Consider the following 112236-nt stretch of genomic DNA (forward strand, 5'->3'; position numbering starts at 1 on the left):
TTTTGCACATTTAGACATGACAGGAAGCTCAACATTTTCCCAGGAAAATGCTACAATAGACACATCTTTTCTGCTCTCAATCACTGCCATTCCAGAGCACTTTTAAGACAGTTCACATTTAATATAAAGGCAGTAATAGACTTTGATATGTTAGAACTTAATTCTAGAACTCTGATTTTTGGAGTTCACTAAATGCATGGCTGGGGATACCAATAGGTGGAAGAAAATAGAAACTTTTCTAGGATTAAAGCTCAAGTTCTGAAATACTGAAAAGACTAAAGGAAACAATCTGCACAAAAACTCAATATTTTTTTCTGTGATACGGGCACTTTCTGTGAAAGTGAACATGCATCACTGAAAGACATTGGGTCCATTTCTCTCAAGGGAATGCATTTTACACTGAAAATGTAGAATAAACCCACAGAGCATCAAAGGGATCATGGGAGACAGACAACAGAGTTTTGAAAAAAAAAAAAAAGATGACAACATAACATCTACAATGTACACACACACCCTGGAAGGTTTATATATGCTCTATATATATTTCAAAGTACACACAAGCTGCCCATGTGGCAGGTTGAGAAAATAGGAATACATCTTGGGAAGGTCATGAAGGAAAAAACCACAGAGGAAAACAAGAGTTATTTACATTCAATAATTCAGTAGCCTTTAACACCTCTATATACAAACAGGCTCTATTTATGTACAGACTGCGCTGGGAGCCGACTGAAGTTATTCCAAACACAAAAGAAAAATACAAAACCCCTTGATAATTCACTTGAACAAGCGTTTACAGGTTGCAGAGATTTCTCCATTTACAAAGAAAATACTACACATGGAACAGAGAACTTGCATCTTTGGGGAAATTTAAGTCCTTACAAGAGGAGTGTGATCCCTATGAGCCACACAGGAAAAAAGTGGAATACTTGCAGTGCAAGGAGTTTTTCAGGGGGTTATAATTGCATTTATCATGCCAGACATATCTTAATTATCAAACTAGTTAACAAGTCACAATTTAGTTGCTGTCAAGGGACAGTTAGAAAAAAGAACCAAGAATTTGGGTTTTCAGTTCCCAAATCAACTCAAATATGTACCTTCCCCTTTTGCAGCACAATTCCAAAATCCACACAGTACAGAAGTTGCTGCCATTTTGCACCTGGCATTGCCCCTGTGACCAGAGCCCTCTGTCCTTTATAGGTTTTATATCCATTTCAGATGTACAAAGCATTTTTGTATTTTGTACAAAGCAGATCAATATCCCACAAGCAGGAAAATACAGAGACCACCCTTGGCTGACCTGGTAATTTATGATTTAATAATTGGTCTTTTTTTCCTCCCCAGGAGGATGTCTGTCTCACAGGCAGTGCTACAAAGGGACACCAGTCACTGTTCTTACCCCATCCAGGGCAATTTATATTCCCTTTCTCCCCAAGCTGTATCAGCAGCTCATGCAGGGAACAAATGCCAAAATCCACACCCCAAGCACCAAGTAGGAATTTTCAAGAGAGAAAATACTGCTGTGGCTTGAAGGCAGTTTTCTTTTTTTTTTTCCAATGTTAATTTTCAAGTTGTTACAACAGTCCAGAGCCGTGGTTGCAGCTGTGTTAATAAGTGGATGGCAAAGCCAAGGCAGTGATGCTGCAAGGAGCAGGCAAAGAAGAGCAAGTAGAGGAATGGATTTCTAGAACAGGAACAGTTCTTATGGATCTTGGAAGTACTGTCAGTTTTTTTTCCCCTCCAGGGGACACAAGTCCATGGGAAGTTTAAAAGGTTGAAGCAAAATAGTGCTGTTTGTTCATCAATACAGGGAATATGAGATTTGCTCATCCCAACAATCAAAGTGAGCACACCGGGCTGAGAAGAGCACTTAGGAACTGAGTATATTTAAATAACTATTTAAGAAAAAATATTAAAAAAAAATCACTAATTGTGAATCTACCACTCCCAGAACTATTTTACTGAGGATCAAGACGTAAAATGTTATGTCATCATCTCAGATGGCAGAAGTTTCTACAGCAAGTAACAATTAAGCAGCAGCCACACAGAGCCTGTCGTTACTGGCCGTTTGGTGTGCTGTCTGCTGCAGTAGTAATCTGTCAACACACTCCCCAAAATCCCAGCCCTGCTCCTGCAATGGGTGCCAAATGCATCCCCAGGTGGGTACAGAACACAGGAACAGCCTCCCCCACAGCCTGTGCTCCAGTTTGCCAGGGCAGCATCAGCTCCCAGGGCTGTGACAGAGCTCAGCTCCCCTCCCTTGCTCCCAGCAGACCGAAGATCCCCCAACACCGAGCACCTGCAGCCCAGGTATTTACAGAGGAGCAGCAGGATTTATTCCAGATCTGCATTTCCAGTCACTCCAAGCATGAGCAGGGGATTCATCCTTCCTGACCACTTCAGGCTGGGGCTGAGGGAACTGGGCAAACTTCCTTCACTCAGTGACCACACTGAGCTGCCGGCACAGGGAGCATTAACTGAGCCTCAGGAGCAATAATTCCATAAGGGAAGCCCCTGCTTCAGCCCCACTCTTTCTGACCCTTGAGTGGCTCACCAAGTGCTTCAGAGGTGCCACACCTGCAGCCATCCTGCTCTGGAACTGAGCCTTCCTTAAAATACACACGGAGGTTTAGACAGAGTTGAGTTCTTGCCTCATTAGCGAGTTCAGCCGAGAGATTTGGGCTGCAAGACAGAAGCCTGGTTAGAGCAGCCTGGAACATGCCAAGTCCTGTCCAATTCCAATTGTACAGACTTGTTAGTTTTTTTGGAATATGGTGATTGCCTAAACAAGACTCCACTTCTTGTTAGTACAATAACTTTTATTTGACATCTACAAGATGATTATCTTGTAGTTTTTTGGACAGGTTTATACAATCTCAATTTTTCAATAGTGCAACCTGTGCAAGCAAGAAATGACAAACATTGTCCTTCACTTTCTTATAAACATCTACTATTATAGGCAAAACAAAACTTACCCATATTATAGATAAGTGACTATTCACATTTGTACATTACAATTTCTTTTAAACAGCTCCAGATAAACTCTACAATGTCTTACAACATATTAAACATAACAGAAACAGCACATACAGCGGAACCCTCAAGTGTTTCCCATTCTCTAATTTACAGCTCAAGTAAGGTTTCATCTTAAAAGTGACAAATTAAATTATGTTAATGAAGTAAAAAATATAAGATTGTATGCGAGATGGAAGTGAATTTGCACTTAAGTTTCCATAACCACCTCAGATTAAGGAAATGCTTCAATTTAAGGAAAACAGGCATCCAGCCATCTTTGCAGTACACATTAGGAATACCATTAATACATTAAAAATGAACTAATTTTAATTTAAGATGTTTATCACAAAAAAGAACATGTTGTAGACTCAAATATATAAGTCCCAGGAGAGAACCAGAAAAAATGCAACACCTGGGTATAAACACTATAAAAATGCAATAACCAATGCTGTACAACTAAGATTGCGTTTCTCTCTGAATTCCTGTCTCGTGTGTTTATGCTGTCCATGCCCGTTTCCAAAGACATGCACTGTCAAACAGAAACTGGGAAGGAACCTGAATGCATGATGTGCAACCTCTAGGTTTCATGCTTTTATAAACTCAAATTGAAGAGAAAAACCCAATATATATTTTCTATATATATACTCAATACATGCATTCGAGATCTCCCACAGCAATGGCATCGATGCACTGCGTTAAACCCTGAGCACTGTATGACAAGATAAAAATAAAGCCTGCTTGGGGATTTTCAAGCATTTTCAAACAAATTGTGGTTTGTAGCTTAAAAGGCCAAAAGTAAAAGCAAACAGGAAGCACTACAGAGAGCATAAGGAAAGACAGATGCACCACCATAAACAGCTGCTGGCTTTCAGTTCTACCAACCTTTTTAGATCTCTTTATTCCCAAAGTATTTGAGACACAACTGAACTGAAAAAGTTATATTTCTTTGGAATCTGTCCCTGATTTTTATGCGAGTGATATGCTTTTACAGCCTTTTCCTCAAACACCAAAGTCAACACCTGTAGCTTGTCCTCTTATGCGTTGTTGAGGTTGGTGATGCTCTGGGGGTGGTGCTGCTGCCAGATCTGCTGCTGCTGCACTGCGAGCTGCTGCGACTGGTCGGACGTCGACAGGAGGTTCACGAGGGGCGACACACAATTTGCAGGAATGATCAAACCTGAGAACAGCAACACATCAATTGTTTCATAAAAACGCCATCGGTTGTGTTCATTAAGACCTCAGGCTGATGATTCCACCCTTTAATTTATGCAACATTCAATAATGACTGTTCTGATGTCAGGTCTAATCAGCACAGATGCAAGTCCTGCTCCTCAGTCCTTCACATCCTTTAGGTTGTGAAGCAAGGGAAAGAAGTTTTCATTTTGCCTGACAACAAAATTTATTCTCATGTTACCTGCTGTCATGAGAAGTCAGCTATTTTTGCTTTTCTAATCTCACAGAAGTTACAGCACCATGAAAGTTTAAGCACAGAAAAACCTACTTCCAACATCCTAGCAAACTGGTACTAGAGAAGCTGCCATATTGGCACATCCACATGAAGTCCACATTTCAGAAAACATTTGGAGAGTTTGGTTTCTGAGGTCCCTGTTTTGAAGGCTTCACTATGAGGTTTAGTGAAGAGACAATCATCCTGAAGTAATTTTACACACTTTCAGTAGCTCTAAAACCACGAAAATTATTTCAAAGGTCAAAGTGCCATTCATTGCCAAAAGTGGGGGAAAAAGTGGAGCCATGATGATGTCACAGAACCTTGGCTCAAGCAGGCAGTGCATGACATTTTTGCTGCAGTAAATCCAAAGAACTGAGATTAGGTACTCCAAGACCTCGTTGAAAAATAAACCTGCCTTCATTAATCTCCTCAATATCTTGTACTGTAGATTTGTACAGCTGCACTGATGCCCCTTCCACAGCAGACAAGCCTGCTCTCTTTTAAACACCTTTATCCCAACTCAGCCACGTGGCTGCCAACACAGATTCATTCAGCAGTTGGAGCCCCCCTGCTCCAAGGTGCAGCAGAGCAGCAGCCCATGCACCCACCTACGATCCTCTGCCCATCCTCTGTCCTCAGGCGAACGATTTGCATTTTGACGTTTGTGCCGCTGACGGAGGCCAGGACTCCTTCCACCTTTGTCCACACGCTCAGCACGGAGCCACACAGCACATAGTAGGTTCTGCAGCGCAGCCCCACCTCACAGACCAGCCCCAGGCCTGCCTTCTTGCAATTGCCTCTCCTGCAGGCAGAGAGAAAAGCTTTTGAAACCATTCTGCAAATTAAAGTATCTAATTTCATTAAAAACGAGACTCGTTATTTAATGTGCACTCAAGAGTCGAGCAAGGGCTGCACATGCACTAAGAGAAGAACACTGAGGACAGGAAATAGTAAAGCTTTGGAAAAGGCTGGCCTAGTTAAGCTCTGATCTACAAAACACACAGAGCTTTGAGTCAAAGATACCATCACTGAGGTCACCTGAGAACTGGAGTATGTTACAGGACACTGGTATCTGATCAGGCTACTTCAGAAGCTCCAATATTAATCTGAAACTTCTACCAGTTATGCAGTTCCTCAGGAATTCGGCCATCAGCTGAGTTCAGACACACAGGAGGCAGCAGAGGAACAGCTGTTTCTGACATCCATCTCATCTCTAAACATCTCCCCTCCAATAACATTTCAACTATCAGACTATAAAGACAGAACAGACGAACACACTTCAAGCACGAGCTACTCCTGAGTCACTCTGAGTGTAATTTATGCATTAACATTCGTCTCATGTATTTGGACTTGAGGGCAAAGCTCAGTGTTTTCACTCACAAGTTGGGTCACTTGACTGGTCATGGGGGAATTTCCCTTACACAAGAAACACAAGACTTTACAAGCAGGACAGAAGAACAGAAGCTGTGACAAAGCAGCCCAAAGTGAAACAGCAGAAGTTAAAGCACAGCCACTGACCAGTAGGCGTGGGTGCAGGTGTCTGCAGAGGAGTTGTACTGCTCCAGCCAGTGCGGCAGAGCATCCTCAGAAGGTACCTGGAAGAGTCATCCAAAATGGGAATGAAGTAAAACACATCAAAACTTACATGGAATAAAAATAATTTGGTCATTATAAAGAGAAAGGAGGGAGCACCAACATCAGGATGCTGTAGAGAGGTACAGCATCCTACATTATAATAATTTCGAATTATCCATTCCAAAGGACAAGCAAAATGCTTAAACACAGCAGAACCTCAGAGCTTTTTCAATAATCCACCTGATGAGAGTTTCCTTAAGTTCTTACAAATTCAACACTTGCTAGACCATAAGGAACCTCCTTTTTTATTACCACACCACAGATAATTTATATTCAGAAAGAAATTCAGAAAAGGATATAGGAATGCCAAAGTCATGCAGACCTGTTTAAATAGACCCAAATAAAAAGTCTGCTCCAGAGAAAGAAGCCTACTTTTTGACTTGTCAAAATTATACATAAATATAAAAAAAAATAAAGCCCTTATAATTATTTTCAAACTTTTCTAAATTAAAAAAAACAAGCATAACTTTAATGGTTACCTTCTTATATTTCTTTTTCAGGTCTGCACATGTTTCTAGTTTGAGTTGTTTCCCTGTATTTGGTCTGTATATCAAAAAAAGCTTCTTTTTAGGATTCACTTCTTTTACTAGAATTGCTGTTTTCTTGTTATTTCTTATCTGGAAAACAAGAGATAAACCAAAAACTTCCTGAATTAACACATGATTAAAGCATCTGCTTAAGTGTTTCCATATTGTGCTCTTTACAGAGTAATAGGATTGTGTAATAGTACAACCAAGGACAGTAATACACCTCTAGAACACAGTAATCCACATTAACCTCACAGTGAAAACACAATTTCCTGGTGGAGGTTTCAATAAGAGCTATTAATTTGGGCTCATATTCCTATCAGATATATCCTGAGGAGATAACAGGAAGAATATCATACTCCGTGTTAAAAAAACCCTGATTTTAATGTGGGACTCAATGTATTTTGCAAAACTGAACAAATTTTTCAGTTTAGCCCCCAAAACCTCTGAACATAATCCAAGAGACAGAAGAATCCTACCTGTAGTGATAAATAAAATCCATCATCTGGACCTGTCTGTTCTGCCCAGATCTTTGTTGCTTCATCCCAAGACATTCCTCTCTCCACACTGATCTACAAGACAGCAGTGCAGGGGTATTTGAGTGGGAACAGATTTTAAAACAGTTACACACGTAGGGACTGAACACATTGTAAAAACTTACTGACAAGTGCTATTTGTTCCTACAGAGATGACAGAGGATTAACTTACTGTGTACAGCTCAACATGCCCAGAGGTAGAATATCCAGGAGTTAAAAACTTCTTAACATCTGCCTTCCTCACTTTCTCATCCCCAGAGCCCAAATCTGAAAAGGAAAGCAGAGTTTTATTCTGTTGCTCTGTTCTCACTGAAGTTCAAGAGCACAATGAAATTATTTACTCACCTAAGATGCCCATGTCATATCTTCCATTCTTTTTAGCATTTTGAATAACTGCATTCAATGTGTCAGAGAAGTACTGGAACAAAGCATTCTGCTGATGGACTTCCATACCAAGAATTCGATTCAGGAATTTCCCTATATTGTTGTAATCTTAAAAAAGAGTAAGAAATAAAAGTATTAGGGCAAGTTTGATAACCACAAGCTCTCAATCAGTATCCAAAGACTCGTACAAATACTATGTAAATACATTCTTTCAGAAATGCAGAAAACATTACGTTCTTCAAAAAAAGTCACTTTTTAGATAGTTACAAGTTCAGTTCTGCTGCTGGGAATCCACTGTCATGACATAAGATGTTCCCAGGGACATTCTACAGATACACTGCACACCCAAGTACCTTTATCAAGCGTCAGGATTCCAGATCTGTCTTCTACATTTATCAAGCCTACACCAATCAATCCCTGACGAACATCTAGGAAAGAAAGAAGTTAAATCATAGCTGCTTTGCCATCTAAAAATAGCCCAGTGAAGTAACAGCTTGTTTAGCCATAGGATCCGATTCCAAAGCCTCTGACACCCCTCACTTCCCATTACTTGCAGTTTCTGCCCGATACATCAATAAGCAAGACACAGCTTTGCCTTCTGTCCCTGCAGGAAGCCCAGGCAGGGAAAGCACCAATGGCACCATGCACGAGAACAGTTCCAACAGGTAATGGGAAAATGGATAAAAATCTGTTTATAACACACTGGCCAAGCAGATACAGAACATTCCTCACACTAAGAGTTCACAGATCTGGTTTCATGTGTGAACTTCAACATTCAAGCAATGTGCACAGACTCTCACTGGGCGTTTACTCCCATCTGTCTCAGCTGATCATTTTAAATTGTAACAGTGTTTTACAGCCCTAACAGTATTTTGATTTTCTTTGTAGTGGAGAAGGATCAAAAGGTAGCTATCACAGCTAGTGAATTATCTTACCTTTGAAGAAGTCCCCAGGAAAATCAGGAGGAGGTGAGACCATTGGGGAGTCCAAGTTCACAATGGATTTCATAACAATCTCCAGGGCATTTCTGCCATACTGTGTAAGAAAAAAACTTGCTCTGTCAATGCCATCCAGTGTCTGTGCCTCAGCCCCAGGCACACATGGTTTAACATGGATTTATAATTCCCAATGAAAAGCTTTTCTGTGCAACAGTGAAGGGAATTGTTTATCACCTTTACGTAGTGTAGTTTATAACTGAAAACAGACCAGTCTTAATTTTTAATAAGAACTGCCAAATTAATCTTTCATCATGGCTTAAAGGACACACACCATTTACTTAAAAGTTTGATTGTTTGCAAGAGCAGAAAAGTGATTTACACACATGTGTTCCACATGGCTTCACAAATAGAATTATGGATTACAGAAAGAGGCCTTCCATCAGCAAGTGATACAGTGAAAGGTAAGGGATGCAGAGGAACCTTCCTCAACAGGTCATCTGTGGAATGAGTGCCACAGCATGAGTTCCCCAACAGAAATAGAATTGTCACCTTGTTGTCAAAATTGAATCTGCTGAGGTCTCGAGTTTCTGTGGCCCGTCTGTCCCCATGGGTGAGGGCTCCCTGTAAGACACGTCATTGTCATTAAACACAACTTTTAAGAAGAAGAAATCTAAGTTGCACTTTCTCAAAGGAAGGATCAGACCTCATGAAACATCTTACCAAGCTCTCCAGTCTTTTTGCAACTATAGATGCAAATCTTTGCTCTCCTGCCAGTTCAGAAATGAGGAACACATACTCTGGAGCAGTCACCTGGTTGGATCTATGAGTTCTTCCTGAATAATTAAGTAGAAGCATGTATATTAGATAAATTCTATTTCACTGAATATTTTTAATAAAATACAAACTGTGAAGAGCAAGGAAAAAGGGCAGAACTTAATCCTGCTTAAAATTAGTTTCTGCTGTAATACAGCAAACAGAAGGTAGCACAGAGATACTCTCAAAATGATGGCAACTTCTATAAAGACACTTCATATGTGAATGAAACTCTAAAGCTCAGTCTAGGCTTGTTTGTGAGGTTTCTTTCAAAGCTTTCAAGACCATTAGCTATGACCACAGACAAAGCTGATTCTGTTCATGGGTACCAGAGACCGGAGGGGTCCTTAGGAGGTGCCTACTCCATCTGATTTTCTATGTTAGCAGTAAGTCCAGTTATTATTCCTGAGTCTGCTGCTGGTTAAGGACACAGTGAGTGATTTACCAAACTGCTGGATTGCTCTGTCTGCGCTCCACGGCAGCTCCAGGGTCATGTGAACCCTCCGCCTCTGGTTCTTGGCCCTGCGGTCTGCTTGCAGTGAGATACCAGAGCTGGCAGCCTCTGAGATGATGGCAATGTTCTATGATTGAGAAAAGAACTCTTAGTTAGCAAGAAATCCAAGATCAAGCTTCAGCTTCCAAAAACAAAAAGTCTCGTTTTACAACTATTACCAAACATGGGTCTAGAATGGTTTCACTGTTACTCACAAGGCAGAGGGAGGGCAGCAAAGGTGTGGCTTTCTGTATCAGAGTTAGAAGTGCTAATGAACTTTTCTGGGTGAAAGGAGGGGGTTTTGCTTTACTTTTCAACAACAATTCCCTGAGCAAACAAAACCTTGCCAGCCCAGGGGGCAGGTCTCCCTGACACTGGCCTGTACTTCAGAAGGAAAGGGGAGGGACACAGGCTTGCTCCAATAGCAAACCAAAGAAAGGACAAAATATTGCTGCTAATGCTGTACAAGGAAGAGGATCCAGCCATCCCAGTGCCTGAATGCATTTGCCTTGAAAGAATGTAAATGTTTGGACTGTGCACAAATCACTTACAGGAACCTAAGTTTTTCCTCTCAAGTGCCAAAGGGACCACACAAGTTCCATGCAGTGACATTTACTCCATTTGCCCTCTTGTGGCAGCACAGCCCAAGTGAACCACTGGTAAGGGCTTTTCCCCCCCCACTTCTTTTATCAGATGCAATTCTATCATTATTCAGGTCAGGATTTTCTTTCAGAGTGCAACATAAAAGGCAGAAGCCACCACTCCTCCCAGTGTAACTTCTCAATCCTTGTTAAGGTTAACAGGTCCCACCTTTTCCCTTCACCCCTCACTGTAAGTTTTCATAGAATGGTTTTCCTCATTTCCTAATTTAATTATTTCCTCTTGAAAGGGGAGGTGCACAGTGACCCAGATCAATGAATCAAAGATACGAATCACAAATCTGCCTTTTAAACACATATTGTTTTACAAACAAACTTAAAGGTGCCAGCTTTCAGATTGGCACATGTATGCACACCAAACACAGTCCTCTGAGGTCACCCAAACTACAGCCTGACCTTTAAACACACTGATTTGAAAAACAAAACAGCACTGAACTGAAAGTGCTTCTTAACTAGTACTTACACTACCTGCCAGTCACCGATGAATAGCTTAGTTACTATGGCATCTGACACATTTGTCTACAGTCTCTCTCTTCAAAGATTACCTTATCTCCATCCATGAACCTCTGCTTTTCTGTGATGTTCAGGATTTCAACGGGTACATCAAGTTCAGACCTTGACTCGTAGGAGATGCTGCCATCATCATTGCTCACCACTCTGCCTTTGCGGCCTGTCATCTTTGGAAGGGAACACAAGCTCAGGGTGGCAATACCAAAGCTACCCCAGCACCAAAAGCTCCAAGCACTATTATATATCCATGTACCCACAATAAAATGCTCAGTAATTTACTCTCAGTGCTAAACTACTACTCTCCGCTATGTGGAATATGACAGAGCAAATCTATGTAGAAATGATGTTGTATTATGCTACTGTTCATAACAGATTTACCAGCAGCACTAAGAAAATAAGCTAAACAGAGAGATTAGGCTACAACTGATTTTAACAGGGTCTTTTAAATCACACTGATGCTGCTGCTTGATAGAGACAGTTATTGAGAGATTAATTAATCAGGCTTTTCATCAACACATAAAGGTTCTTAATCTCCACTGCCTTGGAGGATGAACTAAAGCTCCTGTCTGTCTAATACACACCAGCAGCAAATTGACTGCAGCCAGTCAGAGAAATAGGCCACAGTAAAACAAAAGAGAAATTGGTGTGATTTACCTAACCAGGAACTATCAACCCTCAGAAATAATGTGTTAGTCCACTCAGATCTCCCTTTGTATTCTAACACAATCTTCAAATTTCTCTTTCATTCAGAGGCACAGTAATCTCTGCTCTCATTCCCAAAATCACTGTCTAAAACTGATAAACAGCCTCTCCAAAAACATACTTTTTCTATATGTGAACACCAGCCTACCTCTGCAACATTTTCAGGACCACCCAGTTCATCTATAAGCTCATCCAGTGTATTAGGTGGAAGATCTTCAGCCAGCTTTTCCAGTTTATCCAGCAGTTCTTTTTTCATTTGTTGGGCCCTTTCAACAGCATCCTGACTTGTTACGAAGCTGCTGTTTGTGTTACTGTTTGCTGAAAGTTAAGAAAGACTCATTGAGATTTAGAATTTTATTGCCTAACTGCTGGGAAATGAATCAACATCAAAGAAAGTTGCTCTTACCAGACGTGTTGGTACTAGAAGTGGTGGTTCCAACAGTGGAAGTGAAGCAGCTGGGTCGTTTGGATCCCAGACCAGAGGCTAGTAAGGCACTTTGAATAGAATCTGGGTCTATGCTTTTCTTCTTTTTCTTTTCTTTATTTTTTTTATGCTCTTTTCTAATCAACCAGGGATCTGAAGTTAAAAAAAAGTTTCAAACATTCACTAAGCAGCCATCTATCCCTTCGAAACAAATACATTATCGTTGCATAAAGTGACTTAGAAAAATCTGAATTCCAGTGTACAAAAATCCAATTGAAGTTTCACATTCTACTAATTGTAGTCTCACTGGAACTAAACTACCTGCTTATAAACACTTCTCTATGGCTCACTGGAATGTTTGAGAAGGTTTCCTGCTTACTCTGCAAATACAGCTACTTTCTTGATTAACCACTTAGATTGTCTTACCATCTTCATCATCTTCACTGGATTCATCTCTGAATGGGTTGAAGTCATCGTCGTCTCCAGAACTCAAAAATTTGGAGCTCTCATTGTCACTTTCTTCATTGTCTGAAGCATCAGACTCGCTTTCACTCTCATCAGAGCTGCTCCCTGCAAGGCCACCTGTTTTGCGGGCTTTTTTGGCTTCTCTGCTTATTTCTTCACCTAATTCCATCATCCCACAAGAAAGAGAGATTAGTTTAAACCTTGTAGTCTACACACTTCGAGATCTGTTTTACCATACAAACCAGAAAAATATTCAAATTTTGAAAACACAGCTATTTAAAATAATCTAGGCTTTAAGCAAGATCCCTTCCCCAAGTTTTTTATGATCACCTACTTTTCAGTTTGGGAAGGGGGTTGTATTAAGCTTCTCTTCATTAAGCCTCAAGATAAAAAAAATTACTTGACTAGATAGATATTAGATAGCATGACTGTATCAGGAAGTGATCTGACACAGACAAGGCATTTTGGGATATGGTTCCATAGAAGATGAATCAAATTTTGAGCAAAATTAACTAAAATTTATAGCAATTAATGGCAACTTCTAACAACAGCCTTAAGAGATCTACTGCATTCTCCTTCATGGATGACTGTACAGATATTCCCAGTTTTCCCCACACAAAGTTCACTTTTAGGCAGCTCTGAAGTTGCCATTTTCCCTGTGCCATTAGTGTAGGAACTTCAGCATTACCTTTTCGTTTCTTTACTTTGTTCTCCTTGCAAGGGCTGTCTCGGGGTGAGTTGTTATTACTTTGAGCAGTCAGGTCAATTCCCAACAAGCTAAACAGCTTCTTCCTGTCAGGAGCTGGAAAGTGCTTCTCAATAAGAGACTGGAATACTCCTCTGTTTAAGAAAAAAGGGCTGCTCAGTGGAATTTGCATGAAGTACAAACCTGTAACATTCAACAGCTTGCTTGACTTCTCTGAAGAATGACTCCTCGTGAGCACAGCTGGGCACTCTCTGTATTATCACCATTACTGTATTTGTCACCTTCCTAAAAGTAGGACACATCTCTTCTACAGCACTGTTATAACTTGTTAAATTTAGTTTTGGGAACAAGTGGCAGTGCTACTGCCATTTTTTTATTGCTCAATTTAAGTAAAAAATTAAGTTAATTCATTTAGATCTTCAGCAAGGCAGCCTCAGGATTGGCTCTGCTCCCTCTGATCAAAGAGGGAAGTCGTGGTCTGTAACTTGCTCTGGTATAAATGCAGCACACACTTGGCAGGTCTCCCCGTCCTCCCAGTTTGAAGTACTGAGAGAACAGTATGAGCTATTCACACCTGAAAACATCAGTTTGGAATGCCACGAGAACCAGGAGATATCCACTGCCTCACCTGAGCAGTGCTGCCAGATTTTAGGTACAGGAAGCTTCAGTAAAGAATGTCACTACTAAAGGATTCCTAAACTTCTGTGCACTGATGCATATTTGACACACAGAAGGACAAATGACTACATACACACACTAAGCTGGATGAAGGTTAGTTTTGTAAAGAACAGTTTCAAAATTCAGTCTTACTTTGCTGTAGAAACAAAGTCATTCAGTTCCCCACCACCTTCCTCCAAAGCTTCCAATGTTCTTGCTTCTCCTGTCGACTGCAGGCCAATGACAACGCACTGAAGGACAAAAGAATACCAGTGTCAACTATGATTGAGCTGTAGGTTTATTTTGCCTGATTTCTGCTCATTAGATAGCATGAAATACAAAAGCATGCTCCTACTATGGCTGAAAATATTTTTATTTTATATCTATTAAAAAAAATTAATCGAATAGCTTTACATTTAAGACAAATATTTAAAAATCAGTCTTGATCAACTTACTTTGCCATTCTTGATTTCTTCCCGAGCCAACTGCACCACCCTCTTCACCTTTGAGGCTATACAAAGGTACTTGAAAAACCTCTGGTGAGCTGACCAGAACTGACCCCACATGGACTTCTTCATGCGCTGCTCTGCGTCGATGAGATCGGCTGCTTGCTGAAACCTCTCTCGAGCACTGACCCACTAAACAAGAAAAGGAGCATTCAAATTTCAACCAACTTCAACCTCTCAGAACTTAACAGAGAAAGCAAATTTCAAAAGGGGTTCTTACCAGTTTCACAGATTTGTTGTACATTTTAACATATTCCTGTGAGAGCAGAACTTCATCGATTTTGAAAGTTACACCTGAAAAACTCAACTGTCTGGCTATGTACATTCCTCTCAGCTTCATATCCATAGCAACTATTTCCATGGCACCAACACCTCTAAAATAAAGGAACAATTTAAGTCCATATTAGAATTTTCAAGAGCAAGGATCTGTTAAAAAAAGCCTCATAACACAACCCCAAGTACTTAAGAAAAAAAAACAGCTTATAATTGTGAAGGAATATCTTTTTGAAATAATTTGAAACTTAGTCTTTACATAAAATTGTATCCCTGCCTTGTAAATGTTAAGTGTATCCCAAGAGGTAAGACTCAGTTACTTTTTTCCCACATGACCTAGGATGGATTAAGAGACAGTAACTTATAAATTCAAATGGGATAATAAAGTTGGTCCAAATATCAGCAAATTCTTGCATTCTAATTTTATAAGCTGCTGATGATTTGAAAGAATACAAACCATTGTAAGTTATTCAGACTTACGCTGATATGAAAATTTTTAAATTATTAAGCAACATCAGTTCTCTTCAACAGCAACACACCTTGAGAGCACAGAAGTCACCCGCAAAACAGCTGACTGCTACTCACAGACTTGGGGCTCTAACTTTATTATTGCTTATTTGATATGCACCCAGCAATGAAGGGAGGCTACACTTGCAGGGTCCAGAAAAACCACACATCATGTAGATGGTAAACAAGATGCATCCTAAACCCTATTGTGGCAATATGAAATGTCCAAAATTCTTTTTGAGTAGGCAAAGCAAGATGCTCACCCACCAGAGAATGTGGCAGCAGCCTTTTCTACTGACCTCTCACATTTAGTATTATTAGTATGTTCTGAAACACCAAGTACCTTGTATAAGCACAAAGAATTTCCCTGAACTGGGTTCTTATGCCAATAAGCACAAGATTTCCTCCTGTTAAATTGCTTAAGATGAATGCATAAACATTAGAGGCCTTCTACAAATAGTGAGCCATTAACTACACTGAGCATACTCACTACAATACAGGGCGTTTTCATGAGGAGCAGCAAAGTATTTTGCTTTCCTAACACCCACATTTTTGAGAGGCCTCTTTTCCCAGAAAGCTTTTAAAGCTCTCAAAATTTTCTGTGAACAAAGGAAACATCTTATTTTTCATCACTTATGATAAATTACACTTCTGCTAGATTTAGAAGCCAGAGTTCTTAGTGTGACAGGACATGCTTGCAAAGGACTAGAGAGCAAAGATAAGGAACTGGGAAGTACAGTCAGCCACAACCCTGTGCATTCTGCTGTAGGTCTTTGAAATTTTACCTTCTTTCAACAGCCTGAATAAAATCACTGAATTCCCTAAATGGAGTTCCTTCACCCCATATTCCAAGACGGTTCATATATGCCATATTTCTTGGCTCAGATGCACCTAAAAAGAGAAACATGAATCTGTACCAGTACCAGCAAAACCATCCAGAAACATTTAATACAAACCCAGCAGTACATACCTGTGGCACTGGCATAAACAACCCTGGCTTTTGGAAGTTTATTTTGAAGTTCTAATACAGCCAGACCTGTTTTTGTTGGTTTTGATGAACCAACAGGACACAGATTCTTTGCTTTATGACACTCGTCAAATACGATCTGAACCATAATTAAGAAAAAGCTTTGTCCCACTAATGTTCAGAATGAGGAGCTAGAACAGAAGGCAAGAAAATCTACTACTTACAACAGGGGGCAGGTGGAAATTGTAAACTCAAGACACTAGTAATTATAACTAAAAACCTTGGAAAAATATTTAGATAGTAAATTGCCACACTTGAGTTCTTGAAAATGCTGGTGGATACTCCAAATATATATTTGAATAAGTCAGTAAAAAATATCAATGTAAACTTTATGTTCTTGAGGATAACAGTTTAGTTTTATAGGTTTGATATAGAAAAAATCAGATAATTCACTCTTGTACCAGTTGTGTTACAAGTCGATGGCAATGTTTGACACAAAGTCTCTGAAACTGCAAGTGTAATGTCAGAGCATGCACACAACTGATTGCAATTACAAATTAAGAATACCTAAAACTCTTTAAAGATATAAGTTTAAATAGCAATTTCATTATAATCAAATGAATTCCAGAAAAAGGATACAACTCCATCAAAGTCTTCACCACACCAGTGAAGAAGCTGCTTTAATCTGGTTTTGTATTTACCACCAGACTGACTTTCCCCAATAAGAGAAGAATAGGTAGCAAAGATGACACCTTTCTTCACACTTCCATTATGTTTTGATGAAATCTTCCCATACTTGAACTGCAATAAATAGAAATTACAGAAATTAATCAAAAGATACTCCTCCTCAGTCACACCTACCAGATGATTAAGGGATGCTGGTGGTCTTAAAGGTGTGAACACTTGGAGCCACTCATAACCTCACATCATGATCAGGGCACAGCTGATATGGCAATGTGGTTAAGGGGTTATCTAGGGCCTTACTAAAACATAGACTTAAGGAAGACTACATCTGAGGTTTCAAAAGCTTAGCGGCCACAATCTTTGCTACATGGTTTCCTTAGTTTACATACAATTGAGATTTTAGTTTCAATGTATCCCTTGGTATGAGCCAATACCTCAAGTGTATTTACCTGCTGCTACCACACATGATGATTTCTAAAGCCTTGTTTTGGAAATTAAGAATTCATAAAGCAAAAATACCAACTTAAACCAAACTTTTAAGTTCAGTGAATTCAACCAGCAATCACACTACATTTTAAGCAGCTAATCCAGAGCAGAGGCAGTGTCTCCAAAAATAACTGCATACACCACTGCTGCTTTAATAAATCACTGAGCAAGTCCGTTATTCAAGTATTACACATAAAATACATTACATATAAAATGTGCACTGAGAAAGGAAAAAATTCAAATGCCTTAAAGATGTAAAGAATATTTCAGCTTCTAGAAAATACTTTACTAGTAGTGTCAGTAGTGGCTTGAAGTGTAATTTTTTTAAAAAAAGCACACATGCCAAGACTTAATCCTACAAGGGGCCTATTTACATGATTAACTTAAAGCTCTGTGTGGTTCTTTGTAAGATTTAGGCCTGTCAAACAAGACCTAGACAGCAAATTTATTGAAATTAGTACATTCTTGCTCTTAAAACAGCCAACACGCACAACTTGTCACACAAGCGTACCTAAAGGTTTGCCTCAACTGTACATAGTAAAAAGTTTCCACACCTTGTTTAATGAATGCACCAATATGTTTTTTGCTCCAATATCTCTCAAATCTCTTTCAGCATCGTATTTCAGATCATTTGACACGCTAAACCTGAAGATACAAAACAAAGCACATTCTGTAAGTTACAGCAGGTCAAAAGGCAGTAGAACATTTGTCAGAAGACAGATGACCCTGAATTTGTCATAGAGTCACTGGAGTGTCTGCTCTAACAAATCCTGACACACTTACCAGACTGCTCTTTTTCTGCCTAACAAGTAATTTTCATAGATTATTCCAGCTATGGTCCTTCCTTTTCCTACACCAGCACCATCACCTATCAAGAATCCAGCTCTGTCTCCATTGGGCAGGAATGTTTCATGTTGCTGTAGGAGAAAGAACAAAAAACTTGTACCCATTCTCCAGAATACATCACAGGGGATTGTCAGAAAAGAGCAAACATAAGAAACATCCTATTGGAGGAGACCAGTGGTCCAAGCAAACTCCTGGAAGCAGGAAGAGGGGATTTTATTTAGGGAGAGCACAGCACCCTAACTGTATTGTGTGATCCATTCTCCCCTTTCTTCCCTCAGCACCCAGAACTGCTCTAAACATCGGTACAATATTTTGTGCCTTTTCCTAATCCACTGATAGGCACCTGTACAGCCTTTTGCAGCAGCAAGACCCAGACATCCACAGCCTGTGGAATGCAGTATTCTGAATCTACCCATTTTAAATCTATCTCCTGTCAGTGTCACCAAGTTCTGCTTTGCTTTTGTGTGATATCGCTCACTTCTTCATTATCTTAACCCTGATTTAATTCCCATTGCTTTCTCTCTCCTCCAGCCCCAGGTGTCCCAGCTGTGTCAGTCTCTTTACATGAGGTAACTTTTCCCTCCTGTGACCATTTTAGTTGTCCTGTAACTCCACTGCCTCCTTTCCCCAGCACAGAGGGCTGCACACACATCTGGGGTGGGAACACTGAAGTTTAACCCAGCAGCAAAAATAACACCCAGTGCTGTTCTCTATTCCCTTCCCAAGGATGTCAAAGAGGGCTGGCTTTCTCAGCCTGCTGCTACTGCAGCCATTAAATTACTTCAGAGAAATAAAAATGACTAACATGTTCTAAGACAGTTAAAAGATCACCATCATGGCAGTGGTTTAGAGGAAATTTTCCTAGTTGTATTACCTCACATTTATCTGAGCTGAAGCTCACCTGCCATCTTCTAATGCAACTCAAACCTTTAAGCTCTTATTATTTTATCTCCTTGTAAAACTGACATAGCTGCACTTGTCAGATTTTAGTTTTTCTTCTTAAATTCTCTGTTAGCTTTTAAGCTGTGCTGATGTCTGGCATACCTGGGCTGCATAAGTGATTGCTTCGAGCTGCAAAGCTGACAACCAGCCACTGTCAATTGTTTCCTCTGATATTGATGTCTGGTACCACACATCAGGAGGAGTCACACTGGATAAGGAGCTGGTTTCCACTACTGGGTCAGGATGACGCAGACCAATTTTTACTGATGGAGAAAAAAGAGGAAGGAAGGCAGAAGATGAAAACAAAATACAGAGTTCTGTTGCTGCAGCACAAGTTATTATCTTTACCCAAACAACTTACAATTGTGATTGCAAAGGCTGAACTCAACGAGTATGTTTCATTGCAACAATCTCTCAAGTGTTAAACTGTATTGCATATGAAGGAACACATTAATCTGAATTTATAACTGCAATCTTAACTTTCTCTTCTCACCACCTTCCTACAATTTTTATGAGATTAGATAAAATTCACTTTACAGAAAATTAAAATATTTGTGTACTTGACTTTTTTGAGAAAAACCAGTCTGAACGTCGTCTTTCCAAAAAGGCCAGAAGCAGCCTCAGGATGCCAGAATCACAAAAGCAACATTCTTCTCACTATTTATACTGTGCCATTTTAAAGCAGAATGAGAGGAAAAAAGATTTAGAACAGACATGATTTAATTGCTGACAGATCTCATCAGTAACAATAAAAATTAACCATTTAGCTACAAACTCCCTGAAAAATTTTGCCTTGCTTTTACAGCAGGTCACTGTATTTAGCAAACAAGATAACAGCTCATTGTCAATGGGTATAACAAAGAAAAGAGAAAAGAGAGGAGATGGCAATTAACAGCAGTAAAAAGAGTCACTCAAAAACAACCAAGAGTCAGCTCTAAGTAGTCAGCCAGGAACAATGCAGGAAGAATGTACTTAGGGTGATTTCACACCAAAAGACTCAAACTAGTTTCCCAAGTGTAGCAATGAGCACTGAATTCCTTTACAAAATTTCCTTTGCTGAGGCACAAGGCATCTTAACAGAGGTAAAAAAACAGGCCTGATTCTAGTTCATCACTCATTATCTGTGAAACAAATACTGCTCAATGATACTGAAGAATTTATCTTCTTTTAAAAATCCATTTATCTTCCAAATCTAAGCATTACAGAAGATAGATTTCCTAGGAAAACCCACAATGTATTCAGGTCCTGTTAACTTCAGACAGTATCTACTTCCTGTGTTAGTAATTACACAACAGTAAATAAATTGACTCTCAAAACATGCAGCCTTTTGATGTAACAGAAGATCAGGTCATACATTTTATTGGCATATATTCAGCGTAGGTCTCTGCATGGCCCATTTCTTCTTCATCTTCTTCCTCGGGTTCCTCCTCTTCTTTTACTGCTGGCACTTTCTAGAATTGAGAAATACTTGTGTTAGTCAAACAGCACATTGTTAATATTCCATCTCCTGGAAATTAACATGAGAAAGAAAATGAGGACAAACTTGCACTTCAATGTTTTAACACATGTAGGGAACAAACCAGTGAATCCCTGGGAAACTACACACAAATGTAGATTGCTTACACTCTGAACAACCCTCTAAAGACACTAAGTCAGGGAATTTTCTCTTCTTTGCAAGATCAAGCACTCCAAACTCACATAAGCAGAATTAAAAAGAAATTCTTCTTACTGCATATTAAAATCAGACTATAACTTAAAGAAAATTGCCTTGAAAACATGACAGCCCTCCTATTCAAACACTCCCCTGGAGTCTCCTGCAGTTCCATATTCATGACACCATTTCACAACTTTATAGTTAAATAGTCAGTTCTGTCCAGTATTCTCTAAAACCTGACAGTTACCCATTTACTGTGACCCTGCCCAATGTAATTATGTATTTGTAAAGCACTCAATGGAAGAAAAATCAAACATCCTCCACAACTACTAATGTTTAATACAAAAGAAATTATCTAAAAACACCCTCCTGTATGGCAGTCACTGAGGAGCACAGTTCTTCCCAAACATCAACCTGAGTCTAGCTATCAGTGAAGATGCCAAAAATCAAATGTTTACAACATCAGAATGTAATTTTATTACATTTAGAAAATTGAATGATATTCAATTTACATCTTCAATTTAACTGCCTAGAAGCACAGCCACGCTAGGGGGAAGTCTTTCAGTTTCCTCACTGCTACTGATTTTAAAAGAGAATGTTTTAACCCAGAGGAAATGCTATGCTTATCACCTTTAATCAGAGCCACACCTTTCTTGGCCCACACCAGCTTCTGCTAAGGACAGTAATTTCTTGAAATTGTCTTTTACTATCTAAGCTCAGCACACCTGTTAACTTCACTCATCTAACCAAGTTTCATCTTGTGGAGCAACTGACCTTTTGAATAAACAGATGCACTTGACAGTGCCACCACACACAAGACAAGTATGAGTAACTCCTGGAACTGGCCACAACTGTTTATGGCCAGCAACACTCTGGTCTGGCAAATGAATAATTTGTGCCACTTACCACAGTCGGTGAAAAACTTCTCATTTTAATGTCATTTATCCATATTCTTGCTACCTCTTTTGTGGAAGCCTCCTTCTTCACTGCACCATTGCTTAGGTCAGCTGCAAAAGAAAAGCTGTGCTTTACAGAATTCCCTCCAAACATCAACTCAGATTAACATGCTACCCTATTAACGAGCTGGAACAGAAGTTTGAAATATTCAGGAGCACAGTGATGCTTCAAGAACAAATTTGTAACAGGATCCTTTAAGAAAACCATTTATTAACCTTCCTGTCTTCAGCCACATTTGAAGGAACTAGGAATAGGGCTCAGTACACAACTAAAATAATTTGCATAAGGATAAATGCAAAATATTGAAAGCAGCTGTCAAGCTTCCATCATATCAATGCATGTAATAAACTTAGCATAATTGTCCCTAAAAACAATTAGAGCACTTGCACAAATAAATGTTTTCCTCAAAGGCATTGCATAATTTAACTTCTTAATATTTTCCCATCTAGAACTCCTGCTGTCTGAATTATATGAAAAGACCATTTTCCTTTCAGGAGCTTCTCTATTTTACAAGTATTTGTCATTTTTTAAAATAAACACAAGGAAAGATCCAGAGACACAGGAACACAAGTAAGATTAGGAATGCAGTTCTATAAGTTGCAAGTCCCCTTTTCACTTGACACAGAAGCTACAGATTGCATGTTTTCTGCAGCTGTGCCCCTCTAACAGTTACTGTGTTTGTGTCACCTACTCTGTGCTTCTCTGAGTTTGCACTTGATTTAATAGCACTGACTTATCCCCTTCTGCTTTCTTCCCTCCTCCTCACTTCCTTTACTCCTTGCCCCAACTTCAGTTCATGTCCCAACTTGGGTTTTGGCAACCACTCCCTAAGAGAAAGCAATGACACAGGAGGGACATTCTGCTTTTTGTTTCAGTTCTAACAGAAAGCTCCTGCACTGCACTCTCTCTGCATACAGAAAAATAGGTTATGCCAACCACACCTATAAAATCAGCAAAGCTTGTTTCAGAGACAATGAAAATAACAGAAATCCAGAAAATGCCTGTGTATCTTTCAGAATAAAAAAAAAAAGCAGCACTGAAGATATTCTCAAATTGAACTGGCCTAATCTTAACCTCAAGCTAAAATCAGAACAACTTCAAAGAGTTAATTTCACACACATGTGGCTTTTTCCTTCCACAAGTTGACCACATGTTAAAAATAACATACAAGAAAATATCAAGGAAGGAATCACAAAATGAAGATAACTAAGAAGTTGTGGCATTTAACTTACTGCAGCATTTCAGAAGTAACATGAAAATAAACAGCAAGTTTTTAGGGCTTAATTTCTTAAACAATAGTTCTGATGCCTCCAACGAAACAAAGGGACAGATTTTCCTTTTGCAGGAGACAATTCACACAAACACCTTATGGGCTACAATTCTAGTTTGGAAGATGCTAAATAGAAAATAGTACTAGTTTGTTGTAGTTCCAAGTATACACTAGAACAGGAACTGGTGGAGACTCCAGTAACATAGCTAATTGACTTCAGTAATGTTCACAAAATAATTTTACCAATTTTCCAGCTGCAATGTCATTTTCCTCAATCCATGCCGTAGATTAAGAGTTTAATTTTTAAACTGTTATTTCATACTACTTCACCCTGAATTCTAACACTACTACAGTTAGAATGAAATTTATCAGGTTTCCTGAACCACTTCATTTTACCAAGATATTATACTAATCAATGAAAATCCACGATGTGCAAAGATCTTTTATTTCATTATTTAAATAAATACTGAATTAGAAAGAAAACTCACTTGCTGCTGTTGCTACTGGTTGGGCAATATTAGGAGGTGGCTTCAGTTTCATGAGTTCATTAAGACTATTGTTCTTGAGCAGATCTTTCAGCTGAATCTGGTCCTTGGAAGGTGCAGTGGTCAAGGCATTGCGAGCTGCTGGTGCTGCCACCGAGGGCCGAGTGGTTGTGCTGGTCTGGATGATCTTTGCTACAGTGATCGTCTGCCTCGAGGTCGTGACAGGCGTCGTTTTTGTCACCACTATTGTCGTCCCCAGAGTTGGAAGCTGATTTATTTGATTCAGCACAAAGGTTGTGGTGGATGGTGGTTGCTGGCAACAAAGAAGCAGGGAAATTTTCAGAAAACAGTAAAAAAAAGAGCAAACTTTATTAGACTTCAGTTAGCACACAGGATACACCAGTTTTTAGAAGACACTTTAAGTAAGTAATATCTTTAAGTAACATGCTGAAGGTGCCAGAGTAATTATCTTGTGCTGCAACAGTCTGAGCAAAAAGCATCTCTCAATACATGGTACATATTTGAGAAGTTGTTTTTTTTTTTAAGGTAAGGAAAATAAAACAAAAATTCATCACCCAAGTACAAGATATGACCACTACAGTTTCCCCCATATCTGATAAAGCCAGTCCAACCCACTGCTGGCCAAAGCTCAGCCAAGTCAGTGTCACTGGCAGTGCCAGTGAGAAGGTATTTGCTTGACAACAGCCAAAAACTGTGACACCATCAGCAGCTGGGATGGAGGAGTGAGAATATGTGAGAAACCCCTGCAGACACCAAGGTCAGTAAAGGAAGGGGAGGAGGTACCAGGTGCTGGAGCAGGGACTCCCCTGCAGCCCTTGGAGGACCACGGATTCCAGGAGTGAAGTTGAGCCCAGGACAAAGGAAGGAGTGGGGAGAAAGTATTTTTAGATTTGTTCTTATTTCTAATTTTCCTCCTCCATTGTTAAATGGCAATGAATTAATTTCCTCGAGTTGAGTCTAGTTTGCCCATGACAAATTGCTGATCTCCCTGTCCTTATCTCAACCCATGAGCCTTTCACCATGGTTTTTTGAGATGGAGGAGTGATAAAGCAGTTTTGTGGGCACCTGGTGCCCAGCCCAAGTTAAGCCCCCTCCCCACCCAAATGCTGGAGCAGCAGTTCAGTTCTTACCCGAACATTTAATAAGGCTGGAGTGGAGACAGTCTCAGGTTCTTGTTTGACAGCAGCTGCAGCCTCAGTCTCCAGGCCCAGCTCTAATGCACTGAGTGGTACTGACTGCAGAGGGAAGAAAGCAAACAAGTCAGCAGGAATAAAACCTTAAGGCTTTTGTTCCCAGTTTGTGCCTGAAGTGGCTACACTCTGGCAGAGTGAAGGCCATCAGGGAGTTTAAACATGGTATTTCATTACAGTTTTTATGTATTTTATTGCAGAGCAGCTAGTTCCCAATGACATGAGAGTTTTCCACGGATACCTGACATTATGTCCCCATGTCATGTCTAGAATTAAGCATATTTCTGTCTGTACTGCTCTCAAGTCTTTAACATTGATTTCTTGTATGGAAGTTTAAAATTAATTCACAAGCCATTTTCCAACCTCAGTACTATGAAGCAAGAAACTTAAGAAAACTCCACATACTTCAACCACTTGCCATGCACACTATCCCCTTTAGCCCCTCCATCCCAGCAAATCCAAGCTCTAACAAATCCCTATGTTCTTGTTTTAACCTGCTGAACAGCTGGAGTTGGTGCTGGATTTGTAAGAACCACATCTGCAGAGTCAATATCAAAGAGATCATTTGGACTGATTCCACTCTCACTCAAAGCAGCAAGCAACAGATCTTGTCCTGGCTCCACCATCTCTGAAAAAAAAAACCCAAAAACACCTGAATACGAGTAGATTTAATTCTGATTTATTTTTTGCCCACACACATCTCCATTTCCTCGATTTAAGGGCATTCACACTGCAGTCTCTTGTACACACAGTTTAACTTTCTAGATGTGCTCTAGTTCTTTTGTTTATGTGTAGGCTTTTCAACATATCCACCACATTTAAAAGCAGAGAGAATTAAACAGTTTACTACACAAAATGCTATCATACCCATAAACTTAAGACACCTTTTCTAGTCTTTGAGGCACTACATTTTCAAGTGTTACAAGAAATACCAAGAGCAGAAATGGTCAGACCATGTTATGCTAATGATCCATCTTTGTTGGTGAAGCAACTGCATGAGGGAAGCACAATTAAAACTCATTTACTTTATCTTGTAACAAGCTAGTGATAAAGAGCTTATAAGGAAAGCTTCAATTTCTTGCTTGCTATTACATTAGGTTACATTCATTCACTGGAGAAATTTTGTTTTGCATAGTGGAGAGAACAAATGTGCTACTATTATAGTATGTAACTGCTTATTAAATAGGACACTAACATCAGGTCACAGACTCCTTTATGTGTAGGACAAGCAAAACTAATTTCAAAAAGCTATTCTAGACAGTATAAAAACTTATTAAAAAGCCAAATACTCCATATTTAAAGATGAAGAGAGAAGATAACACATTTCACTTGCTTAAGAAGGAAACCCATCTGCCTTAGTATTAAGAAAAAAATTAAATGATTTCACAGAACTTGATTTGGTGCTTATACAGTCTAAAATGCACCTCAAGCAGATCTTAATTTCACTCACCCTCCACACCCCTTAACACCCACTGGGAATTAAAACATCAAAACCCAATGAAGCAAAACACCTACTCTAAAGCAGGTAAGAGGACAAAATTTTTTGTTGGCATTTTAGATGTTCATTCAAAAAACTCTAAAACAGCATTCCCTTACTCATCCCTTCCACATGCACAGCTAAGCCACATCCAGCTGGCTGGTCACACATATTCCTCAGCACATTTAGCAGAACAGGTAATTCTTGTAATAAGCTAAGCCTCAGGCACTTAGTTCTTACTCTTCCCAGTTTTAGTCTGTGCAATAGCAGGGAGAAACCTTTTGGTTGTGGATTCATACTGAGATGGTGGCACCATAAGTGCCATGTACTGGGACAAGGGGAAAATACATTTTAATAGATGAAAAAATAAAGATGCTCCAAACAATATCAAAGCAACAATCAATTGGTGGGACTGCTGCTGACTACACACAGCCCCATCAAACACCACTTGCTTGTCAGAACAAGACTCCTCTTCCTTAAAGGCATTTGAGGTGACCATATAAATTGGCAGAATGGTCTTGTTTGCTGCTATGAGGTACAGAAAATATTAAGTCATCTAGCTGATTTAATTGATATGGCAGCATCATTAAAAGGATATCACCACCCACTAGCCTGTCTCCCAGAATCTTGAATGGATCAACAAAAGTAGTAGGACCTGACTTTTAGTTTCAACTTTCATTCCAGAAAGACTGTGCTTCCTCTCTCAAAAAAGGAGACTATATATACACATTAATTAGATAGGATAAATCCTTAATTTTCATCAGACTGAAATCTTAACAGTGACCATCACATCCAAGTTCAGAGGCTTGCAGCATTGTTTACTAACCAGAAACAGGTGAGGGATGGAAAGTTTAAATCTGCAGATGAAATTGTTGCTTATCAGTACGTTTGGTGTTCAGAACTTGAGAGCAGCTACTGGAGATGAATTTCTCTACAGAAGGGGAATTAACACAGGCTACCCCACCAAAACAGCTCCGAAACACTTTAAAATTACTAAATAACTAGTTGAAGTTAACTAGTGAAGTTAAAATAACTTCACAATATCCATTTGGGAAAGAGGCATGAGCACCCTTCCACACAGGGCAACACCTCTGCTCAAAGGACAAACTAAAATATTTAAATGTACAACAGAAAAACCATCAGTTAAGTAATTCTTTAGTCTGTATGAAGTTGTGATCACCCCACTGCTAAATGAAGATATGACTAAAACTTGGTTGAGAGCTACAGGACTGGACTAAATAGAGGCACAAAAAGGCAGGAGCTTGGGGATTTTCACTTGAGAACTAAGAGAAAATTAAAAGACTCAAGAACTCTTAGTCTGCTCTCACATTATAGGAATGAAAGGCCTTTCTATGAAGTTGAGACTCAAAGCAAAACCAAAGCTAGAAGAAAAACCCACACCCAACACCACAAAAACACATCTTCCCCAGCCACCCTACAATGGTGTCACAACCCATGCCATCTGTTTGAAGACCAGTTTGACATTTCCACAATGCCACTGACCTCTATATGTTTAGCCTTTAAAAACATTATGTTTTTTAAAAAAGTTTCAGAGTTCAGAAAAAAACCAATTCATAACAGTTGCTTATTTCAAAGTTTTCAGCAAATGACTGGCAATAGAAACTAGCAAAGCAATTCCTACAATTTCAGAGGAAATATCTCCAGTGTAGAAACACCTCTTTCTAGTGAGGCTGTTTTCATATAAGAAATCCCCCAGCTGCACTTCTCTCCTGATACCCCAAATTTTAAGTCTTAAAAATTCATCGTTGCTCACAACCCTGCAAAAAGCTCAGTAAAACAACAGCAATTGTCTGTCTGTCAGTTTGGACAATGAAAGTTTGACTAGTTTCACTTATTTTGTTTCTGTACAGTAGGAACAAAGCTGCATTGTTTGGAACAAAAGGAATTCTGAACTTCTAGAATTTTTACATTAGAAGTCACTGAATACTTTGCACCAATTTTAGGCTTTGTGCAACTTCCAAGCACCAATGCTGCCCACCCTCCTCATTTTCATTTTGCAAGGAAATTAAATGAGGAAGAAAAAAACACAGGAGAAGCTGCATTGTGGTAACTTATTTTATTTTCTGTAGCACATGCTGGTTAAGCTTAAAACATTATCAGGCTGAACCAGCTCCATAATCTTGCAAGGTAGGAGGCTCCTCAGCTAACACGAGCGAAAGTGACTTTATCAAGCTCTGCAGCTCAGCCTTGGCAATACTATATAAGGACCTGTTTGCCACATCTTCAAAATCTCCAAAAGAAAATACTTATTAAAAAGTTGTGAATATTACAAGCTGTTCTCTGAGCATTTCATCAAAGAACTGTTTTGAGCATGTAGAATCTTGCAGATAAGATTGTCTATGTTTAGTGAGGTAGTCTAATGTCACTGAGCAAGAATCAGCCAATTAAATAAAACTAAAAAATGTATTTATGAAATCTCAATGGTTGTAATCTTAATGACTTTCTTTGTATTAAGAAAAAGCAAACTGCTGCTATTTCAAGAAGAGCTACCAAAGGAGACCAAACATTTTTGTAAGGTGCTCTCCTGATGAAGAAAATAGATTAAAACTTTGATAAAGAGGCAGTTATGTGATCACTGCACATTATGTAAATAATTCCTCATTTAAAGATACAAAACTAGAATGCCATGTTTAATATCATGTCATGTATCCATGCCAACCTGGCTCTCTCTCTCCTTCCATTTTAGCTTTGGTACAAAGAAACAAAACAAAAAAGAAAGAAAAGAAAAAAAAAAAAGATTCTAAAACACATGTCAAGCAACCTGCTCCGTTTCCCCTGAGAAGCATAATGGTAGAATCCCAAACAATGAAAAGCCTTTTGATTTTCAGGTCTGGGAGTTACACATTGTAACACTGCATGCCTGAAATGCTTATTTAAAAACCATAATCAATTACAGTATCATAAGTTGGTCCAAACCAAACATCACAATCAAGCAGGCAGTGCTATTCCCAAGCCCTTCAGACACTTGGGCTCTGTGGTGCACCCAGCTGCAGCCTGGGTGTTAATGCCTGGCTGGGACACAAACAGCATTCAGCAACTTTTCTTTTACTGGAAAGATTTCCCACTGCATTTTAGGGAATACCTGTCATCTGAGCTGTACTGGAAACCATTTATAATATCACACAAATACTGGAGTTGTAGAGACAAGACAGCCCTGCAAATTCTCTGCCTGTCTAAACCATGAGTTATTAGTGACCTGAAAACTTCACATCTCCTTTTGCAGCCTCTCAGAGCAGAGGTGTAAGGGCTGCTGAGCCCCATCCCACCCAGCAGGATTCTCTGGGTAGCCACGTGGGTTCTGCTCATTTCACAGCTTTTGTCTCCAGAAGGGAACCTGGGTAACAGTAAAAAAAAAACCTCAACCGACCCAACCCCTTCTGGTCCCGTCCAAGTCACCATCCAATCAAAGAGCAAAACCCTAATTAATGAACTCACTCATCCTTCCATGCCTTAACCTCAAGACTAGCAGTTAATTTTGCATTCACACGTACAAAGGCATTCTCACAAAAACCGTAAGTCCAATCCTGGAAAAGTCATTCCCACTTTTCCAAGGCAGGTTACCACTCAAACATCAAAGCTTTCAAGGACACAAGGGACACTTCGGGGCTCTGTGGGCTTCAACTCTGCCTCAGAGATTTTTAATGACTGTTCTACAAAATTTACAACTGCCATGTTACACAGTCTGCAAATGTGAAATTCAGAAGTTCTGAAAATATTAAGACTTAACAATGCAATAATCTGGCATAAAATCAGCTTTCCTACTAAAAGGCTAGATCTGGTAATTTGGACAGCAGTGAAAGTTTTTAAGAAGTAAAAACTCCAAGAAATAAGAACAGCAAGTGAGCACTAGGACCCTTAGTTTTAGCCTGGGAGGCAGCTCCAGGTGTGTCTCAAAGCACCATCCATGACCTGCTTAATTTGCTTTTAGAGTAGTTCTCAGCCAGTTTTGAAACCAAAGTAGTAGTCTGGAAAAAAGACAAACTCCCCACATTTTATTTCTAAATATTAAGATTGCATACAAATGTAACATCTCATGGCTTCGAGGGAGATACAGAATACCAATTCAAATGTCACGCTGTTACACAATTTCAATTCTTGCTGTACAACATCAACTACAGATTTTCATTTTGGGGGAGGGCAGCTTACAAAACATTAATATATGTTTTTAAGTAATTTTAATCCAGACACAGCCTTGGTAGTCTAAAGCCAAATAGTCTACCACTGAGTTAATTCCTAACTTCACACTGTGCCGTTTGATCACACTAAATTTTTTTTTTTCACTCACTCTGGAGTTACCTAACAAATCAATTCAAGGGCTTTATTTTTGAAGCATTTACAAAATCTGCCTCATCTTTAATAGGTATCGAACACGTATAACCAACCTACGTGTTTAAATACCTGAAAGAAAGTACAAGAGTTCTAATTTATACTCTCAAATGCAGTGTGGAACCTGGCCAGCTAAAAATAATAAAGAAACAACAAAAAAAAAAACAGAAGAAAAACCCAAAAGGCCTCTTCCCCATCAGACTGCAGGGGCATTTCTATGTTAAACTATTACTCACCCTAGCAACCTCTGTTTGAGGTGCGCTCGTTACGAGTCCCTGGACTTTGAGGCCGTGTCTGTCGCCGCGGTTCAAGTCCCCGGGAGCAGCGGGGGCCCAGAGGGCTCGGCAGGGCGGGGAAGCCCCCGGGGAGGCGACGGGAGAGACGGGGGTCGGCGGCTCCTGCCCCGCCACCTTCCCACCAACACGTGTTCCCGACATAAACTTCCGGGTTGGGCCAGAATCGGCTGCGTAATCCCGTCCCATGAGCGACTTTTTGTTCCCAGACCTTCACCTCTTTAAAGATCCCTCCAACAGCACCGCGATCCGGGGGAAGGGCGGGAGGGCTCCGTCTCACGGCGGCTTTCGGAGCCGCTCCGGCACCATAAATCAAACACTCCCCCCATCCCCCCCGGCCTCGTTTCTCCATTTCAAACCTCAACAATCGGCGGCCGCGGAAAGAGCGCACAAAGGCGCGGGCCGGGCCGGCCCGGGGGGCTCTGCCCGCGCAGGGCTGCGGCGGGGGGGAGCGGCTCAACCCAGCGCCGCGCCCGCCCCCGGCAGAGAAGCGCTCCGCCAGAACCGGGGGGCCCCGCCGCCCGCCCCCGCACGCCCCCGGGCACCAAGTTCGCGGGACAACCGGGGCTCCGCCGGGGCGGCGGCGGCGCCCGGCCCGCCCGCCGCGCCGCCCCCGGCCCACCGGGACCCCTGCGGGGGCGGCCGCGCAGCCTTCCGGGGCTGAGGGACCGAGGGAGACGCGGAGCCGCTCCCAGCACAACGGGTCCTCCCCGGACACCCCCGCGCCGCCGCCGCGGGCCCCGGTGAGGAGCTGAGGGGAAGAAACCCCCGGGGCGGCCCCACAATGCGGAGAAGCGGCCAGAGGCGGCCAAAGAGGAGCGGCGCCAGGCAAAAGAACAGCGCGGGACTTACTCTCCGTCGCACTCGATGCTCCCGCGGGCTCCTGGAAGTCTCCGCCGCCGGCCCCGCCGCCCGCCGCTTTCTAACTCACGGCCGCCATCTTTGCCCTCCCTCCCCTCACAGGGGAGGGGGGGGGGCCGGAGGAGGGGGCCGCCCGCACCACGTGACCCGGGCCGCGCCTCCCTCCCCCCGCCGCGCCGCGCGCGCTCCCCGCCCACGTGACCCCGCCAGCCACCGCCCGCCGCTGGCGCGCGCTCGGCACCACGTGACCCGCCCCCCCCGCCCCGCGGGCTCCCCGGTCACGTGGCCGCCGCCGCCGTCTCGCGCCCACCCCCCCCCATTCCCGTCGCCGGGCCCTGGCGCGCGTTCCCCGTTCGCCCCCCCATCAGGTGGCATGCCGCGCCTCGGTTTCTCTCCGCTCTCAGCAACGGGGAGGTAGCAAGTTCCCCCTTCTCTCCCCCACCCCAGAAAAAAAAAAAAAACAAAAAAACCCGGCGTATCCACCGTCCTTCAAATAAGCGACGTCCCCGCGGGCGGGCCCCGCCCCAAAGCGGCGGCCGCACTCGAGCCTTGGCGATCCGGGCCCGGTTCCCGGTAGGGTGGGGGGAGGGGAAGGCGGAGGCGAACGGCAGCGAGCGGTCACGTGACCTAGGGCTCCCGCAAGATGGCGGCTGCCGGCGAGAACCCGGCAGCGCGGCGGAGCTCTCGCGAGACCTCGCGTTTCTCGCTGCATCACGGGGAGGGGCGGGGGGGGGGGGAGGCGCCGTGCGCGCGCCCCCGCCTGAGGCGGTGTTGGCGGGACCGGGCCGGGCTCGGTGTGAGCGTGAGGGGAAACGGGGAACGGCGAAACGGTGTTCTCTCAGCTCATCCCCGCCCCTGCTCCCGCCGGTGAATGCCTCTCACTTCAGCCGGCCCCCTGGTCCCGTCCCTCCGCGGTTGGCGGCTCCGAGCAGCCCGGTGCGGCCGGTGCCTCCCCGCCCTGAGGCGCCGCCACCTCCGCCCCCTCACGGCGCCGCGGCCCTGCGGAGCTCCTGCACCGGATCTCCCCCGGCAGAACGCGGGAGGATTTCCCTGCTGCCCTCCCTGGGAATGCCCAGGGGATGTGATGAGTTTTCCCTTGCGAATGTTTTACAAGCTGCTAATGTGAAACTTGCTGCTGCAAAGAGTGAGTTAAAATCTGGAGACCACTCGTGCTAGTTTCACATTTGGAGACATTTTTTTAGCGCTGGAGGCCCCCCAGACTGAGAAGACTTGTTAAAAGAGACAATCTTCCAATAAAATGCTTTCCCAGTTGTGTAAACCATGAACATTTGTGAGAACTTTCACACAGAATTGAGGCAGACAGATGAAGTGTAAGCAATTCAAATGTGCAGTGCTACTTATTCAATCTTGTGCAAGTTTACTTATCATTAGACAAATCTAACAGAGATTAATATACCCAATAAAGGATTAGACAGATTAAGGGTAAACTATTTAAAGACAAAGCAACGTTAATTAAAATGATTTAAGTAATTCAGATTAATCAGTGATGCTTCAAATGGAGAAAAAGATGACAGAAGTGAGGCCAGAGACCTGAAGAACAATTGAAATGGCAGCTTTTATCTTGATTATTGCCCTCTGCACACTTCAGATGATGAAGTACAGCTCACACGTGCTGAACCGAACTTTAAATCTCAGCAGCTCTGTACAAACGTGACAAGGAAGGGAGGGTTTTGATGTCTTGAGTTGAAAAGGGAGTTACCTGTCAGCGTTTGTGATCATCCTCGACTGCAATAGGTGAGTAATCCCGCTGGTGGAAATGCTGCTTTCCATTGGCGTGGAATTAGCTCAGGCACATTTGTCTGCAGGACTCTGTTTCCATAGAATTTTGGCATGTAATTCACGGATCCCGCTGCACTTTCTAGTCAGAGATTTTTTTTTTTTTTAATCATTGGTAGATACAATTCTGAATGTAATTATATTTTATAATCTATGAAATGCAGTTAGCACCTACTGGCATTTTACTCTGTGACTTTATAAAATGATGTTGCTTAATGTAACACTCAGCAGTTACCCTCAGGGATTATTTTTACTTGATTTCTAGTGGCTGAAGCACAAATTGTAGGGATTTCATCTTCTGAACGAGAAATTTGTGTAAATGCGGTCATTTATTTTGCAAATTGCAAATATGACAGGTGCTGTGTGAGAACTTGCTCTCAGGTGGCAATATTTAACAAGCATCTCCTTGGTATATTGGACAGAAAATGAGACTACTAATTCAAAGATAAAATAAGATTTTTTTTTTAACCTGGATGAAGTGTTCATCTAGACCGAAGAGATTTACCTTGACGATTTTCTACCCTTTCTGAGCAAATCAACGCCTCGCTCGCTCTTCCTTCCCTTCCCCCACAAAACAATTTCACATTTCCGCAGTAAAACGTGGTGCTCTCGGGAGCTGCTCATGCGGCACTACGGGAGAGAATATTTAGGTCACTGGGTTTTAGCGCTGCTCCCTCTGGATTACGGGAGTCGGCAGCGCTCTCTGCATGTGCCGCGTGTCCCGAGTCACAGTGACGGGCGGCTCCAGCCACGCTCTCCTGGGCTGGAGCCTTCAGCATTTCAACTTCTGCTCATCTCTGGCTTCTGGCCGCAGCCAGCTGAGGGGCAAAGCCAACATGTTTTGCTAATTCACAGCGTGATCCCACCGCGCCGGGAGCAGCGGCCAGTTAGAGATGACGTTGTTTTCTTTGTTGCTCTGGGGAAGAGAATTCCTTGGCTTCCTTTGCCCTCTACTGGTGGCCCGCACGGCTTCGATGCCAACTCGGTGCCTTTGCTTAACATACATATGTAAAATCATAATTTAAAACACACAACCCCCAACAGCTGAGCAAAACTACAGTTGAGGCCGTTTCCAGAGCTTTCCCAAGACATTAGGAAGAGTGCTCCCTATTACTGTAAGAAGGAAATCATCTTAGTAGTTTATGAAGATCTTTTTTTTGCCAGTTACATCCCTGCTGTGCAATAAGTACAGTGCAAACTGGGGTGGAAAAATCAGAGCAGTGTCTGCTCTGGTGCTTGTGCAGAGAGTTTGGAGTACCTGCCTTGGTGGAAGAACACCATGGACGTGGATGTTCATGGACGTGATGCCCAGAGAATGTCAGCTGGCTGCAGCTTTGAGTTTACAGGGGAATTCCCAGTGAGTTTTGGTTGCCTCTCTGTAAAATTCATTTGCCTGGTGATCGAAGACCCAGATGTACCAAATGACAGTGCCCATGAAGAGCTGGGTTTGTTCTGTCTTCTCCCAAAGTGCCTGAATGCAGAACTGTCACAGGAAAAGTAGGGAGTGGGCTGGAATGCTGTGCTGCCTTCTGAGACTCCTCTGCAGTCACACTGAATTCCTGCCCTCTGAGCCCCCAGCTGCTGTGGGACAGCTTGGAAAGGACGAGGCCCCAAGTTCTTACTTAAGATGAGAAGGGTTTTTTCCTGTTCTTAAGGGAAAGGATGGCTTTCAGCTGTACCACAGACTGGCTGTTTATGTCACTGTGGGAATGCCAGCGACAAGCAGCAGCCTGTGGCTACAGATAAGCCTGGGGTGGGAAGCCACCCCTGTGGCGATAGCGCTCGGGCCAGCACAAGCACCACAGCCCCAGCTCCTGAGCACACACACTCTGTAGGCCTCGATGCAGGAGGGGTGGCACAGATAGGAAACAGGAGTCCTGCACCATTGCTCAATAGAAGCGTTCTGCTTGTCGTGGAGCATCAAAGTCCTGTGTGGCAATTTCCTGACTTCCATGATGGCATCCACGTGGCATCCATCCAGATCCCCTGAGCCACGCGTGCTTTGCCTCATTGCTGTGTTACTCTTTGCCATTGTACTTTCTTGATTTCAAAGTGCATGTACTAGTCCTGTTGGAAGCTTCTGACAAGGAAGTCGATGCTGAAGGCAGTTCCAGCTCTCCTGGTGATAATGATGGCTGTCATTTGCCTTTGTAATATTTTAGCTGCCCTCGTTATGGATTGGAGATTTACATAAGGTCTTTGACACTTCAGTGCAATGCTGGAGAATTACCTGCTCTCCAGGCAAGCTTGGAAGATAGAACTAATAGACTTAAACTTTAGCCAAGGAGATCTAAACCAAACATTGTGTAAAGCAGCCTAATAATTTCGCAGAGCAGAGTTTTACAATCCCGCCAGGATTAGGGGTACCCCGAATCCCTGCTGCGAGGTGGCGTGGGCCGTGTGGCCTGCGGAGAGGTGCAGGAGGGAGGCAGCGTTGGCGGGACGCCGGTGCCGGTGCGGAGCGGACGGGGGGTACCACGGTGCCCCCGCGCTCCGCGGGCTCGCACGGCCCGGACGGCCCCGCTCGCGCCCCGCGCGCTCCCACCACGTGGCGCGGCCCGGCCGCGGAGGGGCATTCCCTGCCGGGCCGCCAATCAGAGCGCTGCCTGCTCTCGGCACGGACCAATCAGCGCCCAGCGAACACACATTTAAACCCTGCTCCCGGGAGCCGCAGCCACCGCGGTGTGACAGGGGGAGGGCGGGCCATGGCCGCTCGCGCCAATCAGAGGCCTGAGCGCGATGATTGGCAGGCGGTTAAACCAATGGGGTTGCCGAGGGTAACGCGGCGTCTCCCTGCGGAGCGGTTGGCGGCGGCGGGGACTCCGCGGGGACAGCCGGGGCCGCCCGGCGCGGGGGCTCCGAGGCGCGCGGCCGCCGCCGCCGCCGCCATGGCCGGAGGTGCGCGGGGCGGAGCAGGCGGGAGCGGAGCGGGGCCGGGACGCGGCGGGGCCGGCGGGGCTGGGCCCGCGCGGCGCGGGGCATCTCCGCGGCGCGGAAGCTCCTCCTGGGAGGTGCGGGGAGCCGGGGCCGGCGGGACTCCTCCCCCGCGCGGTGTGCGCAGCTCGCCGGGAAGGGGCTGGGCCGCCGCGGCTCGCCCTGCCGCATCCAGCCCTTTAAACATGGCGCAGGCCGGGGCGGCCGGGCGATGACCGCGGGCGGCAGTGCCGGACATGGCTCAGCCGCCGATCTTCCCCCGTTGCTCCTAGGGAAGAACATGCCCAAGACCAGGGCGGGCGGCGTGGAGAAGGCAAGCCCCGAGAGCGCCGAGAGGAAGGGCCCTAGCCGCCCCCGGGCCGGCGGGGTAAGCAGTGCCCGGGCCTGGGCGGGCGGAGCGGGGCGGGCGGCTCCCGGCGTCTGCCGTGCCCTCCGCTTCCCCCCGGGGCGGGCGAGCCGGCGTGCGGGCTGCCCCGGGGAGCCGCGGGGCCCGGGCCTTCGGGACCCCCTCAAATCCGCCAGAAATCGGTTAACTTTAAGTACGGTCGGACTCTTTCCGTGTTTTCCTGTGCCCTACCGCAGACAGGCACTAGGCTCGACATTCCCTCCGTGCCATCTTCCCCGTCTTGTAGTTCTGTCACAGGCAGCTGGCCGGACGCTGCTTGTCTCTTTGCCTTTTACTCCCAGTGGAAATAATTGTGGCTGTTGCATTAAATCCTGGAGCCCCTCTCTAGCCTTCCGTGTGTTTCGCTGTGCTGAGAAAATCTCTGCTCCCCGGGGTCTCAAGCCTGGCACAGACAAAGACGTGGCAGCGGCATCTCGGTTGCGCCAAGAGCGCAGCAGGAAGGGAGCTGGGAATGAAGGGAGGAAGCAATGCTGGAAAAATAGTTGTTCCTTTCCCGTTCATGGTGTATTCAAAGCCTGAAGGCTCAGCTGGCAGGTGGACTGCAGCTCACTGCTTTGGGCTTTCTCCCAAAATGCCCGTATTTAAACTTCTTACTAAATCTTGAGGACTTTGAAGCTCAGGGTTCATTGCTTGTATTTGTTAAAATTGAGTGTTTTCATAGTATTTCATGCTTGGAAGCTCCGGTTTTTTAATAAGGAAGTTTTGCCTTTCATAGGCCTTTCAGAAATATTAGAGGTCAGGGAGTGTCTGTCCTGTTTGCTTTTTCTCAGGATGTTCCATCGTAATCTCAGTCTTTAGTCGTTTATATTTGGACTAAGATTTGAGCTTTTAACTAGTCTAATTTTGTGTGAATTATGTACATAGGAAGTTTGTTATTCATTACCACGTTAATTATTAAAATTATCCTATCTGTTCTATTGTGTACTTTGTTTACTTTTTCATTGTCTGTGTCTGAAATACTGAGGTATTTGTTTAGTCAGCAATATTTGAGCTTTTTTTGACTACTGGGACCCTTTGTTCCTTGCTTTTCTAAGAAAATGGATGCATATTTTTGTTGTTTTAACTGGCATGCAATGTCTGAAAATTGCTTTTGGTTGAGCCAAATTATAGCCAAGAAAAACTCATTCTGCCCAAGTTGCATCTGTTTGTCCAGACTCTGAGATTTCACGGTTGGAATGTGCCTGCCATACTCTGCACAGGCAATCATAGCCAGGTGGCAGGAGGCTGTGAAAGCAAAGGTGACAGGACTCCACTAATCTTTGCTAAATTTGACACTGCTCACTGTTGGCATCTTGGAGCCTGAGCCAGCAAACAAACCCCAGGCTCTGTGGTGTCTGGCCATACCAGAGGGTTTTGCCATTTTGCCATTTTCCTGACTGGGCTTTGCACAGATCCTTTAAGGGCCCTTTTTTTTTTGCCATAAACAACCTTTACACTTTATGTCATATAATGGATAAAATATAGCACTGTTTATCTCCTATGCTTTGCTGAGAGGTGTCACTCAAGGTAGGCTGTAAAACTGATTTCTGTGCTGCTCAGTTGAGCATATAATTTGCTGCAACAACATTTGATACCTCCTGAGAGTAGCTGGGTAGCTCATACCGCTCTGGCTGTGAGAGCTCTCTACTGGGCCTGGGCAATTTTTGCTGCACTATTCATATTTTTTTTGGCATGTGCTCTTTGAGGCTGCCTTCCTCCCCAGGAGCTCCCACTTGGGTTTTTTTTCACACCAAAGTTCATACTGTGAAGCACAAGGGTGGAGGCTGGAGTTAGCTATGACTACTCCATCCTGCCACATTTTATTATTTAAGTTCTCAGCACTCTGTTTTCACTTAGAAATCAAAACCTCAGTGAGTGTGATGCTTCAAACAGTATAATTTGCATCAGCAAAATCACCTGTCAGCCCTGGTTGCTGCAGACGGTTGTGGATGCCAGCTTGAGGTTCCTGAACTCTCTGTGCTGAACTGATTTTTTTGTGTGGGTCTGTTTTAGGAGAATGTGTTTATTGGTCAATCCAAAATCTACAGCTACCTGAATCCCAACAAACCTGGTGCTCGCCCCCCGCTTCAAGAAGAAAACTCTGTCATGTATCACGAGGTGAAATGTCAGGGCAAAACACTAAAGGAAACCTACAGGAAAGGAGCTGGTAAGATTGAGCTTTGGATTGCTTATCTTGGTGAAGGTGCTCCCACTGCCCCAATTCTAATATTTTCATCAAGAAATACAAGCAGTGAGGATGAGCCCAAACTGGATGCCAAGTGCCAGGCTTCACAGTGACTAGAAATGGGAGTGTTCTGTAAGTTTACCAAGGGGAAGAAAACCCATCTGGCTTGTGTTTAAAGGTGCATTTAACAGCCTTGGTAATTTGTCAAAGTACTTTGATGCAAACAATTTTACAATCAGGCATTTTCAGTCCCATTTGACACAAGGAGTGTCAGGCTTTCTGGAAACTTGGGGCCTTTAGTTCCTAATTTGGCACCCCCAGCTTTGGCAAGGAGGTAAAGATGGCTTTAGTTTGTCCCACTGCTGAGGCCTTGCAGCTGTACTTCTTTTCTCCAGTGAGACTGAAGCATCTGTCTCAGCAGATGGGACTGTTAAACCTGATGGTTTACTCTACATAAAAACGTTGATGAGCTTTAAACCACTCTCGCCTACCTCTGAGTCAGTTATCTGAGGAGGAGGATGTGGTTGTATTGGGGTAGGATGCAAAAAAACAAGTAAATGTTGGTTGTGGGGAGTGTGGATTTCTTGTCAGTGCCAGCCCTTTAGCTCCCATGGATTTACCCTGGGTGGCACTGGCCTCTTGGTACCAACATCTGCAGCTGCTGAGCCCAGCAGTGCAGGGTCATTGTTCTCCTTTTTCTCTCATTTGACAGAACTCTAAACCACTGGAATTCATTTAAAGCACTCAGGTATAGTTGGTCCTAAGTTCAGAGCCTTACTCGATTTCCTTGTCACCAGGAAAAAAGAAAGGTGGCAAAATAATTGAAGGTGCTGTGAAACCAGATGACCAGAAGGATAAGGAAGGTGGGTGCAATCCTTCGGTGCCCTCTGATCAAAACCAAGAAACTGTGGAAACCCAAAAGACTCCCCTGCCTGCAGACTGTGCTGAGGAGGCCAATGCAAAGCCAGCTCAGAAGAAGATGGTTAAAGCAAAACGAGGACCAAGGAAAAAGTAAGTGACTTCTGGAATTGTGAAAGGATGGCTCTTTGTTTTCTCAAGAATATCATGCTTTAAAAACCCTAAAATAGCATCCAAGTACCTACTTTGCAGAGGACTTGTTTGTCTTGAAAGCAAGGTTAATGTGTTCTATTGTTCTATCACGAGTTAAATGTTTGCTGGTTACCTATGGAAGAAAATAATGAGCCATTAAGACCTACTTTCCTGTGGACAAATGGGAATGTGTCTTGTCAGAAACAGAACAGTTGGAGGCTTCCTGGCTGAGCTGATACCCTTTCTCTTGGTATCAGAGTAATATGACCTAACATTAATGAATTCCTTGCCAAGCAGTTTTCATGACCTAAATTTTCGAGTGCCTTCTGGCAAGGCACGCAGGGGGCCCCAGACTTGCAATGTGACCTTCAGTTGATTTCCAACGACATCTCACTTGTATTGTTCAAGAATTAGTACTGGAGTAATGGAAATAGTGTGGGGAAGAAAAGGGGATGTAGCTGTGGCTTGAAACTAAGAGTACTGATAAAAAACACTGATTCATATTGATCACCTTTCAACTTACCAAGCTCAAATAAAAATTTCTTGCACATACCTTTGCTCTAGTGCTTTAACTTAACAAATAGTCTGAAATATGTGTGTGTGTTCTCTTTTTCTTCCTCCTTAGAACACAAGGAAGAACACCAAACAGAAAAGTGACAGATTATTACCCAGTTAGAAGAAGTTCCAGGAAGAGCAAATCTGAATTGGAGGTAGTGCTTCTTGTTAAAATGACATTACTTATAACATGTCTGACTAGCTGAAAATCTAACATGTGTAACTATGGTTTCCACTCCAAATGCAAATAAAGTTGTGCACTTGAAGTATTGTTAAGAACATGCTTAAGCTTTGGAAATGCTGGTCCAGTTTAGAGCAGAATCTAGCTGTTTATGTATTTTGAGGGCAGAAATCTTTCTGCTGTTCAGTTTGCTGGAAATATGAGATGGTTTGGAACAATGAGTGTCATTGGTGGGTAATTTCCTTCCAGCTCTAGAAGAAGCTACAAAAGCTATCAACAACATTATGGTTTTGTTTGTTCTTGTTTATTCTGCAGACTGAGGAAAGGAGGAAAATAGATGAGCTGATTACAAGTGGGAAAGAAGAAGGAATGAAGGTAACTGCAGTGCCAACCAAAGTAGTCATGTACTTTTTATTACACAGTATCTTGATGTTAATCTATTTAAACAAAGAGTAGCAGAACTCAGTCTCAGGACCCTGCAATTTTCTGATGAAAATGCAGGAGAACTGGAACACAGTCCTTCCTTTTGAGTGAGCAATGTCCTTTTGAGTGGAGGATAGGTGTGTGCTGCAGCCTCACTTATAAATCTGAGGGGGCTTTAAGGTCTTCACAGAAATGCACTCCTGAGTTCTTTCATTGGAAGACTTTGTGTCCAGCTACCCAGTAACTCAGTGTGTCACAAATTCATCCTGCATTCCACTGTGCCATACATTGTGCTTCTACAGCTTTGTCTGCAGTACACACAAATTCCCTTTTGCAGCAGCTTTTTAATGACAAAGCATTTCCTAGTAATCAGCATATCTGCAATGATGTTAAGCAGCTGGGAAGTGAGAGAGTATTTTCTTTTCAACTCAACAGATTGATTACATTGATGGAAAAGGGAGAGGAGTAATTGCTACTAAACATTTTAATCGAGGAGAATTTGTGGTTGAATATCATGGGGATCTCATTGAGATCACTGATGCCAAGAAACGAGAGGCAGTATATGCTCAAGACCCATCCACAGGCTGCTACATGTACTATTTCCAGTACCTCAGCAAAACCTACTGGTAAGCTCAAGTTTCTATTGATAGAGGCTTTGAATGCTTCTAATTCTTTTCTTGTTTTCATACAAATTTTTTGTTTTTAATGGGAAATGTGAATTATGAAATCTTTTGGAGCACTGATCCATGGTCTGAGAGCCTCCTGTATGCCTGGGCTGTGAGGAATGGTAGGTGACTCAAAGCCCTCTTCTTTGAAGTATAGCACAAGCTATGCTTGGATGAGGCTTGTAGTTCTGCATTGGTCTTCTGCCTAAATTTATCCTTTGTAAAATGGACTCCTTTATCTGAGTTGAGATGAGTTGGTTTGGAAGGCAGGATGGACAGACTCCCTGGAAGAGAGACATTTCTTTTGACTGGGTGTCCTTGTTGCTCTAGTCTGACACCCACTCCAGTCCAAGCTTTATAATTTTTTTCACATCTGGATTCTGCTATTCCTGAAAACAGGCAGCTCAAACAGTCCAAATGTTTCATTTTCTGGGTTTTGTACTAACTTAAAAATCTTACAGAGCTGTTTCAGTTTCCCTGCCTTGCCATATTGGGGCTGCTTATTTAATCATGCTTGTTCTGTAATGTAACATGATAACATTATGTTTCTCCTTAATTTTTCAAGACTGGTGTGAATTCCTCTTTCTTTGTGTGATTTGCACTTTGGGCTTTGTCCACATGTGTGGCCCTCTCCCAGGTGCCATCCCACGTTGTTATTGCTCTTTCAGTGTCGATGCTACAAAAGAAACGAATCGTCTGGGAAGGCTCATTAATCACAGCAAGTGTGGCAATTGTCAGACCAAGCTCCACGACATCGATGGTGTGCCTCATCTCATCCTCATAGCTTCCAGGGACATTAAGGCAGGTGAAGAACTGTTGTACGACTATGGAGACAGAAGCAAAGCTTCCATTGAAGCTCACCCGTGGCTGAAACACTAATTCATCTTCCTTGTTTTGGGGTTTTTATTTTTGGACTGAGTGTTCTACAAGGAGTCAATGAATTTTTTTTTTTCTGCCCTCACTTCCCTCAGCTTTCTTAGTGGATGGCTTATGGTCTTCCGAGCTCCTCAAAAACTGCCTTTTTGCTTTGCAGTATTTAAATACCTATTACAGTTTTCCAGGCAGGCTTGAATAATTGATCTTAGATTGCCAAAACTTTTCTATCATAAAAGGAAAACCCTCCTTAAAATTCGACTGCTTCTGCGTAGTGACCAGTGCCACTTGAGCAGTGAAAGACTTGCACAGAAACTTCATCACTGGGGTTGTGCTTCTGCTTTTGCAAGGAAATCTCACGCCCTACGTTGGGGTGCTGAACTTTGGCTTTATGACAGAAGTATTGCTGTACTCTGACTTGGTCATCCAGTGGCTTGACTGCCTGTCAGACTGCTTTTCACTGCCCAGTGCTGACAGGCTTCTCTGAGATGGATGCTACTGTCATTCTCAAATAATTTGTGGTAGGAATCCAGTTTCTCCTGTGTCATACATTCTGTTGGCAATGAACTTCAAATGCACTGGCACTGAGGGAAAAGGGTGGTCAGATTGACTGCTTCCTTTGGAGAAATTGCTCCCAGCCAAATGAGGATAAATTTTAGTAGACTGGGTTGATACTGATTACAGATGTGAAGATAGAACTTCACAGTGAGAATTAATGTTTGACATTTACTTATTTTCTAAACTTTGAGAAGGTACCTTTTTTATAGTTGATGGCTGATTATCGGAGGCATCTCCCAGAGGATTTTAAAGAAGTAAAAACTCTCCAAAATTTTTTTTATATTACTTTCCTATGCTAATTAGCCACATCAGAAGCTATTTATTTACTGTGAATGCTTGAAGTAGAGCATAGTGGTTCCAAAAATAGGAGTCTTCTTCATATGCAGCTTCAAACTGTAGTGATGGAGCTCATGCAGTGAAGAAAGTAGATTCCTTATTGCCTGGTCCTGTAGGTCTGTCCAGCATGTCTGGTCCCACTGTCTCACACGGGAGTCGAGCGCTTGGCATCTCGTGGATGTTCGGAACGTTTCTGTTGGAGAGCCAAATCTGGGATATAGGCAGGCAATACAATGCAGGTCCTTTATGTTAAAGAGGAATTCTTACCAGTTGGAATTTTTGCCAAGGCAGGCTTGGCACGTGTGTAGATGAAAATGGCTGTGAGCCATCAGCCACGCTTGCTGCTGGAAGATGTCAGCAAGGGATCTGTGGCTCTGTTAATGTCTTCTATTCCTCATGTCTTGAAGGCTGCTGCTGTTCCAGCTGAATGCCCTCTAGACAATCTTATGCTTGCCTATGTGATAGGTCAGATAGCAACAACATCCTGGTTGTGTGCTCCAGCAGCAAGAGAGGTGGCTTAGTGATGTATTTTTTAAATTAAAAACTTGAAGACAATGTCTCTGTAAAATAAAGAATATATTTATTATTGATGAAACGGCTGCTATACTACCTGTCTCCATTGCAGTTTTATGAGCATTTTGAAAGAAAGCTGTGAAAATCATTGGCTATTAAATGCTTTATATTATTTGCTGCTTCACACAAGGCAAACTCGTCAGAGCAAGCCTAGGTATTTTCCCATTTCTGAAGAATTAACTGGAGACCTGTTGAATTACATGTACTGAATTTCAGGTAAGCCTCGTTGGCCAGCTTGTCTTGAGTTGGCAGTGATTTTTTTCTCTGGTCTCAGTAATAGGGACCTCAGCAATGTGTACAGTGTCCTGTTAAACTAGAGCACTTCCCTTAAGTCAAAATTGGAATAAATTTTTAAAATTTTATTTAAACATTTATGTGTTCTCTATCAGGTTAAATAGCTTAAAACCTCTGTACTTCAGCATCGCTTTTGTAAACAAGAAAGGGGAAAGATCTCCCTGTTTTACATAAAAAGAAAATGTATTTTCTGAAAGATTAACTGGTAATTGAGTAGCACTGCATTGGAGGATGGAATAAAGCTCATGTTGCACTGCGTATGTATCCTTTACTTTTCTAGGAACACATACAGAGATCTAGAGATCTATCTCAATGTACTTCTCCCTGGAATGTGCCATTTGGGTGTTTATCTCTGTGCCTCACAGGAAAGCTTCATCTTCTAACAAGGTGTCACAGGGAAAGATACCCTTGGGTTGGGAGCTAAACTGCTTTTTAAAGGAGATTGGAAAATATATGCCTGGACAAACCTTGGAAGAGGATGGAATTCAGATTACATATCAGCATCTTTCCAGCTCAGAGATGCATCCTGGCTGTTGCTGATTGTTTCTTTGTTTCGTTTTTCTGTGCACAAAGCCTCTGCTCAGGCCATGCAGTACTGCCTTCCCTGCTGCCATGCTCTAGAAAATACACAATGAGGGCATGGCCAAGGCTTATTGATATTTTGAAGATGGCAAAAGGACTTCATTGGTTCTGTGCCCTGGCTAAACCAGCTGGCTTGGGTCAGCCACCTGAGGTGTGGCCTTGCTATAACAGGTAGTTGTTCCTGACCTCTGAAGGGAGGCTGCAGCTCTGCCTTCTGCTGAGCCACATTTACATTGTGCAGCTGAGCAGATGTGTGAAGTGCCCTATATTTTTCATGCTGCCAGTGTAGGAGAGGGAATCAAGACTTCAGAGCCTGCTTTTATTTCTGAAGAGAGTAAGATCACAGTTTGATACCTGTCACTGCTTCTTTTATGTCTGTTCAGACTTCTGCTCTGGATATTCTACCTTTCTAAATGGAGAATCTAATTGGTGTCTTTCAAGCTTCTTTCCCCACTCCTCTGTTTGCCCTATATGCTTCCACTGGTGCTAAATCTCATTACTGAGGCCAATACACAGCTTGTGGCAGGTGATTGAAAGAACAGAGCTTATGCAAAACACAACTCCTACCACAGGAGACCTTCAGCTGTCAGAAATGAAATGTTTGCTGCATCTGTTCCAGTCTGAGCAGTGCCTGCACCTCAGGCCTTCATGTGGGTAGAGCCAAATTGCAGCAGCTTTTCTTCCTTCACTGTACTTTTCTCCACTGGTCATCTCACCTCCAAATAACCACTTGTGAATGGCATGTCTGTCTTAACTTATCTTCATCTTACAAAATCATTTGGGCTGAATGTTTTGATAGCTGGACAGGATAAGTATGCTGTAGTACAGATCATCACAGGCTCTTCTAATAAGAATAAACCCCAACTTTTTATAAATGTTTTATTTTCTACATGTGGGTAATGTCTGACATTAAGAAATACAAAAAGTGTCTGTTTCAAACAGTTTCTGAAAAAGCAGAGTAAAATCTGTTCTGAAAGAATATTATACAACAGGATTTTAATGAGATTGCTCATTCTCTACAGTAGGAGTGATGCTGCTGCTTCCAATCATTGTCTTTCCTAGTGCCTCTGAGGCTCATCAGGGCCATTCTCACCAGCAGCAAAGTCCTTGAGGATGCTCATTTTCCATGTTTAAAAGAAAACCTAGAAAAAGAAAAAAATCAATAACAGAAAGGGAACAATAATCTACAAGTGGAAAACAAGGAACAGGCAGGGGGCTGGCCCTGCCACTGTGCTATTTTGGGGGACTTTAGGAACAGACCCTGAGCTGGTGGGTTTTGTGTACAGTGTAAATAAAGCCTGGGGCCAGCTGGGGTGCTCCCACAGCACAACCCTGAGGGGCTGGCAGGGGAGGCAAGTATTGAATCATTTTGTTCAGGAATGCTTGTTTTTCCTAGGAAAAAAGTGACTCCCTCTTTGCCTGGGTGGAGGTTGCTTTCCTGTGCAGTGCTTTTTCCCCAGGAAGAGATTGCTTTATCAGGCTTTTAACTTTACATGGAGAGCAGAAAACAATATCCAGCCAATTAGGCTAAAGTTCAGCATCCACTCCTGGATTCACTGTGAAAGGAGTGGGCCATGTTCTCATAAATTCTGCCCCAAAAGCTGCAGACAAACTTACAACCGTTTGATGATTGTCTTCTCTTCACTGTCCTTTCTGCTGCCAGCACTGCTACCACTGGCTTCTTTTTCCAGTTCTTCAGTTTGGTCCCTTTTCTGTGAGATGATCCCACTGGGAAAATAAATGTTTTTGTTTATTTTTTGTGGGTTTTTGCAGAGTGTGACAGTGCATGAGTTAGACCTCTCACTGGGCATGGGTGAATGAGTGTTCACAGGACAGGGATGACGGCCCAGCCTCTTCCTTGTAGTGAACTGAAAATAATGAATTATTATCTCTAAATACAGCAGTGTAATGGTGCCAGGGTTATGCTTTAATGAGAACACTAAAAAAGTAACAAGCTGACTTCTCCACAGAGAAAAAAAATGGCAAGTCATAATGGGGGTGAAAGGGAAGTGTAATCACACTTGGATTTGTGCAAAACCGAAGGGTAAGAAGAGGGTGAAGACACAAATGGTGAATTTCTGCAGGGGTAGATGTGTTGTACCTCCAGCACAGCCACCCAGGCTCACACCAGGCCTGGGAACAGACGGGAAGTTCCCAGCTCTCCTGCAAGGCAACTGCCTGTTCCTCTTTCCACCCTACAGAGGAGAGAAGAAAGGCTTTGCCTCAGCTCTAGATTTTGCCATCCCACCTCAGTGTTTCTACAATCCAGAAGCTGTAACCGCCTACTCAAGGCAACAGTTTCGGTTTGACCAAAGGGTGTTTTCCCTGCCTGGAACAGGGTGAGATTTTCCCAGCCTGCTCACTCAGTGTTTTCACAACATGTCCTGAGCTGACCTCAGTCATTTGGAGAGCTCAGTGGATCAAAGCTTGTGACTGTGGTAGCTGCAGGCAAAGAGCAGCCAAGCAACACTCAACTGGATTCGGAAATAAAAACACAGAGCACTTAAAAACTGGTGTGACACCAGGCACAGGATAATTCTGAGGCAGACTCTCCTCTTGGATAAATGAGACAGCGAGCTGTTGGGTGACACTGCAGAGCACCAGCCACTTTGAGCCAGTCTCTGAGCTGTTTGTTACCTTGTGTTATGCAGAGCTTATTTCTAATGCATACAAGGCATTTTAAAACATCTATTTATCCTCTTCTGCACAATTACTCTTTACACAATTACAATTAGGATTTTATGTGACTATTTAGAGGGAAAATGGGTTTTGGCTTAAGCTGTAACACTGTATGAGGAGATAATCTCACAAATTACTCGACCTGATAAGCAGCCCTGCCCTTCTCTTGGTGCACAGCATTTTGACTAGATCACTAAAAACCTGAAAACATTCCCACTGTTACATGTTTAACTTGGCCTATACTAAACTGTGTAACAGCTGGGAAATCAAAGCAAGAAGCCATTGCACTGCTGCACAGCAAAGCAGCCAGCTGAGCTGGGAAGTGCTGCTAGGCAGTTTGTAAATTCTTGGATTTAAGTGTAACTTCTTGGCTTAACCTGCCTGTTACAGACAAGCCAAAGGGCGGGCTCGCTGTATCCAGGAGGGTGCTGCTGAGATATCCCAACTGAAATCTAATGTGCTCAGACATTTTGTGTCTAGATCAAGAAGAAATTTCTTGACCCAAAGAGTTTATAATCCAACCAGATGAGAGGGGGCAGAGGTTGGGAAGGAAATCCTTTGGGGTGAATGAATTTATAGCACCAAGATCAAGACCCTTCCCACATCCCACCCTTTGACTCACTGACTCTCCCTTCAGGAATGACCAAACCCTTCTCTGAAATCACTTGCTTTACACAGTTCAAAGGCCTTACACAACCCTCTGTTGGCAATCTTAAAAACCCCACAGCTTATCATGAATAATGAAAGAGCTCAATATTCTGTTTCTAGATCAGTGCGACATCCCCATGGGAGCAAAGGACCGGAGATCACCCAGCACGGTGCTGCAGGAGGAAGGAAAGCTTGACTAAATCTGAGCTGGAAACCCCCCGTGCTCTTTGGTATGTCGTGTTGCTTTAGATACAGTGTCTGTGCAGCTGCTGTGACTGCACAGATGAATTCCTGTGCAGAAGAACCCAGCCTGGATGTGGAGTGGGAGTAACTCTGCGTAGGCTGAGAGTGGGACAATCATGGGAATGGGCTGAGAACTGTGCAGAAGAAAAGGGAGTTTGGTTTTTAATTCCTGTTGCATAAAGACTTCATTGTTCCCCCATTTTTCTTTGTTCATTTGTATGCTCTGGGGAGCACAGAGGTCACTTACATATCTGGGCAGTGCCTATCCTGACCTAGGGGCCCAAACCTGCAAGACTCTCACCTGATAAGCTTCATGAAGTACTTGTTATTAGTGGTATTAGTTCTCTGCTGGCTTCAAGCTTTACCTCTTATAGCACTGCAGCTCCTCTTGCACCACCAGAAGCTGAGCTTTCAGCTGGTTCCTCTCTTGCAATACATCTCGGAGCTCCTGTAATGTGAACCGGGGCCGGTTGGGGTCTGTGAGGTCTATCACCATTTGATCTGGTCCAAGGCTGGGCTGTAAAATAAACAGTGATAGACCTTGTAACCTCTCAAAAAACTCAGCATTCAGAGTAAAATATCTGGATTTTCTAAATACGGAATTTTTAGAACTAATATGAATTCATCACAATCCTGATTTTTTTTTCAAGCAGTTAATTATAGTTCTTTATATTTTTGTATTCTCTTAGTGACCAGCCAAGTATAGGCCACAGCTGTGACAGGCTCTGACCGTTAAAAGAAAAGTCTCTGTCCCAAGAGTTTGCAATTTAGTTGTCAGGAAGACGCTTTTATCAGATTGTTCTCAGATGATGAGTGAGGCTGAGCCATCTAATGCCACACCAAAAGTCCGTGTCAAAGAAAGGTGAGAACTGAACTCGCCTTTTTTGATTTAAGACCTCTGTAGTTATCAAGACATCCATTTCCCTCACAGGGGGTAACAAAGCCTCAGTGTTTGTATACAGTTATCTCTATGGGGCCGGTGCTGTGCAAGAGCTGAACACGGCGCGTTTGTACTCTCTGAACTTTGTGCGTGTCTTTGTGCATGACCGACCCAACTTTGCTGGGTCAGCCACTGCAGTGAAACGAGCGAGGAATCCACAGCACTGCAACCACCCCGAAGGAAAGAGCTTCAAGCCTTTCACGGCCAAAGACGGGAAGTGACTTTGTGACACAAAAGAGACCACAACTATTGGCCAGCCTGGTGCGGCTCTGGGCGCGCTCTGCGACCCGCGCGTGGTGTGCCGGTGTCGGGGCCCGTGTCCCGTGTGTCCCGGCTGAATCCCGTGTGCCCTCGGCTGAATCCCGTGTGTCCCGGCCGAGTCCCGTGTGCTCCGGCCGAGTCCCGTGTGCCCTCGGCTGAATCCCGTGTGCCCCGGCCGAGTCCCGTGTGCCCTCGGCTGAATCCCGTGTGCCCCGGCCGAGTCCCCTGTGCCCCAGCCGAGTCCCCTGTGCCCCGGCTGAGTCCCCTGTGTCCCAGTCGAGTCCCCTGTGCCCCGGCCGTGTCCCCTGTGCCCCGGCCGAGTCCCCTGTGCCCCGGCCGAGTCCCCTGTGCCCTCGGCTGAATCCCCTGTGCCCCGGCCGTGTCCCCTGTGTCCCAGCCGAGTCCCCTGTGTCCCAGCCGAGTCCCCTGTGCCCCGGCCGAGTCCCCTGTACCCCGGCCGTGTCCCCTGTGCCCCAGCCGTGTCCCCTGTACCCCAGCCGAGTCCCGTGTGCCCCGGCCGAGTCCCCTGTACCCCAGCCGAGTCCCCTGTGCCCCGGCCGAGTCCCCTGTACCCCGGCCGTGTCCCCTGTGCTCCGGCCGTGTCCCCTGTACCCCAGCCGAGTCCCCTGTGTCCCAGCCGAGTCCCCTGTCCTCCGGCCGAGTCCCCTGTGCCCCAGCCGTGTGCCCTGTGTCCCAGCCGAGTCCCCTGTGCCCCAGCCGTGTCCCCTGTACCCCAGCCGAGTCCCGTGTGCCCCGGCCGAGTCCCCTGTACCCCAGCCGAGTCCCCTGTGCCCCGGCCGAGTCCCCTGTGCTCCGGCCGTGTCCCCTGTACCCCAGCCGAGTCCCCTGTGTCCCAGCCGAGTCCCCTGTCCTCCGGCCGAGTCCCCTGTGCCCCAGCCGTGTCCCCTGTGTCCCAGCCGAGTCCCCTGTGCCCCGGCCGTGTCCCCTGTGCCCCAGCCGTGTCCCCTGTACCCCAGCCGAGTCCCCTGTGCCCCGGCCGAGTCCCGCACCCACCTGCGGGGCGCTCCCGCGGGCCGCCGCCCGCAGCTGCTCCAGCTCCCGCCGGAGGCTGTCCCGCTCCCGCCGCAGCTGCTCCTCGGCCACGCTGCTCTCGCTCACCAGCGCCTCCAGCATCTCCAGCACCCTGACGATCCTGAACTGCAGCCGGGCGCGGGCGGCGGGCAGCTGCGGCCCGGCGTGGAGCTGCAGCAGGTCCCGGCCCACCACCGAGGAGATGTCGTAGACATCTGCGGCCGTCAGCTGGAACGGGCTCTTCTCCAGGGCGCTCTCTGGGCCGCCATCCTCCTCCTCATCCTCATCCTCCTCCTCCAGCTCCTCCTCCCCGTCCCGGCCCCGCTCCATGCCCGCCGCACCCCGGCGCTCCCTCCCTCCCTCCGGCCGGGCCGGGCGGCGCTGCCGCGGGCGGCGCGGCCCCTCCCGCCCCCGGCGCTCCCATGGCGGCGGCCGCGGCCCCGCTCCGCTTCCCGCCCTGCCCCTTCCCCTGAGGAGGCGCCGCCCGCGCTCCGCTGCCGGTAAGCGACGGGGGGGGCTCACCGCAGCCCCGGGAACCGGCCCCGGGGCGGGGGAACGCATCGGCCTTTCCGCGGCGCCACGTCCGCCTCGGCGGCTCCGGCAGCGGGGAAAGGAGCCCGGCGGGAGCGGCTGCGGATCCTCCGGGCCGGCGGACCGGCCCCTGCCCGCCGGGAGAGCCGCGTCCCGCCGAGCCGGGCGGCTGAGGGGCCGAGGGGCCGGGCGGCTGAGGGGCCGGGCGGCTGAGGGGCCGAGGGGCCGGGCGGCTGAGGGGCCGAGCGGCTGAGGGGCCGAGGGGCCGGGCGGGTGAGGGGCCGAGGGGCCGGGCGGCTGAGGGGCCGAGGGGCCGGGCGGCTGAGGGGCCGGGCGGCTGAGGGGCCGAGGGGCCGAGCGGCTGAGGGGCCGGGCGGCTGAGGGGCCGAGCGGCTGAGGGGCCCCTCAGGCCGGGGTAGGCCGGGGGAGGATGCGGCTCCCCCACACGGCTCTGTCCCGGCGTGTGGACTCAAACAACAGCGACACGGCTGGTGTATTTTAATGTGTCACACTTTGGGGGATTTTCGGATGAACACAGTGCTGGAAGCGCTCCTTGCACAGGCTGTTCTGACACAGCCGTGAGCCTGTGCCATGTGTGCTCTCCCCCGCTAGACAATGGCTGACTGGGCCCCCATAGCGAAGGAGTACGACCCGCTCAAGGCTGGCAGCATCGATGGCACGGACGAGGAGCCCCACGACCGGGCCATATGGCGGGCGATGCTGGCACGGTACGTGCCCAACAAGGGCGTCACGGGGGATCCTCACCTCACCCTCTTCGTGGCGAGGCTCAATCTTCAGACCACAGAAGAGAAGTTAAAGGAGGTGTTTTCCCGCTATGGAGACATCAGGAAGATCCGTCTGGTTCGAGACCTGGTCACAGGATTTTCCAAGGGTTATGCGTTTATTGAGTACAAAGAGGAGCGCGCGCTGCTGAAGGCGCACAGAGATGCCAACAGGCTGGTCATCGACCAACATGAGATCTTTGTAGACTTTGAACTGGAAAGAACTCTCAAAGGTTGGATTCCCCGGAGGCTTGGGGGTGGGTTTGGAGGCAAAAAGGAATCCGGGCAGCTGCGGTTCGGAGGACGGGACAGACCTTTCCGAAAGCCCATCAATTTGCCAAACATGAAAAATGATTTCTATGGAGAAGGATCATCAGAGAAAAGAAACTGGTCTCGTGAGGGAACGAGGGACTGGAGAACAAGGGACCGGGACCATGAGAGGAGTAGGGACAAACGCTGGCCCAAAAGGGAGAGGTCGTGGGCTTGGGGTGACAGTGAGAGAGAGAGAGACTCCAAAGAGGAGAGGAGCAGGGGGAGGGAAAGGAAGGACAGAGACAGGAAGGACAGGGACAGAGACCGGAGCAGGGACAGAGATACCAAGAAGCAAAGAGATGATGATAAGCACCGATAGGTGACTGTGCCTTGTCCTTGAGGTCCGTGACCTACACTTATGGCAGCTCAGGGCTGTGACAGCATTTCCAGAACAAGCTGTGGTGTTGCCACCTTGTGCCTGTGACTCTGCTGCCAGCAGCTCTCTATGGTTTGGTTCCTACTGCAGTTCAGATGTGTGTCAAATTGTTCTTTAGAGAAAATAAACTTTTGTATGAATGGTTTTGAACTGGTGATTGCTGTAAGAAATGCACCGTGTGTACAGGCATCCCACTGAGATGAGCACACACCTTGTCTGGCTGCCTGGGTGAGGACTTATCCATGTGCCAGATGTCCACAGGTCTCTTATGAAACAGTCCCATGCTGGAGACACACGATTGGAATGGCAACAGACTTCTGAAACTTCTGTGCCCCAAAACAGAAGCTGATGGGAAATGGTTTCATTTTTGTGAAGACACTGGGACAGGCAAGGCCTTTATTGATACTGTGTCCTTAACTAGTTCTGCCAGGTGAGAGAGAAACATGGGACCAATCCACTGTCTATGACATGGGAGGATGAAACTCCTTTGTACAGAGGAATGTGCACCACAGGACAGTAAACACATCAGAAAATGCCTCATGATCCTGATGAATCCATGGGCAGTCACTGAAGGAGAGTGTAATGGGTAAATGTGGTTGCAGCTGCACTCATTCTGTCCTCACCCTTCTACACAGGATTTAAATCCATTCTGGAAATTGGACTTGCTGCTGGTTTTAGCTGAATTGGGGAAAAAGGGCAAAACATCTGTTTCAGGGCTAGGATGTGTAAATACAGACACACCTCTTCCATTAAGGAGCTTACAGTACTTTCTAGAAAAGGCTCTGTCATGTTCTTTGTCATCATAAGCCATTCCTAAATATGTAATGTATTTTAAAATATATTTCATAAATCTTGGAATGGCTCTGTCCTAAACCTTGTCTGGCTTGAGGCTGTATTTCCATGAAGTTGTACACAGACAGATCCATAAGCTGCATCCCCAAGAATGGATGGTATTACTTTCCACAAAAAAAAAAAAAAAAAAAAAAAAAAAAAAAAAAGACACAAGTCCCGCAGAAATATGTGTTTTTCAGAAATATTTATTAAACTGTTAAAATTATTTACTGCCCAACCAAAAAAAAAATTAACCAACCCAAAAAATGTCAGTGATCCTGCACTTGGCGGGCAGGATTGTTACACCCCTAACCTGCCAGCATCCTGGCCCCTTTTCTAAAAGCAGGTTTTCCTTGAATATTGACAAACAATACATGACAGATCTTCAGATCTTTACAACCACTTCCCTCTGCGCCATCCTTCCCGATGGCACTTGGGGTGTGTGGATGCAACATTGCCAACATGAGAACGAGTGGTTAATGCCAGCAGGTCAGGAGGAGCTGTGAGGGGTTGAGGTAAAGCTGCAGAGATGTGGGAAGGCTGTCCTGCCTCCTGCAGTTTGGTGTTGGCTGCAGAGCTGGCCCGACAGAGCCCCGGGCTCCGCTGGACGTGCACCAGGCCTGGAGATTTCCTTTGTGCTGCACCAGCTTAGCTTGGGTCTGTGAAGCTCCATTATCCCAGCTCGTTGCTCTCAGCTGATTTCCAAAGGGATCTGCTTACTCAGGCCCACGTTCCTGCGTTGTTTCTGCTCACTGTATCCCTTCTGAAAGAGCCACACGACTGAACTGTGCTCAGGACAGACTCCATGGGGTCATCCACAATTTAACTGCCTGGTATGACTGTACTGCACTTTTTGTTTTCTTATATGGAAGCGAAGACAAATGAAGACACTCCCCCCATTTAAGAGTTGCAAGTGCTGCTGTTTTAAGGATGTTACCAAAACATAACCAGGCAAAAACACATCTAGCCCATACCCACATTAGACTCTGATCACCATGTCCCATATAAGGCCACGTGTCCCCCCTGCCCCGAGCTGCAGTGGCACCAGGGGGGCACAGTAAACACTTTCCCTTCCTAGAACACACAGAAGGTCCACGTTGGAATGAAGCAATTACAGCCAGAAGCAGGACAGCACACAGCCCACCACTGCAAGGAGAGGTTTTACTGCCGGGGTTTTACTACAGATGCTGCTCACACACATTAAAAATCCACTCTTGGATCACCCTGTAATAAAAACTGGTCTGCACGAAGTCCTCTGGAGGCCTTTGAGAGTTCCTCCTACACTCAGTACCTGGAGTAGTTGAAGATTTGCTCTGGCCTGAGCTGTAATTCCTGTCCTTGGTGCCACTCCTGAGAAGAGGCTCTAGGGAGCAGGTGGAGCAGCATGGGGTGTGGTGCCAACAGCAGCTCCCAGTCCCTGGCACTGAGTTTCTCGTGCAGAAGCTGCCCATGGCCCTGCTGGCACGAGATCCTCCCCATGAGTAGTGGTTTCCAGCATGGACCTTCCCAGCCAGGGCCAAGGCCACGGAGACACCTCAGCCCTGTCCTCACACAGAGCCATGGATTCATGCTCCCTCTCCCTCCTGGTCAGGTCCTCGTGGAGTGTGTGGAGCAGAGGTGGGGAGTGCACTGGCACTGGGTGTCCACAGCACTGTTGCTGTGAGGTTTTAGTTTTGGAAGGACAACCTCGGTCAGGCCCGGGGTCTCACCAGCTCAGCTGCGAAGCAGATCCAGCCCCAGCCCTTGGGGTTGGCTGCTGGGCTGTTGCTGGCAAGTTCAGCCCTGCAACAGGGGCTACCCAGACATCCGCCACCACCAGAGGAGCAGCTTCACACACAGAATTCATCTGCTCTGCCCACGTAGTGTTTAGTCAAGAGAAAAGGTTGGGCTCATGTCTAGGTCAGTGAAATAGTTCACATCAGCCAGTTGAGGATGTGTTTCCCTCTGAAGCTGGGCAGTCTTACCTAGACAGGAAACTGAAGTGTGACTTAATTAAAAACCTGTCTGTGGGAAAGATCTAATTCTTTTACAGCAGCTGCCTGCTACACTGTGCACTGTGAGGAAGTCTCTGGTAAGAAGGGAAAAATTCAAGAGTTAGGATTCCTCCCTGTAGGCAATTTGTTTTCCATTAATACTGCAGAACACAAGGCACGCTCACCTCGTACATTGGCTCTTCATGCTTTAGGCACTATAAGCACAAGGGAAATGTACACTCACTGTCCCTCTCAAGGCTACTCCAGTTATCACTGTGCCAGGTGGGTTTCCAAGGGGTGACTCTGCAAGATGCTGATGCCAGCAGCACTGACAGGACACAGCAGAGCTGTGGGCTGCCTCCAAGGGCATCCAGCTGTCATATCCCTCTTGAAATAATTCTTACAGAAATAAAAAGCAAACAACCAGTAGTGTTAACAAACAGGGTAGAAGAGTCTTTGCCCTTTACTAGATATACACTGCAAACAAACTTCTAATAATGGCAGAGGTCCTTTTTTGGTTTAAAGAAGCTTGTGTTACTGTAGTTAATGCATGAACAAGATCATAGACTTGTTATTCAGCACAAAACAAGTCATCTAGAAGCTTCCATGTCCCAGGGTGTCAGCAACTGTTACTACAAAGCCTGGGTTCCTGTTTGCAGCAAACAGTCACCAAGTGAACAGTGAGGGATCCCTTTTGGAGAGTCTGAAACAACCCCCGAGGTGTGCAAGGCAAGTAAAAGTGACGAGCTGCCGTGATGCTTTACAGAAGCTTCTTGTTACGAGACTGTCGAGATCTACTGCAGCAAACCAAACACCTCAGGGGTTTAGTCACAGGTGTTGCAGGGCTTCTTGTCCTTGTTCCATGTAGGAGTCATCTCTGTTTGAATGTGACCATTGTCCAAAAGTTTCCTGGAAGTGGACATTTTTCTGTGATGCCTGCATACGTTTTTTATCACGAGAGAAGAAACTAAACCTTCCGGGATGGGAGCAGTGAGAGGGAGGGAAAAGAAAGAACAGTGTTTACCATCCTGAAAGCACTTCAAACACCCACCCCAATACACAGCACAACAAAACACCGAGCAAAAAACTCTGTTTGCATCTGCAGAAAATCAAGGCAGAGCGGCCTGATGGGAGTGCATGTCAGAATGTTGTTAGGAATGGAGTCATTGCAATCTCAAGCAGTTTGGCTAGAGAAGCTTCAGATAAGCTCTAAATGCTGTTGACTCTACAAGGTGCAGGTATCATTTAGATGTGGGTTCCCCCTTCCCCAGCTCTCAGGTAACGAAGCCACACGATCCAGGTTAGTTTCTTGGCATAAGTAAAGTGGTATCTTTGGCATTAAATCTGTATATTTTACCACAAAATATAGAAATATATTTTTTTTTAAGGTTGTCAGCAGGGAAGTTCACAAGATAAGAAAATAACTCTCCACATTTTTTCCCAGTGTACAGATTTTGATACATAGACTTGATTCCTGCAAAAAGGAATGAATAAATGCACCTATGTGCATGAGAGTTTGCAGGATGAAGGCTCTAAACAAATGCACACGAGTGTGCACGTCATTTCCTGTCACACAGCTTGGGTGCTCTAAGATAATGACGTACATGAACCAACAGCCATTTAATACACATAAAATATATAGCTGGAAAAATCCTTAGTATTGTTTCATTTGTATGGGATGAAGTTACTGGATTAGGCAAATTCAATGTTCGTTGTGGGTTCAGTACAAGAGGTGTTAGTGCAGTGTTCAGGCCTGCTGAGAAATGCAAAAGTTGTGGTTCCAGCTACCAAAGGACTGAGTTGGCTGTGGATCCCTTTGGTCTCGGTGCTGGGCAGGCTTCAGGAGGTGAAGATTGTTTTGCCTGCACTGTACCAAGTGTCACACAGGACAGGAACTGCTAAATGCTACCCAGTAAGGGATCGTGCCAATAGAACCTCAGCTTTGTCAGGGGCTGGAATACTGGCCAGGGCAAAAACCTGACCCTGAGTCCACGCTCACCTTCCTCAGCATTCTCCCAAATCCCACTCTCCCTTCATCCCCCTCAGCCCTCCCAGCTGCCTTGTGCAGAGCAGGGAGTTTGACCTTCCATGTCTCTCAATACACAGGAGGCTGGATGATAATAACTGAGAATATTAAAATAATTACTTGTTGTTTAGAAAGGGCAGTAAACCACTACACAAGTTAAGTGCACATAAATAACAGTGCCAGCAGAACCTGAACTTTTGCATTTCCTGGCTTCAAATGTGCAGCCTTAATAGTGAAATAAGTACGTTGCACTTAATTAGCCTCATACTTTTCTAGCACCTTCATCACAGGAGCTCATGAGTTCACACACATATACTGAATATTTTCAGGGCCAGAGCCAGCTCCAGCTGATAAAAGGAGTGTTTAGTGACCGAGCCTTTCTACAGAGCACATTTGGTTCTGCCTGCTCAGGGTTACTGTCTGGAAGCTCACACAAAGGACTGCTGTGTTTATACAGTCAGTTTCAAAGCTCAGTAATTTTTCACTTTATCAGGAAATTAAGCAGGAGAAAAAGAAGTTCGTAAATCTCTAAAGGGTTCAACTTTTAAAATTCCTTCTGAAACAATGAAAATTGTTATTATGCCTAGAAAATTTTCATGGAGGATGTTTGGAAAAAGCCTGTCTGTGTGGAGAGGAAACTGTGTCATTGCTGTAAATAGAAAGATTGCTAAAGCAGCAGTTCTAATGCAAAGAGACTTTGAATTAACAATTATCAGTATGTCTTCCAGGAGAGCCAAGAATTGGATGACAGAATTGATTATGAAGAGTTTACACTCTATTCCAAAATACATAATTAGAGACAAAATATACAGGGCATAGATAGAAAGACATGAAAGCAACAGCCTGTAATTAACAGTGGAAATTAATGTGGAAATCAGCCTCTCCATTCTGTAACTCTAACTAATGATTGTAACAAATTATTAGAAACGAGTTTCTCAAAGAGCACTGGTGAGATCTGTGAATAGCTTTGCTTAGGAAGCAGATTAACAGATGCTGGTTAAAACTCCATATTGCACCGATTTTCCAAGGAATAATGATTGGTTTAGTGTGGCAACATTAAGGCAAAAGGTGATAACATGTCAGTTGGAGGATGAGCATGGAGGACTTGGATAAGTACTGACACTGACTGGTCATTCTGATTGGCACTTTGATCCTCTGGGATCCCACTGGCAGCCAGGAGAATGCAACCAGCAGTGCTTGTTAACACAGGGTCATGCAAGAGGAAACCACAGTACCAAACATTTAAAAAAAATTCCTACAAGGGACACAAGTCTTCTTATTGGCTGCAATGTGGGATCGTCTGGAATCAATCCAGCTGCTACCATGGGCATTATGGCTGTAAAGATCCTGGTCAGGAAAGTACAGACACAGAAGAGATAAGACTGGAGCAAGGGAAAGAAAAGGCATTCCATTAAAAAGAAAAGAGGCAAACATGATACACGGGGTTACTTTGAATTACAACACAGGACACGTTACACGGAGAGGGGGATCTGCATCACCCAAGACAGCTCTCCTCAGTGAAAAACTCTTGTTCAGAAATACCATTTATTGTAGCAGTTTCAAATGCTTTTGGATTTCTAAAAGATACCACTTTCCTGTTGTGAGGCAGCCTGCGACCTGGGTTGGGTTTCATGAAGGTATGACCACCTCTAGCAATGCAGAGCAGAGTGCAATTTTTGTACCAAGAGACAAACAGGCACAGACACAATGAAATGAAGGATGAAGATGTGTGTTAAGAAATACAAAACAAGACTCTTCTGTGACTACTGGATTGGCAAAGGGTTAGAGAGGACCAGCATTACAGTTAAAGATTCCACAAGGGTAACAGTTGATATTTTCAAGTTAAAAAACACTATTGCAGGTGAACTCTTGAAATAACCTCCTAGGAAGCTCCGTGGTTAAAAGGCCTGTGTGTCTGTTCCAAAGGAACTTGTGTTACTTCTCATGCAGAAAGATGCCAACTGCAGGCAGCTGAATGCTTTTGGGAAACCTTGCAGCTGCTCTGGCAGCAGCATTTAGGAGCTGGCTCGCAGCAAGACGGGTTCTTTGTGAGGGTTCAGCACTTCCACTGAGCATTAGCCACTGCATGCAGCACAGAGGCTGAGAGAGCCGAGTGCTCTGCGCCCAGCCAGCCCCAGCCAGCCCTGCCAGCACACCTCCATCCGTACCTGCAGCACCCTCTGTCTGTCTAAGGATTCTCCTCACAGGCTCTCCCTTGTGCCAAATATTTTTTTGAACTGTGGACTAATGTCAATTAAAGATTAAGTTGAAATCACGAGAGACATTTCACTTGTGACCAAACGCAGCTCTCCCCAGCTCACTAACTGCTGTTCTGAGATTAAAATGGAAAACAAATGGGCAAGCACTGTTGGATCTTTAGCAGCAGGCAGGATTTCTATTTTTGTGCAACATGGCACATCCTGAGCTGCAGAGCTGACAGACACACCAGCTTTTGTAGACTGCAAGAATAGGAAGAAAACTCCTGGCTGCTTGAGGCATGACATCAGTGACAAACAAGCACGTAGTCTTAAGGAGAAAACAAAAGGGTGTTTTCTGCTCCAAACAGAGGGAGCATTTTTAATCCTTGGACTTTTCCTCCTCAGTAAAGCCTCCTGGTTATATTATTTCATTAAAACTCTGTCATGTGATGTGGGAGAGACAAATGTTCGAGTCAGGCAGTCTGAGATGAGAACTCAGAGTTTGCCCCAAACGTGCCAACCCAGAAAAAATGCTGATTTCTGTAGCTTCTGTTTTCCTTTTGTTGTGGAATTGCAGCACTGAATCACCTGAGCACATCTTGGATGGCACAGGCTACACATCCATATGGCTCATTCCCCCAGACTCTGTGTGACAAAGGCAAAAAGAGCACATTGCACAGGCAAGCATAAAACTCCCCTTGAGAGGGCTCCTATTTTTGTACTTCAGCTTTTTGTTTAATCAGGAGGAAAACTCTGAAAGAGAAGGAAAAGCAACGCCACTTTCCTCTGTAAAGGCACTCTGCATGCAGAGAGCAGCACTGGAAGTTTCCATCACATCACTGGGGACAGAGTTCATGTGCCAGGCTGTTCCCCAGGCAGCCAGAGGGACCCTGGGGAGGGAGAAGGGAGCTCTGGGGACACCTCACAGAGGCAGGGACTGCAGCTGGGGCAGGAGCATGTTGGGACAGGACAGAAGCTACACTGGCTTCTCTGGTTTGCCCAGCAGTGACACTTCCTGACTTTTTAAAGCCCAACTACAAGTACAGTGTTCACAACACACAGAGACGGGAGGAGGAAAGGAAAATAAAACCCCACCAGAGAAATCCTATCCAGACAGGCTGCAAGAATGAGACAAACCTGAAAACTGTTCCCATCCTTCAGATTACTCAGGTAGACAGTTTTCTATTCCCTTATTTAATATGATGGCTAAGTGGAGAGAGAGCAGAGTGAAACCTGGGGACAGAGCATGACATCTAAAAGAAGTCATTTCAGCTTAGGCAGAGTCAAAACTAATACCTCACCAACATGTGCTCTGCCTTACAACCTCTATTTACATTTTTATGCTGCCTTTGCTTCATCAAAGGCAGCATTTCAAATCAAACATAGGAACTGCTCAACACAAACTCTGTGAGCTGAAACCAGCCATTCTCTACAACAGAATTAGCTTTTAAAAACTCTAAAAGAAATGTAAAAGAAACTTTACAGTTAATATCTTGTGCGACACAGTATGATCATCATCATAATCACCACAGTCACAGAATGAGAACTGAAATCCAAACTTAAAGTGTATTTTCTACTCAAGTGAGAGGAAGGTTTCTCTCAGCACAGGCAGAAAGTTGCAGTCTACTGCAAATAATCAACAGTGCCCTCCTGACTTCCTGGTGTTTTGGGTCAGTCCAGATCTTCCTATGGAATTTACTCTCACAGGGCTGCAGCTGTTACTAAACAAGGACTGAAGGTTGTGGACATGGGGACAGGATGGAAGAACTCTTTATGTGGAAACAACAGTTCCAAAAACACTTATGCAGTTTAAAAAGTTAAGCTTCTGGTATCATAAAAATCTAAAGAGTTGCTGTGAGAAGACTTAAGTTGAAATAAATAAATGTACAGGAGGGAGTTTCAACAGAGAAAAAGACTGGCCAACACAGTGATTTTATAATTAAGTGATACTCTAGTAACAGCACATCTCTGGCAGTAAGCTTTGGTGCCAACAGCAGCATTCATATTTCAGAAAAAGGTGGGGTTCTTTTAACCAAGCAAGTGCCCATCCTCTCAGCAGCAAATTTGCTCAGCAAACAGAAGGGTTTTGTGCTGCCCACATAGTGCAAGTCAGGGTCTAAAGGCTTCAGTCAACAGGGAAATGGACACAGTGAGGTCATGGGAAAATGATAATCCAAGCCTGAAAGTTGTCTCAGATCTAGGCAAAAGTTTTGGCCAAAACCAACTGTTGTTTCACATCTGCCAAGTACTCATTCAGTGTGTCTCTCATATACAGTAGGAATGTGGTTATCTGAATTTTTAAAGTCTTTAAAATTGTCCTATGCATAAGAAACATTTGGTATTTACAGACTGTACCCAGTATGCTTAGCAAATGTGCTACTTACAGTCGTTTGATTCCAGATTCAGGCTGAGTTGAGGGTTTTGGCTGAATTATGGGTGTAGGCTGTGGGGATCTAGTTTCTTCTTCCATTTCCTCACTTGAAAGAAAGAAAAGATAATTAATGTTCTCCTCCCAAGCCATGGAAGCACTTTGAGATCTACAACTCAATCTGAGGTAGCACTGTTGATGAAGGAATGCAAAAAGATCCGTTCAAAACCCATTCAAATAAACTGAAGATTTTTTATCAACCAAGGATCAGCAGCAAGAACTGAGACTCCATTCAATATTTTCTTCCCATTGTGACAAGGAGAGGGAGAAGAGGAATGGATTAAACAAAAGGTCTAGAATTTTCATTTTAGACCCACTCCTATCCTCATTTCTTGAAGTTCAAATGTGTTAGATGTTTATAATCTTTCTAGGATTCAGGGCAGAGCAGGGAGTTAGGGAAGGACAAGTTTGAGGGATGGGGTTCCAACTGAGGCTGCATTCTTGCAGTCTCTGCACAAGCCTTTGCAGGAACACGAACTTGGGCAGAATTTCATTTATTGTTTCTACACCTGCCCTGTGGCTCCCTGAGTATATCATCCAACAGGAGAGGAGATGTAACCCACCTTTTGTAATATAAAAGCTCCTCCTGAAGCAAAAACACTCTAGATTTCAGTTCATTCCTCTCGTGAAGGACATCCCGGAGCTCCTGCAGGGTGAATCTTGGGCGATTGGGATCTTTTAAGTCCATTGCCATTTTTTCTGACTCAGAGAGACAATCATCATTGTTTGGGTCTGCCTAGGGAGTAAAATGTGGACTTTAAATTCACTGTCCAATTCAAATGTCCAACTTTTGATAAGTCAGTTTTAGGAATTCAAACTTTTAACAAATAGTGTAAATCAAACATTAGTTTTTTATCTAAACACTGAAAAAATGGCATGGCAAAGGTCATACAGTTCCTTCCAGCTCCCCCCGCAAAGAAGTGTCTTCTTCTAGTGTAAACATACAATGATAAAAAATCACAAGGTTCTGGGAAGGGTACTTGGAACTGAGATTCTGAAAAGCAGCTCCCAGCCTTAAGAGGCAGGAATTATAACAATACAAATAAAGGCAGGACACTCTGTTCCAGGAAAATACATTTGAAATGTAGCAAAGTCCATTTGAAATGTGATTTTTTTTGCAAGGACTGATAAAGGCCAGCACATGAAATCAGAGCTGCCAGCAGCCAGGTCAGCCATTCACTCTCATAGGAGGATGCAAAGATCAGAGTCTCAGAGCTCCTGTGTGGCAGTGACAGCTTGCTGGGATACAAGCTGGAAATTTGAGGAGTTGAGAAGTGAAATTCCTACACAGTCCATGTTTTGTAATCCTGACTCTACCCTCTTCTAAGCTCCTGTGTTTGTGAAATGGTTTGTCCATACACTGATCCATGATTTCAGGCTGAACTTGGCTAAGGTGCCACTGATCCATGATTTCAGGCTGAACTTGGCTAAGGTGCAAGGTGCATTTCAGGTGAGTTTCAGCGGGGTGATGCTCACTTGGGCACTGTTTGATCACCCTTGCACAGACTACATGGAATAAAGATTGATGCAACAAGAGGTTCAAAGGAAATCACCCAAACACTTTTCCTCCTCTTCACCCGCTAGGTACAGGTATGAGCTGCTGTCTCTTCTTTTGGTTGTATATTTGTCCCATCTCTCTGCCCAGATAAGCTATTTTTGCTAGATTTGGCTCAAACCAGCAAAGACTGAGCAGCCTGTACCCGATGCAAATGTCCTTGACTGAGGCCAGCCAGCAATGTCCATCCTGGAGCATGCAGCTACTCCAGCTTTCTGCTTGCCACTGCAGTTCCTGTGGGAGCAGTGTCCTGGCAGAGGGAGCAGGGACGGCTCTAATTAGAGGAGGCACCATTGCCATGGAACTGATGAGTTGGAGAGAGGTGAAGAATGCATCCTTTCTCTGCAGACACTGAGGACACTTTCACTCCTGCTGGCTCCAGGCCTGGGCTCCCCAGCCCTGTTTACAAAGATGGGTGTCCTGGCTGAATTAACAGCAATGAAATAATCCTTTTCATTATTAATACAGTGCTTGCCCAACTCAGCAGTGACATGTTAACACAACACTGGCTGTCGCATTCCCAGGGGACCAAGGTACCCCATCAGCACTTGTCTCTCCTTTTTGATGTGTGTTCCTGCCTGTTGCCAGTGAAATGGATGTTTCACTGGATGTTTCACTCTCTGCTGCAGTCTGTCAGGCATTTACACCGTGGAGCTCTTACCAGTGCATCAAGCTGAACAGCTCTGTGTGATAGAGCTCCTCTAAGTTCTTAAATATCATGACACCCCTTATTGCATTTCCTGCTCTGCTAAGAGCATCATTAGGAGGGGGAAATGCAGTACATTTGCTTCAGGAATAAAAAAGTAATGTCACAGGCACAAAGGAAAATACTAGGAACCATAAAGAGGACTACGGGATCAACAGATCAGTGCATCTTTTTCTCAGGAAGCTCTCCTCAGATTTGCATTCCTGCTGCTCTGATCTCAGCCCAGCTCCATTTGCAGACTGTCACTTTGCCTGTTCTGCAAGAACCTGGCTCTGCCAGCAGGAACATTTGCTTTTCATGAACATCTGTGCTCACAACACTTCACTGCACAAATTCTAATAGGAAGCAAAAGCAGAAATAAGGCCAAAGTTAGTTCCTCTAACAAGTGCCTTGAAATATTTATATGTTGATGTGGTAGCACTTAACCAGCTTAATCCTGACTGGTCTGAAGTGCCATAAGAACTGCAGGGACCAGGTGTGCAGAGCTCTGCCCCCACTCTGGGACCACTCCTGGCAGTTTCTGTTCCACTGTGGTTCAGCTGCCACCATCACCCCCATGCACCCCTGTGACCCATCTGGCCTCGAATATTCACAAACCTGGCAAAGCTGAAGCTACTGCTGGCTGTGTGTCTTTTGAAAACCCAGAGCAAGGAATAGGTTTGTTTTCCTCAGGGGGAAGGGGTAGGTGTGTACAAAGAAAATGAAGCAAACTCACTACCACAACTCTGCCGAAACACCAAGAGGTACTTCGTACGAAGTCCAAAGCTTTTTAAAAAGCTGTTTAAAAAGTGATCCAAAGTGCCTCTTACCTTTACTTCCTCCCCATTTTGGCTGGCCTGGCTGTCCTCACCCTGCAGTTTTTCTCTGAGCTTGCCCAGCTCTGCTCTCAGGTTGCCCATCTCCTGCTCCTTGGTTTGCAGATACGCTTCCAGCTCCACCTTCTGCTCGATCAGCGCCTTCCCCTGCGCCTCAACCACCGTGATCCGGTGCCGCAGGTCGTGGTTAATTTTCATCAGCCTGTTCTGCTGCTGCTGAAGCTGCAAAACATCCATGCAAGGGCTCAGTGTGCCATGAGCCATCATGGCCCAGTCCCAAACATCATCTTGAAGCAGCGGGTTCCTGTTGCATTTAATCTAAAAAATTCCCTCCCTCTCCTCAACCCCAGATTAGTTTTTCTAATATCTAATTATCTACTACAGTTTCAGTCACCCAAATTTAATTGATTTCTAAAGTAAATTCCCCTAGCACAGGGAGATTTTCAGATAAAACCAAATCCATCACTTCTGATATTCAAGGATAGGGTGGCTTATGGGATTCTGAATCAAATCTTAACCCAGGGGAGAAGAAAGACAAGACAGAGGAATCCTCAGTGTTCAGTTTATAAGTACTTTGCTTTCAGCTCCAGGGCTCTCTCCTAAGGCAGGATGTGACCTGCTGGGTGTGTGTGGACAGCCCCAACTCGAAAGGCAGCACCTTCCAGAGGCACTTGGGCAGAGCAGAGATCACTTAGGCCTGGCTTTACTAGCACCAGGAAAGTCCCATGGCCTAAGGACATGAGGCAGTGTGAGGAATGGAAAGCAAAATATGGGTAAGGAGGTCATTCCACAGAAAGTGCCAAATCTCATGTCATGCCTGGAGTCACAGTGGAGTCTGTGACTCATCTGAACAGGCTTGGGCTGAGCAGTGCCCTTCTCGTGCAGAGATGATCCACACTGCATCCCTGGGGTGGGACTGCACTGAAGCCTGACCATTCTGGACACTGCACAGCTCTGCTGGACACTTCAGTTGCAGCAGCACTATTTATATTTTCTGTATGAACTTCAAACTCAAAACCAGGCTGTGGAGGTGTGGGTGAGAAAAAAGAGAAATAGGAAGACCCAGAACCACTTACAGCCTCTATATCCTCATTTTTAAGGCCAAGTTCCCGGTCCTTTGCCCTGATTTCATCCCTCTGTTTATCTACCACTTCCTTCAGCTTCTTCATGACTTGCCGTTCTCTCTCTGACATCCCTGGTTAAAAAAAGAACACAGAACACAAACTAAGGACAGTCAGGAGCTGCTGAGGCTGAGAACAATAGCAATGAGAAATATTTAAGTAGACTCTGGAAGTTGCCTGCTGGTAGAATTACAGAGATGCTTTAGAGGTTACCTCAAGGGTAACAGAGAACGCTGATGACAGAATCCACTCCATAAAGCCACTGCAAAGAGACTCTTTAAAAAAGGAACTGACAGTCCTCAGAAACATTTATAACAGTGAGTGACACTGCTGCATCTTCCTGCCTTAGTAGTTTTACATCAATGTTCATACTGTGCCTCAGGGAGCTTGGTTATCTGTGTGATTATCTCTGGAATCTGCTGGCCAAGGCCTTATGAAAATTGTAAAAAAGATGGTCTGGATCTTCAGTAAGATGTAAACAACATATCACTATTGTGGATTGCATCTGGATCCAAAACAGCTGAGAAGATTGATTTTTAGTTGAAATCCAGTTTTTGAACTAGATTGATTTTTAGTTGAAATCCAGCTTTGTGCTTGGTGAAAAGATGAAACAGGACCTTCAGAGGGTACCCCCACCCTGAATGCAGAACCAAAATTTAGTCTGAATCATGGTCACATATTTTCTCATTTTTTGCCACCCTTTTCCCATCCTATTGTGTGGTAATTCATATTTAGAGTAACTGCACTTGAGAGAAGAATACTTGATAGCATTTTGCTGGTGAGAGGAGTTTGGAACATTGCCAAGAATCCAACACCGATCTTGTCTGAAAATAAAGAAAGGGTTAGACTTAAATCTGACCAATTAATCATTCAGAAATGTCATAAACCACAGGAAACATTCTTCTATTTGCCATTACAGAGATAACTTGGATCTGGCACTGCAGTGATGGACTCGAGAGCAGACACAGAGCAGAGGTTTTACCTTGGTGAGATGATGAATCTCCTTCCCTGAGACTGGCACAGAGATGTGCAGTTTGATGTCCTGAGCTATCACATGAAATCACGTTGCACAGCATCCTTGAAGATGAAAACCCTGCAGCCAGGGCAGTGTGTGGCTCCCCTGGCCAAAGCCCAGCCCAAGCAGGAACTCAAATTCAGGGTCTGCTGCTATCTGTATTCATTTTGGCAAAGTACTTCGTTATGTGGGTCTTCAGCTTCTTCCATTTACGAACTGCAAGTGGTGCTAATTCACTCCTCACTCTGGGCTGGCTGGAAAGCTGCTTCCTTTTCAATATGTTAAAGCAGCTCCCACATCAGAAATATTATCTGTATGCATCAAATGTATCCAGCTAGGACTCTACTTTCTAACATCAGCTCAGACTTCCTGGTTTTGTTCTTCCCCCATCAGAGAAATCCAGAGTTGTTCCCACAAGAGAAATTAGCTGCATGTCTGTAGGAACTCCAGCTCACAGGTCAGCTACAGAATGAACTGATGGATAATAGAGAAGAGCAGGACAAAGCTCAGAGAAGGAAAGGGAGTAACTGGTGGATGTGCACTCCTGCAGCAGCTGTGGACTCCCATGTAGGGAGTGGACCAGAGCAAAGAGGGGAACAGCAGCTCCAATCCTCAGTGCTAAAGGACCAGAGCTGTGGTACTGCAGAGAACAGGAACTGCTCTGCTGGGAAAAGGACTGGTGGCCATGGCTGGCCAGGAATTTGGTTCACAGGACGTGTTCCTGTCAAACCCCAGAAAAGAACTGTCAGTGACATGGTGTTCACATTCTAGTGTTACGTTCTCACCCCTTTTAATTCTGTGGTACATTTGCCTGCTCTATTTCTGGACTCTGGTTTTTATCAGCTCTGTGTTCTAGTTTTTCACAGGATAGTTTTAATTCTTTGCTGTGGTACCAGATCATACCTACCAGGGAGAACAAGTGTCACAAACACAAACTGCTGCTTAACTGTTCTAAAAGATCCACATTCCTCTCTCACAACACAGGTCTGGTACTTCCCTGCACCCACAAACCTCACTGCAGGTTCCTGGATCCACTCACTTGGGGTTGGGGCCTGAAACATTGGCTGTATTTAAAACCAAAAGAATCTAAAACTTTGCCTTGAAGTAGAGGGACTGCAGTGAAACTTTAGACTGGTGGTTTCACCCAGAAGGAGGTAGTGAATGCAGCTGTATCCATTAGTACTTGTGAGATGCTTTGAGATCTCTAGATAGCAGGTGCTATTTAAAGGAAAAAATACCATTCAGTGCACCTAAAAGGCTTCAATTGTGTGCACAGATCCTTACAATTTTTATTTCAGGAAATGGTGGGGGGGGAAGGAAAGGTGGGGAATTTTGTGAAACAGTCACATCTCCTTCCATTTCCTCAGGCACTGGGAAAGAGGAGAGGGAAATCACTAAGTGCCCTAAATGTAAAATAATTATCTCTAAATGGTTCAAACTCTAATAAATGCAAGATCTTAAATGGCACACCCAGCCAGCTTCCCCAGGCACATCCTATGAGCAGCTTCCTGTGGTTTGCTGTGATCCTGGTGTTGTTCCAGCAAGAGAATGGAAAGCAGCTGGAGGGGAGGACATCGATAAAAGAAAAGAAACTGGGGGAAAAAAAAAAGTACATGCCTTTTGTTTAGTGATCTGTTCAGTGCTGTGTCCATACAACATCTGTCACTACAGGCCAAGTGCCAGGCAGAGCCTGTGGCACTGCACCATTACCTAAACACTCAGAACGAGTTCAACACCCCTTTTGAAGGGAACTGTAGGTCCTGCAGCACAGGAGGGTCACAGGAGTGCTGCCATCCTGCTGCCTGTCCCTCACCACAGCCAGGCTGGGACAGCAGCTGCCCTGCAGTGGCACAGCAGCCTGCTCGTCCTGTCTGACACACTTGGGTCAAGTTTGCATGTGGCATTTTCCTGGGATATTCCAATCAGTCAGCACCATCAAGTTTCAAGCAGCGCTCCATTTGGGCTTGGGAGGAGTCACTTTGATGGGGGTTACAGGCTCATCTTTAACCCCTCCCTTGTGTTTTGGGTGCTGCTGTCACAGGTCCTTTCACAGGAGCCCTGCTCTGCTCAGACTGCACAGAACTCCTGCTTGCACAGGACTGCCTCTGCCTCACCCAAACACTTCCTCACACTCAAGCAAGGCTCTGAGAATTAACTGGCAGGATTGACTCTCCAGGCCTTGCACACCCAGATCAGTGGTCTCTGCTGCCTGTATAAAATAACCCCTCTCTGTGTGGTGAGTGAGATGAGCTGCTGATCCCCGGGGCCAGCGCTGAGGGGAGATGTGATCACAGAGCTAAAGCATGCTCACACAGGAGCACTGCACTCTGCTCTAAATCAGTGCAGCTAACACAGGATTGAGCTTGACGTGCTGCCTCTTTGGACTCTACATCAAACCACAGGACAGAGACTGAAAGAGAGAAGCAGAACTGCTTTCTGACACTATCCAAACAAGTCACTTGAGGCAAATCTATCCCAGCTCATTAATGACAATATGTCCTAAAAGAAAAACAGTCAGGTTTGATATAATAGATACAAATAATTAAATGGGGTTGATATAAATTAAAAGATTTCACTTCAACCTAATATTTTGGCCAAAGAATATCAGTGATCTCAGAATCTAAGCTCTGGAATGGGCTTATGGGTTTTGTTTGTGTTGTCATACATGGGTAGACACAGTAAAAATAACAGGAAAAGCACGTCTGGCATTTGCTTGGCTGGCTGGATGTGAAGAGTATGGCTATATTTAAATGCAAGCACATGAGCTGCACTGAGCTAGATGGCCACTGGAAGGGAAAAAAAGAAGGGAAAAAAAAGAAAACAAAGGGGAAGCTGGTTCTTTATAACACAATGTCACTCTTCATGGTCCATGACTCACTGCTGCCATTCTGAATTTTGCATGGAGTTTGTCAGCCTGATGTTGAGCCACTTCTTTGCCACTAATTGACTCCTAATTTGAAAGCACTGCATTTGTTTTAAAAAGTATCTTGAGAGGTTTAATAATTTTTACTTTTTGAAGGTTTCATTATGCTCTTCCCCCATGTAAGTGAGCAGCACTGAGCCTTGGGGAGAGAGTAAGTGCAACTTTCACAGTGTTGGACAGAGTTTCATCCACCTCCAGCAAAATGAGAACCCATACAAGAGATAGACCAAAAGTTTACTTCCAGAGATGCTTTTCAGCCAAACAAAAAGTTGGTTTTCTTTCCCTTATTCCTTTACCTTTTATCATATCTTCAGTGTCATCATGTATTCAGAGATTTTTCTATTTAGGTTAAAAAAATAAATAAATAAATAAACAAGCCTTCAAAACCCAGATCTGAATTAATCTACAGGGAAAAACCACACCAAAATATCCAGTCAAACTATTTTGATAAAGTATTGCTTTTTGTAACAAAGCAAGGACTGAATTTGAAGTAGCAAACTTGCCTTCGTGCTTCTGAAATTCCTCTTCTGTGAAATTAATGTCTTTGTGAGACAAGTTTGTCATCAGTTGTTTATTCTCCTCCTGCAGCTGTGCAATTTGGGTAAGAAGATCCTGTGCTTCCCCTCTCCAGACATCCTCCACCAGTTCTAATTCCTATAGGGTAGATCAGGACAACACATTTATATTTTAAAACATGTTAAGAGTCTTTGACTGGACAATTTACAGATCAAGCTAGTAATAATCCTACTGATTCTTATGGAAAACAATTAAATGAGACTACTTGGAGTTTCTTAGAAGACATCTGCTTTTCTAATGCCACCACCAGGAAACCAGCCAGCACAGCCCCCTTTGCTACATGCTGAATGTGCCCAAGTTGTTGAATGCTGAATGTACCCAGGGGATCATTCCTGATGCAAAGCAAGTTACCCAAAGGATGGCTCCTCATACCCTGCTGTGCTGTGAGGACCACATGAAGGGGGTTGTGCTGGACAAATAACCAAACACCAGCACCAATTCCCTCCAGCACCCCAGGAGGAAACTGCAAAGCTGTTAGAGAGCCCCCAGACCATCCCAGGAACTCAGGGGTGGACATGCTCCTTCTGACAGAACAGCCTGGGCTAAATTCCTGTTAAGAAACACAAGTGTAAACTGGTGAGTGTGTGATCCAGTGCAGCAAAGGCAGAGCTCCTGGTGCACACGATGAACACAAGTGCTGCTTCCTATGTAAATCGTTCTGCTGGAATGTCCTGAGTGGTGTCTGCCTTAGTGCAGCCAGGCCAGCCAAAACAGCTCCCATTTGTCGGGACACTGTGTCAAGAGCAGCTGTCACCAATCCTCATGAAGGTCAAGTCAGGACAAAAAGTAAAAAGTCCTTAAGGAAAACAGTTGTATTTAGAACCTTGCTTGCTCCAAAAGCTTCTCTGCATATCTCACTTCTGCAGTGGGGGGCATTCCCTGCTCCATTTTCACTTATGTTCTTCAGACAAAAAGCTGCATGCAAATCCCTGGAGCCAGGCTGAGTCACTGCTGACTTTCACATCCATCCACATGCCCCTTTCCTAGCTAACAACAAAACACATTCACACAACAACCCAGCCAAGCGCAGCTCGAGGCTAAAATAAGCTCTGCTGAGAGATTAAAGGATAGCTCTCTGCTTTGTATGTATGCTCTGATAATGGGAAGTCGTGTTCCTGATGACTTTTGGGTCCAAATGCCATTTTATTCCAGCATTTATTACCCTATTGCTGCTTAAAGTTTTGCAGAAAACATTAGGTGGCAAAGAATAATAAATAGCAAAGGTGTGGTAAGCTACACAGACAACCATTAAAAAGGAAAGAAAATCTCATTAATCACCTATTTTACTTGAAACCCTTTATCTTGAGAGGAAAGTAAATCTGTAATTAAATGGATTTTTCCAAAAACCTGGACTATTTACAGTGATGCTGCCTGTTACAACTCTGTAGCTAAAATAATGCAGTGACCTATTTTAGCAATAAACCAGCACATTCATCTCTTACAAGCATATTGATAAAACCAAAACAGAATGCTCACAAACCCCCAGTCTAAACTTATATCATTTATATGTTGCTGCACACAACCACCCCAAGGTTTACCTAGGCAAACTTTGTCATTTATTGCTATTGAAGAGCCCAATGAATTGGAGCAGAAATTAACTTCTGAATCCTCATTAGTGGAAGTACCAGACAGGGAGGCACATCCACAGGCCAGGCAGTGCCAGCCAGCTCAGGAAGCCCCAGGCAGTGGGTACTGAGCCAGGTTTACAAGCAAAACAGATTCACACATAAAGTTTAAGTGCTGACATCTCATAAACTGATGTTTGCAAAAGCTTTTCTGGGTGTTGTTGTTTTTTTGGTTTTTTTTTTTTTTTTTTTTTTTGGAGGGTTTGAGTCAAAAACTGTTTCTCAGTATCTGAATTTTTCTGTTTATCAGCACCTGTGCTGTGAAAGAGGCTTCAAACCCTCACATTGGAACAGGGAAGATGAGAGACCACAGTCCTGTAGGGATCTGGTGCACTAGGAAGCAGCTTGATTAAAAAAAAATAAAAGGTATGTATCATGCAGTTTATTTTCCTGTAAAATCTGTTTAGACTGAGTAAATTGTTTAAAAACTCCCTGAGCCACTTCATGGCCCTCAGAGTAGCTGACAGAGCAGAGGTGGTTGACTGGCAGGAGATCAACTGACATGTTTAGGAAACTTTTTAACACTTATGAGAACTTCAGAAACATCTCTGCAGAACAACTTGTACAATGACACTGGCTCACTTCAGTATCTGCTTCACCCACAGCCTTTGGTAAATATCCAACATGTTTGTATCTGTTCTCTAGACCTTCTTTTTTCATACTCTTGAGACTTTTCAAGAATTTGTACATTAAAAGGTCTTTTACGTTCCTTTTCAGAGGAGACTTCGTCTGCAAAATGTTTCAGGGTTTATCCTAGATTTTCCATATGCTAGATAAAAATCCTTTAGCTGACTCTTTTTAAAATATAAAATTGGGATTTATCCAGTTAAGCCAAATCTTGAAATTTGGGGTCTGTCTTCCAGAATCCCGTCTCCTGTTTATCCTGATTCTCTGTGTGGAATCAGGAATGGCATGAGGCAGCAGTGATGATTTAGCATAGTCATTTACCAGAAGAACCATTTCTTATATCAGTTATCTGGATGGTTTAAAGAGTGGATCTCCACTTTTACTGCAGTAACTGGAGCGTGCTGTCCTGCCATAAGAGGCTAACAGGATACGGAAATGCTCTCTGCCTTGGGCTTTAATGGGAGTGGGGTCAGGGAAAGGTATGATCACCCCAGAACAAGCCAAGGGACGTCTTGCCATCAGAGGATGGAGCAGCAATCTGGCAGAGTGCTCTTCCCTACTCTTCAGCTCTAACTCTGCTCTGAAATCACTTGGTTCTCCATCTCTCTCCTATGACTTGTCTAACCCGAAGTCTGTTCCAGGAAAACTAGACTGCTAAATCATTCCCAGCTCCGGAGAGGAAAGTGTATTCTTGTCAGTGACCTTTTCTGACCCAGCAGGAAGCAGCAGAATCCTCTCGTCAGGAGAGGGGATGGAGCAGGAGTCCTAATCGGCCAGGCACAGGGAAAGGAAATGCAGTGACTGGGGAAGGGGTGGAGAAAGGGAAGGAGGGAGGAAACTTCCAGGAGGGAAGGAAACAAAAAACAACAACACGCCCAAAGCCTCAGCGACGCTAAGACAGCATCCGCGCAGAGCCCGCGAGCCGCCCGGGCTGTACCGCACGCGTGCCCCGCCCGCTGCCCCGGCTCCGCGGCATCCCGGCCCGCACGCCGGGCTCGCTCTTTGTTTTCCCGGCGGCGGCGGGGGAGCCGGAGCCCGACTTCCCCCAGAGCTGCGGCGGGCAGGGGCAGCCCTGCCCCGCCGCGTCCCCCCGCTCCCCGCCCGCACCTTCTGGTGCTTCCTCTCCTTCTCGATGCGGTCCATCCTCTCCAGGCGCAGGCGGTCGAGCTCCAGGCGCAGCTCCTCCATCTCGGGGTTGATGTGGTTGCGGCTCACCAGCACCTCCAGGATCTCCAGCACCCGCACCACCTTGGGCATGAGGCGGGCGATGGCCTCGCAGCCGTGCTGATCGATCACCCGCTCAAACTCCTGCCCCACGGCCGAGGCGATGTCGTACACGTCCATGACCGTCAGCTCCGCCGCGTTCTTCTCCAGGGCGGGCGGCACCCCGCCGCCGCCGCCGTCCATGGCTCGCCCGGCCCCGCGTTGCCCGCATAGGCGGCGGCGGGGCGCGCTCCGGGCGGGGCGGCCCCGCGGCTCCCGGCAACTCCCGGGAACTCCGGGCGGCTCGGCCGGGGGTGTTTAAACTTGGCCGGGCGGCGCTGGGGGAGCGGCGGCGGGAGGCGGGCGCGGCGTCCCCGCCGCCACCGCCCCGCCGCCAATGCCCGGCGCCGGGCGGGCCGGGGGCGGCCCCGGGGCGGCCCCGCGCATGTCCGCGGCCCCCGAGCCCGGGGCCGTGCCCGCCCGGGGGAGCCGCGGGGGAGGTCGGTGCTCCGCGGGGCTTCGCTTGGGTGGGGAGCACCGCACCGCACCGCGCCGCGCCGCACCGCATCGCATCGCCACCGCGGGTGCGCTTCGCTCGGTGCTTGCGCCGAGCAGCAGCGGGAGCGCTCCCGGTACCGACCTCGCCTGCGGGGAGGAAGCCGCGAGTTTGAGCGGGCAGAGCTCCCCGAAACCGTGTGCGGGGTTCGGGCCCACGCAGAGGATGGAGCGGGCTCGCAGGGTGTGCCCGTGGTACCCAGCAGCGAGCGCGGTGTCCGGAGCGTGTCCGGAGCGGGACGGACCGGGGGTGATGTTCCCCTGCTCCCGACACCGACGGGTGTCTGCAGCCGCCTGGAAGAGGTGAACGAGCCCTTTGCAGCACTGCGAGGAGCTCACACACATCAGCGTTAGCGCTTCTAGGCTCTTCTCTACAAGAGCACAGAGTCTTTACTGAGAACATCTTCAGAGGATCAGTGGAGATTTTATACATACAAGCAGCTTGCTGGTATGGATCCACTTACAGAGGAATTTAAATGAAACCAAAATGCATTTTTCTCGTCAGGTTTTTCAGTATTTTTTTGCTTTCAGGTGTGAGTGTGAAAGTTTGGATGTTCTTATTTCCATAGGGTTTAGGAAGAGATGCTCCAGATGAGTCTCTACAGATAAATTAAATGTGCCTGGAAATAATTTTAGGTCCTAGTCCTGCCATTTGCTCTATGCAGAGTAGGAAGAATGCATTTTATTTTGGGTAAGATACGATGAGTAATATCAAACACTGGAACCAGTCAGGAGAAATACTAGTGGGGCTGCAAAAGCCAAGCCTGGAATGACTTGACACATGCTGCATGTTGTGAATACAGCATTAATTATCTACTTTTGGCAGATGCAAAACCCTAGCACAGGTGAATGAGAAATGTCACACTGCAACACCCAGAAATGCAACACTGTGACAGCCAGACCAGCTTTTTCATGCAATTCTGTCACAACCTCCTTCTGCCATAAAGTACAAAATACTGATTTTCCTTGTGCCCTGTCAGTAGGTACCAGGGCAGCCAGGAGGGGAACAATCAATCCCCAAATACCTGAGCCTGGCAAACAATTATCTAAGTTAACTCAGTGAAATTATATATCTACATATTGTTCATGGAACTTATTCTCAAAGTTGAACACCACAGGATATTGCACAAAGTTCCAGGGAGAGCAGGAGGATGAATAATGGTGTAGTCATCCTTTCCTGGCAAAGGTGCTTACGAACACAAGGAGGAGAAGCAGCCCGAGCAGAATGTTTGGAGAACACTGCAGTACCTCAGGGGAGCAGCTATGCTGTGAAGTCATCATTTTGCCCAAATTAGAAATGAAAAAAAGAGTTTTTGCCACAAGAATTTGGTACTACGCGAGTTCCCATTGTTGTATTCAAGTGCGGGTAGAGGAAAAATATAACAGTGTAGGGAACACGTGGGTAAAGACTAAAAGTACAGCTGAGAAAGGTGAAAAACCAGCACAGTTTGTGGCATGGGAAGCAGTAGATTTGATGCTGGCCTGATCCAAAGTCTTGGAAAACGACTTGGCAGGAAAAGTCTCGTACGTGAGCTGCGGCTCCTCAGGCTCAGCTTGTCTTGCAGAATTTTATCCACGCTTGTCCACACCCTGTGCCTGCAGTGACACAGCAGCTCTGCTGGCTCACACCTGGGGCTGGAGGCAGAGAGAAGAATGCACTGAAGTGAATCTGGCGATTTGTCCAGATAAACGTGTCTGGGTGTCACCAGGGGTACAACAACCGGTGCTTATTGGCAAAAGCAAGGCACAAATATTTCACTGGAAAGCCAAATTGTGTTAGTCTTTAACCCTTCCCCACATCATTAAAACAGCTGGTCATGAAGCAGGCTGCCTTGAGCTCAGGCATGAACTTCTGTATTTCTGTTTGGGAGGTTTAATTGGAAATTAGCGCTTAAGCATGGTCATGCAAGGAATGGAATGAGTTTTTAAACAGTTACTCTCAGGTGAAGCGTGTGGAAAACACCAATCACTTGTTTTTTTAAAATTTTAAAAGTTTAATAATAATAAAATGGTTATAAGAAGAATAATACAATTAGAGTAATAAAGTTTAGAGTTAGGACAATTATAAGACAATAAAAAGCAAATAATTACGGACATCTGGATGTTCTTGTACACTAAGTCACGAAAAGCATGCTTTGTGAACAAAGGAATTACCCTTAAAACAATACACTTGTTGCATATTCATATATCTTTCATGGTTATGTATACATTCTATTTAAAACAAGAAACTCTGTCTCTTGTATGTCAACTGTTTCCTTTAATCCCCTGGCGTCTTCGAGTCTGAGCAAGGCCTTAAGAAATTAGTTTCTTCTGATAAGAAGCCATAAATTCCTCTCCTTTGGAAGATTTAGGTGTTCCTCGAAGGGAGTATCTCATTCCTAAAAAAAACTCCCCCCACATACATACTCTCTATTTTAACATTATGTTGGAACCTAAAACGATATTTAAGAGAATTAATACAGCATAACTTTCTGACATTACACCTATAATATTCCTTGTAATATTTGCGAAAAGCCAATCATAAAATGTGCATTTTTCACACCCAGGAGCCGCCGGGGTCCCTCAGGGGCCGCCGCCCCCCCCAATCCCCTCAGCCGCCGTTTCCCGCCTCCCGCGCTCGCCCCGCCCCGTTGCCAGGCAACGCCCCCTCATCCCTGCTCCCATTGGCTCTCGCCGCCACCGCCCCGCCTTTCCTCCCCGCCCATTGGCTGCTCCCGCGCGTGGGTCCCGCCTCCCGCGCCGCGCGGGCGCTGCCTCATTTGTCTGGCGGCGGCCGCCGTAGCGCGGCCTGTACGTGGCAGCGGGGCGGCGGCGGCCAATGAGCGGCGGCCCCGTGCGCCGGAAGGGGCGCGGCGCGGGCCGGAAGCGCCGCTCGGTGCCGCCGCCGGTCGCTCCGCCATGTCGCCGGTGCGGGCGGTGCTGGCGCTGCTGGCCGCGCTGGCGGCCCCGGCCGCCGCCTACTTCGTCAGCATCGACGCGCACGCCGAGGAGTGCTTCCTGGAGCGCGTGCCGTCCGGCACCAAGATGGGGCTCATCTTCGAGGTGGCTGAGGGCGGCTTCCTGGACATCGACGTGGAGGTGCGGCGGCGGCGGCCGACCTTGGGGAGCGGCGCCGTCCCGGGGCCGGGCTCGTTCCTGGGGAGCGCGGGGCGGGTGCGGGCTCGGAGCCGCCCGCGGGGTTCGGGCCGGGCCGGAGCGGGGCCGGTCCCGCCCGCCGGGGCTCGGGGCGGCGGGAGCGGCCCCGGGCGGGCCCCGCTGCTTGTGCACCGCCGCACGGGGCTCGCTCGGGCTGTGCCCCGTTCCCTCGGGCTCCCCGCTGCGCTCGGTGCAGCCTCGGCACCGGGGCTGCTCGCTGGAATCAGGGGCTGCCCCGTGAGGAGCAGCGTGCTGCTGCTTGCATCCCAAGGTGTTGTCTCTAATCCGCGTGGTTGGCACCGGGCAAGTTTTGAGCCGGTGCTGATCTTCAAAGAGGAATCAAGTCAGGAGATCGGGAGTACGAGTTGGTTTCATCGTGCTGCAGAGCAGAGAGGTTTTGTTCGGGATGTCTCAGAGGTGGGAGGTGTTGCTGAGAGCCCTGTACCGGTTGTAAATGACACCAGGCTGTGGCACAGGACAGGGGCTGGTGGCTGCGAGATCCCTTCACGTGTCACTGGTGGAAGCTCGGCTGCAGTTTGGGCTGGTGGGATGGGAACTGAGGATCACAGTGACCCTGAGAGCTCAGAACTCGGGTGTTCAGTCCATTAGAAATGGTAACTGCAGGAATGCCCGACTGTGTGTCTAAAGTCGATTGGAGAATGTCTTTCTTTCTTTCCTTTTTGTTTTCCTTCAGACATCAGAGATAAGGTTTTCTCTGCAGTTGTTAATTTGCCAAACAGCCAGGATTTGTGGTTTGCTTGTTCTTGACTGCTTATCTCGACCACAGGAGGCCAGGGAGAGAGGCTTTTGCACGACTTTCTTTACCAAGAAGTTTGTGCGGTTTAAAAAGATATTTCTGTGCGGGGAGCTGCACCAGTGAGATGTGGGAGGGAAAGATTGAAGCCTGCCAAAGGAGGCAGATTCCAGATGGTGTTGGTGCCTGTGAGTGGCTGACTGGCAGTGCTGGGATGGTGCATTTAAACCTCTGTGTTTGGAATAAAAACGTATGATCCTCTTGTTTTCCCCACGCAGATTACAGGCCCCGATAATAAAGGGATTTATAAAGGCGATCGAGAGTCCAGTGGAAAATACACCTTTGCTGCCCACATGGATGGAACTTACAAGTTTTGCTTTAGCAACAGGATGTCCACCATGACTCCCAAGATAGTGATGTTCACTATTGATATCGGGGAAGCTCCCAAGGGGCAAGACATGGAGACAGAAGGTGAGGAAGAGTCCTGGAAGGAACTCGGCTCCAGCTCGGGAGCTTTTCCCTACTTGCATGACTTGGGAACTTGAGTAGGGCTCTCAGGATTCCCGTTCCTCCAGGTGTAATTAGCTGTTCTCCTGCACAGCTAAAGTGGATGTTTTTAGACCTGGTTACACAATTTGAGGCAAAATCACCAGAGAATCCCTCGGCCATCTGCAGACACTAATGCTTCCATCCTTTAGCCCTTCATCAGTGCCATCCTGATTCCTAGTAGGCTCAGCAGTGTGGAGCCTTAGTTGATAAATGTGCTAATATAAAACTTCTCCCATAGCTGTGTAAATGACTGTTTTATCTGCAGCCTTTTGTCCTGTACCTGTGTTCATCTCTTACACTTTCCTCTAGGTGGTGGAGATACCTGGGATGGTATGTGGACTGCTTTTTGAAAGCTCCTTAGCATCTTGTCTCTGGCACATGTTCATTCACTAACAGCTAACTTGGCTTTTTCTCTGTAACATTGGTTTGGAGCATGAGAATGTCTTTTTAATAAACTACCCAAAAGGTCTGATTCTGAGCAATGCTGAGCACCTGCAGGCTCCCTTTGGCAGGTTTATACCCTGAGCAGCTCTTGGGATCAGGTCCTTGCACTGGCCATGGCAGTTTGTCCTCAGGTGGTTATTTATGGCTGACAGAAGATTTAATCAGTTTAGGTGAAATTGAGCTAAAACATTGAACATCCAAGAATGCTGGATGTTTCTGGCAGAATTTGCTTTCTATTGCTAAAGGGGATGTTGAGTAAGAAAAAGTTTTGAAAGCAATAAGCTGCTTGTAGGTTATGAATTATTACTGATGTATCAGGGGAAAAACTCAAACTTGTCATTTGCTGTAAAAAAAAAATGAATGTATTGCGTAGCAAGTTACAAAGTTTATTTAGCAATTGCTGACTGTAGCTAGAAAGGTAAACAATTCTTATTTTCTATTTTAGCAAGTAAATAACTTGGGCATTGAGTGCTTGATGTCACTTAAAAAGTAGCACATTCCTAACTTTGGATTTTTTTAAAAAGACTCACTTAAATATTTTATTGAGTCTGCATGTATCTGTTGTAAAGAGTATTAGTGCGATAAGACAATTTTCTGAAGTGAATTTTTGGAGTGGTTTTAGGCTATCCCTGCAACTGTAGTTTCTTCTCTTACTAATGAACTGCATTTACTGCAGTGACCAGTTGGCCATGAAAATAAGGGATTTGAATGAGAAAAGTGAGCGTGGTTTGCACAACTATTTGGATTTTAGTTGTAACTTGTATAAATGTTATTCTCTGGTCCTCTCTTTTGACTGTTCCCCACAAGGTGTGTGTTTTGAATAGCTCTATTTTCAGACTGTGATCTGCAACACTTAATTTACACATAAAGCTGTAGTAAGGTAGCTTCCAAATCAACTATGTCCCTTGAAAGGAAAATATGTTGGGTTTTGTGACTTTTAAAGAGAGCTGATTGCCCAGGGCATGTCTGTGGAATGGCACATCCACCTGATGCTAGAAAACTTGGCAATTGACTTGCCTAATTTATAAATTTGTGATGGACAGTTCTTTGAGTGTGGCAGCATTAAAAAAGATCCTGTGATTGACAGTCAAACCACTAAATCTGACATCTCTGAGCCTGCCATTTGCTGAACTTCTCAAGCTGGTTTTGTGCTACTGGTTTGGTGTTTAACTCCTCTCCTGCTTTCACAACACCAGAAGGGAAGGCTGTGCCAGGCCCCCTGGGCATTGTGCCCCCTGAATGCTGGATTTCAGCTGAGCTTGAAGATCACAGGATGTGATTTTTTTTGCTAAAGAAAGTGATCTCATAATTTGCCAGCATCATGATCTTGAGCTAAATTCTCAGTCATTCTATTTTTGCAAGCTTAACAACTAGGAAAAGCTGTCATGTTAAGATAGTTTGCTTGGAATATATTGGATGATATTGGCAAAATAGATATTAGTGTGTGGTATTGGTCTCGTGCATTCTTCCATTGTGTTCTCCTGGAAAAATTTGTGCACACTGGAAATGTGGGATCTGTACTGAGTCTGAATTGTCTCCTCCTGTTTGGATGTGGAGAAATATTTTCCCACTTGTTAAACACCACAGAGACACATTAGGGAAACTGGTGCTGCAGAAACTGAACTTGGTTGTAAGGCTAGAAAGTGTTCAGCTGTACTGTCAGACTTTCTGCAGCAGGAAATTACTTTTAACTGCTCATCAATTCACTGAAATAATTTTTTCCAGTCATTAACAGAATTTCTGATGCTTCTGAAATTATTCTGCAGCTCATCAGAACAAGCTAGAAGAGATGATTAACGAGTTAGCAGTGGCCATGACGGCTGTGAAGCACGAGCAGGAGTACATGGAAGTCCGTGAAAGGATACACAGAGCAAGTAGGTGCCTGACTCAGTCAATGCCTGCTCCCCTCTCCAGGGAGCCTGCAAATGGTCATTTAAACATGAGTGTTGCCCTGATTTTTAAAAGTGTTACGTTTTCTTTTATAGTTCTTGTGAAAGTTTTAAAGTTCTCATAAAACTTCTTCAGCCTTCTGATAACGTTTACATATTTGAGAGTCAGAGTTCCCACACAATTTCATGTAGAAATAGAATAGTTTAGTTATTTCTCTGTGAGTGGAGAGAAATGATTGATTGATCTTTGGACCAGTGTGGTTGGAGAGGTGGTAATTCCATCCTCCAATCCACGGTCACCTTTGGAATTCTATAAATACCAGATGTTCGAATAAAAGTGGATCTTTTTCTCTTTTAAACTTACCAGGCTTCTGTGTACTCATTTCGTGTCCAATAGTGAACTTGAGTCCATGAAAGCTTTTCCAAGTGACTTCAAAAATAATTTAAATCCTGCAGGCCGTGCCCATGGAGTAAGGAATGTAGATTTTGCTTGCAGTCATCTTTAAATTGGCTTTATAGTGTGGTTGTTATACAAAATAAGATTTGCTTAAGTGATGTAAATTTTGTATTTGTTTGAATTCTGTATTCATGCAGATACCAGTGATGATATCATTTAATCCACCTCCAAGGACATGGTAAACCATGGGATGGTTTTAAACTGAAAGGCAGGAGGTTTAGATTAGATAGTGGGGAAAAATTCCTCCCTGGGAGCGTGGCACAGCCCTGGCACAGCGTGCCCAGAGAAACTGTGGCTGCCCCATCCCTGGAGGTGCCCAAGGAAGGTGTCCTTGCCCATGGCAGGGCGTGAGACTGGATGAGTTTTTAGGTCCTCTCCAACCCAAACCATTCCATTATTTGGGTCCCAGACTTTGGTTGAACTGTTATTTCACCATTGAACTGGATGTGGCTTAATAATTGAGCCAAAGTCTCTTTTTAAAACATTTTGTTGAAATAGAGCAGAACTACTGTTGCTTTCATGAGTGAGAATCAAGGACAAGTATTTTGCATGTGAAAACACAACATTATATAAAAGCACTGTCTCTTCATTAATTTGAAGCTCTGAATATCTCCAGTTTTGTGACATTTGTTACTAATGGTCTGATTTAAGAAAAATCTGAATGTTAGGACCAAAGATGGTGACCCTTCAGAGGTCAGAAGTTCCTGCTTGACTCTGAAAAAGCAGGAGGCTTTGTTTGGCAGCTCAGAGGCCAGAAGGGTGGGCAGAGCTGAGAAAGATGCTGCAGTGTATGTCCAAAGTGGGTTTAAAAACAAATTGTTCAGAAAAATCCCCCTCAGCTCTCATCTCTGAGGCTGCAGGGACACCTGTGATGACCTGACACAAACCCAGTGCTTCGTGTGCAGTGCTCAGTTTCACAGCAGAATGTTTTCAGTTTAAATGCTTTGTTACTTACTACTTTTTTCTTCTTTTTTTTTTTTCCCCCAACAGTTAATGACAACACAAACAGCAGAGTGGTTCTTTGGTCATTCTTTGAAGCCCTTGTACTAGTTGCCATGACACTGGGACAAATCTACTACCTGAAGAGGTTTTTTGAAGTCCGAAGGGTGGTGTAAGATCCTTCTGTGGTCTCAGATTTCAGTTCACTCTCTACCAAACATCCTGGTCACAAAAAAAAAAAAAGTCATTTAGTTTCTGAACCCTCTTTACTGAACTATAAAACTTATTTGCTTATATTCCTTCCTAGTTAAGAAAAAAAAAAAGAATTGTTTTTATATATCTTCTGTAGCAAAAGCTGTGCTGAAATCTTGTCACTTTATTGGCATCATTTTGTTCCACTGAGATCTGCCCAGTCTGTGTGCTAAGCAAGGTCCAGGCAAGCTGCAAACTCTGTAACTCACTCTAGTAACAAGCTGTTCTGTCTTTTCTAACTTTTTTCCCTGTTTCCACAAGCACTTGCAGTTCTGTCCAGGGAAACGGTACAAGGCCCTAAGGTGACTGTTTGCATCCTTAACCCTGCAGTAGGTGTTATAAAATTGAAATAATCCCTTCTCCACTCACAGAAACTGCCAAGGAAAAGGTTAAAATTCACACCTAGTTGCTATTTAAAAGATACTCATCAGCAACTGTCTTAATGATATCAACTTCTTCCCAAAGTTCTTTTTAATTAAATAGTTTATACGAAAATTTTTTTTTTTTTTTCTCCTCCTCTCATCACCAAATGTTCCTTACACGGTTTTTAGTCTCTCAGAGGTTTTATTTGGAAGCCAATTGTGTGCAGTGTCTTGGCAAACACTCGTGAACCCTTTGGCTTTTGCAGGTCCAAAGCTCAGACTGTTTGCCCAGTGCCCAGGGCAGAAATGTTCAGGAAATCTGGATTCCTGAGGCCAAAGGGTTCTGGATTTGGGGGTTCAATCCACGCTATGCAGCCCTTGTATTTAAGTGCAGTGGCAAACTCTGCCATGATCTGATCAGAATTAGCATAATGCTAAATACTGGTGTGTTTTCTTTTTTCAGGCACATGTAGATTTGTTTTTGTATAAAGTTACTTTCCTCAGTTATCTGATGATTGGTTTAAAAATTTAAGAAGCGTCTGATGTGGGTGCTGAGCCAGGATTATGTTGTGACTGATGTATATTAGTTGTAATCATTTTTGGGGGTGGGGTGGGGTCTTTTCCAGGGGGGATCCTCTACAAGTAACACACAACAGTTTTGTACAATTAATTTAAAATTTGTTACAGGTTTTCATGTTCCAGGTAAAGTTTTTTCAACCTCGGGCAAACACTTGCAGCAGTTCTTCAGAGAGGTGGCTGTTACACCTTATTGCAACTGTTGTGTGCCAATATTTTTGTGTAAAACACTGAAAATTGAATTCTAAGATGTACATTTAAAAATTGCTCGTGAATCTAAATATGACCCAGGTTCGATAAATAAACAAATTCTTTAAAAAAATAAAAAGCGGCTTTGTTTTTTTTTTTCTTTTTTTTTTTTAGGGTTGGTACCTTAAGAAGTACAGATTAAAACAAAGGGGGTTTTATAAATTAGTCGTTTAGTGGTGGCCATAAAGTGAGCCACAAGAAGTTCCATATCAAAGGGAGGAAGAACTTTCCAGGCAGGATTCTCCCTCTGTGCAGACATCCCAAACCCACCTGGCTGTGATCCTGTGTCACCTTCTCCAGCTGACCCTGCCTGGGCACGGGGCTCGGACTGGATGACTGCAGAGTTTCCTCACAATCCTAACGATTCTGTCATTCCCGGCTTTCTTAGGATATCGGGAATTTACCCCCAGTCCATCCTGCTTTGGGGGCAGGTAGAATAAATATCAGGTAGCTCTGCCCTACATCTTAGGTTTGGCGTAGTGGTGTGGCACAGCGCTGCTGTAAGACCGGCAGAAATACTCTTTGCGACAGGCAGCTCGCCACAGAAATGTGAATTTTCTGTAAAATCCGAAGTTTTCACCGGGGGGCGGCGGAACTGAAGTGCGGCGGAACGGGAGGTGCCGCGGCTGTTTCCGCCGGGCGCCGCCGGCGCGGGCCAAGATGGCGGCGGCGGCTGAGGGCGGCTGGGGCTCGCTGCCGGTGCCGCTGAGCCCGGGCGTGCTGCGGGCGCTGCGGCAGCTCCGCTTCCACCAAATGACCCCGGTGCAGGTGCGGGGCCCCGCGGCACGCCCGGGAAGGGGAGGCCGGGCTGAGGGAGGAGGGCGCGGGCGGCGCCTGGAGCGCCTGGGCCGGTGGCGGCCGCAGCCGGGAGCTGGAGCAGCGAGAAGCCGCAGCCGTGGCTTTCCCACCGGCTCCGCTCCAGCTCTGATGTCTCGGAGGAGTTTTCACCTCTTGGAGATTTACTACCGCTTCACCTCCTCACCTGGTTCTTCTCTCTTTTCAGTCTGCGACCATCCCGCTCTTCATGAGTAACAAAGATGTGGCTGCAGAAGCGGTGAGTGCTTCTCCTTCGTGCAGTTCGTTGTTTTCCAGGCTTCTCTCGAGCTGAGGGAGGGCTGACGCTCTTTCCACTCTTCCAGGTCACAGGCAGTGGGAAAACCTTGGCGTTTGTGATTCCCATACTGGAAATTCTTCTCAGACGGGAGGAAAAGTTAAAGAAAATGCAGGTGAGATTAAAAGACAAACTACCGAGGATACTTTTATGATGTGCCAATAAGATTTGAGAACTTCAAGAAATCATCCATAAGGAAAATTGCCCACACAGAGTGACTGTGTGCTCAGCTCTTCAGTGTAACAGCAACAATAAACTGTTTAAAACTTTGAATTAAATCATTGCACTTAGATACAGGTTCTCTGGCATGAACAGAACAGGGTTCTGAGCTGCTGGAACGATGTCCCAAAATATGGAATGCACTGGTACACTGCAAGTGTTGAATGCTTTTTAGCATCCATTGGCCTTGAATACATTTTAGTGTGCAGGGAACTTCAGTGTCATTTGCTGTTAAATGTCATTATTAGATGCTGCTCTTTCAGCAGAGATATTTTACACATTGATACAGAGTCTTTCATAGACATTTTGGGATGTTTTTTAAATCTTTACTGTATTTCTGTGGAAATGTTTTGTCTGAAACCAGGCTCAAAATCATGGCTTCTATTAATTTAGCTTGAAAGGGAGGATTCTCCCCAAATCTTTCTTTTTTTTTCCTCCCCACAAATTCCTGATTTTCACGTGCAGGTTGGAGCTATAATTATTACACCAACGAGGGAATTGGCCATTCAGATTGATGAGGTGCTGTCACATTTCACAAAACACTTCCCCATGTTCAGGTGGGTGACCTTCAGCATTTCCATGCCCACAATTCCTTCTGTCAGTCATGACCCAGCAAAGCTTAAAGATGACCCAAATCTTTCTGTTTTATTGTTTTAGTCAGATTCTTTTAATTGGTGGAAGGAACCCCATGGAAGATGTTGAGAAGTTCAAGGAGCATGGGTGAGCTGTTTGTTTGTCAGTGTCTCAGAGCTGTGGTTTTCTCCTTGTCAGGGTTTTCAGCCCAGAGCTGTGGTCCTGCTGGTGCTGGAATGGGATTGTGCTGCCAGAATCCTTTGGGGTGAGCTGGGAAGTTGTGGGGTCTGTTCCTGGAGTGAGGTACAGTGTGAGGAGAGGCTCTTATGTGACACCAGCACCATTTATCTGCTGTTTGGATGAAGAACAGAGCTGAAAAGTGTCTTCAGTGAATATTTCACTTCTCCCTGCTCATTAATTTCCTGGGATTGTTTGGTGCTGATACTGATGATGGAGTTTTGAAGGAGTCCTGTTTGCCCCAGGCTTTTTATCGAGGTACCAAATATTTCCTACAGCTGATAGCTGCTTTCCATACTTTCTGTTTATATTCCAAAATTTTATTGCCACGGGGGATGTGCTTTCCCCTCATGCCATGGCACCTGAAATACGGCTGCAGTTAAAAGTGATGGAATGAAATTGTTTTGGTGAAGAATGCAGGGCTGTGCTGGGATAACAATATCAGGAGTTCTCCCAGATTCCTCACCCTGTATTGAGGGAATTGCTGTGTGTGTGCACCAACAGTGGCAACATCATCGTGGCCACCCCGGGCCGCCTGGAGGATCTGTTCAGGAGGAAAGCTGACGGGCTGGACCTTGCCAGCTGTGTGAAAGCTCTGGATGTGCTGGTGTTGGATGAAGCAGACAGACTTCTAGATATGGGCTTTGAAGCAAGGTATTGAAATAATAAATTCTGGTGGTTCTTCTGCAGTTTTAAATGAGTTGGTGTGTGATGGATGTGAATGAGCGTGGCCTGCAATGGCCTCCGAAGTTAATTTGTTCTCTTTTTTTTTTTTTTTTTTTAATTTCTGAATTTGTTCTTTCATCTTTGCTCTGTTAGTACACAAAGCAGTTGCTAGGGGGGGAAGAGAATCAGGAAATGTGGAACCTCAATGAATATGGAATCTCCTTTATTGAGATCTATGTTAGCCTATCTCCAGTAATGCTTGGTTCAATATCATTATTTGTACTCCAGAAATATAAATACATTTATATGTACTTATATTAAAGTACATATACTTTAATGTATAAAACACTTAACATGTTAACCAATAAACACTTTAACCAATAAAGCACTTTAACCAATAAAGTTTGATCTCTGTTTTCTCTTTCTCTCAGAGTTAAGAGAATTATTTCAATAGAAGTTTGACATGTGATAACAAAGCCTAAACTCCTTTCCAGTGATGAAACCTCTTCCTGAGGGAAGCCTTGTGACAGTTACATTTTCCATGTGCTTACTTACAGCTTGAATGCCATTCTGGACTTTTTGCCCAAGCAGAGGAGGACAGGTCTGTTCTCAGCTACCCAGACCCAGGAGGTGGAGAACCTGGTGAGGGCAGGGCTGCGGAACCCCGTCCGCATCTCGGTCAAGGAGAAGGGAGTGGCAGCCAGCAACACCCAGAAAACCCCAACACGCCTGGAGAACTACTACATGGTGTGAGCCTGGGCTCTGACCGAGCTCCCTGGCCCTTCTTCCTGCTTCCATCAATGAGATTTTAAGTTTTGACCACTTAGGATCACATTAACAGGAAAGCCAAAGTCCATTTTCTTATGTTTTTCTTTTACATTTTTCAGGTCTGCAGAGCAGATGAAAAATTTAACCAGTTGGTGCATTTTCTTCGGCAGCACAAACAGGAAAAACATCTGGTCTTTTTCAGGTAATTGTGTTTCATTGTGAGAACAGTTTGGTGTTTCATTACCTAAATTCCAGAGCTGTACCCTTTGTTGCAAAGGACACAACTATTTTCAAAGTGATTTTGGGAGCTGTTTTTTATAAAACGGTGCCTAAAAAAGAGATTAATCATTGCTTCATGTCAGGATCGTGTTATTAAGCAAAACATAAATTTTTAAAGTAAGACATTATAGGTGATTATATATTAATATATATATATATATATATATACATATATATATAATATATAATATAATATATATTATATAATATATATTATATATTTTATATATTATATATTATATATTATATAATAAATATTAAATATTAATAATATATTATATATTAATTATAAAAATTATGTGCATGTTTTAAATAAAAATAGTATATAGTTTTGAAAGACCTTGGGAAACTCTAGCTTGATTGTCTAAACCGGATTAAAAATGCAGCAAAACCTTTTGCTTTATTCCTGTCTTTATCACAACAGCACGTGTGCCTGTGTGGAATACTATGGGAAGGCTCTGGAATCCTTAATTAAGCAGGTGAAAATAATGAGCATCCATGGGAAAATGAAGCACAAGCGTAACAAGATTTTCACGGAGTTCCGGAAGCTCCCAGGGTAAGAAGGCTGAACCAGCCTGAAGCAGAACAGTGAGGGGAGGTGGTTGTGTCTGACTGTTCTGCTGCCTGGTGTGGAAGGGTGGCTCAGGTGAAGGATTCTCCAGGCTGGTTCTGAGTCACAAATTGTGCTGAGGTACACAAAGTGCGACCAAAAACAAAGGGAAAATGTGACCCGAGCATCTGCACCCTGCTTCAGATAATCCATGTGGCAGCACAGGAGGTGAGCACACGGCACTGTCACTTGCTACAATCACACATTAGCCCTGATGTTTAAACAAACTGGTGGCAAAAATAAGCTTTTCCTGATGAGCAGCCAGAGTGGAAACCCAGGCTATTACTTTATTAGTGGATGAACAAGAACATGGCAACACAGTGCTGTAACCTACCCACAGAGTGTTCTTTGGCAGCTTTGCAGGATGCTGTTAAGAAACTCTTGCCTCATCCAACTGTCATTTTTGTTATTGCATGGGACCTGAGTTTTATCTTTTTGTATTGTGAGAAAAATAATTACCAGCAGATTGTAAGAACAGCTGTTGAAAAGAACAGCATGGCAGTTCTGCTAAAATTGTCACTCAAGTCTTAAGTCTTTTATTTAAACATTTATTATAGTGCATTCAGCTGTGGTGGATGCAGTGCTGATTTAAATTTGAATTTTAATGGAGAATTAATTTGTCTTAGAAATGCAATATAGATCAAAATAATTTTCATTATGTTATTTAGAATTTTAGTTGGTGAAACCTGCAATTACCTTATATTTTGTCTCTTAAAATACCCCAAATGTTTTAAAATGTTTTATTGCTCACTCTCCAGTGAAGGTGCAGAACACACAGCTGTCAGGAGGCTGGCTCTTCTCAAATGACAGGTTCATGAAAATACACTTTTCCTTCTTGCTAGGGGCATTTTGGTGTGCACAGATGTGATGGCCCGTGGCATTGACATTCCAGAAGTGCACTGGGTGTTGCAGTACGACCCACCCAGCAGTGCCAGGTACAACTTCAAATCTTGAGATCCTTTTTTTTTTTTTCTCTGTGGTCTTGTTACTGTACTGCTCAGGTTTCAGCTGGGAACAAAAAAACTGCATAAAACACATTTAATCACTTCTGGAGGTTAATCTGACAGAACACAATGCAGGAGAAAGGGAGGCTGGAACAGTGCAGGTTTTGTTGTCACTGCTGTGAATTGAAATGACCTTGTGGTGTGTAGGTGTCTGGGGAGTGATCGTCACATCTGTGTGCACAGGTGACTCTGGGGTAAGGCTTTGTGTGAGAATATCAGAGAAGGAGTGAGAGATGACACTGGAGTGAAGGAGAACAGAGATGAGAGCAGGGACTGAGCTCTTCAAGGAACTGAAACTCACAGAAAAGGAGCTTTTCCATGGATTCCATAATTCTTCCTCCAACTTGCTTCAACTTCACTCCCAAAACAGACACCCCTTGCTTTAACCTAACAATTGAGTGGGATTGCCATAGATCTCTCGTGTTACACTTTGCTAATTCCTGTTGCTTTAGTTTAGTGTTTTCCATCCCACAAGATTTTCCCTTTTGCTGCCCAGTGCTTCCAAACCCAGCTGAGCTCTCCTGCCGGGTTCTTTCAGTGCCTTCGTGCATCGCTGCGGTCGCACGGCGCGGATCGGCAACGTGGGCAGCGCTCTGGTGTTTTTGCTTCCCATGGAAGAATCCTACGTGAACTTCCTCTCAATCAACCAAAAGGTGAGTAGGCTTTTATTCTATCCCAAAGCAGGAAAGAGGAAGGGCACAGTGATAGGAGCTTTGAAATCAGAATTTGTAGAACTTGGGGTCATACATGGTAATATTTTAGCAGAGATGCAGAATTAAAAGACAAGAGCTCCTTATTAATCACAAAATACAGCTGGAACATGAAATACCAGTGGAACATGAAACTCCAGTGTTACCCACTGGGTTTGTAAGAGGAACATGTGATGCAGTGAGTAAGGAAAGGCCTTTTGTTCCTAAGGGTGTGGATTGAGCATTTGCAGGAGGGCAGTGCTGGTTTAGGGTCCTGCCCCAGGCCTGCCACCAGCAGCTGACACCCTGCAGCCTCTCTGCTCTTCACTTACAACTCCTACAATCTCCCTGCCTGCTCCTGCCTCTGTGGCAGGAATTCTCTGGAGACCTCCTAGTCAGACCAGAGCTTGACAAAGCAGGAGATGAAGATGTTGCCTCTGTGGAGCTGCAGTGTGAGAACTCTGCTGGGCCAGGAGCTGCTGTGTGGGGCTGGTGGTCAGCTCGTGTGTTGGAGTGACCAAAGGGAAAGGGGCTCAAAGCTGACAGAGGATTAACTGTGCAGCAAAGGTGTGTTTGAGGTTTCACAGTACATTCCACATCACTCAAACTTTTCCTTTGGTCTTCTTTATTTTCTGGTTCCCAGTGTCCCATGCAGGAAATGAAACCGCAGACAAATGTGTTGGATCTTCTTCCCAAGCTGAAGTCCATGGCCCTGGCTGACAGGGCAATGTTTGAGAAAGGGATGAAAGCCTTTGTGTCTTATGTCCAGGCTTATGCCAAACATGAATGCAATCTGATCTTCCGGATCAAAGGTAATTCCAGCAGGCCTGGTGTCCCTCACTGTTTTTCTCAGGTAACAAAAGTATGGTGGTGTTGTGCAAAAGCTTCAGCTTCTGATTTTTGATTTCACATTCACTTCCTGCACCATCAGATTTTGACAAAACTCCTATTTTTTTCAAGCAACTTGTTTCAAGAGAAAACACTCAATTAAAGCACAAATGAAAGTGACTTAATATTGTTGCTAGTATTAAGGTATAGAGTGCAAACAATACATTAAAATAATGTTGACTTTTTTTTTATTTTCTCAGTTAAATAAACTTTTTATCGAGCAGGAAACTGACTTCATAATCTTTATTTCAACAGATCTGGATTTTGCCAGTCTTGCCAGAGGTTTTGCATTGTTAAAAATGCCAAAGATGCCCGAATTAAGAGGAAAATGTTTTCCAGACTTTACTCCAGTCACTGTCAATACAGACTCCATTTCATTTAAGGATAAAAACAGAGAAAAGCAGAGACAAAAGAAATTAGAAGAACAAAGAAAAGAAAGAGAGGAAAATCAAGGGAAAAAGAAATTTGTAAAGAACAAAGCATGGTCAAAGCAGAAAGCCAAGAGGGAGAAGAAAAAGAAAGTAACAGCTAAAAGGAAGCGTGAAGAGGTAACTGTGTCCATTCCCTTAAACCCCAAGTGGGTGCTGCAGCCTTGCCACTGGGAGAGAGCCTGGGATTTTAGTGTGGTGGAACTGATGGCTGTGAAATAACCCTTTAAGACTTGGACAAGCAACACTTAAAAAATTATAGAGGTTTTTCAAGCCAAACTCAGCACTGGTGCTGGTCACTAATAGGATTTTTATTTCTCAGAAGTCTGAAGATAATTTTGTCAGTTTTCAGCAAGTGTAGCTGAGAGTTACAGTTGCTTGGGTAGGAACTGAATATTAATTCCTGCTTGGATATTTCTGGCAAACTCTGACTTGTAATCTTCCCTTGTGTTCAACTGTATACAATGAAAACCTTTTGGTGTTGTGTTTAATTTGTTGTTTTCAACTTCCAACAGGGCTCTGATATTGAAGATGAGGATATGGAAGAGTTGCTGAATGACACAAGATTCTTAAAAAGATTAAAAAAGGGAAAAATTAGTGAAGAAGAGTTTGAGAAGAAACTAACAGGCAACCACAGGTTCAAAGCAGGAACTATTGAGGACGTAGAATCTGAAGGCTGACAGTTACTCTAACCACATTTTTACATTAAAACACTGCTTATTTCAATAAAATCAGATTTCTATAAAAAATAGAGAACAAAATACCTCTATAAAAAGAGAGCTGATCTAATTTCTTCCCAGAGAGACCTGGCACCCCTAAAGACACAGAGCCTGCAGTTGTTGAGAACAAAGCTAAAAGCACCACTCTGGTGTGGCAGGAGCTGCAGGTTTCCATCAGCAGCCTTGTGCATGTTGTAATTTTGTTTTTTTCAAGTATGTACCACAGATCAGTAACAGCACACCTAAGAATGAATCTGGATACACCATAAGGGATTTTATTTTACGGTATCAAAATAACTCCATCCCTCTTTAAAATAATTTAGTTGTGGCCTCTGAAAGCTGTCGTAGCTTTGGGAATTTTTTTCAATAGTGGTCCATAATTATGTTAATCCTTCTAATGGCATTTCATTTCCTTGCCATGTTCCTTTATCATCCTCCAAGTTCTTAAAGCCCTGATGACACATCCTGTGCAGGAGTCTCTGAGTTACAGGTAGAGTTTAATGAGTTCATCACTGACAGCTGAAGGAGTCAGCACACCGAGGTCTGTGAACAGCAGTGTGATCAGTGAAGGGGAGGTGTAGTCAATCCAGGGGTGCTCCTCTGTCAGGTTCTGACCCGTTTTCAGAGTGTCTGCTTTGTACTAGAAGGAAACAGACCATTTGTTACTACACAACTGCAAGTTAATCCTCTTTTGGGCAAGAGCAGCGCTACAGCCTCAAGCAGGTGTTTGTGGTAAAACTGAAGGAAGTCAAGTGCACAGACTGGTGCCATCTTGGTCTTAGCTCTTTTATCTCGTGTAAAAAGTACAATTTGTAATTCTGGAGTTTGTTGGTTTAACTGTTTCTTACCCTCGGCTGCTCCTGGGGCCTAAAGGAACTGCTTTAGGAACAGAGTATCAGTATCAGGACAAATTGTGGCTGTTTGGTGCCTCACTGTACCATGGAGCAACCCCAAAATATACCACAGCAGAGAGATGCAGATAATCAGAGATGCTTAGAAGACAATTTTTCACAGACACACCAGTGTGCACCTTAGCTGGGTAAGATGGAAGTTGAGTTTCTCTTACCTTAAACCTATCAGGAACGTCCTGCTGATTGAGAGGGAAGAGTCTGACAAACTTGAAACTTTCTGCTACCACATAAAATGGCTTATTCTGGGCTTTGGCACATACAGCAATTTGATTGGTGCCAATCTGTGGAGACAGATGGAAAAGAACATTGCAGACTCAGTGCTTGCCTGACAATATTGCCCAGCTTCCAACAATCAACAGACATTTACTGGATAAAATCCAAATGGAAGAGACTTCTCAAAAAGCTTTAAATGCTTCAGAGAAACCAAACTTTAAAAGGCCAGAGTTTACAGAATGATGTAAGAAATTCACAATTACCTTGTTGATAATACCTCCACTTTCAACTACACCTTCAGCACCAACTAACACCAGGTCCACTTTCTCCATAATGTAGCTGTTAAAAAGGGACAAAAAAACCAAGCATTACTGGGTAATATGACAAATGACTTGCTGAACAGAACAGAAGTGAGTAATTCAAACAATCTTTCAATTTTCTCCACTAGTTCCATCCAACGCTTATAAGTCCACATGCTGCTGCACATCCTTGGAGTGAGATTTCATCTGCTTCCCTGCAGGAATATTAAGCAGCCTTTTCTTCCCCAGCCATAGCTGACCCTGGCAACTCTGTAAATGCTGGAAGAAGCTGAACTCTATAAGAATGTTCAGATTGTAGTTTTTTTCTCATGTATTGGACTTGTACTAAGCAGTGGTAATTTAGCAAATACCTTAAGAAAGCAAAAAATTATAACACTTTTGCAAATTAGGAGAAAAAAAGTGGCTTCTTTGTTTAGCACCTCAGTTCTTTTTTACAGATCTGTACACATTCTTAGGTCTGGTTCCTTCTTTCATTCCAACACGCAAAATCAAATGCTTGTGTTGTAGCTGACACATTGTAATTGTGCACCTGAAGCTGTAACTCGTTTAGCCTGTTGGATGACTCTGACAAACTAAGTAATATTCCTGGGGTTTGAACAATCTGTTAACATGTGAGTTTATTCTGTCTTACTGTCAAAATGAAATTATGATGAAAAATATTTATAATCTGACTTACCCAACTGCAGCATCCAGAATCACAGTCACGGGAATGTTCAGCTTCCTTAGAGCTTTTGCCATTTTTTGCCTATTAAAGAAAATGTTTGGACCTTAAAAATTAATTTTTTTAGAGACAATAATATGAAAGTACTGTCTGAAAGACTGAAGCCTATGACCACCCCCATTCCCCTTCTGGTAGAACAGAAAATGAGTTATGATACAGAAATTGAAGGAATTGTTACGTGTTGTTAGTGACATGTATTATGTAGGGTGCAGGGTTTACTCCTTCACTTATACAACAACATCTGCTCTGAAGGAATTATTTGGCATCTTTAAATGACATTGTTAACTATATATTTTACTTTGCTATGATTAATATAATACTGATTATTTTAGCCTACTTCTTAAAGAGATAATTATAAAGCAGTTGTCTCCTATCTCCCAAGGGCTGCCTGGCACTGAGCAAAAGTTGTGAACCTTTGAAGAAGACCTAGATAACACTAATTAGGATATTGAGTATGGAAAGTTAATTACCAATATTTTTTAGATATTTTTTTCACTTGCCCAGAATAATGTGATAAGAGCGATACTTGCTGTTTATCATGCTCCGACCAAGCCTAGCAGCTTTTCTTAGTGCAGGACCAGTCGGATGGTAGCTGTAACTTACCCTATGAACCAAGATAAAACCCAATCAATGAATACTCGCCCTGCTTCATCTGGCTGTGATTCAGTAACAAAAACACTGAATCGCTTCTTGGACTCCACAGCTGCTTCCAACACCCTGAGGACCACCCTGGAGTAGGCGTGTGTCAGTATTCGCTGCCAGGACAGAAATAAATTCACACATTACATCTGCTGAGCCTCGGGAAACCTTGACTTTTATCATGCCTTGCCGTGCAGAACAACGTTGTGCAGAAGTCCCCATCAGACTCCTCTCCCCTCCTGTTCCTCCCTCACTGCCAGCAGCAGCAGAACCCAACAGGAGCGACGCTGCCCCGGCCTACTCACAGCACCGTCTCTGATGAAAGGGTGACACAGCTTGGCGATTTTGTTCCGAGAGAGAGAGACTTTGGTCAGGAAGATCTCCCCGCGCTCGATCATGATTTCTTTGCACTTGGAGTAGTCCTGGCAAAGAGCGGGATGCCCGTGAGCGGCGGCAGGCTCCGGCAGCAGCGCGGGCAGGGCGGGCAGCCCTTACCGAGTACTCCAGCGAGGTGAGGCTGATGAAGCGCAGGAAGAGCTCCCCGCCGGAGGACACGGCCACCGAGGAGTCCACCCGCGACAGGGTGTCGATGGCGTCCCGCAGGCTGTTCCGCAGCCCCTGGATGGTCTCTCCTGGGCAGACAGACACGCGTGGTCAGAGCCTCGCCCCGGGGGCAGCCGCGGCTCAGCCGGCGGCACCCGGGCCCACCTCGGTCCTGCCTGAGGAACCCCAGCAGCGCGCGGATGGCGGCCACGGCCGAGGCGACATCGGGGTCGTCCCTCAGCTGCGCCCTGAACGTCTCGATCAGATCTGGAAGGCAACGGGGAGCGTCAGGCCTGGCTTGGTCCGGCGCCTCCCGGGGCTGCCCCGCGGCCCCGTTACCGTCCGTGCCCATCTCCTCCCCGTTACCCTCCGTGCCCATCACCCCCGTTACCGTCCGTGCCCACCGCCCCCCGTTACTGTCCGTGCCCATCTCCTCCCCGTTATCCTCCGTGCCCACCGCCCCCGTTACCCTCCGTGCCCATCGCCCCCGTTACCCTCCGTGCCCATCGCTCCCCGTTACCCTCCGTGCCCATCTCCTCCCCGTTACCCTCCGTGCCCACCGCCCCCGTTACCCTCCGTGCCCATCACCCCCGTTACCCTCCGTGCCCACCGCCCCCGTTACCGTCCGTGCCCATCGCCCCCCGTTACCCTCCGTGCCCACCGCCCCCGTTACCCTCCGTGCCCATCGCCCCCCGTTACCCTCCGTGCCCACCGCCCCCCGTTACCCTCCGTGCCCACCGCCCCCGTTACCGTCCGTGCTCATCGCCGCTCCGCCGGGGCTGGGCAGGGCCGGCCCGGGGCGTGCCGGATGCGGAGCGCCGGGCCGGGCGTCATCCGCGGGCGCCGCGGCCGCCGCTGCCCGGGCGGCGCGATGAGCGCGGGTGAGCGCGGCCCGGCGGCGCGGCGGGGTCCGGGCGCGCTGCGGAGCGCGCTGGGGGCGGCTCGTGGGGAAGCGGGGCCGGGAGCGGGGCCCCGGGGCTTCACCGCTCTGCCGGGGGCCCGCAGTGACGCCGCTGTGCGCTCCCTTTGCAGATGATGAGCTGAGCCTGCTGATCGTCGTCCTCGACACCAACCCGATCTGGTGGGGGAAGAGGGCTCTGGGAGAGGCTGAGGTACGGCCTTTGGGCGCTGGCACTGCTGATGGCCATTTCTGGGGGAAACGGTCATTTTCTTTCATTTCTGAACTGTGCTAATGTTCGGGTGTAACAGGTATCGTAATACCTTTTTGTTATAAATGAGAATTTATTCAGCCAGATTAAAAATAAAAAATGATTTTATTAGCGGTCAAATTCTATCTAGCCAGCCACAAGGAAAGAACAGAGCCCAGCCCAGGGTCGGCCCTGGGTGTGCAACAAGGAGTCAGCTTCAGCAGAGGTTTTCCCCTATGCCCACACACCTCTATCTTGGCCCAGGCGGTTTTTATAAGGAAAATTCTGCTTGAGGCCAAGATTTCAGCAATCAGTCTTTTCTTCTATTCAGAGTCTATAGGTTTTTTGGTGATGAGGAGGAATAATTCAGTGTCTGGAGTAGGTGAATCCCTGATGAGATTTACAGGAACACTGCATTCACGTGTATTGGTCTGAGGATTTCCATGAGATCCATCTTGGGCTGTTTATGGGATGGTCAGCACCCGATGACCAACACCTGGAGTCCCATAGAGTCTTGACATGGCCCATCTCCTGGCCAAGCCAAATCCTTTTACTTGTAAATCAGTTTCTAATATACACCCAGTCTTGCCTGCAAAGGTGGGGGGGAACTAATATAAACGGGCATAATCTAACAAGTATCTAATATTGCATATTTCATATAAAGAATAGCGCAAATTATATTTACTACACATAACATTTTGAAATACCTATGCAGCATTCTGTGTTCATTAGAGCTTTTTCAACAGCAAAAGCTCATTCTGCATCTTCAAATTTAGGTTTTTTAAACTGCAACAATTTCACAGATTACTTCTGAATTGTTTCTCTGTAAATGTTATTGTGCTACATCTGCTCTGTTCTTTTTTCCAGCAGTTCACCCTGTCGAAATGCATCGATGCAGTGATGGTGCTGGGAAACTCTCACCTGCTCATGAATCGCACCAACAAACTTGCTGTAATAGCAAGTCACACTCAGGAAAGGTAGAGCTGCTTCTAAAAGTTTCCAGTTTCCTCTATCTGTCTCCTGATTTTCTTGTTTGATGGCAAGAAACCAAGTTAAAACTGTGTAATATATCATGGTCTTAAAAAAAGAAATTAGCTGAAACTAAGTAGGAAAGAATCTTAATGACTTACAAAGCAACAAAAGGACTTAGAAGGGAGGCTTAAATAGACTTAAAAATACACGGAGAGAGAATGGTAGAATATGTGTGGAGTGGAACAATGCAAATTGAAGAAGTTCCCTGTTTAGGGGATATTTTTACCTCCAGATGTTTGTGAATCTCAGGATCTACCCTCAAGTGCAGCTGAAGAATTTCACCAGATCTCTTAAGAGATGTCTTAAAAGGAGGGAGCTGAATGTGGGTTTTACTCCAGTTTAAGTTGAAGGTCACCTAACTTACAAATGCCTAACGTATTAGAAAGATTTTAAATGAAACTTCAGAATATTGTTATCTGCAGCTGATTAATTTATAGCATTTTTTCTTACATGAATACTTTGCTTTCCCTTTGTTTCAGCCGTTTCCTGTACCCTGGGAAGCGTTGGGCTGCTGCAGATCCCTTCGGAGAGGGAGGCCCTTCCATGGAATCTAACTGCTCCAGCAGCAAGGATGGAAAATATGAATTATTAACAGCAATAAATGATGCAATTGCAGAAGAGATTAAAGACCTCATGACAAAGAGTAAGCAGAAGAAAATTCTAGGCTTGCAGAATTGGAAAACGCTTGGACTGTCAAGGAGTTGCAGAAATGTCCTCTGTTTTCATCATATGAATTTTAATATGCTTAAAGTAGATGAGTTTATCAGGCCTGACACTTCAGGCCTCTGCCTTAGTATTATTGGCCAAAGATAAAAATGTGTAGTATTTTGTATTGTTAGGTCCAGCAGCTGTTTTTGTATATAAAAGTAACTTTTGCACTTTTTCTTGTATGGCAGCTGACATGAAGGGCCAGCAAACAGAAACCCTGTTAGCAGGATCACTTGCTAAAGCACTTTGTTGTATCCTTTTGATTACAGAATCTTCAAAGCCTTTATGTGTTCTTAAGACTGTTTCTTATAGTACTAACTTTTAGTTTTCTTGTTTTGTTATAATACTTAAAACTGAACCATTTGCCTGATAACTGTGGCTTGTGTTTATCAAAATGTGTATTGGCCGAGGTGGTGAATGTGTGGTGTGGATCATGGGGTTATTTCCACGAATGGAATGTAGATTCCTTAATGCCAGCTAATGTAGACATCAACAAGATGGGCAAAGACCTAAAAGGTACCACCTCTTTTCCTGTTTTCAACACTGAAAGGTTTATTTTAACCTAAATAACAGGTATAAATACACTTGCACACACAAATATACATGTTTGGATACACCCCCATTTCCAAAATTGGCACTGATAGGTGGAGGTTTATTTTGAGGTTGCCTACATTGAAAAAGTTAAAGGACTTGATCAATAGTCCACACCCTTATGGAGATTTTCTGTTGTAAGGAAATAAATTGGAATTTCTGTGGAATAACTGGAGGTTGAGAGGAATTACTCCATAGATAATTGTCACTGGGACTGGAAATAGTTTCCTATAGATACTTTATCTGACCTGTTAGATCTAACATCCAGTATGTTCTGAGGTGTCATATGCTACAGAATTAAAGGGGTGATGCAAACAAGGTGTTGATGCATTTCTTTTTCTTTTTAATATTTAGTCAATCAAGAAATTAAATCAAGGATTCTGGTAAGAACTTTTGTTGTCACTGTTTTCTTTTAGTCTTGAAATCCAGTGATATATGTAGGCTAACAAGTTTGAATTTGTATTTAGGTCATAAAAGCTGCAGAAGACAGCGCATTGCAATACATGAATTTCATGAATGTGATCTTTGCAGCACAGAAACAGGTGAAGCTGGCCTTTTTTCTATTTATATTACCTTTTATTTTTGTGTAAATAACACAAATGTTAATTTCTCTTATGATTACATAATTTATAGGGCATTTATCATGGAAACAAGTCATGACAGTGACACTGACAGGGCTGTGTGGGTTTTGGCTAAATTTATTTTTCATGCATGTCATCTCTTGCAGAGTATTTTGATTGATGCCTGTGTCTTGGACTCTGATTCAGGTCTTCTGCAACAGGTAGAGACTTGCTGTTGTTATTTACCATTTATATTAACTCATAAATACTTGATGTTAGACGTTCTTCAGCTCTTTCCTTTAATCAAGAGTGGGTGTGGAAATATGTTCAGTGGATCTGACAGTTGGACATGCAGGCCTTTTGCAGTACAGGGATATTTTAAGTGCCCTGTTCATGTCATCAAACAACAATCTGATCATGGTTTCTGCTTTCCAGGCCTGTGATATTACAGGTGGTATATATTTGAAAGTGCCCCACATGCCATCCCTTCTGCAGTATTTGTTGGTAAGTCACTTAAAAAAACACTTCAGTGTGTCAGATGTGAGATATTCCCTTCACTGACCTGATAATACAGGAATACCATCCCAATTCACAAAATACTTCTCTCTATCCATGCAGTGGGTTTTTCTCCCTGATCAAGAGCAGAGATCACAGCTTGTCCTTCCACCTCCTGTTCATGTTGACTACAGAGCTGCCTGCTTCTGTCATCGGAACCTCATTGAAATTGGCTACGTGTGCTCTGTGTGCTTGTCAAGTAAGTTTATAAATGTTTAACAATATGATTTCTTATGTTCCAATGACCTGTTTTAGTGAAAGCAAATTCTTTGATTTTTCAGTATTTTGCAACTTCAGTCCTATCTGCAGTACCTGCGAGTAAGTGTTTATTCTTTGTAGTTCAAGGGTGGGTGTGCGAATATGTTCAGTGTATCTGACAGTTGCTTTTCCATATTTTTTTTTCCAGGACTGCTTTCAAAATATCATTGCCACCTGTCATGAAAGCAAAGAAGAAGAAATTAAAGGTAGCTGCATAGCAACATTATGTAAATACATCTTTACCTCCTCCAGGAATGCCATGAAATGGAACCTACTTGAGAAACTGATGGCACTTTTTATTGGATATGAAAGAGAACTGTATGCAGTGCTATTACTTGTTTCTTAGGGGACAAATATTTAAAATGTATGTCTTCTATGCGGCCTGTTAAGTAACAAATCACTGTATTACCATGTAATCTGTGCTGTTTTAAATACTAATTCTTTACTGTAAGAGGAACCAGAAGTTGCATCCTGGTAAAGATACACAGCCTGTGAATTTGAGGGTATTCTGTCCACTGCCAAGTTTCACACCTCTGAGGTATTTTCAAAGTCAAGAAAGCTTCAATTCTTTCTATATGTTGGTGTAAAGTTAAGAATGACCATTTCTAGTGTAGAATCAGAATTATAGCACAGTGTTGTTCAGGACTTCAGCTTCTTATTAGCAATATGAGCCATCATTTTCAAGATGGTTTGTGAACCACTTGGGAAAAAAAAAAAAAGGTGCTAATTGCCCTGCATGTGCACTCACATGTATTCATATTCCTGTGACGGTACTGTCCTTGTGGTATTTCTTTCTCAATTTGATATCTCTGCATTTGTGGATGAAAAGGCCTCCCTTAGTTTAAAATAGCATCAATAAATGCAGACTAGCTGGTTAGTCTTCAAGGTTTTATTTTGAAACTGGAAAACAAGAAATGTAGTTGTAATCTGGTAACAGGCACGCTTCTTATTTTTATTATGTGGGTTTCCAACTGACATGTGACAAGAACAAAGACTTTTGGATTGGTGTCTTTTATGGCAGGAAGGTCTGCTGTGTACTTCTGAATGTGGCTTTCATTTAAAGAAACAAACAGTATCTCCTTCTAAAGATAACTATATAATTTGGTAGTTTGACCTTTTTCCTGAAAGGAATAGAGAGGAATTTTTTTTCCACATAGAAAACAAGTTATTTTTTCCTTCCCGATGTGTATACAGGAATTTATCAGGTGTTGATATTCACATCAGGTTTTGTCACTGTAACAGCTGCAGTGCCAGTTATTTCTGGGCTTGCCAACCTAACAAGGCGAGCTTTTTTTCATTGACAAAAGCCATTTTGTTTGAAAGCTGTATTTATAATTTACGTTGTATAAAACTTTGTAATAAAGACTGTCTCTTTTTCAAATGTGGTCAGATATTGCTTTGATACTTAAGGGTGAGCTACATGATTTTCCTGGAGTTTGAGTCATACTAGCAAACAAATGATTAGTGTTTTCTACAAGTTACATACTTCTGTTTATAATTAGTACTCTAATGCATATTGGTTAATGAATCTCTCACTTCTCATTCTCATTAGTCCACATGCTCAGTTTCTCTTATTTTGGGTTTGGGGGTTTCTTGGGTCACTGGTCTCCTACCAGAATTACCATTTACCTGCTTCAATCTGTTTCAGCACAATTACTGAGCTGTTTTACTAGTTTCTTCCTTAAATGGGAAGATATCCTAGTGGTCCATAAATTCTTAATCAATACTACCTCCCTCTTCCCAAACCATGCTGACTCCCTTTTTCAGGTCTGAGAAATAAACTTTATTTATTTATTTTCTCACACACTTAAAGCTTGTTAGCGTTGTTAGCTCTGTTAATTTGTGACCGGCCCGGGGTCTGGAGCTGCCCCGGCGCCACCATCGCTGCCCGGGTTCCCGTGAGGCGGCCGCGTCCCCGCCGCCCCCGTGAGGCGGCCGCGTTCCCGCCGCTTCCGTGAGGCGGCCGCGTTCCCGCCGTTCCCGTGAGGCGGCCGCGTTCCCGCCGTTCCCGTGAGGCGGCCGCGTTCCCGCCGTTTCCGTGAGGCGGCCGCGTTCCCGCCCTCCCGTGAGGCGGCCGCGTTCCCGCCCTCCCGTGAGGCGGCCGCGTTCCCGCCGTTTCCGTGAGGCGGCCGCGTTCCCGCCCTCCCGTGAGGCGGCCGCGTTCCCGCCGCCCCCGTGAGGCGGCCGCGTTCCCGCCCTCCCCGTGAGGCGGCCGCGTTCCCGCCCTCCCGTGAGGCGGCCGCGTTCCCGCCGTTTCCGTGAGGCGGCCGCGTTCCCGCCCTCCCCGTGAGGCGGCCGCGTTCCCGCCGCCCCCGTGAGGCGGCCGCGTTCCCGCCCTCCCCGTGAGGCGGCCGCGTTCCCGCCCTCCCCGTGAGGCGGCCGCGTTCCCGCCCTCCCCGTGAGGCGGCCGCGTTCCCGCCCTCCCCGTGAGGCGGCCGCGTTCCCGCCCTCCGCGTTGCCATGGCGCCGCGCTGGCGCTGCAAGATGGCGGCCGGGCGGCCGCCGTAGCGCCATGGGGGTTGCCGGCATCGGGGCGCCGCTGCTGCTGCTGCTGCTCTTGCGGGCGGCTCCCTGCCCCGGGCAGCTGGCCGGGGACACCGGTGGGTCAGGGCGTGAGCGGCCGCCGTGAATGGCGACCTCCGGGGGGTGTGGGGATGGCGGTCGGGCCGCGGCGGGATTTGCCCAGGGAAGCGTGAGGGGAGCGGCGCGGACCCTGAGGGCTCCCCAGGGGACGGTCTTGGGCTCCCCTCCCAAACCCGAACGTGCCCGCCGTGGAGCTTCTGCCGCTGCTCAGCACGGAGCGGGAGGCTGAAGCAGTTTTATATCGGACCTTTCAACCTTGGCAAAGTGTAGGAAGAAAAATCCAGTGAAACACCCAACTCCAAACCCTAAATTTGGCACTGTGTCCACATGCAGAACTCAGGAGCCCACAGCTCCTGTATCGCAGGTACATCCCTCACACAATTCATGGCCCAAATAAATGAAAAAGTGCAAACTGAAGTCAGCAAGAAATGGCAAATATGGTATTGCTGAGCTGTGTAGTATCTGCGTGGGCTGTAAGTGCTGTAATGTTATTTTACTGCCTGTTTACTGGGCATCTTCACACATGTAAACATGTGGCATACAAAGCTACACCCACTCCTCCAACACTTGGCCAGAATGGAAATACAACCCTGTACTAGGCATTACTGATCATTTTCTTCTGTGTGTGATAATTTAAAGTCTAAGAGTGTAAGAATATAACCCAGGTACGAGATCAATATGTCTTACAGATGTTACCTCTTTCAGTCAACTTATTTCTTTATCCTTTTTTTTTTTCAGTCTTTCAGCCTTCGTTTATTCATATGTCAGGGCCCAGAGTCAATTCATTTTTTCTTGGCAATTCTTCAGGAGTTAATTTTTCTATAATTTTAAGTCCTAGAGATGCAGAGACAGGTAAGAACAATATATAGTTCAATCCCCTTTCCCCATGTAAATAAATACATTTGAATTGTTAATATTTTTAGATGAAAAAATTACTAGAGAAATGGTAATGCATGTCATTTAGTGTCTTAATTGGTACAGAAACAGGAATTTCAGACATTCCTGTGATTAACCCTTAGTTTTCAGTTGTTTCTGTGTGAGCTGGGCTTGAGGGGCACAAGAAGAGTTTAAATGTACTTCTAATTTCCCAGTCATTTCTAAATGACCTTTAAAATTTTTATTTTGTTATAGGAAAATTGCAACTTGCAAATTGCAGCGGAAGTAAAAGAGTGGGAGATTGGAATTTGGATGTAACTCCTGGTGTGGTACGTAGAATACCGATTCTTCTGTTACTCCATTCCAGCTTCTCTCTCAGAAGAGCAATTTAATACAAGCTATTAGAGCTGTCAAACTTTATTTTGTGTTTTCCAGAACACTTCCAAGGTGACTGTAAGCCTCAACAGAACTCTGGAGCTGTGTTTGCCCAATGCCACCGAGTGCTGCCCCTCACCTCTGTGCGTGGTGGAAACACTCCAGGTTTTAGCTTGCCGTGGTTCAGTGATGCTGGCACAGCTCCTGATTCAAGCTGAAATATTTGCCAACTCTTCCTTTGCAGGAAATGTGTCAGGTACGTGCTAAAGAAGAAATGGCATTTTGTCTGTTCTTTTCCTCTCTGTATGGAAAAATCGGTATTTGAGCAGCAATAAGAGATACTGAGCAATCAATGAAATTTAAAAAAAGGTTTCTACACAGAATCAACTGCAGTGTGCATGGTCTTTTTATTTGAACTTCAGTCCACTTAAACTGATTTTCTCTTCTACTTCTGTTACAGAAAATGCAACTATCATCCCAAACCAAGCATTTAAGCCCTTGGGCTCTTGTCCTTGTAATTTAACAGCTGGAGCTTGTGATATTCGTTGTTGCTGTGATCTGGTACTTATTTCTTATTAAACTTGGATTAAGTGTTTTCAAAGTTTCTAGACTCTCTTGTCTGTGGGGAGAGACAGGTACTGAATGCTTCAGACTAGATGGGCCAAGGGGGGGTGTTTGGATATTCCAGTATTTCTGAAAGTAAATATGTTCTCTATACAAAGTTACTTGATTTACCTGTAAGTTTGGCTTTATATATCCGTAAATATAGCAATTACTTTGCTAAAAAAAGACCATTGTTTTCCCTTTCAGGAGTGTACACCAGACTTGCAGCAGTTATTCAATGGATCATGTTTCACTGGAGTGTTTGGTGGGGATGTAAACCCACCTTATGATCAGCTGTGCTCTTCTCAGTCAATGGAATATACCCCTGAGTGGTTTCCCTTCCTTTGTGTACAGTCATCTCTTGACAACACACCATTTCTTGGCTATTTTTATCACGGCTCTACGTAAGTCTTCGAAAAAATTGTTTTCTCATCACACTCTCATCACATTCATTATGCAACCAAACATATAACTTGTCTTTATAATGAAAGTTACTTTGAAATTAGGGTTTTAGGGTGTAAGCCTTAAATGCAAGTGGAGAAATGTCTTTGGTAGTATATGAGAACAGGGGGCATGAAAGCAAACCTGTAATTATTTGTGTGAGATAAAGAGTTTAGTTTAATTTTTAAACTTGTTTGCAGTTCTACACCCAAAGTTTATTCATTTAAGATCCCTCTACAAACTTCTCCTGGGAAACCTTTCACTGGTTACAGAGAAGGAGATCCAATTATAACAGAAGAAGATGAGTATTTTACTGTTCCCCAGGTAATCACTTTGTGCTTATGAGCTTTTGATTCCTCTTGGTTGGTTTGGAACTCCCTGCATCACTCTTCTTATGGCTTTGCATCTAATTTCAGCAACTTGATGTTGGGAAATGGTGGGGTGTATTTGTCACAAAAACCCCTCAACCAAGCAAACAAAAACCACAAAACAAAACCACAAAGTTACTATTAAAAGTAAACATTATCCTTCCTTATCCCCTTTTCCATCCTGCAAAAGGTAATGCATTTTGGAGACACTTGTTGGTTATTATTATTTTAAAAATGAAGTCATGGTGTACATTGAAACTACTTTTACAGCTGTGCTTTTAAAATGTTAACCTCTTTTGCCAGAGGCTGAGGTGTTTTTATAACACCAGATAGCTTGTTTGTCAAAGTGTTATGTGTGGCTGTAGTGCACACGTGGGACATTTTACTAACAAGTAATCTTCAAATGAAAAGCAAGGGGCTTTTTCCTCATTTCTGTGACCCCCTGCAGCAATCCATGGCTGGACAGTGTGTTGGGAATGCTCCTGTGGCCTATCTCCAAAACTTCGATGTCAAGTGCCTGACCAATTTGGAGTCTTACAAGGAAGGCCTGCCCCATGATGTGAGGATAAACACTGGCACTGCAGGTATGCTGCACAAATCCAGGCAGGAATGTGTTTCATTGTTTCTCAGAGCTGCCGGAACAGAACAAACCCGAGGGCTGTTGGCACAGTTGTTAAATGTAACATCTGTGTTATCTGGCGGCTGTAGTTCAGCATTTGGGAATGTTCTGTTCCTGGTTCTCATGACCTTCTAGCAAGTATCCCACTGTTTCCCAAGATTTAGGAGGTAAGATATACAGGATGGGCCTTTGTGTCCCATTTACCTGTTCCTGGTGACTCATTTTCAGACTCTTGCAGAGCCCTTTTTCCGTCAGGAGGGTGCAGCATCAGCATTTCAGAGTTAGTGAGAAGTGGTTACTCTCTGCATTACAAAAGTCTGTACTTATGAAGAGTCATCCTGGAGTTTGAAATAATGTCATTACCAGCATGAACATATTTTATTTTATGCTCCATAATTGTCTAATTTTGTTAGTCTATGTTACCTCTGTAAGACCCACAGTTAATTAGCTCTGCTTTCAAAATATATAAACAGTCTGAGTCCTTACCAAAATTAATTTTCTAAATAATTTCCTACTGAGTTTTCATAGCAAGGATTGTACCTTGGATGTGAAAACATAAGTCTTTGTTTGTTTTTCGTTCTCAGACTTCATCCAACAAAATGTTTTCTACAGAGCCATCACTGACAGGGGCAAATTCATCACTGAAAGTGGTAGGTCTCTTCCATTTAATTAATGTTTCTTACTTAACCTGGATTGTATATGAAATAGATTTTGATGTCTAAAATGTTTACCTGCTGCAATTAGGAGGAATTTTGTATGTTATCTAAGACTGAAAAATTAAACTGGCTTCCTGGAAAGCAAGAAGTATTTAATTTACTCCAGTTCATCACAGTTGGTCAGGAAATCAGGTTCCTTACGTTGCATACATGGTGGATTGCACCATTGCACACTGAAACAGTAAAGTAAATTCTCAAAAAGATGAATGTTGTAGTTTCCAGAATTTTGCCACAGTTTTAATGTGTTCTTTCTCAGCTGCAATAGCAGAGCTTTCTAATTAGAATGCTTTTTCTCTTTTTCCCTTCTGCCAGAAAACCTTGCTGCTGAGGTACTGTGTCAGAATGTAACTTTTGCAGAACATTATAAATTCATTTGGAAAGACAAGAACATTGAGCAAGTAAATGTCACTGTCTTCTTTGGAAGCTTATGTGATGGAGGTATCAGGAAATTTCTTTTATGGTTTTTGATTTATTTCTTTGTCTTCTGTATGGAAATTCTGTGATAGAATCTCTTATTTACTAATTCTTCTTAAAAATAACTTTCCTCAGACTCCAGAAAAAAAATTTTGTCTGATTTCCATTAATTTGTGTCAATTTGAATCTGTCACTAATGAGAGACAGAAGTTTGTGCCCTACATAGAAACATACATTTTGCTAATTTACTTATTTAAAAGTGATACTTTTTTCTTTCACCAGAAATCCTGACACAGAGATTCACAGTCGAATTTCTAAGTTTAAACAGTACTAATGGAGAGGAACTGTCTGAGAATCCAGGTATTAATACTTCATTTTGCCTATTAAAAGTAAAAATATTTGTACTGTACATATTATCAGTGATTACATTTTATATGTCTTTTGTACTTTTTAATGTTGCCAGCCTTCACCTTCCTGCCTTACTGCAGTGAGTGGTTCTTAGGCTTTTGTTGCATAGATACTGATCATTTAAAGTGAGGCCATTCCCACTACAATGGAAATGTCTTGTCATTTACTTCATTGATGATATTTAAAACAATGCTAATGCTTACGGATTCTTCTACAGTGTTGATAATTTACCCTTCTGTGTTTAGGGTATCAAGTTGGAAATCCAGTGAAAGCTGCAAATCTGAATGCTTCTGATCCTCTTGGAAGCATAGACATTTGGCAGCCAGGTACTGGCTTGTGAGGTTGCAACTTCAATTGTAGTTAATGATAAAGTTTTGGAGCTTTATTTGGTTTTTTGATTTTTCAAAACATATTTTAATAAAAAATCCCTGCCAGATTTTGCTTTTCTTTCCCAAACTTTCAAAGGTCAGTGAGAAAACCTTTAATGCTTTATTGGAAAATTGAATTGTTTGTATCTGTTTTTGAACTCTACCACGCTGAGTTTGCATTCTAATGTCTGATGTTTTGCACAAAATTGAAAGCTGGAGATCCAAAGGTGGATAATAGGAAAGCTCAAGTAAGATGTTTTCATTTCACAGCTGGCAGAGGTTTATGTGCATCAACAACTGACAGACCAGTTCTGTTTGGAGTAGACTCATACTCTGGGTGCATTCTAGAAGTTGATATTAATGAAGATTGCAGCCTTTTAAGGTGAGCCACACAAGCTGAATTGTTTATCCCTGCCTCATCCCTCTTGTTGATCGTTATGTGACTGTCTACAAGTGCCTCCCATCAGCACTGGTACATTCTTTTTAAATATTCATGTGTGTGTTTCAGCTTTCTGTGGTTAATAGTCTCACTTCTGTTTTTGATGGGAAATCATAATGATGGTTTCACTCTTTACTCAAATGAGGATTGTGTTGGCTGCGATACTTTTCCATTTCTTCCCTTCAATAATTGAAGTTTGTTTTTGTTGTGTGATAACATCTTTCAGATGAAACTAACCTTAGGATACAGTAATATTGCAACCCAGAGTGGTAAGACCGTACAAATTTACATTCTGTGTGATGTTACATTCTTACTTTGCAGAGGAAATGTGACTGAGAAATTGAATGCATTAATACAAGCTACTCACATTGGAAAGAGGGACAATTCCAATTACAGTGATCTAAATGACTGGGTGGAAATTAGACGTAAGTGAGGCTTGTGTTGTTCTTTGTAGTCTAAATATGCACATACAGTAAATAAAGCATGTCAAAATAAATCCAAATTTCAAATACCTAAAGCCAGTGATATGTGTGTCTGCATCCATCCATCCATATATGTGTACACACAGGCACATAACTCAGTATGTCTGTGGATACTGAATATTTTACACGTGTTACTTGGTATTTATCCATTGATAAAGTAGTCCTTTACGTGTTTTTTATAGGAGGAAACATTTTTAATGTGTTCCTGTATGACAGTTACTAGCATTTTACAGAGCTATGAGAATAATCTAATTATGGGATATATAATGTTTCCCATAATATTTACATTTAAATCTCTCTGTTCTTCACAGGTCTTGATCCATTTAGTTCTAATGTGAGCACTGGAGGCTTAAAAGGTTTTTGTCCAGATATTCCTGCAAACCTAAATATTCGCATAATCTTTGCTAAAGTGGGAGCAGTGCAAGGGATTCCCCAGCAGGAAATTCTTGCTGTGCAGATCAGGTAAAGTGAGTTGTGTCTCTGACTATCTGACAAATAAATGCTTCATTTTGCACCTTGTTTACCTAACATATCCCAAATTAATTCTACAGACAAAAAGGGTAGGTTTTGTTGCTTTTTTTTTTACATGCCTTTCACTTTGCAACCCAAATTCCTTTGATCACAACCAGGTTAGCCTTTCTCCCTCTAAAATGAAAATTAAAGAAAAAATTAATGATTAAAAGCAGATCATCTTTATACTTCACTGAAATATTAAATAAAACACATGATGCTGCCAGCAGCAAGCATACACAGGGCATCCCATCAGGAGTCACGTGGTGGAATCAACATGATTGTCCTGTGTTCTGGCTTGCCCCATTGCAGAACTCTTGGGAGCTGAGCTAAATGCTTTATTCTCTCCTGAAACAGAGAATTTTCACTCTGCAAACACTTCCCCTCCTCCACCAAGTCAATCCCTATCAAATAAGTGGGATTCTGTTCTGTTTTACCTCATTTCCAGACTGTGCAAGTTCTCCCCTTGTATGAAGTTGAAAATCCAGGGATTATCAACCTCTTCGTACATACTGTGTGTTTTGTCTTTTCCTGCTTGTGTTTAGGGTCTAAATTCCATTTCCATCCCTCAAGCAATAGTCACACTTTTTGTTACAGTTACTCAACAGTCTTATGGCAGTTCCAGTGTGGGCTTGGCTGCAGAAACACCCTCAGCTTTCTTCCCATCACAGCTTCTGTTCAGTTCACTGAAGTCCCAGCACAACCACCTCCTCCAGTGACCAGGTAGTTTTGGTAAAAACACTGATAACCTCCCATTATGTTCAGCAGATGTAACATGAATTACGTTGACCAAGAAGTTCCTTTTTTCCAGGTATCAGAAGATTTATGCAGAGTTTGACTGCAATCAGAATGAGGTGTGCTGGCCACAACTCCTTTATCCACTGACACGCTTTTACACAGGTAAAATGATAATCAATGTTTATGCCACAAAACATGAAAGGCCGTATTTGCATACACTTTTATTTGTATCTTTGGGTTGTTGTATAAACCAAAATTTCGCTCTCACATGCTTACACTTTCATTTTTTGTTTTTTTGTTTTTTTTTTTTTCAGGAGAACCATATTCCCAGAGTCTTGCAAAAGGCCTGTTTCTGGCATTTCTTGTTTTACTTGCAACAATTATGAGCAACCCTTGGTTTTCTAAATTATGGAACAGATAGGTAAAAATGATGGAGAAACATTCTTGGATTTTGTAGACAATTTATGTAAACTTTGAAAGATACATAAAATCAGTACTTCTACAGCATACAGAAAATGGCTGCTACTTAAAATAAAAAGTAATAAATTATCTTTAATCTCTAGACTCTGAGTTTGGAGTAGCAAAGTGCAGAGTTGACATCAAGAAGGTGGCGAGTCCAGCCCAGAGGCTGCAGCGGGTTTGGGATTGTCCTCATGGATGGACCATTATCCTCTCAAGCTGGTTCTCTTCTCCTAGAACTCTTGGCAGTAAACCCCTTGTGCCCACCTATTTTTGGAGCAGTGGGCAGACTTTTCACACTTCTGAGAAGTCATAACCCTTTGGCTGTTTTCGTGTTGATGTGAAATTCCCTTTTCCAGTTAATGCTTTGCTGTGTCTGTATGCAGGGTGCAGGAAACATCTTCTCATTGTCCTTAACTGATGAAATGCAACATTTGAGATTTTTCTTGTGGTTTGGATGGGCCACAAAGTTGAGGACTGGAGCAGTTATATAAAGACAGGGTGCAGTTGGGGATGTTCAGTCTGGAGAAAAGGTTGTGTGGAGACCTCACAGCAACCTTCCGGTATCTGAAGGGGCCTACAGGGCTCCAGAAAGAAACTCCAGAAAGAGACTCTTCATCAAGAGCTATAGAACAGAACAAGGAGTAATGGGTACAAATTGAAAGAAGGGTGAGGTTAGATATTAGGAAGACATTTTTACTGTGGGGCTGGTGAGACACTGGAACAAGTTGCCCAGTGAAGTTGTGGATGCCCCAAGCCTGGCAGTGTTCAAAGTGGAGCAACCCGGGCGGG

At 44.4% G+C, this 112236-nt stretch overlaps 10 protein-coding genes across 23 annotated transcripts; 6 read left to right on the plus strand and 4 right to left on the minus strand.

The window, feature by feature from the left end:
* Positions 1-2795: 2795 nt before the first annotated feature.
* Positions 2796-31775, minus strand: SBNO1 (strawberry notch homolog 1). Of its 4 annotated transcripts, none has more exons than XM_085593328.1 (33): positions 31669-31775; positions 27003-27107; positions 25194-25327; positions 24640-24744; positions 23492-23801; positions 21683-21783; positions 20477-20573; positions 19225-19385; positions 18118-18251; positions 17889-17979; positions 16804-16965; positions 16168-16303; positions 15983-16088; positions 14638-14791; positions 14367-14549; positions 14065-14162; positions 13237-13388; positions 12510-12707; positions 12066-12236; positions 11808-11977; positions 10993-11124; positions 9741-9876; positions 9203-9315; positions 9032-9103; positions 8480-8579; positions 7898-7972; positions 7506-7652; positions 7333-7427; positions 7104-7196; positions 6577-6714; positions 5981-6057; positions 5071-5264; positions 2796-4189 (listed from the first exon to the last, which is right to left on the minus strand). In XM_085593328.1, exons 3-33 carry the CDS (start codon positions 25323-25325, stop codon positions 4047-4049), a joined length of 4176 nt encoding a protein of 1391 aa, XP_085449454.1. In that variant the 5' UTR covers positions 25326-25327; positions 27003-27107; positions 31669-31775; the 3' UTR covers positions 2796-4046. The 4 variants fall into 4 exon arrangements, with proteins under 4 accessions (XP_085449454.1, XP_085449455.1, XP_021388436.2 ...); XM_085593329.1 differs by lacking the exon at positions 31669-31775 and adding an exon at positions 30760-30775; XM_021532761.4 differs by lacking the exon at positions 27003-27107.
* Positions 31776-36164: 4389 nt separating this feature from the next.
* KMT5A (lysine methyltransferase 5A) lies at positions 36165-48751 on the plus strand. Of its 4 annotated transcripts, none has more exons than XM_085593342.1 (9): positions 36165-36372; positions 36681-36775; positions 38807-38960; positions 39776-39989; positions 40654-40738; positions 41080-41139; positions 41623-41813; positions 42521-42653; positions 48516-48751. In XM_085593342.1, the coding sequence occupies exons 1-9, from the start codon at positions 36180-36182 to the stop codon at positions 48642-48644; spliced, it is 1254 nt and encodes a 417-aa protein (XP_085449468.1). In that variant the 5' UTR covers positions 36165-36179; the 3' UTR covers positions 48645-48751. The 4 variants fall into 4 exon arrangements, 3 of the variants coding, with proteins under 3 accessions (XP_085449468.1, XP_085449467.1, XP_021388439.4); XM_085593341.1 differs by lacking the exon at positions 48516-48751 and having other exon boundaries at positions 39776-39841; positions 39917-39989; positions 42521-44744; XR_014958681.1 differs by lacking the exon at positions 48516-48751 and having other exon boundaries at positions 41623-41974; positions 42521-44744.
* Positions 44177-51215, minus strand: RILPL2 (Rab interacting lysosomal protein like 2). 2 transcript variants are annotated; one of them, XR_014958682.1, is made up of 5 exons: positions 50854-51215; positions 49004-49155; positions 47170-47263; positions 46686-46796; positions 45934-46210 (listed from the first exon to the last, which is right to left on the minus strand). XR_014958682.1 is itself a non-coding variant. In XM_021532767.3 (4 exons), exons 1-4 carry the CDS (start codon positions 51199-51201, stop codon positions 46186-46188), a joined length of 636 nt encoding a protein of 211 aa, XP_021388442.1. In that variant the 5' UTR covers positions 51202-51215; the 3' UTR covers positions 44177-46185. The 2 variants fall into 2 exon arrangements, 1 of the variants encoding a protein (XP_021388442.1); XM_021532767.3 differs by lacking the exon at positions 47170-47263 and having other exon boundaries at positions 44177-46210.
* Positions 51216-51238: 23 nt separating this feature from the next.
* On the plus strand, positions 51239-53016 carry SNRNP35 (small nuclear ribonucleoprotein U11/U12 subunit 35). Its single transcript, XM_021532777.4, has 2 exons — positions 51239-51371; positions 52015-53016. Exon 2 carries the CDS (start codon positions 52018-52020, stop codon positions 52813-52815), a length of 798 nt encoding a protein of 265 aa, XP_021388452.2. The 5' UTR covers positions 51239-51371; positions 52015-52017; the 3' UTR covers positions 52816-53016.
* Positions 53017-53889: 873 nt separating this feature from the next.
* Positions 53890-74783, minus strand: RILPL1 (Rab interacting lysosomal protein like 1). 5 transcript variants are annotated; one of them, XM_021532774.4, is made up of 8 exons: positions 74399-74763; positions 70967-71117; positions 66481-66599; positions 65399-65626; positions 62892-63064; positions 62285-62377; positions 58962-59049; positions 53890-56649 (listed from the first exon to the last, which is right to left on the minus strand). In XM_021532774.4, exons 1-8 carry the CDS (start codon positions 74696-74698, stop codon positions 56644-56646), a joined length of 1158 nt encoding a protein of 385 aa, XP_021388449.2. In that variant the 5' UTR covers positions 74699-74763; the 3' UTR covers positions 53890-56643. The 5 variants fall into 5 exon arrangements, with proteins under 5 accessions (XP_021388449.2, XP_021388451.2, XP_021388447.2 ...); XM_021532776.4 differs by lacking the exon at positions 58962-59049 and adding an exon at positions 59871-59946 and having other exon boundaries at positions 74399-74762; XM_021532772.4 differs by lacking the exon at positions 58962-59049 and having other exon boundaries at positions 74399-74783.
* A 3122-nt stretch (positions 74784-77905) lies between these two features.
* Positions 77906-84734, plus strand: TMED2 (transmembrane p24 trafficking protein 2). Of its 2 annotated transcripts, XM_085593351.1 has the most exons (5): positions 77906-78127; positions 79217-79409; positions 79797-79817; positions 81698-81805; positions 83268-84734. In XM_085593351.1, the coding sequence occupies exons 1-5, from the start codon at positions 77948-77950 to the stop codon at positions 83390-83392; spliced, it is 627 nt and encodes a 208-aa protein (XP_085449477.1). In that variant the 5' UTR covers positions 77906-77947; the 3' UTR covers positions 83393-84734. The 2 variants fall into 2 exon arrangements, with proteins under 2 accessions (XP_085449477.1, XP_021388454.1); XM_021532779.3 differs by lacking the exon at positions 79797-79817.
* Positions 84735-85292: 558 nt separating this feature from the next.
* DDX55 (DEAD-box helicase 55) lies at positions 85293-95065 on the plus strand. Its single transcript, XM_021532780.3, has 14 exons — positions 85293-85423; positions 85659-85709; positions 85795-85881; positions 86451-86542; positions 86643-86705; positions 87300-87449; positions 88019-88208; positions 88349-88431; positions 88933-89064; positions 89961-90053; positions 90661-90775; positions 91455-91623; positions 91955-92247; positions 92643-95065. Exons 1-14 carry the CDS (start codon positions 85316-85318, stop codon positions 92805-92807), a joined length of 1791 nt encoding a protein of 596 aa, XP_021388455.2. The 5' UTR covers positions 85293-85315; the 3' UTR covers positions 92808-95065.
* EIF2B1 (eukaryotic translation initiation factor 2B subunit alpha) lies at positions 93100-96978 on the minus strand. The gene is made up of 9 exons (XM_021532781.4): positions 96944-96978; positions 96359-96460; positions 96146-96282; positions 95956-96072; positions 95654-95766; positions 94967-95035; positions 94234-94309; positions 93913-94038; positions 93100-93486 (listed from the first exon to the last, which is right to left on the minus strand). The coding sequence occupies exons 1-9, from the start codon at positions 96954-96956 to the stop codon at positions 93331-93333; spliced, it is 909 nt and encodes a 302-aa protein (XP_021388456.1). The 5' UTR covers positions 96957-96978; the 3' UTR covers positions 93100-93330.
* Positions 96969-102426, plus strand: GTF2H3 (general transcription factor IIH subunit 3). 2 transcript variants are annotated; one of them, XM_021532818.4, is made up of 13 exons: positions 96969-97074; positions 97226-97305; positions 98209-98318; positions 98853-99016; positions 99270-99332; positions 99568-99597; positions 100027-100055; positions 100140-100214; positions 100400-100453; positions 100668-100736; positions 100851-100986; positions 101069-101105; positions 101194-102426. In XM_021532818.4, the coding sequence occupies exons 1-13, from the start codon at positions 97002-97004 to the stop codon at positions 101261-101263; spliced, it is 990 nt and encodes a 329-aa protein (XP_021388493.2). In that variant the 5' UTR covers positions 96969-97001; the 3' UTR covers positions 101264-102426. The 2 variants fall into 2 exon arrangements, with proteins under 2 accessions (XP_021388493.2, XP_021388494.2); XM_021532819.4 differs by having other exon boundaries at positions 98212-98318.
* Positions 102427-103507: 1081 nt separating this feature from the next.
* TCTN2 (tectonic family member 2) lies at positions 103508-111547 on the plus strand. Its single transcript, XM_021532820.2, has 18 exons — positions 103508-103645; positions 104367-104480; positions 104760-104833; positions 104940-105135; positions 105340-105440; positions 105690-105886; positions 106124-106247; positions 106740-106875; positions 107495-107560; positions 107939-108064; positions 108323-108400; positions 108694-108774; positions 109087-109198; positions 109577-109680; positions 110049-110199; positions 110845-110970; positions 111059-111147; positions 111300-111547. Exons 1-18 carry the CDS (start codon positions 103558-103560, stop codon positions 111404-111406), a joined length of 2070 nt encoding a protein of 689 aa, XP_021388495.2. The 5' UTR covers positions 103508-103557; the 3' UTR covers positions 111407-111547.
* Positions 111548-112236: the final 689 nt, after the last annotated feature.

This window comes from Lonchura striata, chromosome 15, assembly GCF_050655825.1.
Source record: "Lonchura striata isolate lonStrDom1 chromosome 15, ASM5065582v1, whole genome shotgun sequence".
NCBI classification, from domain to species: domain Eukaryota; kingdom Metazoa; phylum Chordata; class Aves; order Passeriformes; family Estrildidae; genus Lonchura; species Lonchura striata.

Bases quoted from the DNA above. Each gene is read 5' to 3' on its own strand.
- SBNO1 (XM_021532761.4), bottom strand. From the start codon at position 25,325: ATGGTGGAGCCAGGACAAGATCTGTTGCTTGCTGCTTTGAGTGAGAGT. The intron at 21,784-23,491 runs GTGAGTTTTCTT...TTTCTTTTGCAG, and splicing joins ACCAGTAGCAACAGCAGCAA to CTGACCTAAGCAATGGTGCA. The intron at 17,980-18,117 runs GTAAGTGTGTCA...TTGTATCTTCAG, and splicing joins GGCAGAAAAAGAGCAGTCTG to GTTTAGCGTGTCAAATGATC.
- KMT5A (XM_085593342.1), top strand. From the start codon at position 36,180: ATGGCCGCTCGCGCCAATCAGAGGCCTGAGCGCGATGATTGGCAGGCG. The intron at 36,373-36,680 runs GTGCGCGGGGCG...CGTTGCTCCTAG, and splicing joins CGCCGCCGCCATGGCCGGAG to GGAAGAACATGCCCAAGACC. The intron at 42,654-48,515 runs GCAGGTGAAGAA...TTCTGTTTCTAG, and splicing joins TAGCTTCCAGGGACATTAAG to ATCAGTGCGACATCCCCATG.
- RILPL2 (XM_021532767.3), bottom strand. From the start codon at position 51,201: ATGGAGCGGGGCCGGGACGGGGAGGAGGAGCTGGAGGAGGAGGATGAG. The intron at 46,797-49,003 runs GTAAAGCTTGAA...TTATTTTCCCAG, and splicing joins GAGCTGCAGTGCTATAAGAG to TGGGATCATCTCACAGAAAA. The intron at 46,211-46,685 runs GTAAGTTTGTCT...TTCTTTTTCTAG, and splicing joins AAGACAATCATCAAACGGTT to GTTTTCTTTTAAACATGGAA.
- SNRNP35 (XM_021532777.4), top strand. From the start codon at position 52,018: ATGGCTGACTGGGCCCCCATAGCGAAGGAGTACGACCCGCTCAAGGCT.
- RILPL1 (XM_021532772.4), bottom strand. From the start codon at position 74,698: ATGGACGGCGGCGGCGGCGGGGTGCCGCCCGCCCTGGAGAAGAACGCG. The intron at 65,627-66,480 runs GTAAGTGGTTCT...GATGTTTTGCAG, and splicing joins AAAATGAGGATATAGAGGCT to CTTCAGCAGCAGCAGAACAG. The intron at 62,378-62,891 runs GTGGGTTACATC...CTTTCTTTCAAG, and splicing joins GAGCTTTTATATTACAAAAG to TGAGGAAATGGAAGAAGAAA.
- TMED2 (XM_085593351.1), top strand. From the start codon at position 77,948: ATGTCGCCGGTGCGGGCGGTGCTGGCGCTGCTGGCCGCGCTGGCGGCC. The intron at 79,410-79,796 runs GTGAGGAAGAGT...ACTTTCCTCTAG, and splicing joins GCAAGACATGGAGACAGAAG to GTGGTGGAGATACCTGGGAT. The intron at 81,806-83,267 runs GTAGGTGCCTGA...TTCCCCCAACAG, and splicing joins TGAAAGGATACACAGAGCAA to TTAATGACAACACAAACAGC.
- DDX55 (XM_021532780.3), top strand. From the start codon at position 85,316: ATGGCGGCGGCGGCTGAGGGCGGCTGGGGCTCGCTGCCGGTGCCGCTG. The intron at 85,424-85,658 runs GTGCGGGGCCCC...CTCTCTTTTCAG, and splicing joins ACCAAATGACCCCGGTGCAG to TCTGCGACCATCCCGCTCTT. The intron at 89,065-89,960 runs GTAAGAAGGCTG...CCTTCTTGCTAG, and splicing joins GAGTTCCGGAAGCTCCCAGG to GGGCATTTTGGTGTGCACAG.
- EIF2B1 (XM_021532781.4), bottom strand. The intron at 96,283-96,358 runs GTGGGCCCGGGT...CTGTCTGCCCAG, and splicing joins GTTCCTCAGGCAGGACCGAG to GAGAGACCATCCAGGGGCTG. The intron at 96,073-96,145 runs GTAAGGGCTGCC...GCTCTTTGCCAG, and splicing joins TCACCTCGCTGGAGTACTCG to GACTACTCCAAGTGCAAAGA.
- GTF2H3 (XM_021532818.4), top strand. From the start codon at position 97,002: ATGCGGAGCGCCGGGCCGGGCGTCATCCGCGGGCGCCGCGGCCGCCGC. The intron at 100,737-100,850 runs GTAAGTCACTTA...CTATCCATGCAG, and splicing joins CCCTTCTGCAGTATTTGTTG to TGGGTTTTTCTCCCTGATCA. The intron at 100,987-101,068 runs GTAAGTTTATAA...TTGATTTTTCAG, and splicing joins GTGCTCTGTGTGCTTGTCAA to TATTTTGCAACTTCAGTCCT.
- TCTN2 (XM_021532820.2), top strand. From the start codon at position 103,558: ATGGGGGTTGCCGGCATCGGGGCGCCGCTGCTGCTGCTGCTGCTCTTG. The intron at 106,248-106,739 runs GTAATCACTTTG...GACCCCCTGCAG, and splicing joins AGTATTTTACTGTTCCCCAG to CAATCCATGGCTGGACAGTG. The intron at 109,199-109,576 runs GTGAGCCACACA...CTTACTTTGCAG, and splicing joins GAAGATTGCAGCCTTTTAAG to AGGAAATGTGACTGAGAAAT.